This window comes from Cavia porcellus, unplaced genomic scaffold (genome assembly GCF_034190915.1).
Source record: "Cavia porcellus strain 051 isolate PalLab524CR breed Dunkin Hartley unplaced genomic scaffold, mCavPor4.1 scaffold_29, whole genome shotgun sequence".
Classification (NCBI taxonomy): Eukaryota; Metazoa; Chordata; class Mammalia; order Rodentia; family Caviidae; genus Cavia; species Cavia porcellus.
In genome coordinates this window covers 44626953-44766328 of record NW_026947512.1, presented here as the reverse complement: position 1 = coordinate 44766328, position 139376 = coordinate 44626953, and the positions used below count along the sequence as shown (strand labels likewise).

The following is a 139376-nucleotide window of genomic DNA, read 5'->3' as shown; positions in this document are numbered from 1 at the left end:
GAGCGCCGCGCGCTGCGCACGCTGGGGCTCATCGTCGGCACCTTCGCGCTCTGCTGGCTGCCCTTCTTTCTGGCCAACGTGCTGCGCGCCCTTGGGGGGCCCTCGCTAGTTCCCAACTCGGTCCTCCTCCCCCTTAACTGGCTGGGCTACGTCAACTCCGCCTTCAACCCGCTCATCTACTGCCGCAGCCCGGACTTCCGCAGCGCCTTCCGCCGGCTAGTGTGCGGCTGCCCCGGCCGCGGGCCTCCGGGCCGGGCCAACCCCGCAGGGCGCACCGCGAGGTAACGGAAGGCCGGCCGGCCGGGCCAGGGAGCGGTCGGAGCCCCTGGCTTTGCAGATGGATCTGGCAGAAGGCGGGACCCGGAGAGGGTTGGAGAGAAGAGAGAGTGCGCAGAGGGAGCCGAGGTGCACTTTTCCTTTTCTTGAGCAGTCACCAGAGTTGCGAAAGACAGGCGAGTTGCTCTTCACTCCGGCCTCTGACACCCCCCCCCCACTCACACACCCCGAGTTCTCTAGCTCAGTGGTTCAGCTGCTTAGGTCCCAGGCCATCGCTAACCCTGTCCCCGACTTGCGCTGGTGGGTGTGGTCCCGCCAAACCCAGGAGCTGATTCTGATTTCTCTCAAAGGCCTGATGGCTCCGAAAGTGAAGACCGAGGAGTCCTGCTCTGAACAGCGGGGAGGAGGAACTGAGCATGGAAATCCAGCGTCCCCTTTAGAGACCGAGGGGATGTTCTGGGTGGGATTTTTGCACCTGGCTGGGGCCCATGATTTCGTGTTGTTAAATATGCTCCCCAGGTCCCCTGAGGGCCACGCCTTCCCTCCAGTACCCCCCCCCCCCGTTCCTATCCTAAGATCGATAGGTTATCTCCACCTTCCAGGGCTTCCGGGTAGCTCTCTAGGCCTGTAGGACTGTAAACACCTCCCTGGATGTGTCCTTTGGAAGCCTTTGGGCTCTGTTTGAAGTGAGCCCCAGCGCACTCCCGGCTGGCTGCAGAGCTGTTTTTCCGCTGTGGGCTGGGGTCGGGGTGGGGACCAGTCACTGTGCTGAGAAATTGGCTGAGCTTCACCTCTGAATGCACTGCTGCCTCCGCAGCTGGGCCGCCAGAGCCCCCCATCCTGGGAACAACCCTGTGGCCTCGCTCATGCGCGTGCTGAGAGTACAGGGCAAAGAGGGTACCCCAAGATCTGCTCCTGAGGCCCGTGAAGCCTTCCATCACCTAGATTAGAAAAAACCCGGGTTCAGGATCTGTCCTTGTGTCTCTCACTGTGGCTTCAGGCAGCCAACACCTGTCACAGCAGACACCGAACAGCTCTGATCTACCTCACAGCAGAGTCAGAAGGACCTCAGAGTGTGGGGGGCTCCAGGCTCCCCAGGAGGGTGAACTGCTGGAATGGATCCCTTGTCCCCCTTAAAATCAGATTAATAAACATTACCAAAGGCACTTTATCCTTCACCCTTTTTTTTCTCCATTTGTTGTCTTTTCATAATCCACTTGCTCTCTTCCCTTTGACTCAGATCGGGCTTTAGACAGAGGCAGTAAATTAGGACTCATCTGGGCCCTTTCTTCCTAATCTCCATCAGACAAAAAATGAAAAGTCGTTTGGGTCGAGGGGGGAGCTGGAGCCTTGGGTCTCCTAGCCCCACCTCTGCCCTTCCTGCCACTGCTGAGTCCCCTGAGGATCAAAGTTGTGCTCCCTGCAAGCCGTCCAGAGCCAGGGCAGGAGCACTTGTCATGCACTCGGAGGAGCCTCAGTGACTCTGTGCTTTCTGTGTGTTTGTGTCTGGAGCACACGACATTGCTGGAGGTGGGCAAAGGTCTTGGGACTGATCTCTCCTTTACCTTCCCATGCTCTGCCTGGGCTGCAGAAATCTGTTTTCCTCTTGAAGCAGAACTGGAATCACAACTGAGCCTGCTGGAACTTTTTAGTTCCTCCTTCCAATTTTTGCACTCAGCATGGGCACGTTTTCTATGGAAAGGAGAGCACAGTGGAAATCACTGGGTCCTTTGTGGGTTCTTACTTAAATTCCATGAACCACACAGTGGTCTCACCCATAACTTATCTAGTAAAGTTATCTAGTAAATCAGCAAAGGTTGATTCAGTGTGCTCATGACAAATGCACTAGCTGGGTCCAGGGGCACGAGAGCAAAAAAACTTTGGTCGAATCTCAGCAGCTTGGTGCATTTCCACATATGGGTGTTCCCGGTGCACTGGAGTGGCCAGCGCCGCTGCCTTCTCCCTCTGAGTCCAGGTTTTATTTCTCAGAATGTTTGCATACCAAAGATGACTTTCCCCTCTCCACTCCAGACCAATGTGAGAGCCCTGGGATGTGGCAGGTTTCCTGGCAGCTTTTGAACATGGTTCTTGGGGGAGAAGGAAGCCTTGCTTGAGTATGGGGATAAATAAGATCTCTTCTCCCTGTCTCTGAATATTTTCCCAGCATCACTGAGGAAAGTTGTCCTGCTTGTCCGGGACGGGACGGGGGAGAAGGTTGGTTTTGAAGGAGGGGCCTTTGATTTAGAGAACTCTCCTTGAATAGCATCCAGGAACTCATTCAGCTTGGGTCTCCCTTTGACATGGATCCAGTTCCAGCTATAGGTTCCTCTGGATGTTTAGACTTATATGAGGCTGTGCCTGTCACCTGTGGATTGTCACAGACACATCTGACAGTTGGAAAGGCAGCCTGTCTGGTCCTTTCTCCAGCAACTTGTGGCCAGGTGTCAAACTGAAGGAGATTTATATCCTTGGATGGAACCCTGGGTTGGATGGAGGCCCCAGTGTTGAACTTTGGAAGACAAATAACCGGGCTCTGAATCTAGAGCTGTGAAGACTCACAACACCAAGGATGCAGATGACAGGAAAGGAGGTTTTGAGCTGGAGATAGAATGAGGTTTTACAAAGGTCAGCGACTGGGTGTACCTCAAAGGCACAGGCAGGATCTGGCAGCAGCTGCCAGGATGCCTGAGGCAGGTTCTAGTGAGCAAGCCATGCCCTCCCAGGCAATCACTGGGCTGTGATCCTATATCACCCTTGTCCCTTAGCTATCACAGAGTAGAGACTGCTTTGCTCCCTAGATACTAGAGCTTTCTCTCCTCTCCTGCTTTCAGGAGGGGCCTGGGAGGCCCTTCTAAGGTTGAGTGAAGTCCTGGACTGAGAGATTCTCCACATCAGAGTGGAAATCCAATGCAAAGGTTGCATGCCCCCAGTGGCAGTGTGAGGCATAATGGGTATGCAACACTCCTATTGCAAAGCACTGTCTTCCCAAAGCTCCTGGCTACCAGACCAGCAAGTGACCATAGAAATATGGGATATGGTATAAAAATATGGTGCATGTTTAAAGAAAAAATTGATTGGAGATAAAGGCACACTGCCATAAAAGTACTGCCCCTGGCTTTGAACACACCTATCCCATCCTGTTTGCGATTTGCTGTAGCAGTTCTGGACATCCTCTTTTGTGAGTGTCTTCAGGTGTGCTCTCATGGCTGCCTGCATGTCTTGAATTGGTTCAAGCCATTGACCTTTCATGGTGATCTTGACTTTGAAGATCTAGAAGTCGTACAATGCCAGATCTGTGAATGAGGTGGATAAGGGCGTTTTCAGAGCCTGGCTTTCCAGTGGCTGGCACTGAGCAGTAGCATTCATGGTATTTCTGAGCATACTTCATAAAGATACTCAGGAGCATGCCGGTAATCTCGGCTAGAGGATGAGGCAGGAGGATCACTTTGGGTTTAAGGCCAGCCTGGGGTAGTGGATTCAAGACCCTCCTGAACTACATAGCAAGACCCTGCCTCAAAAAAACTGAAAGAAATAACTAAGTCTCTCAGGAAAGACTGAAATACACAGGCAAACAGGAGTCTGGCAGGAGACGGCCAGAGGGTGGACATCTGAAGAGCACTATGAGGCCGGGGGTCTCTGTCTGAAGTGGAGAGGCACAGATGAAACACCAGGCAAGGTGTGCCTGCCGTGACTCAAGACAAGTGAACCCAATAAACAGGAACTAAACCTGGAGACCCAGACTCCGGCTGACCCCAATCCAGACCCCCTTCCCATCAGTTTACAGTGGAGGAGACTGGTCAGTTGCAAACCACAGCTTGCACTCATTCTCACGTGGTCTGCAAAATCACCCTACATGAGCTGAGTTGGGCTGTTTTCCTGTATTTTGGTTTGGATTTGAATGCAGAATTTACCAGGGGAGGTCAAGGGTACATAGATGGTGGTGGAGCAGATATTGGGACCTTGAATCTATCATAGTAGGGGGTTCGTTATTGTAACCAGAACATTGAATATTGCAGTCTAAGTACTGTAATCCTTTTAATCCCATTGAGACATTATTGGAATCCCAGAAAATTAATTCAAATCTACCATCTCCATTGCAACCCATGGTGAGAGTAAAGACACCAAGACATATTCAAAGTTATGGGCAACCGAGGAGTCCTATGCCTGAGCCAAGTGACGATATCCAAGGCCTCTTCCAGAATTTATTATCTCTTGAAGAACGGAGCAGTCCAAGGATCAGTGACAGTGACGATGGTAGGAATCACATGATTAACTAATTAACTAATGAGCTGGCTAGCCAGGTAGGGAGAAGAGCATCTTTGCAAAGTGCAGGGAGGATGACACGTGGGAGGCTCAATCAGCATAATTCAATTAAGGTAGCATTTGAATTGTATTTGGCAGCCATTGCTTTGGTTTGGGGACACAGAGCCCTTTATTTTGAGGCTAGTACCCACCTGACATTCCTGGAACTGACTGGCTCTGCCGTCCCACTGTGTTCCAATCTTTTACAGAGAGCACTATGCAGAGAAACAGGAGCCGGTCAGAATGATCCCAGAGATTACATATCAATACTTCAACTGGCCTTATCTGCATTGGTTAGAGCCAACTGAAGAGAGAAGGGACTGGCACAGCTTGCTCCATATGTATCAGTATATGGAACTAAGACTAGTGTTGCCCCAACTGTTCTGTATTCAAGGGGAGTCACTCAAATTGTCTCCTATAGTTCCTGAGCCTGCGTCCCAAAGGACCAAGAAGATAGAAGTGGTGTATGTACACCCTCTCTGGGGCATGCTGCAGTAGGGCTACTCAAACTAGGTGGCTTAAAACTATCCACATTCGTCTTCTTCCAGCTCTCAAGACCACAAGTCCAGAACCAGAGTGCTGGCAGGGCCACACTGTCCTGGAGGGCTCCTCCTTTGCCCCCAGGCTTCTGGTGCGGGTGCGTTTGCTCACTCACGCAGGGCTCTGCCTCCTCCTCTGCTTCACGTGGTCTTCCCTCCCTCTCTTTCTTTCAAAGCACTTCAGTTGCTGGGTCAGGGCCCAGGACGCTGGTGTGTCCTCTTTTAACTTGACAGCATCGGCCAAGGCCCTGTTTCCAAACATGGGCACATCAGCAAGTCTCAGAATTCAGTTCTACGCATGTTTTGGGAGACACAGCTCAACCGCCGACAGAGGTGTGAAGGGGAAGGGGGCATGCCTGCTAGCCTTGCCCCGCTCCTCTTATTCTGGCCACCTTCGAAGACTCTGTTTCCTCAGCAACTGGAAGGGAGGCAGGGGCACTCCCCAGTCCTGGATTTCCATATCTGGGCCTTTTCTCCCACCTCAGGGGCCCAGTTTTGATGAAGTCAGACCTTGGGTTTATCATCTCCCATGGGAAGAAGTTGCTATTCTGTTTTATTCTTTTCTTCTGCTTTTTGAAATAGAAATCCTGAGGTTCAGCAGGATCTAGACCCTGCTAGCTAAAAACTGTTTTTGCATTTCCCCTTCCAGAGAGGTATGGATGGAGGACCAAGTTCTAGGCAGAAGGGTGCCCCTTGCAGATCTTCCGTGTCCCTGTCTTGCTTTTCCACTAGCTGCAATGCAGATGTAATGGTGACCACTGAGGCTGCCACTTTAGGTCAGGTGACAGAAGCACCAGACTGATGGAGCCCAGGGTTAGGTAGTGCAGAGCCTGGACTACTTCTGGTTAATACCCTTAAAGGAAAGAGAAAGGTCATCTTGTTTAAACCACAGTTATTTGGGGCTTACTTGTTTGGTTACAGTAGCTGAGCCCAGCAAACCCATCAGTAAAGGGGAGGTCAGAGGCTGCACCTTCTGCAGGGCATTGAGGTCATTCCTTCCGTGCTAAGCTGTGCAGACATCTCCAGGGTTGTGTGACGAATGCAGTTCTTGCTCACCTAGCCGTAGGAAGACTCTGTTCCAGGGCCTTTGGGGCCTGGTGACCATGAGAGCTAACACATTTGCAGATGCTGAGATCTTGTCATATCTGAGGCTACCAAGTCTGTCTCTGGGACCCGATCCCTGTGCAGGTTAACACCAGGGAGTGAGTGAATTCCTCAAGAATGTTAACACAAATGACCGGGACCTTGATGGGTTTGTGATAGCTCAGACCCTGGAATAAAATCCAAGGAAGCAAGAAATTAAAATTTAGGGAGCAAAGGCTTTATTTTAGGCCAGGCCTAGCAACATAGCCTTCGGGAGCCAATATGGAGACTGTGCGCCTTACAGCTAAAAGGGTTGGGTTTTAAAGCCAAAAACCACAGGAATGTTGCAAACTTTGACCCAGTTTGATAGCATCTGGGCTTCTTGGTATCTCCTGTAACTTCCTTGTAGTTAAACGTTTCTTAAGGACAGCACATTGTATTACAGAGAGGCTGAAGAGGGTGGGGGGATTACAAGAAACTGAAACTAAGTCTTTACTGGAGGTGGAGTTTTAATCTCTATTGAAACGGTGCATACAGAACAGAAAGGAGGCGCATTGGTTAGAACTAGGTTACAACATTCCCCTCTGATGTTGCGATTGAGGCCAAATCCTTGGCCAGTTAGTTGGGAGGAAAGTATAGGCCATATTTCCTCCACAAATAAATACTCGTCCTTTGGTGGGATAAAGGGAGGTAGTCTGGTTAACTATGGTACTACAATTAGTAAACGCAACAAACCCCATGTCAATGTCAGAGGTATCATTATGAAAACCTCCTTGGAGACAGAGAGAGTCCTTAAAGCCTACTGGTTGTACTCTAAAGGGGGGACCAGCAATACAATTTAAGTGATCTTGTTCCTCCAGAGTGATCAGAGAAACTTGGGTAGGGATCACAAGGGGCATGGGGGAGCCCTGTGCAATCTTCAACCAAAATTGTATTGGAAGCATTTAAGGTTTTATGAGTGGATTTTAGAATATCAGAAGTTTGAGCATCCAGATCAACTCCCTGCAACTTAGGCAGCATCAAGGGGTGGTAATGTGTCTGGGGAAACATTTTTTAATAAGAACAATTCTGAGGGCATGGCCCTGGCTGGCTGCCTTTGTTAGGTATCACGCGGGGCTTTAACTTACACATCCACACTTGAGTCAAACCCCCTGTAACTGAGGGTATAGCAACAAGGAATGCTAACTTGTCCCCACAATCTGTCCAAAGACTATATTATATAATTTATCATTTATGTGGGAAGGACCATGATCCTTTTTTCCTATTGTATGTATAATTCCCCCAGCCAGTGTCTTTACCTTTAGTATAGGCTCCTCCGCAATCACAGGGGCTCCCATACAAATATCTCAACAATTGTTCTTTGCTTACAGGGGGACCAAAGCCGCCGTGCAAGGTGAGCATCACTGTTATTAAAATCCCCAGCAGTGGGATAGAAGGAGCAAAAGCAAGCAAGCTAAAGCAGTTCATGACTGGTATAATCTAACTATGTTTAGTCAGTTTTAACGTTAAGGGGTTACCCATCTGTTGTATAGTCCACTGAGTATGTCCCTCATTGTCTGTTGTTTCCAGTGGCTTTACGTGAGTATGGTGAATCCATGCAGTTTTTCCTGCTACCTTGATGGCAGTGGGGGTACTGAGCACCACAGTGAAGGGTCCTTCCCAGTGGGGTTCAAGGGAGTCTCAATGGTGACGCTGCACCAGGACAGAAGTTCCCGGCTCGATTGGTGCTTTGAGTGGCGTCTCTGAAGGCAGGTCTGGGTGTTTTTGTCTAAACAGCTGGTGGATCGAGGCCAACACAGGCTGGAGTGTCTGCAGGGACTTAATGAGATCTTGGTTAGTTATTTCAACTAATTTGTCCTCTGACAGTCTCGGGACCAGTGGAGGGGGCCTTCTGAACATAGCTTCAAAGGGGGAAATTCCAGAAACATATGGGGTACATCTAGCTCGCAGCAGAGCAAAGGGAAGAAGGCTCACCCAATTATCGCCAGTTTCTAAAGACAGCTTAGCTAAAGTGTCCTTGAGAGTTCGGTTCATACGTTCTACTTGCCTTGAGCTTTGTGGCCGATAGGCACAGTGGATTTCTAATTAATCTTTAATCCTGGGCTAACTTTTGGGTGACTTGGGCTATGAAAGCCGGGCCATTATTGGACCCCATTGATAGTGGGAGGCCAAATCGAGGTATGAGCTCATGCAATAGCTTTTTAACTACCACTAAGGCTGACTCGGACTTAGTAGGAAAAGCCTCCACCCAGCCAGTGAAGGTGTCTAATAATACCAATAGATAGCAGTGCCCCTGTAAACCAGGCTTTACCATGTCTGTGAAGCCTACTTCCCAATGTTCTCCTGGAACAATTCCTTGATGTCAGGTGGTCTCCCATAGAGCTCCTGGCTGAGTTGACTAACAAGCACTGTGGGCATCTGGAGCTCAAAGAGGCAGTCAGTTCAGAGAGTTTTGGAATAAAAAACTGAGTTCTGAACAATTCAGCAAGTTTAGTTCCCCCTAAATGGGTAGTTTGGTGAGCCCTACTGCCTCTGGTAACAGTACTCGTTTATCAGGTAACTGGTACCAGCCCCCTGGGTGGGGACTTCGCTCCAAGTTGAGATGCTAACTGCAGGTCCTTCTCTACATAGACTGGTTCTGATAAAGTGGGAGGAACCAACATCAGAGCAGTTACCTCCTCAGTTGGCCCCTCTGATGTAGTGGCTATCTTTCGAGTGGCCTGATTTGCCAAATTGTTTCCTAGAGTGAATAACAGCAACCTGCTGAGGCAGCCAGACTGCTGCCAGTAATTCTAGGATCTGTGGAGCATTTTTTTATCTTAGTCCCAGCTGAGGTTAAGAGACCTCGCTCCTGATAGATGGCTCCATGTACATGTACAGTAGCAAAAGCATATCTACTGTCAGTATAGATATTTACCCTCTTTCCTGTGGCTAGTTTTAGTGCCTCAGTCAAAGCAATGAGCTCTGCCTTTTGGGCAGAGGTGCCAGGCTCTAACCACTTAACCCAGAGTACCTCCTTTTTGGTGGTCACTGCTGCCCCGGCCACTCGTTTGCCGTTCTGGATGAAGCTGCTTCCATCAGTGAAATAGTTGTCGGCATTTCCCAAAGGCTGGTCAGTAAGATCAGCCCCTACGTTCTGCTGCAGTTCAAGGATGTCAGCACACTCATGGAGAGGTGTCCTTTGCTCCTCCAGGTCATTGTCAGGCATAAGGATGGCTGAGTTTAAAGCTGAAGAAGTCTTGAAAACTACCGACTCTGGGTCTAGGAGCAGGGCCTGACAGTGTAAAATTCTAGCATTTGAGAGCCATTTTTCGGGAGGGGTTTTGATAAGAGTCTCTAAACTGTGGGAGATCATCACAGAAATCTTCTGTCCATAAGTAAGTTTTTTTAGCCTCTTTAAGTAACATTGCCACAGCAGCTAGCATTCTCAGGCAGGGGGGCCATCCTCCTGTCACCGGATCAAGTCTTTTGGAGAGGTAGACTATAGGCCTCTTCCAAGGGCCAAGGTCCTGGGTTAGGACACTCCTTTGACAATGCCCCTGAGTTTATCTATGAACAAGGTGAATGGCTTGGTAACATCAGGGAGTCCCAGGGCTGGGGCCTCTATCAAGGCCCACTTGAGCTGCTGAAAGGCCTGCTCACAGTTATCAGTCCAGTTCAGTGAATTTTGAGTTTCCCCCTTAAGGGAGTCATACAGGGGGTGAGGTTTTCAGTAAAATTTAGAATCCATAGCCTACAGTATCCAACCGCCCCCAGAAACTCTTGTACTTTTTTTTTTTTAATTCTCTCTCATAGAGCAATTCTAACACCTTGGTTATCTTCTTGTTGATAGCTTCTTGTAAATTCTCTCAGTTCTCAAAGACCTTTTGTGCTATCTCTATTAACTGGCTGAGGGGCATTTTCTCAAATCTCTCAAACCTTTGCAATTTTTGTGTAACATGTGGGGCTGACTGAGTTGCAAAGAGAACAACTAGTGATACTCAGGAAACCTCCTTACCTCTGGTTGTCCAGTTGGGGTGGGACAAAAGGAAAACATGGTCTTGGCATTCCGGATCAGAGGGCAGACTTCATCTGGATGGCACACTGCTTTTTGTCCCAGGGTGCCGCGTGGCAGGCCATCATTTTACTGAAATTATATACTTAACAAAAAGGGTTTTTTCATGGGTAACAAAATTAATTGTGTCACATAATCTCCTAAATGTCTACAGCACATGCAAGAACTTGTATTTTATTTCTATAATCACCAATCACATTAGCAAAATAGTTATTTCTTTTAAATTTAGATTGGCCTTTTTTTCAGTACAAGATGAATTGTTTTTTACAATCAAAATCTCAACTCTGTTTTTACAATCTATAACATTTCTGGAAATTCCCCTCCCCCCAAACTCACAGTATTGTAAATTATCCTGTTGGGCTCTTTGCTCTTAATTTGCAACACAAAGCTGCTTAAGAGCCCCCGATAATAGCCAGGCCACAGAAAGCTTTTTTTTTTTTTTTTTTTTTACATTTTTACTTTAAGACAAAACCACCCTTTTAAAAAACTTATTATTAGTCATGAAAGGGTTGCTGGCCCAGACCAGACACTGTAGCCAGAAAAGCCTCAGCGGAATTAGGGAGCTCCTGCCTCCCCCGCCCCTAGAGATTTACCTGTAACCCTATACCCCCCACCCTTCGAAACCTGCCCCTGGCGCCAAACTGTGCCAATGAAATACCTGTGCATCTCTAATGGCCTTAGGGCACTGCCCTAAGCTTAGGCTACTTATATTCCCCCACGCCACGTGTCCGTGGGAGAGATTGCCGGCCCCGGGGTGGAGATGTCACCCCCCAGGGGGTTGGGGGTGTCTCTCCCCACATTCCCAAAATAAAGGTTACTTATATTTTATATTTCTTATCTTTTCAGCTGCCGCCAGTCCTTCTCCTCTTTCCCCCTCCACACTTCTATGAGTCAATAACCTTTTTCTCTTGCTTTTTAGACAACATTAAAACCTTTAACAAAATCCTTGAAGTGACCTTTTAGTAGTCTAAAACATATTAAATCATTTTATGTCTTTTTACCATATTAAAATGCTGTATTTTAAAAAAACTGTAACCTTTTAACTGGCTCAATTACCGTATGACTTGGTTTTTACTTGGTAATATGATTCTTAAAAACTATAAATATACATATATATGTGCACATGCTTACATTTTAACCAGAAGAAAAATATCTTTTTAAAAATGCATGCCGAGGTTGCAAGTAATCAATTGAGGACTAAAACATTAAACAAGGCACCACAATATAAAAGACACAAACAAAGGTTATTTCATGCACAGTTTGGTGAACCAAAAGAAATAATTTTTATTATGAACCTTGAGTCTAATAAGCCATATGGATCCTGCAACAGAAATGGGCAATGAGCCCCTAAGTTAGTAACAAATTCAAACAGGCAGACAATTCTAAAGTACAAAAACACTGAACATAAATATCTAAATCCTTTGGTCTGTTTTGGGCTCGTAGAAGGGGTTCCTAGGAGAGATGTTCTGTTAGATTTGGGGTAACCAAAAGGAGAACAATTAGAACAAATGGACACAGACAGACATACAAGACAAGACAAGGTGCAGCAAAAATGACCTTTGCTCAAAAATTGGCCAAATTTTGGAATTGGTCAAATTTTGAGATCTGAAGGAATTAACAAATTAACCAATGGAGTGGATCCCCTCCCGGGGCAGAGTCACAAATGGACAAGATGCATCCCAAAAAACCAACTGACTCTGTCCTCAGGAGGTCCTTGCTCTCCAGATTGAGGGCGTGCCTTCCCAATAGAGCAGTTCCCCACTCTCCAAATTGAGGGCATCCCCTCCCAAAGTATGAACTGACCATGGTCTAATTAATCCCTCCAGAGTACTTACTTTTAGGTATTCAGAATTGAGTTGGGGGTCTTGCTTCCATCCCAGACGAGCCCCCAAATGTGATAGCTCGGATCCCAGAATAAAATCCAAGGAAGCAAGAAATTAAAATTTAGGGAGCAAAGGCTTTATTTTAGGCCAGGCCTGGCAACATAGCCTCCAGGAGCCAATATGGAGACCGCGCGCCTTATAGCTAAAAGGGTTGGGTTTTAAAGCCAAAAACCACAGGAATGTTTCGAACTTTGATCCAGTTTGATAGCATCTGGGCTTCTTGGTATCTCCTGTAATTTCCTTGTAGTTAAACGTTTCTTAAGGACAGCACATTGTATTACAGAGAGACTGAAGGGGGTGGGGGGATTACAAGAAACTGAAACTTAAGTCTTTACTGGAGGTGGAGTTTTAATCTTTATTGAAATGGTGCATACAGAACAGAAAGGAGGCGCATTGGTTAGAACTAGGTTACAACAGGTTCACACAGCAGAGGCCAGGTCTGGGGGCCAGAAGTCTGGAGCCATGGTGTTAGTGGGGCTGCTTTCTTCTGGAGATGCTGGGGGAATCCCCCAGTCCATTACTCTCTCCCCCCTCTGGGAACTCCAGAAATCCTTGGCATTCTTGGGCTTTTTGTGTCCCTGTGTGTCTTCTTCGCGTCTTTTATAAAGATTCTTGTTAGATTTGAGGACCTCTCCTAGAGTTTCTAATAAAAACTCTTCAAAACAGGGCTACATTCTGAGGCTCCTGCTGGGACAAATCCTTAAGGGGCGTGGTCTCCAGTTCACTACAGTGAAAAATACATGTGAAACTTTTGTTTGTTTTGGGTCTTAGTCTCGCTATGTAATTAAAACTGGCCTTGAACTCATGGGGATCCTCCTGCCTCAGCTTCCCAAGTGCTGGGAATCACAGGCAAGTACCATCATGCCCGGCATTGAACATTTTGAAAATTTGGTCTTAGAGAGTTATTACCCACTCCAGGGAGGTGAAGGAAAGGACAAGTAAAAAGAATTAAGATGTATTATATACCAGTATGAATTCCCCACAATGAATGTAATCATTATGCAAACAGAGACTAACAAAAAACTTAAAAGTAAAAAAAAAAAAGACCACTGTCATGGTTTATGTCGGTGGCCCCCAGGCCTCATGCCTTTGCATCATGCATTTGTGATTGGTTCATTGTCTAGGGCTTGGATTGAGGGTGTGAGTGCTACACCGCCTAGGGGTGGGGCCAGGATGTGATGTAATGACAGGAAGAAGGTGTGTGTGTGTCTCTCTCTCTCTTGCCGGTTTCTGCCTTGCTGTTTGCAGCTGCTGTGAACTGTGGCCCTGCCATGCCACCCTGCCTTGGAGCCAACTGAGTAAGGACTGAAACCTCCAAAAACTGTAAGAAATAAACCTTTCATTTCCCAACCTTGGGTATCAGGTATTTTATCTCAGCAACGAGTAAAAAGTAACGAAGACAACCACCCACTCCAATCTCCATGGAGGGAAAGGATGTTCTCTCCAGAAGTTCTTGGCTGCTGTGGCGGGGACAATTCTGAGACAAACCAAGCCCTTAAGGAACTTTTCCTGCTACATGTGGACTTGCATTTACTTGTAACTAGTGGAAGGCATATACGCAGCCTAGGGGATGGGGAGTACTTGCTGTGTGACAAGTTCAGTACTGGAGATTGAATACAGGGCCACTGCACTGAGCTACATCCTTAGCTCTTTTTAAAAAATTCTTTTATGAGACAGGGTCTAAGTTGTTAAATTGCCCAAGCGGGGCTTGAATTTGCAGTCTTCCTGCCTCAGCCTCCCACAGTGCTGCACCACCATGCCTGGCTGATGCAAAGGGATTTGATCCCTAATCCCCTGCTGAAGCTAATGCAGAGGACACCTTCCTGGGTGGGCTGTGCTAGGGAGTCATTTGGGACTGGAGGAGGAAGAGACACCGTTGCTGGCCCTGAGGACACAAAGCCAACAGTCCTACAATGCCAAAGACATATCTGTGCCACCGACCTCAGGGCTTGGGGATGACCTGGACCTTGGGGAGCTGGAGGCGGTGGCACCTGGGCGGTAGCTGTGTGCCCTGTGTGGGAGCCCAGCCCAGACACGGTGCTTCAAGGTCAGCATGGGAGCACCTCTGTCCACACTGACCCACTGCCTGGTTCTCAGGTTCCCACTCCAGCAGGTGTTAAAGGCGTGGCTGGGGAGTACGAATCCTAGTGGGGACCACAGCTCCAGTCTGCCCACCTCCAGTCTCGTGTCCCCAGAAGTGCAGGCCTTTTGGCTCGGCTTCTGTCCTTGCTGCTGATTCAGTGAACTTTTGTCACCTCCGCAAGCTCCTGGAAGGATTTTTCTGTAATGTGATCATATAATCATGTTATTCCCATTTGTATAATAACTCAGCAGCATCCTAAAGCTTCAGGGGTAATACTCGGACCTGTTACCATGAAAGGCTCATGGGCCTAGGCTTTCACTGCCATCTCAGTCACAAGAAAGGCACTGTGCCCCTGTCATCCTCCATATCCATTGTCAGCACCACCACACTGTGTCCCCTTCGCCCCACCCATTCCAGCAGTGTCGATGTTGAGCAAACAGATGCTAAATACTCTACAGGGAAGCCACAGTTGCTAAAAGCTCAGCTGCATGCTGTGAACTTGGACACAGATTATGCATGCTCTCAAGGGCGCATGCATTGCAAGCTTGTTCCATAGTTTGGAAATATGAAAAACTGTGGGACCTCTAAGGTGTAGAGCTTAAGCTGAGCGGCGTCTGCCTGTTATCCAGGCACTCTGACAGGCTGAGGTAGCAGAATTTAGGGACTTAGTGAGATTTTGTTCCAAAAAATAAAAAAAAAGGTTGGGAATATAGTCCAGTACAAAGGGCCTGGGTTCAATCTCTAATACCACAAAAGAAAATTTAAAAAGAGGTGGAGCCTAGTGGGAGGCATTTAGGAAATTGGATACCTTGAGCCAGTTCTTAGCTAGTTGTTATGCACCTCAACCAGCTTCTTGTCTTGTGCTGTGATCTCTCCTTCTCATCCATACCTCTGCCACTGTGCTGCCACCGTGAAGTCCTGCCCAGAACCAAGCTGATGTTGGTGTCATACCTTTGAACCTCCAGAACTATGAGCTAGATAAAACTTTTTTCTCTCTGAAGTCATTAGTCTTGGGTACTTCATGACAGTAGTGTGAAACTGGCTAATATACAGGGAATGAAAGAAAAAGAGAGAATCCAAGAATGAGCCCAGCACCTGGGAGAACAGTTTTTTCTATTTACAAAATGTGGAAAATGTAGCTGAATGTGGTGGTGCATGCCAGTGACCCAGCACTTCAGGGAGGCCAAAGTTGGAGGATTGCAAGTTCAAGGCCTGGCTGGACTACATAGTGAAACCTCGTCTCAAAAGACAAACAAATGAACAAACAGAAAATGTGATGAGAGCAGGCCTGGTGGCATTTATGAAACTATGAGTTAATTTTAGACACAATACATTTGGAAAGGTCCATGAATTATTAATTATTTATTAGTGTATCAAAAAGGCATTAGATTTCATGTCTGTGGCTCAGAAGAAAAGTAGGACACTGGCTACATGTCCTACTTTGAGATTTGAGAGGTGGGTTTTAAAGTTCATGTAAGTAACTACTTGTTTGGTTATTATAGAAGATTCAGAGGACTAGGCCCTGGAGAAGTCTGATATTCAAAGGTCGAACAAAAGAGGAACTGTCCAAGTGGTATACACAGGTAACATCAGCTACTCTGCCTTTACCAGAACGTCTTTTAGTGCTTTTTGGTTTTTTGTACCAGGACTCAAACTCAGGGCCTTGCACTTGCCAGGCAGGAACTTACGCCACTGAGCTATATTCCTGGTCAGCATCAGCTGCTCTGGAGGCTGGGGCAGGAGGCTCACTTAAGCCCAAGAGTGCAGGGCCAGCCTGGAGAACAGAGTGAAGCCCTTCCTTCCTCTTTCTCTCCCTTTGTGTGTGTGTGTGTGTGTGTGTGTGTGTGTGTGTGTGTGTTTGCACCCACATGTGCGCGTGGTTTTTGCTTTTTGAAATGGACTCATTGTATAGCTCAGGCTGTCCTGGGACTTGCTGTGTAGCCCACGTTTGTTCACAACTCAGGATCTCCTGCCTCAGCCTCCAAGGTGTCTATATATTACAAGCATGTGCCACCACACCCAGCTGAGAGAAGTAAATAAAAGAAGGAACAGGCAAAGCCAACCAAGAAATAGCAGCAGTGGGCTCACAGCAAAGCCAAATCGAGCTGTGTCCCAGAAGCCGGGGAGCCAGTGTTAGAGGAGCAGCCTTGGGGGGTTTGAGGCTACGCCTGCTGGGCAGGTGTAGTGGAGCTGGGTTGGGTTACAGAGCGGACCTGGCTATATGCCTGGCCCACAGATTGGGCTCTGAGGAGGGCAGAGGAGCTCAGTGCAGACTCCAGATCCATCACTGCTATTACTCTGGGTCCCCAGGAGCACTGCGCCCTCAAACCCTCGCCAGCTCTGGCTCCATTTTGGAAGAAGACCAACCCCAGCTCAGGGGTCAGATTGGGAGAAGTGTCCATCAGTGTCTGGGGACTCAGGGCAGATGCAGGGCCAGTGGCCAGGCCACCACTCGTCTTCCGATTCCCCTACTCTATGGCTACCAGAGGATCTGGGTGTCCAGGAGCCAGGCTGCCGCAGCCCTTCCACAAGTGCCCAGTTGGTCCCAACTTGTTGCTTAGCTGGTGCCCGCGGCGGCCTGTTAAGGGCTGCCCCTCTCCTCACCTCGCACTCAGCCCTTTGCTTCCCCAGCTCCCCTCCAGGCGAGGCCTGACTCTCGGGCTCTGATCACCTTGCTGGCCTGGGGGTGGGCACATGAGGTAAAGGCTGGAGGCGAGCTTTTTATGTGCTGAGGAAAACTGGAAGGTGCTGGTGGGCAGGGACAGTGAACTGAGGATGGAGAGACTGAAAGACAACTGCAGGAGGGGTGGAGGAGCGGGCTCCAGGAGCCCAGCCCAGGGCACCAAGTCCCTGAGATAAGGACGGGGCTGTCACTGCCTGCACTGAGAGGAAAGACGTAGCAGGTGCTGCTTACCAGAGCAGGCTGGGGGCTCCGCTGTGGGTCCACTAAACCTTCCAACTGACTTTTGGTGTTTGTTGAATGACTCAGGATTGAACCGAAGGCCTCTGCATTGAGCTACAGTTCATGTTATTTTTTAATTTTGAGACAGGTTTTGGTAAGTCGCTAAGTTGTCCAGGCTGGGCTCAAATTCAGCTCCTCCTGCCTCAGCTCTCCAGAGTGCTGGGATTACAGGCCTGTACCACCATGTGCTTTTGGTAAAAGAAAAACATCCCAGCTGTCTTGAATTTAATTACAAAAAGTCCAGATAGTGGGAAGGGGGAAGAAATGAGGGAACTGAATCACTTAACAGGTTCTAAGCCTCTGCAGAGCTGTAGTGGAAGATCTTGTCATGGGATCCAGCCCAGAAGAGGCCTCTGCAGCAGTCGGGGAAGAAACATCATGGCGTCCACTGTTGATCAGGGGTGGAATCCTTGCCAGCTTCCTTTTAAGGTTTGATCTTGATCTTGTTGTGCTTCAAAACCACCCAGCCAAAATCCCCAGGCTGGGTGGTGGTAGTGCACCCCATAATCCCAGAGCCCAAGGAGGCTGAAGCAGGAGGATAGGCAGTTCGAGTCTAGCCAAGGCAGTTTAGGGACTTATTGAGACCCTGTCTCAAGATTAAGTGTAAAAAGTGGTGAGAATCTCTGTTCAAAGGCCCTGGGCTCAGTCCTCAGTCTGCAAAAGCAAAACACTCGATCTTGAGCTAACCGATATCCCTTCAGTAAACTCTGCTTGTCTTTAAATCAGTCTGAGTCACGTTCTGTTGTTTGTGACCCAAGACCCCAAACTGCCGCTGACAGGAATTAGAGGTCTGAGTCGACTACAGCTTTTTCTTCCCCACCTTAGCGTCAGGGGCAGGAGGCTCTCGGATGGCTCTCTTAAAATCCCGTGACAGACAGCAGTGAAAGGGCTTGTCCTCCTCCAGTTCTGACAGCTGATGCTAGGAAAAGTCCCCATCGTCTCAGGGTGGCCTCCGTGCTTCAAACGTCGCTGTCCCTGGAGCTCTTGGGTGAAACCTTTTGCTGGATGGGTTGCCTTTGGAGGGCGTTAGGGAGAGTGATGAAGTCCTGCAGCCCAGCTTTAAGAGCAGGATTAGCGACCTGATAAAGGTCAAAGGGGGCCACTTTGTCCCTTTGGTCACAGCCGGAAGGTGCCATCTCTGAAACAGAGAGCAAGGCCTTGCCAGGCTTGGAATCTGCCACTGCCTGGACCTCAGGCTTCCTGGCCCCTGGAACTGGACTAGGACATTGCGGTTGTTTACCAATCACTCAGTCCTAGGGACTTCGTCATAGTAGCAGGAATGGCCTGAGACTCACAGTGCCTCATGGATGGAGGGAGTACGATTCACCAGGAGAAGGAAAAGTGTTTCCAGGGGACACAGCCTTCAATTGCTCCCCCCCCCCACAGGATTCCAAGAAGGGCCCCAGCTGACATTTCTACATGTGACTCAAAACTCCCTCTCCCATCTCCACAAAGAAGTGACTTAAGTCACACCTGGGCCAGCTTGGGTGTTCGGGGTCCGGGGGAGCCACACGCCTCTCCACATTAAAGCAGCTGCTCACGATGCTGCAGCATGGGGGCCGATGATGCCCACAACCATTCCTGACAGCAAACCAGGAAAGAGAAGCCACGCATGACTGTCACCTCTATGGTGACACCCCACTTCTCTGTGGCCACACACACAGAGTACAGTTACTTTTTGGTTTGTACTCGGTGCCAGTTTTCTGGTACTGCAACAAATGCCTGAGCTCATCAGCTTATCAAGAGACAAGGTTTGCTTCGGTTCAAATTTTAGAGATTTCAGCTGTGACTGCTGGGATTGTTGGACCCTGCGGAGCTGCACCCTTGGTAGAACGCATGGCAGAGCAAAGCTCCTGGCCTCAGGGACAGAGAGGGAAAGAGGAAGAGACTGAGGTTGCACAACCCTTGAAAGTGTGTTCCAGGGATCTGAAGAGCTCCCCCATCAAAGGCTTCATACCCCCAAGTAGTGGCCTGGGCTGGGGACTGAGCTCTTAGCACAAGAACACTGGGGACACTGACTCCCCCATGAGGGTTCCAGTAGTGGAACAGCTCACACAGGCCCTTTTCTTCTGGGTGTCCCACTAGATTTCCTTTATCCTGAGTGGGAGGGTTCATGGGGGCTCCAGTGACTCCCTTTGAATCCAAAACAGTTAATGTGACTTTGATTATTTGGATACTCATTTCCTTATACTGATACGTAAAAGGCTGGCTAGGGTATGTCCTTCTCTTCAATTGGCTCTAAGCATTGCAAATAAGGCTAGCCGAGGCACTAATATGCAATATCTATAGCCAATAGACAATCCTGTTTCCTCACATAGTGTTCTCTACGATACAGGATTGAGCACACGAGATGTTAGAGCAAATAGCTCCGGGAATGTCAACTGTGTACAGCCTCAAGATAAGAGGCTGTGACTCCCCAGGGCAGAAGAGTTTGCATATTAGAAACCAAAGTGATAGCCCCCCAAAACAATTCCACTGCTACCTTAACTGGATTATGTGCATTCATCCTGCTGCATGTCTTTATCTCTGCAATTTTGCACCTGGCCAGCCAGCTTCCCGCCATCCTATCACTCAGCCCTGAGTGACGCCCCCTTCGTCACAAGATAATAAATTGGGGGAGAGGCCTAGGATCAAGGCCTTTGTCCACCTGTCCTTATGGAGATTGGACTTAGGACCCCTTGGCTGCCCTTAACTTGGAATATGTCTTGGTGCTTTTATTCTTGCCGTGGTTGCATTAGTGGTGGTAGATTGGAATTAATTACTGGGATTCCAATAACGTCTCAATGGGACTACAAATATAACTTTTTGGATTGTGAGGAAAACTAGAAAGAAGATTGCAATACTTGGATGACTGAATTCGATATTTGGATTTACAATGCACCCATCTCCAAAGCCCCACTCAATTCGATAACTATTGTAATCCTGCATTTGAAAACGTACGTGCAGAGGCCGAAATGGTTTAAACCACTTGACTGTGGCCACAGAGACGGGAAGGTCTGCCTGGCCCCACCTGCCTATGTCCATGCCAGCCTCGGCCATTTCAACAGGCGTCAGGACTGCGTGCTGCGGAGAGGCGGGAAGAGCCCGGGCTGCTCTTCTGGGGCCTCTGAGGGCCTCGGCCCATTTTGATTGCTGGGGGGAGTGTGCTGTTCTCACAAGGCCTTCAGCACTGTGGACCGGTGGCTTCTCCACTGACGGTGAGGCTCTTAGGCAGCTGCTCGTGCCTGTGGCAGTGGGGGACGCTGAGAGGACTGGAAGGCTGACAGTGTTGGTCCCAACGTCATGCAGGGCATGAGGAACCTGCGTGGCTACTGCCCTGTGCTGCGCAGGCAATGATGGGCTGGTACCGGAAACAGCATGCGTGGGTGTCTGGTCAGAGATGAGAGCTCAGGGAGTCCTGCAGGGGTGAGCTGGGGGGCACTGGCCCCACCCTCAGCTCTAGGTGGCTGCTCTAAAGTCATCCATCCACCAGGGACCAAGTGTGGGCCATGGCTCCACTGAAGCCAAGGAGAAGGGATCAAGCTCCTGGGAGGGAAACAACCTCATTCTTTCAGGCCACCAGGAAAAGAGACTCACTGTCTCCATCTGGGTAGAAAGAATATGATGTCTGGAAGGCCGCAATCTGTGCATGTGGTTTAACATTTGAAAGTCACAGTTATCCCAGCAGTCTGGAGGCCAAGGCAGGAGGATTATGCAAATTCTAGTCCAGCATGAACAAGATGGCAATTTAGCAAGAGCCTGTCTCAAAACAAAAAAATTTTTGAAAGGGCTGGAAATGCAGCTCAGTGCAAACGCCCAGGGCTCAATCCCCAGTACTACCAAGAAAAAAATTTTTTTGAAGTTCCAAAGTGGCACAGAGTGAAAAAATGAATCAGCCTTCCATGTCTTTCCACCAGACCCCCATGTATACCTACCTGTGTGACGGCTTCCCCATATCCTTCTAGAGAATCTACATGCACCAAGCAGACACATGCAAAATTATTGTTTTCCACAATGCTCCTTACTTCACTCCACATTCTGTACCTTCCTTGTTGTTACCTAAGGGGTCTTTCCCGCCTCTGCACAGATAGGGCTGCCTGTGGCTGCACAGAATTCCCTTGCGTTGTTATCCACAACTCCCTTACACATTCCTCCAGAGCTTGGCATCAGTTTTGCATTTGCATCGTCACAAGCTGCAGAGTCAGCCCTGAAAATGTGCATTTTGCTCCTTTTCCATGTACGATTTTGCTCTTGTGCCCAGTCAGCCAGAGAACCAAAGTGAAGCTCAGGGCTCAGAGCCAAGACAGCCACAAAGAACAAAACTGGATCCCGAGTAACACCTGGGCCGCTGGGCTGAGCTGGGACTGAGGTCGGATATACATGCCTCTAGGGAGCCAGAATTCATGCTCATCTTGTGTCCTCTTTCTCTGACTCTGTTGTTTCTTGCTCTGGTTTCTTGGGGATGGGTTATTACTATTGTTGTTGCATTGTCATTTGCAGCATAAGAATTTGTCATCAGAGCTCCTGTGTTAAGAGCCATTGAAGCTGGAAACTGACCATACATGCAAGGCTAGAATGTGACCATTCCAAGAATAAAGAGTGCCTGGGGAAGCCACCTGAAGATGCTGCTTCAGCCCAGAGAACACCTAACCCCAAGACAATCTCAACAGTGGGTTGCTAGGACAACAGGGTGTCATGTGACATTAAGTTGCTGAAAGATATAAATAAACACCCCATTAGGAGGGTAAGGGCTCCACCTGACCCCAGCTTTGTCTCTTTATTTTCTCTTCCTCTCACAGTCCTTCACCCCAAGAACCTCAAGAGCTTCATGGGTTGCAGCACACCTGTTAAAATGGTCACAACTGAAATGTTAAGTGATGAAGGTTATTTCCAGGACAAATGCCCTGTTGATGATGCAACAAGCTACAGGAAGAGAGTTTCAAAATGCAGAGCTCCTGGCTGGAACTGACTGGGATGGGAGGAAACGCGAGGCAGGCAGCATCCTCCCTCCAGCAGGTGGCGTCAGAGCCTTTGGAATGCCCCTTTGGAGCCTGCCTCTGCCAGAGAAGACCCTGAAAGAACAACTGGAATTGTAACAGCACATTTTGGAGTCAAAGGACAATGTGCTATGGAGCTTGGGGGTAGAGGGGTTTCCTGAGCAGAAAGGGGCAGCCTTTTTACTGTGATTTATTGTGTTTTTGCAGTATTCTACATGTAATTTATTTCTTATGTAAATTTAGTGACTATTAGCTAATGATCATTTAATGGATGACAGCACAGACCGCGTGGTAGTCTGTCCTCAGCCTGTCATTTTTCAGCTGCAGGTGACAGAAGATTAGGGTGATTTATTGCTGATCATTATAAAGACTTAGTGCTGGTTTGCGATGAAGGGGGCAGTTTAAGGGCTGAACTCATCTCAAGCACAGCAAGAGACTGGCCGATGAGGCCACATGGCGACTCGGCTTCCCCTGTTGGCCCAGAGTACAGCACAGGGGATGATATGAGTGTAGGTGGTGTCCTTCAGTGGAGGCCTTGTAGACATGGGCCATGTTCGTGGGGCAGAGGGAGCTGTGTCTATAAAAGCTAAGATACCTGTGTTAGCTGAGGTTCTGCTCCTGAAACAGACACAAATGAAGTCCCTGATGTCTTTAAGACGTACTCTAGTGACCGGCTGGCCTATGTCTGCACCTTGCTGATTCTGTTTGATTCATTCTGGATCCTTTTTTTTTGACAATCATGACAATCACCATGATCTCTGCTTGTGTGAGATGAGGCCTTACAATTTAGATTCAGAACTTTGATATGTCATATTTCCTACATTTCCCAAGGGAATGGGGGAAATGCAGAGTTTTTTATTTTGTTTTAACACTGGCTAAAAACATAAATTTCAGGATTTAGAACAACTGGCCTAGCTGGATGTGATGGTGTACACCTGTAATCCCCGCACTCCTGAGGCTGAGGAAGGAGGATTGTCTCAAATTTGAGACCAGCCTGGGGTACATAGTGAGACCCTGTCTTAAAATAAAAAATAGGACTGGTGTAATAAGTGTCTAATAGAAGAATCTAGATACAATGTTCTCTAAGATTTCTATTTAGCATGAGTATCAAGGTTGCCATTTGCAGGTTAATTTCAGTTTTTAAAAACAGGGCAATAACTGGGTTACTTTAAGAAAATTATATCTACTAAGGAGTCCCAAGGTTTGATTTCAGTAACTCAAAAAATAACCTTGGTGTACTGCCTTATGCTAGTTTTGAAAATTTTTATGAGTACGTTTGCAATGCGTAATGATTGCATTCCTCACATGCAGTGGGTAAATGTACATTACATGGCTAATTCTTCCCACATCCCTTTCCCTCTCCCCAATCTTCTCAAGTAGGGTTTATCTCAAGGGTCAGGAAAATGACTACATCATTCCTCTCTCCCATTAAGGGTCAGGTATTTCCTAAGCCACCTGTAGACTTCCCCTTGTGTTTCATAGACTTTCAACAAGATGTGTTTAGACTGGCGTCTTTCCTTTAGTGTTTTGTGATGGTATTTAGAAATGAAATTCCTATTTTTAAAGGTCAATATAAGAAATTAGTTTAGTGCTCTAATGTGAAGGCAGTGATTCATACATATGGTAATAATATCCCTGGAAAATTCAGTGCTCATTAATACTTGGGATTTATGTGAAAAATAAAATCTAGGCTCATTTTCAGCCATATGAACACTTAAGAAAATCACATGCAAATGTTGATATAAATTATCCTAAAATATAAAAGTCATAGAAAAGAAACTGGAAGAAGTATAACAAAATGCTGCCTGTCGAGGATTGAATGGAGTAAATTCTTAGTTTCACATATGCACGCACACACACCCAACACATAGGCAAACTTCTTTTGAGATAATGGGAATCAAGCCTAGAATCTTGTGCAAGTTAGGCAAGTGCTCTACTGTTGAGCTATGTTGCCAGCCGTTAATTATACTTGTTTGATATTTAAACATTTCTGTTCATCTGAATTATTTTCATCATTGTTTGCCTCAAGGCAGGTTCCCTGGGAGTACAGCTCGCTGAGGACTCAGGGTACACGTGATTTGGGAAAAGAGAGTATGTAGCAGTCAGCTTTCCACTGCTATGAAAAATTACCCAAGGCATGTGTTTAAAAGAGGAAAGGGTTAGTGTACTTGGCTCTTGATTTCAGATGATGCAGTCCATGGTCATTTAACTCATTGTTTCTAGGCCTGTGGTGAAGCAGAATGTCACAGTCAGAATGAGCAGTGGAACAGAGCTGCTCAGGGCAGCTGGGGGAGAGGGAGAGAAGGGAGAGGGCGGATGAAGCAGGGTGTGCCAGGCAAGGCCAAGCAAGAATGTGGTCCCAGCTCTAGTCCAACCTGGCTTCACTGGGAGTTCACACTGGGGTGCACAATAAGCCCCAGAGATGCCCAAGACAAGCAGGTAAGGTTTTGTATGCCGGAGTCAGGTAGCCTTTGGCTGCCCCTGTGGACAGGGTGTAACCTTTCAGGTGGCCTCCAGATGAGGGGACTCCCATCAGCCAAGGGCATTTCTCCAAGTGAGTAGACACTGGGTACACTGGCGGGTAAAGTATCTAGGCAGAACCCAACAGTATCCACAGCACTCATTTAAAGAGTTGTTTAGGGGCTGGGGATTTAGCTCAGCGGCATAATCGCCTGCCTTGCAAGCAGGCAGTTGTGAGTTCGATCCCTGGTACCGATAAAAACGAAAAAGACAAAAAAAAAAAAAAAAAGAAAAAAAGAAAAAAAAGAGTTGTTTAAACTGGGGGTGGTGGCCCATGGCTGCAGTCCCAGCACTCTGGGAGGCTGAGGGGAGAGGACTGCAGGGGTGCCCAACCTGACCAAGTTAGTGACTGAGATCCTGCCTGAAAACAAAAACTCAAATGAACCAAGAAAATAGCACAGTGAGAAGGCTCTGAGCTCAATCCTTAATGCAAATAAGTAAAAATAGATAGGAGTTACTCAAAAGCAAAGGAAACCACACTGTGAGATGACCCTGTACGGGAGACTGTCTTCCTGGGACTCAGTGATCATCACTTACTGGTAACCACCACTGAATGTTCACAAACACACCTTGGTTGGCTCTGGTTGCTGATAAAAACAGTCCCTAAAGAATGATCTGAACTCCTGGGGCCTCATGGCTCCCTTGAATCAGCCTAATCTCCAGGGCATATGGAGCATCTGCCAGGCGTGAGCTCAGATAGCCACTGCTTCTTCAGAGGTGTTCTGATCCCTTCTGTGTCCCACCTCAGCCCTGACTCAGCACCAGAAAACACAATTAAGTGTCATTTACACCCTTTTTTAAAAAATTAAAAAAATTCCAAGCATTAAAAAAAGAAAAAGAAAAAGAAACAGATGGACTTCCTGAGTTGCAAATAAAACCTTTAAAAGACATCTAGAAGGATACAGGACATTCTTTTTATTGCCTTTTTAAAAGGAGGCTTTTATTTTGGTCTGCTTTTGGTACCAGGGATCAAACTCAGAGCCTCAAGTTTACCAGGCAGGTACTGTGCTGCTGAGCAACATCCCAGCCCCTTTTTATTGCTTTTAAAATCTTGGGTCTTTTAGCAAATGAAAATAAAAGTTTTTAACATTTATCCCATGAGACTTGGGCCACAGCTCACTCGGAGCACTTGCTCAGAATGTGCCGGGCCCTGCTTCTAACCCCAGCACCCCACACAAGCAAGCAAACCCAGTTATCCCCAGTTTACATGACTGAGTGATCTGGGATATTTATGTGACCCTTCGAAAGAAAGCAGAAGTTTTGAAGCCTGATCACTGGATTTGCATTGTGGTGTGACCTGGAATTGCTGCTTCTACAGGGGAAGCCTAGCCTGCCTCCCCAGCTCCTCTGTGCATTTGTAGACAGGGCGGGGGGGGGGGACTTGGGGCCCAGGTGGCAGCCAGGTAGAGGATGGCACCTGGGAATCTCTGTCCTTCCCTGCCCCACGTGCTCCCCTGGGACTCTCCTGAGGGATGGAATGTTCCCATGATCCTAGAACATTGCTGTCACAGTCTGGGCCTCGTTAGGTTCTGTTGCCCTGGAAACCAGCTGTTTGCAGTGTCTGTTCAGGACAGAGCCTGGACCACCGGGCATGGACCAAGGTCCGTTGCCGAGTCTCCGCCCTGAGGTCCTCTCCACTCTTTCAGTGTTTGCAGATGTACCTGTGGGCCACAAGCTGGAGAGCAGATTACTAACGGCCTACAAACAGGACAGAGACCCTGCCAAGATACTGCTGGTCTATAGAGGTAACCGGGTACCTGCTCTTCCTGTGTGCGGGCTGTGGCTGACCGCGCTTTCCTGCTGCTAAAGCTGGGTGGACCTGCGCCTGTGCAGGTGGGAACAACAGGGCTTATTCACAGAACGCCCAAAGGGAAGTGGGTGGAGAACGTCCACGTAATTCCGTGTGCTCTGCCCCGCTGCAGGGGCTGCTGTGCATTTGGTAAGAAAGACATCCTCTTCCATGCTTTGTGCTTGGCGTCTGCAAGGACTCCCTTCTCTAGCTGTCCTCCCTCCTCCTCCCTCTTTTCTCTTCCCTTCCCTTCCTTACTCCTTCCCCCCTCTGTTATTCTTGCACTAAGAACCCATCTGCTGTATAATAAGCCCTTTTCCCTGTGAAAGTCAAAGTTGTCTTTGTTTAGCTCCGTGTATCTATAACTCCCATTAAGTATATAACGTCTAACCTTTAAAATGACATAGGTTTTAGCTGGGCACAATGGTGCACACCTGTAATTCTAGGGACTCAGGAAGCTGAGGCAGGAGAACCTTAGTTCCTGACCAGCCTGGGCAACTTGGTGAGACTCTTTGTGTCCAAGTGAAATAAGGGTCAGGTATTATAGCTCAGTGCAAAGGTCTGCGTTCAGTTCTTTGAATTGCTCCTCAAAAGGAAGGGGCTGTAACTTTGAAGAGCTCAAGGGGTCCAGGGCAGCCTCTTCGCTGGGTTGCTCGCACATGCTCTGAGGGGGCCAAGAAACCGCCTGGCCATTTTCCTTCAGTCTGCATGACCGATGAAAACCTCCCCTGGATTTCCCCCGTGGTGCACAAGATCTGCCTCCAGACCGTGCAGGACCCGTCGCTGATCTATGAGTACCTGCCAGACCCGGGCCTGAAGTCGTTCATCCAGGCCTCCTTGGAGCTGCTCTTCGGCAAGCACAGCCCGGCCATCGTGGAGAACAGGGTGAGCGCGGCCCAGACCCGCAGCTGGCAGCACCAAGACGCGGAAAGTGCAATCCGGAACGCATCCGGACGCAGGGGTCGGAGGGGCAACTCAGTGGCGGCCGAGCGCGTCTTTGATCCCTCAAATGGGTGCTACTGTTTGCACACTCGCGTTGATATTGCTCGCAGGCAGGGGGCGTGCACACCATAGGTGAGAGCGGGGCCTTCCGGCTCGCGGCCCAGTTCTTCCGGCTGTGGCACAGGGACGCGAGCACAGTTTGCATCGTCTCCTGTCAAAAAGGTGAGCGCCTCTGGAGGTCCCCGTCCCGCCTCCTCCTTCCCACCCAGTCTTTCCACGCGTCGCCTTTCTCTGGCGTGAGAACAGTGGCAGAGGATGACCTTGGTCGTGGGTCTCCAGGATCTCTGCCTCCATCTCTCCACTATACCGTAGCTGGGGCGGGGGGCGCTATTCCCACAGAAAGTCACGGACTCGTCTTCCAGGACATGGGCTTTGAAGTTTGTGAATACTGCATCTGGGACCCCAAGAAGAGGCGCATGGACTCCAACGTGATCCTCAAAGTGGCCGAGGTACGCCCCCCTCCCCAGCCCAGAACCTTCCCCCAGACCTGACGCCTAGCCCTTTTTCCTTGCCCCAACCCCGTTCATCTAGGCCTTTCAGTAGGAGCCAGTATGGAAGGGCACTTCTCCCTTGCCCCTTGCTAGAGAAGGTACTATAGTGATCCTTTCTCATCCTTGTTTCAGTCCAGGAAGTTTATAGTTGTAATTCCATGGAAACGTTATCGGAATTCTAACGAGTTAATTCCAATCTACCACTTCCTGTGCAACCCATGGTGAGAATAAAGACACTAAGACACATTTATAATTATGGGTGGCCAAGGGGTCCAGAGTCTGGCCAGGATGAAGCTTCATCAAACATCTTGACCCAGGGCTAGCCAGATTCTTAATTGTGAAGAAAAGAGTGGTTTGAGGCAGAGTGGCTGTGAGAATGGTGGGAGATGGGTGAGTACACTGAGCTGGACTAGGTAGAGACCTGAAAGCACCTCTGCAATATGCAGAGAGAAGGGTTTGCAGTGAGACCAATCTGCATAGCACAGTTGAGGCAGCATTTCATGTTTTGAGGGCTGGTGCTTCAGCTGTGATGTGCATACTTTTCTGCTCTGGGAAGTCATAGCCTCTTTATCTGGTTGGCAGCCCTAGAGTGCTGGCTCTACATCCCGCCAGGCTCAACCATGTTTTGATCGCAGTCATGGGGCCAAGGTACAGCAAATGTCACCTCCTAGCTTCAAAGATTACACATCAGCACCTCAGCCAGCCCTATTCAGATTGCTTAGAGCCAGCTGAAGGAAAAAGAAAATGAACTGGCCAGCTCTGTACGTGCAGATGGAGCCAGGTTTAGCCAAATGGAGGTAATTGCTCTCTCAAAGAGTCATCCAGGTTGCCCTCCACAAGGTGCATTACCTGACCAGGCTATTTCCACCCACAGCAGATGCCGAGTGGCTGCATCCTTGTGATCGGGAACCCTATTGACTGTAGGCTGACACAATCTCAGTGGGCAAAGCTGATGTCCATCATGAAGGTGAGCCCAGCGGCCCCCTTGGGCTTCCTCTCTTGGGCTTCCTGCCATCCCCTGCATCAGTCTCATACTTTTTTGGTTCTTTATCCTGCAGAGCAAGCAGATATTCCCCTTTTTTGACATCCCCTGTCAAGGTTTGTCCACTGGTGACCCTGAAGAAGATGCTGGAGTCCTGCGATACTTTGTATCCTCGGGCTTTGAGTTCTTCTGCAGCCAGTTTCTGTCCAGGAATTTTGGCGTCTATGGTACGGAGCAGGTGGGGTGAGAGGGGAGAGTCTGGGGCAGAAGTGGCACTGTTCTCACAGCATTGGCGGTGTTGCCTATATCACCTGTCTCTGGAGGGCACCCAGGGCTCCAGAGAGCTCGAGGGAGGCAGAAGGGAAGAGTGTGAGTTGAACGCCAGGGTCTGTTATTAAAATCAGTGACCTGACCCAACATTGGCTAAATCATTTCAACTGCTCAGCCTTCTGTTTCCTGGATGGTAAGACGAGAGGGTTGGATCTGGTGATCTTTCAAGTTCTTTCCTTCTCGCGGACTCTTGTTTCTGGAAACATTTTCTAGAAGAGGAGGTTCTGGCAACTTCCTGGGACCAGATGCTAACCTGGGCTGGGGTATAGTCTCCAGGGCTCAGCCTGTCTTGTGCAAGGTTGGGAAACACGCAGGTGAAGGCCCTGGTCCTGGAGGAGGATGCTGAGGGTGGCCGTCTTCTTCACCCTGCAGATGAAGTTGTGGGCATCCTAGTGGTGGTGGCACGCAACAATGAGCAGCTGCTTTGCGTCCTGTCCCAGTTGTTGAGCTATGCCCAGGCCCTGTGGCTGAACCCTCCTTCCAGGGGCTCCCGTATCATCACCACCATCCTCTGTAACCCCACGCTGCAGGAGGAGTGGTAAGGGCAGGGGCTTGGTGCAGGGCAGGGGTCCTGAGCCCCGAGGTGCCTACAGATTGGTCACTTCTCTCCCTGCCCATGTGGCTCTGTTTCCCCTTATTCATCAAGTTTCACGAGGGCCTATGAGCACCAGGAGCTGAAGCTATGTGAGGCTTGCCCTTGTGATAGTGGCAACAGAATGTTCACTTTAGAGCCAGGTCAATGAGCTGTGTGTCTCCAGCAAGTACTGCTTACGAGCCTGCTTTGTAAGCTTAGTTCATGTGGGATCTATGTTACTCAGCTTTCCACTCATTAACAAGATGCCTGAGATCTTCAGCGTAAAGGGGAATGGCTTCTCTCCGTTTATGGCTTTGAAGTTTTCCATCCATGTCAATTGCCTTGTTGCTTGGGTCTGTAGTAAGCACAAGGTCGTGGCTGGAGCATGTGTGGAGTAAGCTGCTCACTTCCTGACAGCTAGGAAGCAGAGAGAGAGAGAGAGGAAGAGGAAGAGGAAGAGGGAGGGATCTCCTCTGGGCTTTCTCTATGAACCCATCTTCTTCCCGTGGAGCCCCACTTCTTAAAGGTTCCGCCACTTCCCAACAGTGCTGGAACCTACTGAGTATTCTTGAATACATGGGCTTCTGGGTGGTTCTTAAGATGTGAGCGATGGCAGGCTCCAGCCCCCCAACCATCTTGAGGCCCAGGCCCCTCTGGTATGCTTTCAGGCTGTCTGGGTTGTGCACGGTGCGAACACAGAGAGGCAGCATGGAGGTCTGAAAGCAGTGTGGAGGGCAACTTCATACTCTCATTGTTGTTCGGCCTTGACAGGAACCTGAGCCTAAAAGTGGCTGTTGAGAACATGATGCTGATCAAGGAAAAGGTGAAGGAGAAGCTGCGGCTTCTGGGAACGCCTGGGTCCTGGAACCACATCACCGAGCAGATGGGGACCCATGGTTATCTTGGACTCAACTGTGAGTGCCTAGGCGGGGCTGGCTCTCCCCTTTCTGACTTAAGATCCCTCTACAGAAACGTTAAATTTGGCTGACGAGGTGAGTACTCCACAGCTTTGCTCCAGATTTTTATTATTTTCTTTGAAAAGTGGGGTGGCCCCGGGAATGCTGACCCTTTATATCCCATATAACTCTTCTGGGCCTGAAGGGAATTAAAAGTGGCCCCCCAGGATCTGAGATCCTATGAATATCACAGACCAACAGGTACAATACTTGATCAAGAAGAAGCACATCTACATTCCCAGGAACGGTTATATTAACTTCACCTGTATCAATGCCAGCAACATAGATTATATCACCCAGAGCATCAGTGAGGCTGTCCTCTTCACAAAGGACTCAGAGAAGTAGCTTCTGAAAAGAAATGACCCCTAATGGGAATAAAAAGCTTTAGTCTTTGCAAAAACCCTGTGCTAATTATTCATTGCAACAATTCATTCTTTTTATTTACTTTCAGTAAAGAGGAAAACAACATGAAGAAGGGAATATCTATGTTCATTGGCCATCATGTATTTACTGATCATCTATTATGTTAAAGCTCTGAGCTGAGTATCAAAGGGAAGGCAAAAACAAAAATAAAAACAAAAACAGGTACAAGCCATTCTCCCCTACCCCTAGAACTTTACAATATGGTTGGGAGACAGGCTTTAGTCGCAAGGAAACTTAAGTAATATTTTATTGTGATAAAAGTTATAACAGAATATTGATAGTCAACTTCTCATTGCTGTGACCCAATTCCTAAGGAAATCAGCTCAGAGGAGGAAAGATGTATTGTGGCTCCCGGTTCCAGGAGTGCAGTCCATCGTTGACTGGCTCCAAGAGAAAACCATCATGGCAGACGTACATGGCCAAGCAAAGCTGCTCACCTTATGGCTGGCCAGAAGGCAGGGAGAGCAGAGAAAGCCAGAGCAGAAGAGCAAATGAGAAGACAGGTCTCTAAGATTACTTCCAGGGCCCACTTCCTTAGGCCCCGCCCCTCTTCCACTGCCTCCCAATAAGGCCATCAAATTATACTCTAACTGGAGCTGGGGATTTAGCTTAGTGGCATAAGTGCCTGCCTTGCAAGTGTGTGGTTGTGAGTTCGATCCCCGGTACTAATTAAAAAAAAATTAATGCTCTAACCAATAGATAAATATGATGATGATGCAGTCTCCTGATATCTAAACACAGGAGATTTTGGGGGGAACATTATGGATCTAGACCATAACAATTATACAACAAAAGAACTGTGTCCAGAACTTAGACGAAGAATCTCAGGGTGGGCTGGGACAACTGTAGAAAATTGTGTGAAGAAGTAGGACTTAGGAAGATTTGGAGATGGAAATGTTGCTAGGATTGGGATAATAGCAAGGAGTGGGATGAAAGACTATCCTAGGTTTGAGAATAAACTAAGCAAATGGTTCCAAAATATGCCTCTGGTTTTTTGTTTGTGTGTTTGGGTTTTGTTTTGGTTTTCTTTGGTCTTTTTGAGACAAGGGTTCACTATGCAGCTCAGGATGGACTTGAACTCACTTTGTAGCCCACTTCAACCTCAAACTCAATTCACAGGGATCCTCCTGCCTCAGTGCTGGGATTACAGGTCTGTGCCACCCCTCCTGGCCTCATACCTCTGTTTTTGAATGAATGGCTTCTCTCCAAGTTTGCAGCATTGGAATCCTCCAGTGATGAGGGAAGGTGGGGTGAGTCACTACCAAATCCTATTGTGTTTCCACACTCCCATTTTTGTGTGTGGATGCTGAGCCCCGCTCCACCTTTCCGGCTGGGTGTGTGTGAGGAAGTCGGTGGTGTCCACCCTAGGGCAAACTGTTCATCCAGTTGCTCCCCCTGTGAGTCCTGCGTCACTGTTTTCTCCACCTAGCTTTATAGCCTGTGTGTTTCTGAGGTCCCTCTCCTATTGGGAGGGCCCTCTGTCTGCACACCCCCGACTGTAGCCACTGTTCAAGCCAAGATGTAGCCCTGATCACACTGGCAGATGAGGAGAGCAAACAGACCACTGGTTTCCATGCTGGATGCAGAACCGGGGTCGGGTGCCGGACTGTTGAACTCAATGCCAGCTCTTTCAGACCCAGCCCTTCTACAAATCACACACCACTGGCCTGACTTCTTATCATAGAGAGTGAGACTCTGAGTTCTTCCCAGTCTGGTTTCAGCTTCTAGGGTGGGGTATCTGTGTTTAGGCCACCCCCTCTCTGCAGCAGTCTCTTGTGGCCATCTACTACTATTCATCACTGTGGTAGGGTGATTCCAGAGATGCTGATGTGCAGTTGTTCTGTAGCTCAGTCTGAAATAATTAACATCTCCCCAGAATGGCTCCTGGTTATTAACAATACCCTCTCAAATATGGTGAGCGCTGCGCTGGATTTCCTCTCCAACTCTAGGCTGTTACACGAGGAAGGAGTGACTCTCAGAGTAAAACCCCAACTGTTCTTGCACTGTGTGATAACCGTGGGCTTTTCTTTCTTTCTTTCTTTCTTTTTTTTTTTTTTTTTGTCTTTTTCCTTTTTATCGGTACCGGGGATCGAACTCACGACTGCCTGCTTGCAAGGCAGGGCTTTTCTCATGGCTAGCACAACAGTCTGCTCTTCCCTTCTGGAGCTGCCACCCTCTTGAGTTAGTGGAGACCCTCTCCACAGGAGCTGGGGCCAGCATGCCAGACCACAAAGACTTTTCAGTGTTGAGTTTCTCCAGTTTCTTTGTAGTTTCTGATTTTACTATTACCGCGTGCTTAATTCCCAGAGACCTATTCCCTCTTTTCTTCACTAAATTGTTGCTTTTTAGTGTCCCAACTCCAGGTCCTGGAGAGGATACATTGTGCTGCTGGTCTTTTAATCTTCTTGTGTAATGATTCCATGGGGTATATATACTGTATACCAAAAAATGATCAAACTGCGTGCTTCACATGTATGTAGTTTATTGTATGCCAAATTATACTTGCTTTTAAAAAAGATAAAAGAGGGATGACAAACAGTGGAAAATTTTGGGGTGGGTGAATTACAGGTCTTGATGAAATCAAAGGCGTGTGGGACACGATGGTATGCGTGAGACTCCAGCAGCAAGGGGCTGGGGTGTAACTCAGTGGGTGTAGCTCGTGTGCTTGAGGCCCTGCATTCCATCCCACACCCATCAAAGCCATGGTGCTTTCACTGGAAGGCTAGGAACTAGGCCGTTCTGTGCAGGTAGGTGGAAAGGGGTTGTGTAAAGCAGGAGGACTTGTGGTTCACTCCTCCAGCAGAGGCCAGAGGTCTTACGATATGCATGTTTTGAAAGAGGGCAATTTGTTGGTGCCCTGCCAAGATGAGATTACTCTTTGACCCATCACTTCCATGTCTGAGAGTGTATTCTTTGGAAATAGACAAGTGCACAAAAGTGTGTGTACACATGCTTATAAAAAAATATCTTTTGAAGAAAACAGACATTATGGTAGCCATTATTGATTTTTAGTGTCTAGTCTTGAAAGCCCCTCTCATTCTTCTGTTTTGGTCGCTTTTACACTATTTTGATTTGTATTAACTTATTGTGTGTGAAGGTATAGACAGCTATTTTGAAGAAAACAAGAGACATTATGGCAGCCACTGTTGATTTCCTGCTGTCTTTTTCTGAAATCCCGTGTTATTTGCATTTTACTCTGCTCTGCTTTGTCCTGTTTTGTCTTGTTTTGCTTTGTTTTATTTTATTCTCTTCAAAATAAAATTATAAAATATTGTAAAAAATATTGGAATCTGAATACTAAAGGACAAGGGATTGGCTAACTAAATAATCCTGCAGCTATTCTTTTAAATACTCTACAGTTACTAAGAATGAAGCGATAAATCTAAGTTTAGTGACATGCAAAGGTAAGCAGACTGACAAAGCAAGGCAGAGCATGCAGGTGTGATGCGGCGGCCCTGCCGTTCTGTCCTGCGCTACCCGGGCAGGTCACGGCTTTCCTAAGTGTAGCTTCACATCCTCTGTATGGCGAGGAGCTCTGTCCAGGACTGTGTCGCAGAAGTATTGGAGCATTAAACCAACAAACATGTGAAACACTTTAGGACAGGGCCTGCTACGTGGTGTTCAGCAAACTAAGAGTTGAGTGTCATTAGAGTTCTCATGCCTTAAGTGAAACATGGGGTATAAAACTACACGTGCTATGTGACTCTATTTGTGTAAGCTAATTGTATTTAAATGGTTTATATTTATAAAGTCGAGAATGATATGTTTCCAAGAGATCTCTAGGTGATGGGATTATGAATAACATTCATTTTTCTTCATATATTTAAATTTTTTATTCCTTTTCCACTTAGGAAAAAATCACTTTTTTGTTGAAAAATCACTTTTAAAAAATATTAGTAGGTGATTCTCAGTGACAGGTTTGTATAATTATGGAGACTGAAATTTTAAAGGCAAAATGGTATTTGCTTTTTAACTTTTATTTTAAAACCTGTTATTTAAGAAAAAATCCAATGCAGCATTATCTAATAAAAAGTAAACGACTTAAAGTCCAACAATAAGGTTGTGGTTAAGGGTATCAGCTTTCTGGAATATTATGCAGCCATTAAAGCAGGTACTAACAAGGGAGATACTTATTTAGTAAGTGATAAAAGAACATAAATTCACATGCATCTAAGAGAGAAATAATATGAAAGACTGAACATTAGTGACTTAAGTAGTGTAGGAAGTGGGCAACTTTTAAATTTGTCTTTCTTCCTGTAAGGGTGGACTTAAAATGGGCAGTACTACATTTTCACTTTTTGAACTTAGTAATTTGTTTACCTTAGCAACCAACCAAACCATCACTACTGTGATAGCCAGGGAGGGTGCCGAGTGCCGCAGGGCTGTGTTGTTCCGAAAGCATCATCTTTGTGGTGCAACCATGTAAGGTCGCAGTTTATTTTCCCTGTGACTGGGGTCGTTCATTGTTACCATGGTTCTCTACAGTCTTGGCCAGCAACAGGCACCTGCCGGTCCAAGGTCCCCCCTAGTAAGGGCCACGGGTCCTCGCGCCTTTAATCCCTGATCCCCCATCCCGGCTGTTTCCCATGCCCCTCCTAGCCCCCCCTCACCCAGCGGCCCTGGCTTTCAGGCTCTGCCCCTCTGGCACTGGGACCCCGCCTAGCAAGGGGTGGTGAGGGAGCCTCAGGTGGGTGTTGGGGAGCACAGTGCTGGGGGGATGTCCAACCCGTTCTGCTCCGCATCCAGGCGCCCAGCTGCAGGCACCCGTGGGACTCGCAGGACATGGGATGGGCGCGCACCTCTGGGTCCCGTGGGGACCGCTGAGCGCGCCAAGCCTCCGCCAGGGTCTGCGGATGCAGCGTTCTGCCCTGACGCCTCCTGGGGCCCCGTGGGGGACCACGATGGGTCGGGCTCTGAGCTTCCTGCGCTTCTCTGCGGAGGCAGGAGATCCGCAGCCCAGGCACGGTGCCCGCCGCGATCCCCGCACTCGCCCCGAGCTCAGAGACTTAGCAGGATCCCGGGTGAAGCTCCGTGGACTGGGTGGTGGCAGGGTGTATTTGTGGTTCAGAAAAAATAGCTTTTCTACATTTCATTGCAACTTTTAGAAAAAGGACAGCCTTGTGCTAGGGATTATGATTTGAAGGGAGTTGCACCTGTGAATTAACTGTTACCCCCGCAGCCTCTGCTTTGCCCTGCGTAAAATGGGGGTAAAAAGTCCATTTTTATAAGTCGTGGTGAGGAAATATATGTACATATCGGCCGTGCAAGGCATTGGACTTTGAACCCCGGTCCTTTGCACTGAGCTACACCCCAGCCATTTTATTTATTTTGAGTCAGGGTCTCATTAAATTGCTAACTTGCCTAGGCAGGCTTAGAACTTGTGATCCTCCTGCCTCAGTCTTCAGATTGCTGGAATCAAGGGGGTGCACCACCACACCCGGCTGTACAACAAATAAATAAATAAATAAATAAAATATCTTTTAAAGTTATGTCCTCCAGGAGAACTCGTAGGGCCTGCCCTTACCGGAACCTGAGCGGCCAGCTGTCTCTGCTCAGCAGGAAGCCGAGTCTATGGAGGTGGAGGTGGGGGTGGGGGTGGGGCGAGGGGTGTTTTGGTCCAGCATGTCAGGTCAGCTGGACACTGATGACAAGGCTGTGGGAGGAACGCGGCGGCTTTTGCTGGAGAGGGGTTGGAGTGGGGCAGGAAGGGATCAAGGAAGAGACAGCAGGTCGGAGGCATCCTGCCCTCCAGCGGCAGGTTTGGAGACTCACCCCAAACCTGCAAGGCTCTCCTAGGTGGGCACTGGCCAGTTCTGACACTTATGAGACAGCGGGCGGCGCTGTTGAGCAAACTTGGACACAGAAGAAACCTGAACTCCGTACCGAGTAGCCGCACCTACATTTTGGTAACTTCTTTTTGGCTACCGGAGCAGAGGAGCGCGTGGGAGGTGGGAGTTCTTCCTCTCCGAGCTCGGAGTTCCAGCCGGCCGCGCGGGATCTGGAGGCCTGCAGGTTTCCACGTGCTGCACTATCCCAGCCGTCCCTGGAATGTGGCTCAGGTCAGTTCCCGGGCGGTGGCCACTTGCTGCCTGGGGGCGAGTGAAGAAACTCCTCAGATCTTCTCACGCCCTCCTTGGCCCGGTGACACCTCTTCCCGCGTTTCCCAGCTAGCTGTGTCCTGGGATCGCCACCTTTCCTTAGAAAGCTGAAACCGGGCTGGAGCCAGGTCCAGGGGCAGAACATTTAACCAGCGTGCGGGAACTCGGGACTCCGTCCCCAGCACTGCCCGAGACGAACACGTGCACAGCAGCTGTGGGGACCTGGGGCTCCACGGTCCGATGGACCGAGCACTTGGAAATGTCCCCTGGACAGGGTCTACGAGGCCAGGTTCAAGCAGCATTCACAGCAGTGGCCAGAGGTGATTCTCTGGCGTGACCCGGGAAGCTGATGATGGTCCATCCCTTCAGACGCTCTGTCCTACCGATAGGAGGATTGCGCAGCACGGGTCTGACAGCTGCATTGAGTTCTCAAGCCAGCTCTCCCGAGCCCACTGTTCCTGCCCCTGCGCTGGTCCCCGCTTTGCCTCCCGTGCTCATGGTGTATGAGCTTAACTTCACTATGGTTTTCTGGGCAGCCTTGACTCTTTTTGGAAACAGGAGGGTCCAGAGACTGCTCTAGATGGTCAGGGGTCACAGTAGCGGCTGAGCCTGTGCTGATATAAGAACATCGCTGCATCCCAGGGTGACATAACATCAACGGACCCCAGGGCTGCTGGTGAACAGACCTCCTTCCTCCAGAGCCAGGCAGCAGAATTTCCCTGAATTCCCTTTAGCCAACCTTCTAAAGCTCTAAACTCATAAAGTTGAAACTTTAATGTTTTAAAAAAGAGATAGAGGGCTGGGAATGAGAGAGGCAGACTGCTTACGCAGTGCACAAGGCCCTCGGCCTGATCCCCAACACCGCTAAGCAAAAACCAGAAATAACAGGCAACTCAAGCGGGCCTAGTGGTGTCTGCATGTAATCTCAGGCATCAGGAAAGACTGAGGCAGGAGGACTGCAAGTTTGAACACAGCCTGGGCAGTTTAGCCACTTAGCAGGGCCCTGAATCAAAATAAAACATAAAAAGTACTGGGAATATAGCTCCAGGCAAAGGCCTGGGTTCAGGCTCCAGCACAGGGAAAAAAAAAAAAAAAATCAGAAAACAACATGAAACTACATGACCAAGATTTCTTTTCTATTCCAAAGGTCTCTCCTTGTCTCCAGCATGTCTCAGGGTGTTAGGGTCGTCTTCCGATGTGCACCTTTCCACATCTCAAGCAAAGACAGCAGGGAGACATTAACAAGGAGCATCCTTGCCTGGCCCAGGGGCCCCCAACCTGGATGCGCTCTGAGAATGGCTTTTTCCCCTCACTGGGGTGAATCCTTCTCAGTGCTGCCTGTAAGGCACTGATTCACTCAAAGGCCCCTCGGGGTGAGGGTCACTCTGTTGTATCAGCTTCAGACTCAAGTGATCTTCAGGCTGCCAGACCCTGTGCCCCTTCCTTAGTGGGGCAGTCTTCCCAGCACCACTTTCAGACTTACAGGTCATGTTTGCCACCTACCAGTGCCAACCTGTGCTACCTTACTCCCTGCTTCACCTCTGATGAGCACGGCCACACTATGCAGAACTAACTCCCTGACTTTTTGGAGCATTTTGACCCAAGGTTGGTGATCAGAGGTAGCTAAGCATTGGAAGCCCTCCTTACCATCAAGGTAGAGTTCAAAGGATTTCAGAGATGAAGGAGACCATGGAGATAGATGGTCCCGTGCCATCTCTGGAGAGAATGAGGTAGTGGTCCTGCAGGACGAGGCAGGTGACTGCATGACCTGCTGACAGTCCCAAGTGCCCACTATATTTCCACACTAGTCCTTTCTGTCTCTGTGTTGGGCTCTTTCACATGGATGTAACTGTGATAGGATTTTTCTTTACAAAAGCAGGAAATAAGCATATATGCAAGATAACAGAATTAGGAATGATAGAGGAATGAGGACTTTTGTGATTTGTCCAATGTGAGCTGTGATGGGTGACTTAAGGTTGGTTTGGAGACAAATCTGGACTCCTGCTTCGTGGAAAAAAATGAATGAATCAGGGTCAATTTAATTCAATCCACTGAATGCAGAGCTCTGGAAAACGATGTTTAGGTATGGTCCTACCCTTTGGAAGTTGATGAAGTCCAGACACACACTTACATTTTTCTAATAAAAATTAGACTTTGATCAGTAGTTCAGAATTGCTATACAAAAACAGACCAAAAAAAGCACAAGGAAATTACACACATTGATACGATGTATATGTATTGAATTTTTTCCTGCTCATTCACACTTATGATATATTTTGCTGTGTGGTCTTCAGTGAACAAGGATGGTGTTGTTTGGAATTAACTTTTATGTGGCTTCCTCCTCAGTTTTCATATACTAAGACACTGTGTTAGTCTTCTTTCTGTTGCTATAATACAATACATGAGGTTGGATACTTTATAAAGAAAAGAGATTTAGGTCAGGCACAGTAGCACATACCTGTAATCTCAGCTACTTGGAAGACTGAGGCAGGAGGACTGTGCATTCAAAGATAGCTTGGTAGGGCTGGGGATTTAGCTCAGTGGCATAAGCACCTGCCTGGCAAGCGTGAGGTCATGAGTTTGATCCCCGGTACTGCAAAAAAAAAAAAAAAAAAGAAAGAAAGAAAGAAAAAGAAAGCTTGGTAAACTCAATGACACCCTGTTTCAAAATAAAAGAATGTGAAGCACTGTAGTGTTCCTTGGATTTAATTCCCAGTGTTGGAAAGAAGGAAGGCGAGAAGGAAGGTTGGTTCAGGTACCATTTTCAGAGGCTCAGAGTCCCCAGCCTGGCCTCCTGGCTTTACAATACTACTCACAGATAGAAACTTAAATACAACCTTTTTGACCCTGCTGGAGGAGAAGACCCCATGGAGCCCAGTGCCTTCAGCTGCATCAGAGTGCACACCGAAGTGGAACGGTGTGAGAGGGAGAGCGATCCATGGGCCAGCTGATTCCCTAAGGGTTCCTTTCGCAGGATATGCCCACTGTGACCACGGTGCCTCCCATAGGCCCCAGCTCTCACCAGGTCCAGCCCTTCCTAACACCCTCACAGTGAGGACCGAGCTTCCCGACCCATGAGCTCCTGGGGGACAATCGCATCCGGGCCACAGCGGCTGCTGGCTGGTACCTCTCTCTTCTCCTGATTTGATTCTGGGGGCTGACAAAGTAAACAACCTTATTTCCAGGTTTTCCTTCGAGCACCAACGACCTGCCCTCCGCCACCTCTTGGGGGCGCTCAAAGGTCCCCAGAGCTCAGGGCGCCTGCTGCTTTCCCCCGGAGTTTGCGTCTCGCTGCACACAGCTGTGCCAGCTGGCTGTGTCTTCAAGATCCACACAGAGAGTGCTGCACAAAGCCTGGCCGACTGCTGGGTGACTCCCCACCTTTCCCATGCCACCAGAACCTGCCCACAGCATCGCGCAGCAGCCCGGTTCAGTGACCCCCCTAGCTCCTCACCTCGGCTATTGACCTTTCCAAAGCGCCAGTGTGACCTTCAGACACACGCTCCTGCCACAGGGTCGAGGCTTCCATGAACTGCACCCTTGTATCCTGATGTCCCACCACACACGATGGACCGGACGCCCCAGCTCCCCACTTCCTCATTACGTGGCTCTGCATCTGTGGCCTTGCCGGCTGCAGGCCCCCTGCGCATCGCCTTCTCCGCCTGGGCCACCCAGCCCCCTTCACTCCTGTGACTCTAGCTCGCAGAGAGCTTGAAGACCAAGGCCCCCTGCAGGCTCTGCAGGCTCTGCTGAGCCAGCCTGCCCATAACGGCCACAGATGCTGACAGGAGAAACTGCGGTTGCAGGATTCACCTTGGTTTCCTTTTGCATAATTATTATCTGCATAAAACTTTTTACAGCTTGTGAGGTTTCATACATCTTCCTGAATGAGTGTCGCTGGGGAGAGAACGCAGGACCTAACCCACGCTAGAAAGTGCACTGCCACTGAATCATGCCCCTGGTCCTCTTTGTTTTCATCCTATTGGCTGAGTCCTTAAACAATAGGACCTATTCTGGTTTTGGATCAAAGTCTGTAAAGATCCTTCCTAGTACAAAAAGGATATTTGATAATGTTTAATTTTAAAAGTTCCCAAAAATGATACGTTGGAGTTCCTCCTCCGTTTGTGAATGCCCGTGGGGGTAATTTAAGTGTAGTTCAGCCTGGAAATGAGCAAGCCCCTCAGAAATTCTCTCTTCCTAGGAATCAGTGGTACAGAGGCCCAGGGAGCCCTTCCCTCTCATCTACCATAGATGCCTTCTCTCTTTTTTTTCTTTTTTGCTATTTAATAATTTTTATTAAAAAAATTAAAAGAAAGGAGGAGGAAGAGGACATAAAATAACACAGGCCAGAATAGAACAATTTAAGCAACATAGTGTTTCACCACAAGATAACCCGACACAACAGTAGCTACCATAGTGTCTCCCTCCCTGAAATATTTGAGTATAACTTGGTATAGTATAGCATCAAACACAATATGACAGTGTAAAACCATTCAAGAGAATGAAAGTATTATAGGGTATTTAAAACCAACTAACAGAGGATGCCTTCTCTTTCATGTGGGTTACAGAAAGACAGGAACTGACCAATTTTTTTGTTGTTGTTGTTACTTTTTGGGATGGTCTCACTACACAGTTCAGGCTGGCCTTCAGCTCATTTTGTAGCTCAGCCTGGTCTTGAATTTGCAAGGATCCTCCTGCCTCTGCCTCCCAAGTGCAGAAATTACAGGCATGCACTACCATGCCCAGCTGAACTGACCAAACCTTACAGAATAAAATGATTAGGATCACTCAGACTAGGTTTTTTTTCAGATTAGATGTTTCAAAAAGAATTTGTAATTATAATAATTTCCGCACTCTGAAAGGCTGAGGCAAGAGAATTACAAATTTGAGCCCAATCTAGAGAATTTATTTATTGTAATTTTGCAAGACCCTGTCTCAAAAATAATGTGTTGATTTCCTATTATCTTGTTTTAAAGTCCCGTGTTGCTTTCATTGTTTTGTTTTGCCTGGTTTTATTCTGTTCTGTTTTGTTTTTATTCTGTCTGGTGACATAAGCAGCTACTTTGAGGACGGCAGGGGACATTGTGGTGGCCATCCTTTATTTCCTACCTACTGTTCTGTTTTGAGGTCCTATGTCACTTTTACTGTTTTGTTTTGATTGGCTTTGTATTGTTTGGTTTGGTTTTATTCTCTTTAAAGTAAAATTTAAAAATTTTGTAAAAGATAGTATTAAGGACTGGGGCTGTAGCTCAGTGCAGGGGCACTAGGTTCAGTCCCCTGTACCAGTGAAAAACTAAAACCAAACCAAACCAAAAAACAAAAAAGAGGGAGAAGAACAAGGAAGAGGAGGAAAAGTATTTTTTATCAGTATAATTGATAGAGGAGATTAAATTCAGTAGGGATCAGGCGCTTGATGAATTATGTTTTAAAAGTAACATTTATACCACATCATGTGCCAATACAAATTGCAAAAAGATTAACACATGAAGTGATAAAACTTTAAGCAGCCCTATAAATCCCAGCACTCGGGGGGGGGGGGGACACTGAGGAAGGAGGATTGTTGCAAGTTCGAGACCAGCACAGGCTACAAAGTGAGCTGAAGGCCAGCCTGTACTGCATAGTAAGATCCTGTCTCAGACAAAAAACAAAACAAAACAAAAAACAAATAAGCAAACAAACAAAAACCTTCAAGCAAGAAAAGACTATTTGAAAATATAAGTATCTTATATCCAAAGGGATGGAGACATTTTAGGCTTAAAAGCAAGGGAAAACAAAAGGTATTTTTGGCCTTGTAAAAATAAAACATAATGATCACCTTAAAAGGTTAACCACAAAGTGGAGGGGGAGGTGGACTATGGGAAACAATATAAGGCACATCTCTATGATCCCAGCTACCTGGGGGCTGAGGCAGGAGGATCAAGAGTTCAGGCCCAGCATGGACAATATAACAAGATCCCATTTCAAAAGAAACAAACAACAAACTTCAAAATAAATCAAAGGGTTCAATTTAAGAAGAAACACTCTGCTGGAAGTGGCCCACACCTATACTCTCCATAGCCAGGGAGGCTAACACAGGAGGATGGTCAAACTCAAACTCAGCCTGGGGTAGGGGGAGAGGGAGTGAGAGGGAGGGAATGGCGAGAGGGAGAGGTCACTTTTATACTGTGTGAGTTGCGTTTCAAGGCAGGAAGGCTCAGAAGTGAAGCAGCAGGGGTGAATGGGAATGAGGAGGGAGAAGTACTGATGGATAATGGAGAGGTGCTTTCCAGAGCTCCCGGGGATCTCCAGGAGACCCAGCTGTTACTCCTGCGGGATCTTAAGGGTCTCGCTGGGTGGTGCCGTGTCAAGAAGGGAGAGAAAGGAGAGAATGAAGGACAGGATCAAACACTGTGCTGTGTACGGTAACTGCCCGCCTCCCCCTAAGATCTGAAATGTTTCACAAATTACTAAAGGTAATTAAAAGAAAAAAATGACATTGTGAATTGATATATCATTTACAATAGCATAAAAAAAACCAACTACCTGGGAATAAATCTAGAAAAAGAGACAGTGTTTTAAAAACATGGTGCATATTAAAAACATTTAATTCATTATAATAAAACATATTTGATAGAAATCTCCCTCAACCCCCCCCCCCACCTTTTTGGTACTAGGGATCAAATTGACAAGTTGGTGCTTGCCAGGCAGACACTTATGCCACTGAGCTAAACCCCAGCCAAACACCCCTTTTTCTTTACACACACTTACCCTATCCTTCTTGGGGCAGCTCTGGAAGTCCTCTTTCGAGAGTGTCTTTAGTTGTGCTTCATGGTTGCCTGATGTTCCTGATTCAGAACAATTCATTTTGAGGAGCCGCTGTAGGTCGCCCTGTGACAGATCTGTGATAACTGAGTGAGGACACACCGTCATGTTTTTCCGAGCCTATCTTTCTTGGATGTCACTGGTAGCAGTATTCACTGTATTTTTGATTACATCTTGTAAAGACAGGAAGGAGGACTTCTGTAACTATTTCAGAAACTGGTAAGAATGATGGAACTCTTCTGAGGCAGACTAATAGCAATGTATCTTTTATGTAATTAATTTTTAAAAAGTTAAATTCTAGGGCTGGGGATTTAGCTCAGCAGCATAAGTGCCTGCCTGGCAAGTGTGAGGTCATGTGTTTGATCCCCGGTACCACAAAAAAAAAAAGGTTAAATTCTGATCACTTCTCATAGAAGGCCTCTAAAGTACACGCACAGAGAGAAACTGAATAAAAGGACACCCATGTTCACTACTGGGAAGACTCAGTCTTGTGAAGATGTCACAGGTCTCCAAGTTAATTTACAAATTCAACACAAAGTAGATCAAAACGTAAACAGGAATTTTCACTCAAGAAATGAACAAACTGATTTTAAAAATGAAGATGAAAATATAATTGGAGGGCTGGGGATTTAGCTCAGCAGCATAAGCGCCTGCCTTGCAAGCCTGGAACTGATTTAAAAAAAAAATAAAAAGAAATGTGGGGGAAAGCTGAGACTTTAAATAAATGGCATGAGCTTTAGGGGACAGGCAAAAAACAAAATCTAGCTTTTTTGGTACTGAGGGCCTTGTGATTACCAGGAAGGTACTTCTGCTGATGAGTTATATCCTCAGCTCACCAACAAAAACAGAAATGCTGACTTCACCTAATACTATATGGAAGGGAAATTTTGGTGTTTTGTGGAAAATTGCATTACTTGTAGTACATTCTCTGGGTCATCTGATTTTGTTATTCTATGGCAGCTATCTCACAATACTGCAACTTATAGATAACCAAAGACAATGCAAAATTCAGGAAACAAACTGCCCAACAGAGGAACACTGGCCCACTCCTGGGATGGAAAGGACAGTTTGGCCCTGTGTGTACTCATTTCAATATTCCTGATTTATAAATGTGTTTGTCCTGTGGGTTCACTTTTGAACAGGATGCATCACCTCATCAGCTCACTTACAGTAAATAAAATTTAACATGTTCGTTTTTACATTTATATAAGAACCTTACTTTATTTTTGTACATGTGTATATGTGCGTGTGTGCTAGAGACCAAACACATGGGCTAAGAACATGCTTTCCTGGTAACCTACACTCCCAGCCCCACGATTTAATTTTTGTAAATTAACTTTATACAAATTAATTCTAGGTGGCTTGCTAATTGCAATAGAAAAAGTGAAGCAATAAAGCTCCCAGAAAATTATAAAGGAGAATATGTTCATGACTATCACTTTGGAGCAGCAAAGATTTCTTAAACAGAACAGAAGCACTTATACATGAAGAAAAAAACTGATAGCTCAGGTTTCATTGAAATGAGGAACTTCTTTTCATCAAGAACACCAACAGAATGAAAAGAATCAAGAGAATGAAAAGGCCAGCCACAGAGAGAAGGTATTTGCCTTACCTTTCTTTTGACAAAAGGATATATATTCACAAATCAATAAGCAGACAAAAATCAATAAAAACACAGAAAAAAAGAAAAAATGCACAAAAGATATAAATCAGCACATCACCAAGACAATACACAAACAGCCAAAATCCTTCAGAAAAAGCATATAACTTCACTAGTACTGAGGGGATCAAATTAAAACCATGGCCCACACGCGCACCACAAGAGCAAAACATAAGATTGCCAGGCCCAGGACTGACACTGATGTGGAAAAGCCAGACTGTGGGAGTGTCAACTGGTGTAGCCGCTCCAGAACTGTTTGTTAAACTCTCTCAGGGCCAAATGTACTCAACCTATGGCCCAGGGACCCATTCTCCCCTCTTGGGTGGAGTATATGCATTCTTAGGTACCCGTACCTAAAGGACACCCGAGAATGGATAGCAATTTCACCCCAAGGAGACCTGAATAGATTTCCTGGGGCTGCTGTGAAACACCACCATCCTCTTGGTGTAAAATATCAGAAATGTGTTCTCTACAGGTTCTCAAATCTGAAATCCAGGTGTACGCAGGGCCTGGGGTCCAGGAATGACTTTGCACCTTGTCTCTTTCAGCTCCTGCTGACTGTGGGTGTCCCTAGGTTTATGGATGCCCCTGTAAGTTGGCTATCACTACATGCCTGACACACTCACTAGCCAATTCACCATAAAAGAGGAAGAATGAGCTGCGGGTGGTGGTGCCTGCTGTAATCTTGGGTACTAGGAAAGCTTTCTCTCCCTCCTCTTTAAATGTGGCACTGGGGATAGAACCAGGCCTTTGCCTGTTACCAGCAAGTGCTCTACCCCTAAGTTACACTCCCAGGGCTGCCTGATTGCTTGTTTTGATTTTTGCTTTTTTGAAACCAGGATTTGCTAAGTAGTTCAGAATGTTCTTGAACTCACTTTGTAGCCCAGGCTGCTCAAACTTGAGGTGATCTGCCTGCTTCAGCCTCCCAAGTGCTGGGATTACAGGCATGCAGTACCACACCTGGCCAGGTACTTGTCTTCAGAGTTAGGGTGCATACAGATTATCTAGGCTGACCACGCTATTTCAAGATCCTCAATTTAATTACACTGGCAAAGATCTGAATCTAGACAAGGTAGCATTCACAGGTGCAAAGACTAGGACAGACATATCTTCGGGAGAGCCATCATTCAGTTCACTTCAATCCCCAAACAAGAAACAGCCTAAATATCCATCAACTCTAGAATGAAAAATCGTGGCACATTCACATCATGGAATACTATGAACTAATAAAGACACACAATTAATGCTAATGAAAAGGATCAGTAAATCTCATTAACAATGCTGAGGGAAAAGAGCCAGACCCCAGATAGATCCCTATTCATTCATTCAGTCATTTACTGTTAAAAAATAATGGAAGGAGGGGTGGGCATGTGGCACACACTTTATAATCCTAGGCCTTAGGAGGCTTAGGCAGGAGGGTCACCGTGAGTTCCAGACCAGTCTGAACTACATGAGACTCTGTCTCAAAGAAAAAATGACACAAAATAGTGAAATGCACTTATGAGATAAAACTGAAGAACACGGTAGCCTTTAGAGAGCAGATCTAGTGACGGATGGGAGGGGCAAGGAGCAGCTCATCCAGTGACACAGCCCCCTGGATGGTGACACACAGTTTCTTTACATCTTCTTTTCTTTACTATACTTACGTTGTATTCTTTAGGGGGAAGTCTTTGAAACAGGGTCTTACTACACAGTTCAAGCTGACCCTTCAATTTACTTTGTAGCCCAGGCTGGCCTCAAACTCAGTGATCTTTCTGCCTCAGCCTCCTGAGTGCTGGGATTACAGGCTTGCACCACCACCATTCTTTCTTAGTTTCCAGCTAAGAAACTATCATTCTAAGTCACTAAATTTCCCAGGCTAGGCTCAAATTTGTAATCTTCTTGTCTCAGTCTCCCAAAGTGCTAGAATTACAGGCAAGTGACACTACACCCAGCTGTTGTGTCACATTTTATTTTTTGTGTCACATTTTAATAAGTGGTTTTTTTTTTTGTTTTTGTTTTTTGTACCAGGGATCAAACTCACAATCTTGTGCTTGCCAGGCAGGCAATTGTGCTGCTGAGCTATATCCCCAGACCAGAGGAAGTTTGTTTTTAAAAATTCGTTCCTCCCAAGTGCCCATCAACTGAGGAATGGATAAAAAAGTTGTGGTATTTCTATACAATGGAGTATTATTCAGCTATAAAGAAGGATCACATTGAGATATTTATCAATAAATGGGCACAGCTTGAGACCATACTCATAAGTGAAATAAATCAATCTCGCATGTGTGAATACCGAATAGTTTCCCTAATGTAAGTAATGATTCAAATATATAAAAATATGTGGTAATCATGATTCCCCATTAGGTGGCCTTGAAGCCTTATAAAGTTTTCACTCATTAATTAGAAAGGCTTTATTCTGGGCTTCTTGATATGAAAATATTTGAAGCTAGAGTATATGAAGTTTTACCCAAATATTTCAAGGAAAAAGACACTATGGTAACTACTATTAAGTCAGGTTATAAGGTGGTGAAGTACTAGGTTATTGAAACAGTCATGCTGTGACCTCTATTGTTATATTGTTATGTCCTGTTTTATCTCAATCTCCCCCTTATTGTTTCAAAAAAAAATTATTTAGTCATTTCTTATGTTTGTCTTAAAGAAAAAATTCAAAAAAATTAGGATATATAAATAGTAACTCTTTTCGATTTCCTATTAACTTGTTTTGAAGTCCTGTAGTACTCCCACGATCTTGTTTTGACTGATTAGACTCTGTTCTATTCTATATGATAGTATCAAGTTTGAAGACATAGGCAACTGCTTTGAAGACAATAAGATTCACTAAGATACCCATTCTGGTTTGACTATTGTCTTCTTTGGAAGTCCTGTAATGTTTACAATGCCTAAGTTTTATTGGTCTTGTTCTCTACTGTTTTGTCCAACTTTATAATATCTAATAAGATAGACATTTCTTTTTAAGGAAACAAGGGACAACGTTGATAACCATTGTTGATAAACTTGTACTCTGTTCTACACCATGTGCTACGTCTATCCTTGGTATTGACTGACAGCTTTGTTTTGCCATATTTGACTATATTCTTCCCCCCCCCAAAGAAAGTAATAAGCACTAAGGAGTAATAAAATCCAAGATGTGTAAATTTTGTTGTAAAAAAGAGAGGGAAAAAAAAAAAAAAAGAAAAGGAGCTCTAATGGATATAACAGCAAGTGTGTTTGGGGGTGTTAAATAGCTGACTTTATCAATGTTTTTGGAACATTGAACACAGCTGTTTGCAGTCTCCCTGTTTGAATGTCCACCTTGTGGTCTTTGATACTGTGATTTGAGGAACTATTTTCAAGAAAATAGTGTGTAATCTACTAGCAGGTAATTTCTTACTGTTATGGTTTTTTGTTTTGTTTTGTTTTGTTTTGTTTTGTAGTTCTGTATTGCGTGTACCCTTACGCCGCTTTGGTTTGTTTTGTGTTTTTCTCTTTTTCCTCTTAAATAAAAAAAAAAAAATTCGTTCCTGCTATTTTCTATTTTATTTCTTCTATTTTCTGTATATATATTAGATTTCAATGTTATTTAACATTATAAATGATGAGAACATTTTATTTTTCATTATGGACTTAAGAAGCACCATCTCATGGGAATGTTTGTTGTGGGGACAGGCTGTTTTGAGTCTAACAAGTCTGGAGGGAAACGTGAAGAGGAGGTACCAACTGTGCCGTGGAAGAGGCTGAGACTCACCCCGTGGACCACACGCTAACCACTAGATCAAGGACTTGAGTGAAAGCTGCATCTCTCAGAGTGTGGGTGCTGGGGGAATATTGTTCCAGGGGAACAAACAGACTAGGAAGTGTTGTGCATCCTGAGATGGTAAGGTAAGAGCTCTTGAAAGTAGGTGGAGATGCCCAGGAGGGACCACAGGGGATGCGCAGGGAAGATGGGGCTGCTGCTCAGTGATGGAGCACCTGCTGACCGTGCGTGTGTTCACGTGCACAAGCACCCTGGTTCAATCTTCTACACCTGAGTGCATAGGGGGAGACACACATGCATGGGCAGAAGACATCCCTGGCATTGTCCCTTGGTGTGAAACCTTAGGTAAGAGTTTCATCCTCAGGGTCTAAAGCCTGCATAGTCATCAGCCTGTCTATGTGCAGTGACATCAAGCAGATGAGGAAGCAGGGTGTGGTGGCACAAGCCTAAAGTCCCAGCAGTTAGCAGGCTGAGGCAGGAGGATGATGAGTTCCAAGCCAGCCTGGAGTATACAGCAAGTTCAAGGCCAGCCTGAGCCACACGGGGGACCCCATCTCAAAAAAGAGGAATAAAGCAGAGGAGGGGCTGCTCACACCCGCTCCCAACCATTGAACAGCAGCTGATGGAGGCTCCTAGCTGGCACCGTTAAGGGGATGGGGAGAATGGGCCCTGGAAAAGCACATCCCGACGGACAAGTCCGAGAGGAATGAACACTCAAAACAACTTCTGCTTTTAGCCAGATGCGAAGGCCCAAGGCAAGCACGTGACTGCAATCCTAGACCCCCAGGACACTGAGGCAGGATCACAAGTTCGAAGCCAACTGGGACATTTACAGACTGTGTATCAAAGTGAAAAAGAAAAGGGCTAGGGGCATAGCTTGGCTCAGTGGGGGACTTACCAGCACCCACAAGGCCCTGGCTCTGCCCCAGCACCAAAACCAACCCCCAGACCCACTTCTGCTTTGCCTTGTACTCGCAAAACAAATACAAAGTGCTCAAAGTGGTGGCACCAGGGACCCGACGGCTGAAAACTGAATGTTTAAAAGTCACCCATGTGCCTTTTGCTTAACTGGAGCCACCGGCCAGTTTCAGGGGCAGGGAGCTTCTCTGAGAGGACATGGCACATCGGTGGGCCTATCTGTGCCACCTCTGCGGGACACATCCTATCAGTGTGCGGAGGACGCGGGTCAGCTGTGGACCCAGAGGAGCACTTTCCTGCCAGGCCACAGTTTCAGCCTGTCCTCCAAGCAGCCTCAGCCTGGAAGGCAGGAACAGTCAACCGTGCCATGCCGCCATGCCAGCAATAGGAACAGCAGGACTGTCATTTGCCAACAGTACAGTGAATGAATCATTGTGAGGCTTTTGTCACCACACCCCAGAGTCAGAGGCAAAGGAGAAAGACAAGAGCCTTTATCAGCCCCTCTCCGCTCCTCCCTTGGGAATACCACATTTCTCACCTAGAAGTCCTCAGAAATATTTTTCCTGAGACAAGATCTTGTTATGTAGTTCAGGCTGGCCTTGAATTTGTAGCAATCCTCCTGTCTCAGCCTCCCAAGTAGTGGCATTACAAGGGTGCATCATCATACCCTGCCCAGAAATGATTTTTGAGTTAGGTATCCTTTCTGTCTCCATCCTCACTGTGACCACACAGTCCCACATGGGGGAGTCCTGGCCTGAACACAAACCTGCTCTCCAGATGTCCTAGCTGCCCAGGCCCTGCTGCTGCCCAGAGACCCAGGGCAACTCTGGTGGCCAGGAGTCCAGGTGCTCTCTGCTCTGCCACTTTCAGAGGACAGGTGGGTCACCTGTCCAGTCTAACCTGCCAGGTACCTTGCCCTGTGTTCAGGCCGACTGAAACTTCCTCTTTCAGCCTGGCCACAGGTGGGCGGGGCTGGGAGGAAAGCCCAGTCATTTGCCTACCACACCCACCTGCCCAGGCTGTACAGCTATTTACACTCAGCCTGGAGGGGCCCTGCGGGTGGAGGGTGGGGGGTTCACCCCTTGCCAACCTGGTCACTGCCCACATCACCATGCCTGTGTGCCTCCCAACCCAGAAAGAGGGCTACAAAATCAAGAGAAGACAGATTTAGTCGGTCTCAGGGACTGCAGGACAGTGCACTGGGGCGCAGAGAGGTGCTGCAGCATGGGGAAATGGCCTAGGCCTCTGCAAGAGTCTGGGCTAACAGAAACCCAAACTCATGAGGTCACAGACGGCTGGTGATTTTTCCTTCCTCTCCTGCTCCCCTCCCTTTGCACAGGCCTTCCCAGGAGCAGAAGAGGAGCTGGTTTCTGCTCAGCCCAGTGTCTGCCGGGCAGGCTTCACCCTGCACTTTCCACTGTGCGAGCAGCACTGAAAAACGTGCGCCCAGGGCCAGCGCTGACCTCACACGCTGACTGACTGTCTGACTGTCGGGAAGCTGGTCTGTGTCAGGCAGGCTGGCAACCAAGAGGAAGACGGGAGGGGCGGTCGAGCCCTCCTGTAATATTCTAAATTCCAGGCCCGGGTGGGGGTGGGGGTGGGGGCAGTGACAGTTCTGACTCAGGCCCCACAGCTCTGCTCTGGGGGGCTGTCCTGCCTGGAAACGCTGTTTCAGGTCTCTTCTACCCCTGAGACCCTCTCTTCTCAACACACCCAAAGTGGTTTCAAAGTAGAAGACTTCTTTTGTATGATCAAGTTGTGTATGCCTTGGAATTGAGTCTCATTCAGCCTTTGGCCCTGAAGTACCCAGCACATGCCTGGCACAAGGTGCTTTCTCCATGAATCTTTGTGGAAAGGAATCGAGCCAGGAAGTTGAATAAATAATGGGTTGTCAAAAAGGGAAATGGTACCAAAACCAAGTGTTCTGCCAGGCTCCCCCTAACATCCATCACTATCAGACTCAGGCTCAATGGGTTTGCCCATACTGTTGCTGTGCGGGGCAAACCCAGGACAGCGGGCAGAGGAGGAGTCAGGAAGGGGCCCTCAGACAAGCAGCAGTAAGGCTGGGAGTCCAACGGGTCAGGGAAGGAGCCAAGTGTGCAACCAGGACCCAAGAAGGGCAGTGGCCGAGGGGGAGTCCCGGGCTGAGTCCCCAGGAGGACTGAGGGCTGGGGTCGGCCACGAGTCACGGTTTGGCAATCCATTCCCAGTTCCTTTTTTTGGTTTTGTTTTTCCTAACGTGGCCTCGCCTTATATGGTGAGGGCAGGGCAATTTCATCAGATCCCACAGGCCCTCACTCCTTCCCTTTTTCAGGCCCTTGCAGGAGCCTCATCTTCGCAGCACCGGCCTCCCTCCACACCCATCACCCCGCGGGCGGGCGGGAACTGAGGGGTCCTGCTCACCATCGCAGTCATCAGGGGCCAGCCCCAAACTCCCACACCTCACAGCTCTGCAACAACAGTTCCGGCGCTAGGTCACGCACACCTGCTAGGGAGGCTGGCCCGGAACTAAGCGTGCCTCCCAGACCAGGGCTTTGGCCACCTGGCCAGCCGCAGCTGGGACCTCGGCTCCGCGACCCCCTCTGAGGTCAGAATCCCCAGCGTCCCGCCCCGCCCCGCCCACGTGACCTCCGCACCCTGCGCCCCTGCGCCAGCCCCGCCCACCGCGCCCCTGAGGCCACTCAGCCCACGCGGGCAGGTGGGGAGGGCGGCGCGGGGCGTGGCCGAGGCAGCATGGGCGTGGTCGGACGGGGCTGGGCCAGTGGGGCAGGACCGGAAGCCTTAAAGCGGCCTGGTGGAGCTGCGGCTCACTGACCGAGGGCTGCGGGGAGCGTCTGGTCTTGGGGTTCGTGCAGGCCGGGTAGGCGTCGTCATCACCATGTCGCTGGCGGCCTCCGCCGGCCGGGGCCTGGGAGCCGCGTGGTCCCCCACCCATGTGCAAGTGACCGTGCTGCAGGCGCGGGGCCTGCGGGCCAAGGGTCCCGGGGGCACGAGCGACGCGTACGCGGTGATCCAGGTGGGCAAGGAGAAGTACGCCACCTCGGTGTCCGAGCGCAGCCTGGGCGCGCCTGTGTGGCGCGAAGAGGCCACCTTCGAGCTGCCCCCGCTTCTGTCCTCCGAGGCAGTGCCCGCGGCTGCCGCCACCCTGCAGCTCACCGTGCAGCACCGCGCGCTTCTCGGCCTCGACAAGTTCCTGGGCCGCGCCGAGGTGGACCTGCGAGAGCTGTACCAGGACCAGGGCCGCCGGAAGACTCAGTGAGTCCGGGCCGGTCAGGCCGGGGCGGGCGGGGAGAGCACCAGACCCGCCCAGCTCTTCGATTGCTGGGGCTTTGGGAAACCAGGCGCAGTTTTGAATCTGCAGGGCACTTCTCAAACGCTCCGCACTCGCTCAGCACTAAATGAATTTTTGATGAATTGAAACTATACGTGGGCAGGCGAATGCTTCTTATTAGGAAGGGCTAGTGTGTGTGCTGCACGCATTAATTCATTTGGAAAGCTCGTAGGTGTTTCACCGATCCGGACAGTTTGATCTGAGAAACTGACCAAGGGCTGCGGGGAGCGTCTGGTCAGGGGAGCTCAGGGGAGATTAGCTGGACTCCACTCCCCTCCTCCCCCCCAAGCCTTAGATGCTAACCCCAGAGACCGAGGCAGGCATGGGGAAATGCCCACCCTGCCCCCACTTGCCTTGGCGTTTGGTGAAAAGAATTTGCTTCTACAAAAACAATGCTAGAAAGTTTGGTGTTTGCGGGTCCCAAAGTAGGAATGCCAGTGGTGTATGGTTCAGGTGTCTGCCCTTGGGCCAGCGGTGCTTCTCTCAGTTCAATGTTGCTTCCCAGGGGAGGGATGTCTGTCGGGGTAGTTGCTTCCACTGGGAAAGTTGGCAAAACTCAGTTCACCCCAGTGTTATTGATTTATTGGTTTTCTTTCACAAGTTTGGAAAGGGCAGTGCTTAAACCAATGAAATTTGATTATGTCTATCTCATATACCAGTGATTATGTCTATCTCATATACCAAAGCCAGCCTTGATTAGTCTAACTAGTTCTTTTGCTTGACCTTCACTGTGCCAACAGTTATGCTGGCACCAAAAACCCTCCGGTTCATGAAGCATAATGATTCACTTTGTGTATTTTAGATATACAGACTATGTGAACTTTTACTTGTGAGGGAGACAGGAAAAGCCAGAGGAATTGTAGTTACCATGCTCTTTACTTTAGGATAGGTTCCGTTTAAGCATTGTGTGCTTGCAAATGGAATATCTGGTTCACTTATTTGTCCTAAGATGAATAGGCATTTCTGAATTCAAATCAGATGGAAAAAAAAGTAGACGGTCTTGATGTGAAAATGGATAGGGTATCTGATAGCATCAGCTTGCAAGCCAGAAGGTAAGTAGTGTCTTTACTAAGGAGGGGCTGAAGCAATGCTAATTTGCCATCTGATTAAATGACATTTGAAGCCTTGGATTGTTGGCTGTTGGCTGTCTTTTGTCCTACCCGTCCCAAGATGTGTGGATATTCACTTCCGTCTTTGCCTTCTGTTTTATATGTGACCACTGCATCCCCTTGAAAGACAAACTGTATCTCCTGCCAGAGATGTGAGTTCCAGAGTCCTGACTCTGGTGTCTACTGTTGTCCTGACTCACTGTTGGGTTGCTCTGTTTCTAAACACCTCAGTTTCCCTATTTACAGATGGACAGGACACATTGCTAGACTTAATTAGTGCATGCAAGGTATTTCTGGGTTCCTGAACTAATGATAACACTGTAAGGATCCCAAAGATTTACAGTGCTGTGTGAGAGGAGAGAACCTTCTGAGTTGCCTGGCAAGCACGAGGTTATGAGTTCGATTCCCCGGGACCCTTCTCCCCCCCCCCCCCGCCCCCCAAAAAAGAAAGAAAACCTCTTGAGCTTTTTCAGGAAGGGCTTATTCTCTGCATCGGCATTTTTCATATCTTCTCCAAGGTAATTCTGAACATACATGGCTTCTTCTCTTTCTTATGAGTTGATTACCACTTAGTCACAGAATTGACTTGCAGGAAAATGACGCTTAGTTAATGGATTTTTATTATAAGTATAGTGGAAGGCTTCTTTGCTTCTGTATGGCAGGCTAAATTGCAAGCTTTCCATCTACCACCTCCTGGGACTTTCCAAGGTGCTGGGGGAACTCATTTAAACACATCCTGTCTGATGTTGAATATATCACCAGGGTGCCCAAGATAGCTGAGATCTGGAGAACAAGATAAACACTGAGAGATGGACGTTTTAACAGAAAGAAACTGCTTGGGCTAGGAAAGTCGCTGGAACTAGTTATTAATAGTTTGGCCCCACCTTAAAGATTAAAAACCAAAAGCAAAACAAAAGCTCAAATCTTGTTCTATAGATTGTGAGTGTGTAGGCGCATATGTTTGTTTGGATGGGTGTGTTCATCTGTGTCTTCATCTCTAGCAAAGAAGAGTTGCTTCAGTAGAGCATGACTTTGGTCATGGGTTCAGATGCTGAAACTCTAGAGCCATTAGTGTGATAGGCCAGCTGTGTGCCAGTTGCAGTTCACACCTCTAATTCCAACGCTCTGGGAGGCTGAGGCAAGAGGATCAAAAGTTGGATCCTAGCCTGGCCAATTTAGTGACTTAGCAAGACCCTGTCTCAAGATAAAAAGGGCTACAGATGTAGCTCAGTGCAAAGGTCCTGGGTTAATTGCCCATTGTCATCCCCCTTACGTACTTTGCTAATATCTCCATTTATTTTAGCCCCCATCAGATATATTTGGAGTCCAAATTTGCTGGACTCAAATTTTAGTGTGATGACCTTTAAAATACCAAACAGACTGAAAGATAGGATACATTTACTAGGGAAGAATATTTGGCCTTAAGGTAGAAAAAAAAAGGAAATAAATTGATCTCGCACTTACACATCTTACACATCATTAAAGCCCTGGGCCCCAGTGGGTCTTGGCTAAGTGGGAATCAGGTAAGTACCACGCCCACAGTACAGACAGGAATCTAGGCACTGTTCAGCCAGGTGAGCAAAACATAGAATCCAGTCTCATGTAGTTTGGGACCCTGGATGAATAAAAACATTTTTTTTCTTAGGATTCTAAGATCAACAGAATTTTGGGAAATAATCTCTTAAAGACAACATTGATCTGGTGACTTGAAGGCCACTAAGCAATTCAGTATCATGAAACTTAATATTGTAGAAGTCCTGCAGATATGGAGAAAAGTGAGTTGAAGGCTCAAGAGGGAATGTGGCGGTATATGAATGGAGTTGGATATCCCGAGGGATTGTCAGTATAGTAAGAGACCGAAATAAGTAATTGATGGAAAATTCTGATTTATTAAAAAGAAGTGTTTTTGATAAGTGTTTTCTGGGAGAGTTAGATGCTGAGAAATGACTTAGGGATCTACAATTTAGAAAGGATAGGGAGCAAGCATGAGGTTGTGAGTTCAGTTCCCAGTAACCCCATCCCCACATTTAGAAGTGATAAGCCAGCAGGGTTTGTGTTTGTAACTTTAGACTTGTGCATTTTGAGGTTTTTTTATGAACAGGTAGGAAAATTCAAGCAATGTGACCAGTGAAGTTTTTTTTTGTTTCTTGGAATTTCCCTTAGAGATAGTACTGGAAACCCTCCCATCTCTTAGGCAGCCACAACTCCTCCCTCCTGCCGGGGTGTAGAAAACAACTCAGTGCTCAGCACCAATTTGGACCTGGAATAAGCAGCCCTACCTCGCTCTGGCAATGGGACAAAATCACCAAGAGGGAAAGGACATCAAGTCACCGTCCCTTCATGCGGGGTGCAGGTGGTTCTGTCCCCCCCCCCCGCAGTCTTTTCATAATGATTTCTTTCACACCTGTTGTATGTGGGTGCTGGGTTTGCAATGTAAGAAGTGGTGGACCAGACTCGTGTGATCCTGGCTCTTGGGAAACTGGGCCTGGCTGGGAGGAGACCTTAAACAAGTTGAACACACATAAATAATCATGTGTTGGTGATGAGGACTGTGGAGGTATCATAGAAGAGAGGAGGAGGGGTGTGATTTAAAGGAGATTTAAAAGCCTCGTGGGTGGTGCATGCCTGTGATTGCAGCTACTTGGAAGGCTGAGGCAGGAGGATCGTTGGAGTGTGGAAATATGAGGCCGGCCAGTGCAACATAATGAGACTTCATCTCAGAAAACTGAGAGGAGGGAGAGATGGAGGCGGGAGGGAGGGGGAGAGAGATCATGGGAGGCGGTACCTGAAGAATAAATTCTGGTGAGGAATGAGGGGAGGGAGAGCGTTGTGGGAGAGCCTCAGCCTGTACTCCTAGGCCCTAGGACAGGAGTGCCTGGGAGACTGCAAGATGTTGTAGATGAGGTTGAAGAGGAAGGCATGGCTCTGTTTAACAAGAGTGGCCAGGTGTTGTGTTGTGGCCCAAGCTATAATCTGGCTGCTCAGGAAGCTGAGGAAGGAGGTTAAGTTTAAGGCCAGCCTAGGCAACGTGCTGAGACCCTGCTGGAAAAGTGGAAAGGGCTGAGCTTGTAGCGCAATGGTAGAGTGCTTTCTTAGCGTGGAAGAGGCCTTGAGTTCAATACTTAACTGAAAGAAAGAAAGAAAAAAAAAAGAATTCAGAAACCACTGAGGATTGAAAGCAAAAGGTGTGATGACCTAATTTGTCAAAGATTGCTGTGGGTTTTTTTTTTTCCAGAGAGGAATAATTTTGGGCATTTATGTTATTGTTTCTCTGGGCAAGTTGCTTCTTCACGATTCCGTATGCTGTGGGATTTGAGTGGAGAATAAACTTGAACCTGGTCTGGCCTGGGTGGGGTGGGGTGCTGTAGGCATCTGAGCCGTAGATGGCCCTGGCTTGGAGTAGGGTGAGGCCGAGGAGAGGGGGAGAGGTGGGTGGATTTCAGAAATGTTTTGCCCTAAACTGGGAAGGATTGGCTGCAGTAGGGGGTGGGGAAAGGCTGTCATGAGAATGAATAAATAAAGTGGAACCCGGAAGTGGCAGCTGCTTTCTTCCTCACAGTCACTCTGATGCCAGGGTGAGGTCACCGTGACAAAGACAGCTTTGGGCAGTGGCACCTATGCATTGGGTTCTCTGCGGGAGCAAAAGAGGAGGAAATGTCATTGAAACCAGGGTGTGCCGGGCCGAGTCTTCGGGTAGAAGCCACGTCTTTGTTTTCCAGTGGTGACACTGGCATGGTGTCACGGGTGTCCTCTGATACTGGTGGCAGGACTGAGAAGGGGAAAACGTCATTCAGCAGGAGGCTCACAGACACATCCATGAACACTAAAATGGTTGTGAGTTTAACAAACCCTAAATGAAAACTAAAACTCCCACGCAAGTGATCATTTAGGAAAAGTAAGAGAAGAAAAGAATCTTGAGCCTTTTTTTATTTCACTAAACTTGCTTTTGGTTACGAAGACCTCTATTGTGTTTCTAGAACTATATCCAGGACAAGTTCTACGCATAGTAGCTGATAATGTCATTTTAATTGTGGTTATTCACTTAAAATGTTATCATTATTTTACCAGCAAATATACATGCTTGTTAAAATGTCATCTACTCTAGCTGACCTCAGTCCTCACCCCCTCAATGTAACCTCAGATGACCATTCGAATACTATGGTTTTAAGAGAGAGCCACGGGAGGTTATCTGAGGTCTTATCTTCCCGTTAGAGCAGTTCCCAACGTGACCTCTGGTTTTGGTCTGGTGTTGGTCAGTGAACGCAAGGTCTTTGAATTCCAGCAGATGAATAGCAGATCCCTCTACTGGCAGGTGGGCCCTGCTCTGCAGATGGGGTCCTGCCTAGGAGGAGATCAAGCCTGATTCTTGCCTGCTATTCCTGTGGGTGGGGACCACCCTGTCTTGTTCTTAGTTGAGTGACTCAACCCAGGGGCTCCATCATTGTGGCCACCACAGGACAGGTGGTAGGCAGTTTGCCAGCATGAATCTGGAGAATGCATCTTTCATTCAGCCCAGCAAACTGGAGACCACGGAGGTCCCAGGATCAAAGCTCAGGGTCTGGCTTTGTAGTCAGTGCCCTCTCTCAGGTCGAAGGGAAGTTTACCTGCTGCCCTCTGCCTGCTCATTGGAGGAGAGATTCTTCTCCAGCAGGAAGAAGTATAGTCTGCAGGAGGAATGGAGGGCTGGGAATGTGGCTGTGGAGAGGAAAGAGGCAGAGGTAACTAAGTGTCTTTTCCTGAGTGCCAGCTCTGGAAGGCGGTTTCTGAGAAACTCGAAGGGAGTCTGTCTTGGGTGTGAGCGCCACACTCTCTGCTCTTTAAACTCTTTAAACGCTGTCTGTGTGAGCAAGCTGTGGCAAACCTCAAGGTAGGCTAATGAGGGCTTCCAGAGAGCCTAGTCTCAGAAAGCCTCTTATTATGAAGGGTGGGTGTCCTGTTTGGGATTTCTCCGGGGCGTTGCCTCCAACAGCACTGTCCTAGGGAGCTTTCCTCTCATGGTCAGTGAACGTGACTCGCGTTCACTGCAATGAAATTTTCTGTTCTTTCCAGTCATTTGTTATTAAAACAATGTTTTATAAAATGCTTTTGTTGTGGCTGTTTCCCCCCTGCTTCAGACAACCTTGATTACAAGATAAATCACAGTCTCTCTGCTCCCTTGCCAGGAACGTACGTGAGTCTGTTTCTGGGCTGAGCGTTCTTTGATGTCCCCCACGCAGAAGTTTGTTTAGTTTTGTTCTGGGCCAAGAAATAGCGAACCGCACCACTAACTTTTCTTCTTCTTTATCCTTAAAAGCCTTTTGTGTGAGGATGCCTCCGTTGCCGCAAGACTGATCCTTGTGGACGGAATGTAAAACATTCAGGGTGAGAAAGGTGGAGAGCCGATCAGGTGATAGAATATTAACCTTCATGGTCTCCCGAAATATGATCAAACTTTGTAAAGAATTGGTAAGCTGCTGATTGCAGGAGTAGTAGGCTTAAATGTTGAAAAAGGAGTTGATTTTTCAATTTTTAGAGAATTTCAAATTCGAGGATACTAGAAATTTCCTTAGGTCTTCATCTAAAGGAATCTAGTGTTGCTTTTTGCTTTTTTTCAGGAGGGGGGGACTTTTTGAGACACGGTTTTACTATGCAGTTCAGGCTGGCCTTCAATTCACTTTGTAGCCCAGGCTGGTCTTGAACTCACAGCGATCCTCCTGCCTCAGCCTCTTGAGTGCTTAGATTACAAGCCACCATGCCCAGCAGAATTCTGCTTTAAAATCCTGCCCTGATTCATATACTTCAGCAAATGCAGTCATCTTGATGAATCTCTAACAGTTTAGGGCCCTTGATGTCTAACCTCTCCTACCTTGATAGAACTCCAGAAAGTTCTGGGAGAATCATGTCTCAATAAATTACAGAAAATACACACAGATCCTGGTGTTTTAAAAATTCTGGGGTTCAGAATGTAACTCAGCAGCACAGTGCCTGCCTGGTGAGTGTGAGGCTCTGGGTTCAATTCCTGGTACCAAAACAAAAATTTTTGTTTTGTTTTGGTACCAGGAATTGAACAAAAAAAATCTTATTTTTTTTTTTTTAGTTTTGGAAAGTATGTGATACAAACCAATTTGTATGTCTTTTCCTATTCCCTTCAAAATACACATCATTGTTATTTATATTTGATGCTTAGATTTGAGTACTTAATAATAATGAGAACTGTTAGCAGCTTAAATTCCCTCTGAGGATCTTCTGGAGGGGTAACTGCATGTAAGCATTTCACAGGCTCCTAGAGTTACTCGAATTGATGGGTATGGAGAGTACAGATTGATGATGTGTCACGTGCTTCAAATAAAGTTACATATACTGTCCTGCTTACAACTAAGTGACAGTATAACTATGACTTGTGGCTAGGCATGTTCCAGGCACTTTTTATGTGATTAAGCCGCAGAGTGTTCATAACCTTTTTATGAGGTGGGGATTAAATTACTCGTCCAAAGTCTCTTCACTTCTCAAATGTACAGAAAAACTGGGATAAAATTTCTGAAGTAGTAATATTCTGATTAAGCTAAGGTTTTTTCGTGTGTGTGTGTGTGTGTGTGTATCACTGTGATGCTGGGAATTGAACCCAGGACTTTGCACATACAGGGCAAGAACTCTGCCACTGAGCTGCAGCCCAGCCTGTTAAGTCAGTTTGAAAAAAAAAAAAAAGCAGTTAAGATGTCTTCAGTGTACCCTTTCTAAGAGTGTTTCTTTAGACCAAATAATGTAAGAAAGGACCTAGGGCACTTTGAACTTGGGTTTCTATATTCAGTTCTCTACCGTCAGATTTAACAGTTCTTGGTGCTGGGTGGCTGCATAGCCTCTCAGCAGTACTGAAGTGGCTGTTTCAGAGGTGAAGGTTAAAAGGTGAGCAGGGAGCCATTGGCCACACTTAGAGGTGGCCAGGAGGTGGCAGAGCAGAGGGGAAGACAGGTCGGTGATGGTTAGCTCTGTGTTGGGAGTTTGATGCTGCCATCAGCTGCTCTGGTCCATAAGGAGGCTTGTCCACTGCAGTGCAGCCTTAGAGTGCAAACATCTGCCTTTGCTGCTGGTAAACATTTCTGTCCCTGTTTGCTTCTTACTGTTTTTTGGGTACCACAGAAAGAGATGGGACATTGTGACCCAGTGGAGCCATTCCTTTTCAGAACCTTTTTGGGTGTCTCGGTGGCTGACCCCATGCCGTCCAGCCTTGTTTTTAATTCCCTGAACAGTCAGGCACTGTTTTGTGCTTCCTGCTTCCTTTCTCTCCTGAGACCTGGTCCCTCGGGTAATGGTGCTTAGTTACTGTGGGGCTGACTGATGCTACAGCGTGCAGTTGAGATCTGGCCTGAGAAGGTTAGTAGACAGGTCACTTGGACCCTGGAGTCCAACAGGACCTCAAGGTGGTGGCCGCTGAGACAGCAGTCCCCGGAGCACCCCGGAGTGTCTTAAAGTGGCAGCCACACCCAGATCATCTGGTGGTCCTCCTTGATCTGCCTGCCCATCTTGGGACCCTCCTGGGTTTTCTCCAGAGACCCATGCGTTCTCATTTTGCCACATAGTCCCCAGGAAGGTGGTCCTGACAGTCCCGTGGAGCTTAAATTAGCTGAGACCCTTATTTGGGCTGAAGTCATGCACTTCATCAGGTGTCCCAATACATCGAAGACCAAAGTCTGCTGAGCCCACTGTCCATTTTTAAGGTCTCTTCCTCTGTCTCCAGGGCCTGGCATGTAGACATGCCCACACTGAATCTTGAAGCCATCACTTCTCTGTGCCCAGCTGTTATCTGGGTTGTCCCAGAGGAAAAACATGTTTGCCTCAGCTGCAGAAACATTGATTTGGAGGCATATGAGCCAGTCCCTCACCAGCCAGTGCAGTCCTTTTGAAGATGCCTGGGAGCCCGCCTTCTCTGTTGCAGGAATGCCATTGCCTCACCCTCTGTCTTCTGGCAGAAGGGCTGCCTGTGCACACTACTTGTACACATTGCCTGTGGACACCACCTATATACACTGCCTGTGCACACTGCCTGTATACATCGCTTGTGTCCATAGCCTGTACACACTGCCTGTGTACACCGCCTGTACACACTGCCTGTGCACACTGCCTGTACACACTGCCTGTGCACTCTGCCTATGTATACCATCTGTGCACATCGCTTGTATACACTGTCTGTGTACACTATCTGTGCACACCACCTGTATGCACCCTTGTGCACATCAAGTGTATGCTGGGCAGAATTGAGTGGCTTGAGCCACTCCCAGAGTGACTGTGGGAGCCCAGGACACTTCACAGCAGTCCAGGAGGAGGTCCCCCAGCTTAGCTACCTGCCAGCCAGTTCTGCATCCTGTGTACAGCTCCCTCATGTAAACGCAGATGCCAGCGTCGTCCTCACCTCTCCTTAGTTAACTATTCCCCTTCCTAAACCAGCCTTCTGAAAGTCTAGGACAGATAAATAACTTTTAAATGTATCTTTAACTATTATCTTACTATGTTAGACAAAACACCCAAACAAACAATGGAAGGGAGTTTCTGGGTAGTACACATCTTTGCTGGCATGTGCCCAGTGTGTAGCTCCACTGGCGTGGTGATCTTTAGGAGACCCAAGGGCTGTGAGGCAGGAGCCGGAGGACCAGTTTAGAGGCAGGCTGGGGTGGAATTGGGTGGTGGAGTACTCGCTGGCATGCACACGGCCTTGGGTTCAGTCCCCAGCACCAAACAAACAAAATTTTATATAATTTAATGTTCCTTCTGACATATTTGGAGAGCCTTTTAATGTTCGAAGGACTGAGTTTTAATTATAAGTAAAAACAGTTGTTTGCTTTTGAAAGAAACATTTGGGTTGTTTTTTTTTTTGTTTTTTGTTTTTTTTGTTGTTGTTGTTGTTTTTTTGTAGCAGGAATCAAAACTCACAACCTCACACTTGCCAGGCAGGTGCTGTGCCACGAGTTATAGCTCTAGCCCTGATTTTTTTTAATAGTTAAATTTTTCAGATTATGGGTTTAAAAATAAACTTGCTGCCTGGGGTTATGGCTTTCTTTCTGCATCCTGGCCTTTGGACTAGAAAAGTGAACCCAACCCTGATTTCTAAGATAATGTGAGCTTTCTGTGAAAGATAATCTGGAACACACCCAGGCTGCTGTCCCAGGTGTACAGCCACAGTGCTGTTATCCACAAACTGCTTCTGCGAGGACAGGAATTAAGTGGACTAAGAAACCCGGGCAGAGAAACACTGGAAAATGGAATAATTATTAAATATTGAAACCTACTCCATGTTTGTTGGACTTTGGGATTTCATAGCGTAGACATTGATGGACTGTTTTACTCATCTCTTCTAATTATGTTTGTGTCAAATATCCCTTGCTTATCCTGTTTTTTAATTTAAGGATAAAGTCCTTAAGGATAAGAAACAATTCATGGTTTCCCCTCCTCCGTGACTGTTCCTTTGTTTTTGGAGACAGGGTGTAGCTGTCACAGCAGTCCTCCTGCCTCAGCTTCCCAAGTGCTAGGATTACCGGTGTGTGCCACCATGTCCAGCTATTTTATTTTTTTGAGTCAGGGTCTCACTATGCAATTCAGGTTGGCCTTAAACTTGTGGAGATTCTCCTGCTTCAACCACTGACTGTTGGGACTACAGGTATGTGCCACCACACCTGGCTCTTGGCAACTTTAATAAGATCGGACAGATTTTTTTTTTTAAAACTCTGAAAATGTGCTGGTATGTCCATGATTCCCAGTCCATTTTTAACATCCTTAACGTAGTCTCCTGGCTGCTCTTGGTACCAGGTGTTTAGTTTTAGGTTTGCTTGTGAAAATAAGCAGCAGGAACCACTGGTGCAGTTTCTGTTTGCACCTTCTAGTGGTATTTCGTGCCTGCCTGGCCATCAGGTAATAACCAACCCTGGGGAGGATTCTGGGGTTGGCTGTAAGTTTGCTCAAAATAAACACTTGAGAGGAGAAGGCTGGTTCCAGGAATGGTCAAGTGGCATTCTTTGAAGGCCTTTGGGGTTTTGTGTCCCCAGGGAGGGCTAATAAACAGGCTGTGTGAAGGGCTGTAGAGAAAGCCCAACCACTGCTCTTTCTCTTGGCGGAAGGCTAGGCAGCTGCTCACCGCTGCAGGCAGGAGCCTCCTGGCCTGGGCTCTGGTGACTTCTCCTTTTCAGGTGCCTGTGGTTGATATTTACAGAAGCCAAACAGCCTTCGTCACCAAGGTTACCGTTTACCACATGACCTTCAGGGGAGAAAAGGACGAGTAATCCTCTGGACATCTAAATGACAAATATGCAGAGTATTCCAGGCCAGGTCCAGGGAAATGTACTGGAAAGAAAGACACGCCAGCCCTGTGGCCCACGCCTGGTATCCCAGCCACTCTACAGGGTAGCTGAGGCCAGCCTGGGCAACTCAGTACCACCTCAGCTCAGTAAACAGAAAAAGAGTGGCAGAGGAAGATGCTGCCCACAGGTAATGCCCGTGTGCTGGGAGTCTGTGGCAGAAGGATCCAGCCTGGAGCCCAGCATGCACAGTTTATCGACTTAGAGTCTGTCAAGAAATAAAAAAAGAGCATAGGCCTTGGGCTCAGTCACCACAAAAGAAAAGTATAGAGAAAAAGCTACCTGGCTTGGCAAGGGCAAAATTGGCTGCCAGCTTCCACCTTTCAACAGCCCTTCATCTATCAATGGTGGCTTTAAAAACTAAGTTCTAAAAGTGCAGACTGGAAGCCCACAGCATTTCATCAGATCTTGGCTGTATTTTGTTAATCCACTTAAGCCCTTGGTGACTTCATGTGCTGGGCTTTTTGTAATCTTATAATTCATGATTAGTGGCAAACTATGCTGAGTTGCCTCTTATTTGGGGGCATTTGGTTAGAGGTGTGCAGACTGGGGTGCGGTTCAGTGACCTGGCACACCACAGGATCCTGGGTTCCATTCCCACCGCTGAAATGACGAGGAGGAGGAAGTGGAGGAGGAGGAGGAGGAGGAGGAGGAGGTGGAGGAGGAGGAGGAGGAGGAGCAGGAGGAGGAGGAGGAGCAGGAGCAGGAGCAGGAGCGGGTGGTGGTTTTTTAAGTGTGAGGCCTCCTCTCTTTCTGTGTGATTACACAAGATAGTCTGCTGAAGATGAATTAGCAGAGTTTAAAGCAGGAGCTTGGCAGCAGGGGAAGAAAAGGCGTGTTGGGGAAACGCAGAGTTGAGTTAGGATGCTAGCTGGACTCTTAAGAGCGGTAGGTCCTCGCAGCAGTGACTTCACTTCTGCCCTGTTGGTAAAATGGACATAGTGTCCACTGCCTGCCACTCTCATGAGGCCAGCTGTGGTTTCTAAGTGCACGCACTGCCAGCTGTGCCCTGGGTGCCGTTCAGGTTTAGGGTTCTGCTTCACTCTGCCCCTTTCTCTGGACAGAAGCCAAATGGGGGAGGCTGCGGCTTGGGTGGAAGCGGAAGTCGTACTCAGCCCACAGCCGTTAACTAGGTCACTGGAAAGAGCATCTATGTGTGGGTTCCGTGGGCAGGTGTTCAGGGTTGTCTGTGCCCTCACGGTCACTCGGAGGAGAGGGGTCCCGGGTGGACGGGGAACACTAAGCAGGTTTCTTTCTGCGGAGGTTGGTCAGCCTGTGGAGCAGGATCAGTTCCACGTCCTTCGCCCCATCTTGAAGTAGTTTGCAGATGACCCCGAGAAATACTTGGATGATATTTGAAATAGTCTTTTGTTGATTATTAAGCCAGAGAAGAAGGCCTTCTTTTCAGTTTCTCATTTTTAAAACTTGTGGTGAAATATATGTACTACAAAGTGTAAATGTTTTTGCGTGTGTGCCCCCATCTCTCTGCAGGGGCTGGGGTCAGAGCCAGGGCCTTGCCGAGCTAGGAAGTGGGTTACCAGCAAGCCCTGTGCTTGCCATCTGACTGTCTTGAGCCTGCCCTCCTGCAGTGTTACCTACATCTGTTCACAGGACCGTTTGGCCACACTGCTGTCCATTAAGCAGAAACTGTTCATTTTTCCAACTCGGACCAGAGCTCAGAGCCTTCAACATTAGCTCCCCCGTCCCCTCCCGCAGCACCACAGATGAACTTGGTGCCCCAGGCGCCTCACATAAGGGAAATCAGATAGTGTGTTCATTTGATGACTCTACTCCATGCTTTTCTCTTTAAACTCCATTTTGTGCTTTCTGTTACTCATTGGCAGACATTATTCTTTTCTCTAAACTCATGATTTTCTCTGAGATTTGTTTATAAATGTACATGTCACCTTTTTGTTTTTTATGTATTTATTTTTGTTTGTTTTTGAGACAGGGTCTCACCTTATAGTGCAGGCTGGCCTTGAATTGACTATGTAGCCCAGGCTGGCCTGGAACTCACTGTAACCCTCCTGCCTCAGCCTCCCGAGTCCTGGGATTACAGGCATGTACCACCATGCCCAGCTGTACACTACCTTTCTAGCTTCTCTTTATGACCTTTGCCACCTTATTGAGGGAAACTGTCACCAGAAGTGATTTAAATGTTTATTTTCTTATGTAGAGACAAGGCCTCATTATGTTGCCTAGGCTAGTCTCCAACTTCTGGGTGTGAATTATTCTGAAGCAGGTGGAACTACAGGCATGCACCACCATACCTAGCTCCCAACTGTTTATTTTTAGAAATAGCTCTTCACAAGATGAGGATTTTTAGAAATACTGTACTGGGGATTGAACCCAGCATCTTTACACGAACCTGCATCTCCAGCCCTTTGTTAATTTTTTGGGACAGAATCTCAGTAAGACACTGGATTGCCCAGTCTGGACTCAAATTGCAAATCTCCTGCTTAGCTTTCCAAGGTGCTGGGATTACAGAGGGGCACTGCTATGTCCAGCTTGGATCAGGATTTTAGATGATTAGAAAGGTAGGGAGTGTAGCTCAGTAGTAATGCATGTTGGATGGTGTGATTGAAGCTCTGGGTTCAGCCACTGCAAAAAAAAAAAAAAAATTAAAAAAGACTATACACTAAGTACACTAGATTATACCTTTATCTTGTGCATAGGGAAAACAAATCTCAAATAAAAATACGTTCAGTTTCCCATACCTGTATATGGATGGAGGGATGGATGGACGGATGAACAGCAAGTTCTGCCCTCATCCCCTGCCACTTCTGCTCCCCTAGAGAAAGCCAGGGGTGCATCTGTCTGAGCAGCAGGGAGGGCAGCCAGCTGACAGGGCTTGAGAACCCAACGTAACAGTTGGCCTGTCTTTTCAGGTGGTACACTTTGAAATCCAAGCCAGGAAAGAAAGAAAAGCCCCGCGGGGAAATAGAGGTGGACATCCAGTTCATGAGGAACAACATGACGGCCAGCATGTTTGACTTGTCCGTGAAGGACAAGTCCCGCAACCCGTTTGGAAAGCTGAAGGACAAGATCAAGGGAAAGAACAAGGATGGCGCGTTGGACACAGCGTCAGCCATCGTCCCCAGCTCAACACTCTCAGTTGACAGTGACGATGAGTCTTTCTCAAAAGACAAGAAAAAGAAATCAAAGGTCAAGACCTTGTTTTCCAAGTCGAATTTGCAGAAAACGCCACTTTCCCAGTCCATGTCTGTCCTGCCGACTTCAAAGCCAGACAAAGTGGTGCTCCAGCCAGGAGACTTCCGGTCCTCGTGGGGGGACGACGACAAGGATGAGTCCTCCTCCTCTGCCTCGGACAGTGAGTGCTGACCACCTCTTCATGTGGCTGCTCTTCCTCAACTTACCCTGCCATACTCTCATACTCTCATAAGTGAGAGATGACAGACAGGCCTTTAGAGAAAGATTTTAACTCTGCTGCAGAGGTGGTGGTGGTGCTGGTGGGCATAGTGATCTTGGCTTGGATGCCTTCTGTACCTCTGATCCCTTGGTTTCCAAGATGCCCTTTCTGAGGTGTCTGGCTATGGGACTGATGTGCATTAGTATAAGGATTCAAGCTAAAAAAAATAAGTGCATCTAAGTGTCTCTTTGTCTCTGTCTGTCTCGGATAAAGCCATAGAACCTTGTTGTAACTCTGATACTCATCAGTTTGAGTTCCGTTTATTGATCTTCAGTGATATTCCTTAGCTCATGGGTATGCCCCTAATGGACGCTAAGGAACCCAGTTCCCTTAACCCTGAATTGTCTATTCTGAAATTTATCTCCTCTTTATTTGTGTGTGTGTTTGCGTGTGATATCTGGGATGAACCCAGAGCCCTCACACTTGAGCTACATCCACAGTGCTTTGTTTTAATTTTTTCAGAGTCTCACTAAGTTGCCCAAGTGGGACTCAAACGTCTGATCCTCCTGTCTCAGCCTTCCAAGTGGGGGGTAACAGCCACCCCGGCTTGAGCTTCAGTCTCAGTGGTCAGATCTGTATCTCTTAGTGCCAGGTTTCTGTTGCTGTATCATGGGTTTCATGCAGGATTCCCCAGCCTCAGCGCTGTTGAGCGTGGCCAGACTCTTCCTTGCCGTGGGGACCGTCCTGTGTATTGCAGGAGCTTGGCCACACTCCTGAGCTCTACCTGATAGGGGCCAGCAGCACCCTCCCCTCAGCTGGGAAGATTGTTGACAAATGACCCTGTCCCTGCCTGAAAACTGTGTGTTCTCTGCCTCCTCTCTTCCTTTGCTTTGCCCTTCCTCCCTTCCCTTCCTTTCTGTCCCCTCCTTTCTGGCGCCAGGGCTGGGATCCAGGGCTTGGGGGAAGCAAGGCTAGTGCTGTAGCTCGGAGCCTCACTCCAGCCTCCCAGTTTAACTCTCCTCTTTCTGCTCTTTGCTTTTTCTTCCTAGTTGCATCCCACAGGAGAACAGCAAGTGCAGACGCCAAGCAGCTCAACCAGATCAACTTCAGCCTCCCCAGGAAGGAAGGCCTCTCCTTTCTTGGGGGCCTGCGGGCCAAGACCGACAGCCTTTCCCGCTCTAACGTCTGCATCAATGGGAACCACGTGTATGTGGAGCAGCCTGAGCCCCGGAGTGAGACCAAAGACAGCAGCCCGGCCTCGTCCCCCTCGCCCCTGGGCTTCAGGAAGAAGCCTGCCTTCTCCTCCACCGAAAACCTGGCTGGCAAGCCTTGGAAGGAGCCAGGGGAGGGGGGCAGCCTGTCTGCTGACGCCTCCACCAAGGACTCACTGAAGTCCATGACCCTGCCGTCCTACCGACCCCTGGCCAGCGGTGACACTTGGGAAGGCACCACACCAGGGAACTCAGAGGCTGCAAGAGAAACCAAGGACAGCAAGAAGCAGGAGGGCAAGAAGTCTGCCTTGCTTTCTCTGGTGACGGGAAAGAAGGAGGTGGCCAAGGGCAGCGATCGTGAGCACACAGCGAGTGTCCCAGGGTGGGAGAAGGAAGGCGTGACATCAGAAGCCCCACCGCAGGAAGAAGTCCTGCAGAGAGGCACTGAGAGAGACACCGCAACCGATGCCTCCCACGGGGGTCATTCTCTGAATCCCTTTGAAGATGTGCAGATTTCAGAACCAAAAGCTGGACCTGAGCCCAAGTCTGAACCAAAGCCGCCTGCTCCTTCTGTGAGGCCTACGCAGACCAAAGCTGTCAAGCCTCGGTGAGTCCTGGCCCTTGTCACACAGGCCCCCCCTCCACTCAGTGTGGCCCGTGCCATGATGTTGCCACATGTGACACAGGTGTGCTAGGCTGTCACCTGTTTTAGTCCCATCCCTGCCACCTGTTGACCTGCCTGCAGAAAGGGCAGAGGTGTCCACAGCCCCAGGCCTCTGCTTGGTTTTGTCCTTCTCAGCGAGCCATCCAGATCCTGGTGAAACACAGTGGTTTGTGGCACAGTCTGAGCCTTGATCTGGGAGTGGGGTTGGGGTTGCACAGTGTGCAGAACTGTGCGTGTTCAGTGTCAGTTTCAGCCTTTGGGGAAGGCGCTGTCTCTCTTCCTCTCAACTTGGCATCTGCTGACACTGGAGACCCACCTGCCTGCCTGGTTGCCTGTGCCTCTTGTCTGCATGTTTTCTCTGCCCACTTGCACCTGGAGGGCTTTTACTTTTCTGCATGATTCACATTCATACTCAACATTTCTGTGATATGGAGGGGAGGGAATTTTGTTTTGAGATTCTATTTACTTTGATCACGTGTATAAATATGCAGACACTCAGTTTCTTCCAAATCTGTCCCTGTTTCCTTGGGCTATGTCTTATAATACTTTGAACTTTAGATACTTTGTGCCCTGCAAATCAAGTGCTAGGGCTCTGTGTCAGTCACCAAAAGGAACTGTGGGCAGCTGCTTTCCCTGGATCTCCCTGTTCCTCTTGCAGCAGGCCTTTGCGGTAGGTGTGCTCGGTGATACAAGTGTCTGTTTTAGGGGCTAGAGGTGTAGCTCAGGTAGAGTATGTACTTACAGCCTGCAAGGTCCTGGGTTCCTTTAGCTTTATAAGACACCATCCCAGATTTTACAACATTCTCTCCCTTGGAGGACTTTATTTTTTTTTTACATGTTTGTCTTTCATGATGCATCTGCAACTGACCTGCAGATTTTATTTTGTGCTTTTTGCAGACTGGAAGTGTCTTCAGAGGCCCAGCCCAAAGCCAGGCTTCCTTGTTCCCCCGACTCTGCTCTGTCTCTCTCAGCTCTTGCTTCTGGTTCTGGTCAGGCCCCTGGCCCTGCTGAGTCAGGGCGTGATTCCGAGCCCCAATCTTCTGAAAGTCCTTCTGTCTGCTCCTCTCTTCCCTCTCCGGTAGCAGCGCCCATTTCCACCTCCACCCCGATTGGACACTGGCCCCCCTCAGGCCAGGGCCAGGCCAGTTCTGAAGAAATGGCTTCGCTCCTCCAAGCAGACTTGCAAAAGGAGAGTTTAACGCCAGGCCTGGGTGCTGGTTCTTCTGCCCTGGGATCCCTTTACGAAGAGTCCCAGGCCCCAGTGAAAAGGACAGCAAGTCCTCCTGGGGAGAAGACCCGCGAGGTGGGCCCAGGCGAGAATGCTGGTCCCACAGAGCTAGGAAGCTCTGTCTTACAGCAGCCCGAGTTGGGACAGCCAGAAGAGGCACTTTGGGAGGCTCCCCCTCTGAAACAAGGCTGCACCCTCTCAGACAAAGAGACCCTCAAGGGGTCATCTGCGCTCTTGTTGGGCGGTGGCAGAATTACAGGCTCCAGTGGGGAGCCAGCCACGGTGGGGTCCACAGACCAGGAGGGCCAGCCTGGGCCTTCTGTGGGGAGCAGGGCAGCGTCCCTCCCAGCAGGTGAACCAGACGCCCAGTGGCAGAGGCAGGCAGAGATGAACCTGCATGGCGGCCAGGGCCAGGAGAAGGGCCGGAAGCGCGTGTCATTTTCTGAGCAGCTCTCTATGGGAGAAGTGGAGAGACCCACCAGACTGGGGATCGAGGACAGAAGTCACCCCCAGGAGCTGGCACTTGCAGGAGCCTCTGCAGGATGCACATCTGGTGCGAAGAATGCCGAGAGGGAACCCATCACTGCAGCGGTACCCACAGAGGGCAGCTGCGTGGGCTCCTTTCCCATGGGACGTTCCTCAGGAGCCCCCACAAGCAAAGCGAGCTCGGCAAGGCACACCCCACTCTTCAGATCTGAGGATGCTGATGCACTTGCAGCTCAGCTACGGGACAAGGCCTGTGATGACCAGGAAGCCTCGCTGGCCGAGCCCTTAAGCGGCTCTCCCTGCACCTCTGAGGTGATGCTTCCCCTTGCGGCTGATATGAACTTGACCCTTCCCTCCATCCCTGAGGTGGCATCAGACGATGAAAGAGTGGATCAGCCGGAGCAGGTGACGCCTGCCAAGAGCCTGTTGGACCACAAGCCTCAGGCCCCTTTGGCTCCTCCTGCGCAGGAGGCCGCTGTGCACCCCGGCAGGAGTGCGAGCCGAGACGAGGAGGAGGGATCGGAGGTGGACGGGGGTCTGGGTCGCCCTTGCTTTCCCGTACCCAGTACCCCGCTCTCTGAGACCTTTCCTGCCGCATGCTCTGTCCCTGTTGCTCCACACATTGATGCTCACCACACCAGGACAGCAGAGTCTCCAAAAAAAGCAGCTGCAGAGGGCTCCTCCAGTAGAGTTGAAAATTTTGGCAAGAAGAAGCCGCTTCTTCAGGCCTGGGTCCCACCCTCAGAGGCCCATCCAGTCTCTGCCCGGCCAGGCCCTGGAGCTGGGGCAGCCAAGCACAGGTGAGAGATGGACGATGTCCCCTCTTTGCGTCTACCTGCAGGCCTCATGGCTTTTGAGCTACACACAGGCCTTGAGGTTAGAACCTGCCTGTCCTACTTTAGGGCTGTCTCCCCACCCCGTTGTGCTGGCAGCAGGAACACAGTTGCAGTCTTCAGAGAGACAACTCAGGGGCTGGGCTGCGGCTGGCTTTGGAGCACTCTAGTGGTAGAAACACAGTACAAATACTGTGTCCCAAAGTCTCAGGAACCGGCTGAGATCCAGAACTTCCTGTCGGGATGGCGGGGTGAGCACCCTGGCCTGTTTTCTCTGAGCTTTCTTTACCCGCCGAGGCACAGGAGGCTCTGCAGAGTTCCCCAGAAGAGTCTTCAGCTGTGCTTCCCTCTAAGAATAACAGATTGTCTCTCTTCCTTATTCTTACAGTGCTAGGGATTGAACCCAGGGCCTCACACATACTGGGCAAGTGCTCTACCGCTGAGCTTTACCCCCAGCACTTAGAGGCTGTCCTTTGTGTTCTGCTGATATTCATGCCAAGGCTGAGGGTCTCGTAGCAATGTCAGGAGACCTGGCCAAGGATGAGCTTTGCTGCTTGCAGATGCTGCCTGGTTCTGTCTGCTTTCAGTTCTGCTGGCCCTGGGATGTCGCAGCATGTGTTGGGCTGGAGACATGAACATAGCTCCCGTCTCCTCCCCCGCCTTCCTCAGGCTGCCTTAGTTGAGAAAGGCTGTGTCTGAGTTCTGTGGTTACAGAAGGCCTTAAGGATCCCTTTTCCCCTTCTTTTCAGACTTCAACCTGTGAAGCCAATGAACAGCACGGCCATTAAGATTGCTAACTCCAGCTTGGGAACTGCCACCATCATCAGTGAGCACGTGACCAACGATCCCATGATAAAGGTAAGTGTCCTGAGAAGCCGGCAGATCGGCCACAGTCCTGTGAAGGACTCGTGTCTGGAATCCTTGTGGAGTGTTCCCATGGCCTCAGCTACTTAGGAGGCTGAGACAGAAAGCCTCACCATGAGTTTGAGACCAGTCTGGGCAACGTAGCCAAACTGCTTCAAAAAACAAAACAAAAAAAGTTCAAAGCACTTGCCTAGCAAGTGACAAGGCCCAAGGTCTAAGCCAGGGCAGAAGTCACCATCGTGTCCACCCTTAGGCAGCAGGCAATGCCTGTAGTTACTTGACCCTGTGTTTGCTGGCTCTGGGGTCTTCCTGCTGGATGGGTAATTACTGTTTTCCTTATAGTTATTTAGATATTGGTGAAATTTTTTGTGTCTCAAGGAACAAGATTAACACTGGTACTTTTTATTTTATGTTTAATTTTTATTTTGGGGGTCTGGAGTTGAGCTCAGAACTCTGCACACGCCGGGCAAGCGCTATACCCCTGAGCAGCAGCATCCGGAGCCCACAGAATTCTTCTTAATGAGAAGAACTTCACCCAGCTGGGCAACTCAAGTCAGACTGCTTTTTCTCATGATTCCCTTTTATCTTTAGGCAACAATGTAAAATTCTTGAATTTTAATTATTACAGAGATACCTTTTGTTTTGTCATTTTAAATAACGTCAAACATAAAAAAGTTGCAACAGTAACACAAAGGGCTCCTGTAAACCCTGCACCCCCATTCACTTGTCCCATCTTTGTCCTTGCCTCCTGCTCCCCACTGCCTGGGTATCTCATACACAGGCACACGTGGAATTTTTTTGGAAACATTTGAAAGAAAATTGTGTGCATCGTGCCCCTCCCCCACTTAACGTCCTTAATCCCTTTTTTAAAAAATCCATTTTATTCAGGGATAAAAAGAAAGAAAAAAAAGAACAACAAAATTTCAAAGCACGTCAATCAGGGACTTAATTCTTAAGAATAAAAACATTGGTCAAAATCTGTATGTAGGGTTGGCGATATAGCTTGGTGGTAGAATGCTTGTCCTGAAAATGTGAAGCTCTGAGTTCCAGCCCCAACACAGGGAAAAAAAAAAAACACCCCCAGAATACTCAATTTGTACATACTGGGGATGGTTGCAAAAGCCTGTTGTCCCAGTACTCAGGAGACTAAAGCAGAAGAATTGGAATGAATTCAGGGCTGGTGGGCTGCATAGTAAATTCAGGGCCAGCCTGGGCTACGTGTATCTCAAAAACAAAGTGAAACAAAATCTAGAAATTTATCATTTGTAGAAGACAGGGTCTCACTATGCAGTTCAAATTGGTCTTAAACTCTATGTAGCCCAGGCTGGCTCCAAACACGCAGTGATCCTCCTGCCTCAGCCTCCCAAGTTAGGGATTACAGACATGTACCGCCATGGCTTTGTCATTTCTGTAACAGTGTTTTCTCATCTGCAGCACCTTTGTCCATGTCACCAGCTGTCCCTAGTGCCCTTGCTTAGTGATTGCTGCTGCTTTTCTTGTCTAGGAGCCAATTAGAGATCACTCCTTGCATTTGGTTGTCTTGTCTTTTTCCTATATTCTGGAATAGTTCCCTTTTCTGTTTGTTCTTTCTTTCTTTCTTTCTTTCTTTCTTTCTTTCTTTCTTTCTTTATACAGGGTATTAAACCCAAGGGTTCTCTACCACTGAGCTGCATCTCTCTCTCTCTCTGTCTCTCTCTGTCTGTCTGTCTGTCTTTCTCTCTCTCTCTTTTGAGACAGGGTCTCACTGAGTCTCTAAATTTCCTGGGCTGTGATCGTCCTGTCCCAGCCTCCTGAGTGTCAGGGATGACAGCCATGTACAACCACATCTGACTAGTTTTCAGTTCTTAAGAAGTTTCACTTGTGCCGCTGTCACTTCTGAAAGCATCTTTTGTTCGGCGCCGCAGGTTGAACCTAGGGCTGAGCACAGCAAGGGCTCTCTGCATTGCGCCATGTCCTGCAGGTGTTTAGAAAGCGCTGGGCCCTGTGATTATGACTCGCTCTGCTTCAGCACGCCAGGGTACTTGGGTGAAATCTGCTGGAGGCTCAGGCTGCATCCTGAGTAACGGTAGCTAAAGGAGGCTGTGAACAGGTCACTGTCAGGTAGTGCCCCTGCCCTGTCCCCCTCTAGAACACGTTAGCAGGGTCAGTGACACGCATCATGTCACAGCCATCCTGTCACTGTGGACCTCCTACCTTTCAGCCTTGCCTAAAAATCTGCACTTCCTGTTAGTCCATGGGTGTGGCTCTCCAGCTCCTGTGTCTTGGTTACAAGTGTTAGCAGCAGTTCTATCTGCTGGGAGTTAACAGAATTTTCCAGAAAACGGGGCAGAAGGACAGCAGGAACGTGACAGTAATGGAAACCAGCATCCCCTCGCAGGATTTGTCCCTCTGCCTTCTCCAATGGAAGGCTTTGTGGCTCTCTTGGGTTTTCTGTTTCTTTGGAAAAAATATAAACACCTCTTTTGGGGGGAGTTTCGGAGACCCTTGAACCCCTTCTGTTTTCTCTTTGAAGCTCATGTAATAAGAGCCTTGTCTCCTGGAACTGATTAAGAGAATAACTTGGAGGGGCTGGGGATTTAGCTCAGCAGCATAGGCGCCTGCCTTGTAAGCAGGCAGTCGTTAGTTCGATCCCCGGTACCAATAAAAAGGAAAAAGACCAAAAAAAAAAAAAAAGAATAACTTGCTCAAAACAAAGACACCCTATTCTGTCTCGGTAAGTAAACCCACTGTGGCCCCTCTCCTGGCTGCTATGGGTCTCTTGGTCCTGGATCTTCCCAGTCACCACTATGAGTAAGCGTGGAAAGTTCCCAGAGACTCTGCTATGGACCTGCTGTACAATAATGTTTTTGTACTGTGCATGAAACTGTACTTACAAAAATAAGTGCTCTTTGGAATGCTGTGTAATAAGAGGTTAGGGAAAGAGACTGCATAGCTAAAGTGATGCACGTTGGCCTGATGGTCACCAGTGAAATCTTTCCCCGGCGGCTATTATTTTAGGACCTCAATTCTGCATGGATCATTTATAAGTAGGAGTGCATTATTTACTCAGGTGGCTTGAACACTTAATGTTTTAAAATAGTACAGCCAACTAGACTCAAAATCTTCTGTTACATGGAAACATTTGACCCACATTTTAAATGTTTGTCATTGCTACTATGAAAAGGAAAAGTCCAGTGTAAAAATCCTGGTCAGCCGGCTGTGGTGACACACGCCTGTAATTCTAAAACCAGGGAGGCCGAGATAGGAGGATTGCTGCAAATTCAAGGCCAGCCTAGGCTACCTAGTAAATTCAAGGCTGGCTGGAAGTACACAGCAGGACCCTGTCTCAAATCAACAACAACAACAACAGCAAAGCTGGACGTGGTCGCACACGCCTGTAATTGCTGGATGTGGGAGGCCAAGGCAGGAGGATCCCCGTGAGTTCAAGGTCAGTTTGGGCTACATAGTGAGTTTAAAGCTAGCCTGAACTGTCTCAAAACAAAACAAACAGAAAATCCTGGTAGGAAACCTGTGCTGGTGGGTACCCTTTTTTCTTGCATTCATCGGTATTTTCTCTGTGCTATTTCCTTTCTGTGTCCTTTGATTACTTTCTGTAAGGCTGAATTATTGTACGTTTTAATCATACCATGCAGATCTAATGATTTCAAAATCCATATATATTATTTCCCCCTTGATTATAGAATGCAAGTTGAGTGTCTGCTTGACATTTGTATGAAATACTTTTAAGTAAGAATGTGTCTTCAATTGAAGTATTTCTCATAAGCAAATATTTAGAGATATCACCAAATATTTAGGCTTATACATTTTTGTTTCACTTTCATTTTAGATTTTTTGGTGATACTCAGGATTGAACCCGGGGCCTTGGCACTGAACTACAATCCCAATCATTATAGTATTATTATTTCTTTTTTAATTTTGAGACAGTGGTGTTAGGAGGCTAAGTTGCCCATGCTGGGCTTTAACTTGCAGTCTTCCTGCCTCAGCTGTACAGAGTGCTAGAATTATAAGATATGTATTACTATATCCGACTCTGCGTGGTTTTTTATTTTTTGTTTTTGTTTTTGTATGTGTGGCTTTTTAGTACGAGGGTTCAAACTCAGGACTTGGCACTGGCCAGACTCTTCCTGTGGTACAATACACAGAATGTTTCCTGCCTTTAACGTATGGTTTGACAGTGTGGTTACATTTGTGTTGTACAATCCCTGTCCATAATCTCCCACACATGTAGCTTCTGATTGGAATCTCGTCTCACAAGTCATCGGGTGACTGGGTTAGGAGTGTGGCTCAGTGGCAGAGCTGCTTACCTAATGCACAGGAAAACAGTGGGGCCCAGAGGAGGTACCCTGTGAATGTATGCTTTTTTTCAACAAGTTAAAAAAAGTATAGGAGGTGCTTAAGGGAGAGCTGGTTGGGGAGAAGTCATCCACCATCCCAGCTGTGTTACACAGTCCGAGTTGGGTACAAACCCACACCGTCTGTGAAGGTGCCAGTGTGTGCTTCTGAGCTGGCGTGGGGATTGTCGAGCTTCTGTCCACAGCCAGGAGGGGAGGTGACGTGAGGGATTCCTGGTTCCTGAGTAGAAGCTTTGCTTCCCTGTCGGGCCAGAGGCTTCTGTCCTGACTGTTGAGCAGTGAATGTTGCTTTTGCCCTCAACTTATCTGCTTCTTGGAACATGAAGTCTCTTATCCTTCTGTAGTCAGCAAAACTGTTGGACCCTCAGGACAATAAAACTTAGCTTCAGAGTTCTTTGGTCAAAATCATCTTGCAGTTTCTGTTAGATGTTGTTCCTTTTAACTTGCAAATCTTCTGAGCCTCAGATTACCAGAAAAGTCACTCTTTATTCCTTTCTGGAGACTCAGTACAGCATGTTAACTTCTTATTTAACCTTTATCTTTTGTTTCCTTATGGTCCAGGCCTCTTGAGCTTACAGTTGGATTCTTGTCGTACCAGACTGTAAGTGCTGGTTAAAAACCACAGTCTAGGGCACCACCCTTGCAGGAGGGGGGTACTCAGCTCTGAGAAGGTCACTGTGTGCCCTAGCTGGCTGCCATTTAGAGATGTGGCCTAGTGGCACTTGATTTGATTGTACATAGTCTGCAAGGATAATATGACTTCAGGTGAGATCCTTGAGTTGTCACTGTGTTAGCTCAATCACCAGAGCATATGTAATGTCATCAAAATGCACAGTGAGTGTTTAAATTTTTTTTTTAAATCAGTACCGGGGATCGAATTCACGACTGCCTGCTTGCAAGGCAGGTGCTTATGCTGCTGAGCTAAATCCCCAGCCCTGAGTGTTTAAGTTTTATAAAAAATAATTATGTTAAAGACATGTTGCCATTAGTCTCCCTCAAAATCTCCCCGCTTGCTTCAGACACAATCTCTCGCTCTTGCCACTTTCTGAAACAGTTCTAGAAGCCTTCTTTTGTGAGTGTGTGATCAAAAACACAATGAATTCTGATTCCGAGTGTCATCCAGCTGAAAGGCAGGCTTGTAAGATACACTGCAGTGCGTCCTCATCCACCTCATCACCAGATCCAGCACTGTGCAATTTCTGGCCTTTCCCAAGTCAGAATGAAAGGTAAACGTTTTGAATTGAGTCAGGACCTGGAAACAGCCACAGCAGTGCACCTGAAGACACTTACAAAAGACTCCAGCCCTGCTGCAGAAAGTGTCGAGTGTGATGGGTTAATTGTGAGCCACTAAAAGGGAGGGGAGTATGTTTTAAGAGAGATTAATGGCATTGTGCCTTTTACTGTAGGTTTTAAAAAATGTAAGTCTTCCCCGTTATTTTGATCACACCACATAGTGTAGGCGGCAGCAGGAACAGTGCGCTGTTGTGTTGGCAGGTGAGTGCCGTCCTGCACCAGCTCTGTCCTAGCTTGGGGCTTGTCTCCATCTCAGTGCTGCCCCTGTCTCGAGAGCCTCTAGTGTACATAGAGGAGCCGTGCGTGCTCACTACAAGTGCACACCACAATGCGAACGTAATGCAATTTTTATTTTGTTTGTTTGCAGTGCTGGGGTTTGAACGCTGGGTCTGTCACACCCTCCACTGGGCTGCATCCCCAGCTCAGATTGTGTTTCTTGAAACCTCAAACCCGAGTTATGTGCAGAGGTCTTCAACCTGTCGGCCACATCTGGTTTTTCTTTCCTCTTTGTCTTTTGTAATACTGAAAGACAGTATTACGTGAATTGAACCCAGGGCTTCGCACATGCTGGGCTAGTGCTCCACCACGGAGCTTCATGCCCAGCCCCTGGCTTTGCGTTTCCTTTTTTTGGGTGGGGGAGGATTCCAGGAATGGAACTCAGGATCTCATGTTTGCCAGGCAGGTGCTGCGCTGCTGAGCTATATTCCCAGCTCTGGCTTGCAGTTCCACAGGATCTTATGTATAGGTATTTGTTCCCCACAGTAAATGTAATCAGTATGTACTGCACACATGTACTAATAAAAAAAAAAAACTGGAGAAACCAGCTGAAAAGCTTAGCACACTTACTGTGGCTCCTCACAGAAATTTCATCAGTCAGCAGTCTGTTCTCACCCTGCCTTGAAAGTAGATTTCCAAGAGACTCAGATCACTAATGTTTCCTCTTCATGTGTTCCTTTCAGATATTTGTCTTCCACGCTGATTTTTTAATCCCATTTTCTCCTCCCCACAGAAATACAGCCCCTCAGACCCTGCCTTTGCCTATGCCCAGCTGACCCATGAGGAGCTTATCCAGTTGGTCCTCAAACAGAAGGAGACCATCAGCAAGAAAGAGTTTCAGGTCCGCGAGCTGGAGGACTACATCGACAACCTGCTCGTCAGGGTCATGGAGGAGACCCCCAACATTCTCCGCATCCCAGCTCAGGCTGGCAAAAGAGCAGGCAAGATGTAATGGGAACACAGGGCTGGCTGTGCCCACCTGCTCTCCGGATCAAGGACTTGCTGTGCTGACATCCGGCCAACAGGCCCAGATCACCATCTCTCCTGCGTGTTATCTCTCAGGAGCCAATTCCACCAGCCTAAGCCAGGTTAATTATTACAATGCATTTTGTACTGTACATTCCCAGGGTTTTATTTTTAAATGCCACTGTGCCTTTAACTAGGTTGTAAATATTTTATGCCCACAGGAGACTCTGTCATAAGATCTGCCCCTGAGCCAGAGGTTCAGATGGCAGCAGATCCAGTAGTGCCTCTGAACCCAGGGACTGTCTTTCTTCAGTGTGGGATTTTGCAGACAGGTATCCTCAAGTCTAGGGCCTGGACTACAGTGTAGGGCCATGGGCCATGGGCCATGTGGTGGTGCTGTGATACTCGAACTCCCCTGGCCTTTGAGTGGCTCAGGTGTTTTGGCTGCTGCAACTTCTGGATTTTTATACCATCTGAGCTTTCCAGGCTTCTCAGAGCTGGTTCTTTTGTCTTTATTCTTTGAGTAGCTCAGAGTCATTTAGGGAAAACTTCTGAGCATGTGTCTTAGCTTCTAAACAAACTTGGTCTTTGTGTTAGGGTTACCATGTGTTCTCTCTAGAGCTTTTCCCCTGAAGGTGCACAAGGTAGATGTGGCTTAGAAAGTCACGTCCCTTGGCCGAGGGAAGTTTGGCAATGTCCCCCCTTTCATGACAGCAGGATCCCTGCCGGCTGGACCAGTCTCTTCAGTGCCTTGATAAGGACCTGAGTGGTCCAGGCTCTCACAGTGCTAGCCTGAGACATCTTTAGAAGGATGCCTGTGGCCTTTCCACCTGTGCCTCTCCTTGGCCAGACTGTAGAGGGGGCAAAGCCACTGACTCCTGGAGATACAGAAAGCTGGCCTGGGATTCGGCATATGTGAGCCCAAGGTTGCATCCCTGGCACTGCAAATGAAAACTAAACAAACCAGAAAAATCCTTTAATTTTGTTGGCCAGGAGGAATCACGGGCTTGGATCCTGAGGGACCTCATGTAACTTGTCCTCTGAATGCTGCCTGTCGCTGCCACAGAGAAACTCAGGTTGTGTCCAGGATGCACGAGAAGTTGTAGTGAAGGCTTCATTGTGGTTAATAAAATTGAGAATCCAGTAGAAAACAGGAATGCCTCAGCTTTTCAACAGCTGCTTCATGAACAGACTCAAGCCTCTTCCCCTCCTTGTTAGAAACTCAGGAAGAGCAAGGCTGGGGCTCACGCAGAGCACCCCTTACACATGGGAGGCCTGGGCTTGTCCCTGCCAGATTATGCCAAGCGAGAAGATGATACTTATTTTTGGACCACTGTAATTTGAAAAGGATGCTACACATATTTTTTAAGCGGAAGTACCTGCCCCTTTCTTAACTAACAGCACCATTTCACTCTCGGGGAATTTCTCTGTGGTCATCTCCCAGTGTTGCTCATCTCTTCCCCGGGTTGTAATAGCATGGTGGGGTGAGATGGTGGCATTTATTAACCCAGAACCCCTTCTCTGTGTGTCCTTGTTACCTGGAGGGTAAAAGCAGAACAGCGGGCAGCAGAGTCCCTTTTCTGGGCCGAGCTGGCCGCAGCCTTGTCTGTACTGGAGCACTTTAATCTGAAGGGCAATATTGTAACCTACCTGGTCAGTTCTGAAGGACCCACAGCTATTTTACTTAATTCTCTCCTGAAGTAGTGGGGGCCACTGTAAACTGCTCAGATGACTTGTATTTTTGTAGTGCAGTAAGAATTACAGACATGCCTCCAAAGAAAGCTATGTCTCCACTTGAACTCTGAAAATGGACATGTATATATATTTGTTCCGAATCTATTTTTTACTTGATAGAAGCGTATTTGTACTGTGATAACCCAAGTGTGCGGTGGGCAGGTGTGCTGTGAGTGGCACTCTTCCTTCAAAGAGTTGGTGTGCAGCTCTGGAGCCTCCAGGCACCAGGCCTTGGATGCTGAACTCTGTGGGCCTTGGGGAGGGAAGTCAGGGTGAAGAGTGACTTCCTGTGCCCTAAACTATCACTTGGGAACTCCAGAGAATGAAGGACAGTTTATTTCAGGGGCGTCTGGCTCCCACCACTACTGGAAAACAGTTCAGTTCATAGCATTCCTGTCCCTCGCAAAGTAGATAATTTGAAGGTCATTCAGCTAGGGACCGTCCTTGACGACTGCATTTGGAGGGGGGGAGTGGACTTGAGTGAGGCTTTAGTCCACTGTTGGCCTGAGCAGAGGTTGGTGAGGCAGAGCTGGGAAGCTCCTGTGCCTGGCACCTGCCTGAAGACCTCAATGCCCAGCCCTGCTGCAGATGCCAAACCAGCTGACGGGCCAGCAGGGGGCTCTGGGAACAGCACGTTTCTTAGCCTTTCTTGGCCTTGTCTCATTGCCTTCAGAGATTGTGCCCCTAACTTGGGAGAACCATCAGATTAAACACCAAAGAACTTCATGCATGCACACTGTTTCTAATTGCCTCCTTCTGCAGGCTTTGCTAGGTGTCCCTCCGTCCCCTGTGTACACTGCGTGGGCCACACTGAGGTAGCAGACACTAGGAGCAAGCAGCCCCGTCCTTTTCCATGCTCAGAAACTGGGCCTGGAGATGGGACCGTGTGCACACGCCCACAGGAGCGCGGTATAGCCCTGCGCTTTCCAGCTGTGCTACCTGGGGGAATTCAGCACCCCAACAGCAGATGCACACTGTATGGAAGGCCAGAGACCTGTCATTGTTAAATTATTTGGAGTCTTCCCTCCCTGAGCCTGAGTCCCTTCCCCCAGTTGACCTTTTTGTTTCCTCTTCAGGGCCTCTGTACTGTGCTACACCCACCCCACCCCCAGTCTTCTTTTTTAAGGAGTGCTGATTAAGTATCTATCCCTCAAGCTGAAAAGTCAGTTGCCTTAGATGGGGAACTTAACGTTTGGTATCCATACCAACCTCAGCTCTGGATTCTGCATATTTACTATGTAAGTTGCTAAATTGACTTTCCCCTTCCTGTGGTCGAAGGCATTTTTATATTACGGAATTACTGTTTTCTGCTTTGTGACTTGGGGGTTTTGAATTTCTCTGGTTTTTGTTTTTAAGAAGTAGCCTAAATTTTTCTATAACACTAAATAAAATGGTACTACCTTCGAAAGGTTTGTGTGTGTGCTTCTGTGTGGGCATAGAAGGTTTCTCCATCTCGCCGGAAAGCCTGTCTTGGGGTGGTGTGTGTGACTGGTTTCTCTTCCCACGAGGGTCTGATTCTTGGGTGCCTGCTGCTGCCACCTTCTCCAGAGGCCATTTCTTCCTCCGAGGGCAGAACATTTCCCTCCCGTCCCTGTGTACAGGTCTCACCTCATCCTGAGAGACCATGGCACTTATCAGACAGACAGCATAGGAGCTGTGGGGCCCACCTGTTCCTATGCACCTGGTGCTGCTATTGTCTGAGCCTTTGGATGTGGACGCCTCCCTGGTCTCCTTCCCCCTACACACGGGCTTCCCAAAGAATGCAGTCTGCACTGTGGGGCACAGGTTGAGTTGGTACTGAGTTCAAAAGCAGGTCCTGGGTCCAGGTAGCTGAACACAAATTACGAGGGCAGGAAAAGGGGTCTTCTGTCCTCCTCTCTCCAAGAGGCCCAGCCCGTCCAGTGAGGGGAGCATCCCAAGCATGGTGTGTGGCTCACTGACTTCACCCTGAAACTCTGGCTTCTAGAAATGGAGCAGATGTTGCTCCTCTTGGTGAGACAAAGATCACCCCATGGAGTCTCCCTGGATGTAGGGAAGTACCTGGTTACCCCAACTAGACATAGTGGGATCACCAAAACAAGGGGTCCGAAAAGAGCTCTTCTGTCTCTGCTGGGATGGAAACCCAGCAGGGTTTCATGCAAGCTACAGCCCCACCCTAAGGCAGTTTCTCTTAAAACTCAAAGCCCCCCCCCCTAGGTTTGACAGAAAGGCTTCTAGAAGAATCCTTAAGGAGGAAATTTAATTTCCACAAATGACACCAGCTCACTGAGTTCATTCTCTTGCTTTCAGAGTTCTCTCAGCCTGGTTCCTGAGGTTTGCCACACGGGTAGCCTACTGTGGTTTCAAGCCCCAACACAAGGGGGGCCCAAGTTACTCTTATTTTGAGTTCCTTTAATCCAGCTGCTAATTACAGCTGGGTTAAAGCTTCTCCCAAAAGCTTTGGGAGAAGAAAAGAAAATAAGGGAAATTGTGACTGGGTATCTGAGCAACACTGAAAGAGGAAACTCTTGAGCATTCTGAGCTCAAGGAAGTCAAGCCCCCAAAAGTCCATTGGGTCAGCAAGTTCCAGTCCATCCTGGCCATCCTGGTGGTGATCTACAGGCCCCGTGTGGTCCATTCTGGAAACACAGTAGACACTGTTTCTCTCCACTCTCCTGTCCACTTGCTTGGTCTGTAGATTTTTCTAGGTAACATAATTTGTTAACGTTTCTTGTTCTTCAACAAGAAAGTGAAAAATGGTAATCTCCCCACCTCATGAATGAACCACTGTTACTTTGACCTGACCTAGGACTTTTTCCCTCTCAAACAAACTGGCGGGCTGAAAAAAGGAAACAGAGGACTGTCTGGATCTGAAATGTTCCCCAAAGGCCATTATGCTAAAGGCCTATGGCACTAGGAAGACGGTGCAGCCTCTGGGAGGTGGGGCTTAGTGGGACGTTAGGTCACTGAGGTGTGGCCCGGAAGCGGGTATTGGCCTCCTGGACCCTGTGAGAGGGGCCACTCTGCTCTGCTACACACTGCAGCCATGGTGTGTGCTGCCTTTCCATGGGCCACACACAGTGGAGCCAACAACCATGGAATGATAGCTCTGAAACCATGAACACAAATAACTTCCTTTTTTTGAAGTTTGATTATCTTGGGTGTTTTTGTCTGAGCGATGGAACTCTAAGAATCACAGTACATCTTGTTTTGAACCTACCTCCATGTTGATAAATTGTTGCTGATAAATTATCTGCAAAGGTCCACAGTCTGCAACCATGACCGAGAGTGACTGTCTCCCAGCTGACAGCCCCTTATCATACAAAGAGCTGAGGTAGCTACACAGATGAACTAGGTCCTTCTGGCTTGGGTCATAATGGCAACTGCCTCTGGGCAGGGCAAGCACTTGTTCAGAGGGCACTCCGTCCACCCCTCTACCCACAGGCAGTGGTTGTGTACGGAGGTTGTTCCCGTGACCCACCAAGGCAAGGGTCTGCCTCACAGTCTGTCCTAGCCCTCTAGCCTAGTCTCTTAACACACTGATCCGGTGCCCAGCACCCCTTAGTTTTGTGGGTTTTTTTGTCTTTTTCTTTTTTATTGGGACACAGCTATAACTCTCACAGAGTTGAGGAAAGGCTGCTTCCATCTTTGCAAATCAAATGCGCACTTCAGGCTGAACCCTGACTTCAAAAGGAAGGCCCCATGTCTTGCAATAGTAGGATTTGCTAAACTGTGACAGACTACTAATTCTTACCAGTTTAGAGAAATGTCTCCATACACAGATGAGGCACCTGAGACTCAGAAAAGCCTCAGAACTTGAGTTTGCTGAAGTCACACCTAAATAATAAGGATTTAGCCTGCTATGTGGGAAGGTAAAGCACCTGAAGAAGCTGGGCTCAGGATCACCTGAACCCAAGACTTCATGGCCAGCCTAGGCAACAACAAATTGAGATCCCATCTTTTAAAAAAGAAGACAGGAAATCCAGGCGTGGTGGTATGTGCCCATAATCCTAACTACTCAGGAGACTGAGAGGAGAATTGAAAGTTTGAGGCCAGTCTGGGCAATTTAGGGAGATTCTTAAAATAAAAAGGGGTCAGGGGCATAGACCAAAGCCCTGGGTTTGATTCTCAGTCCTGCATAAAAGAAAAAAAAAGCCGGGGACAGGGTGTACCTCAATGGTATGACCCTTGCCTGGCATGCACAAAGCCTTTGGCACAATCCCCAGCACCACACACACACACACACACACACACACACACACACACGAAGGAAGAGGAAGAAAGAAGAAACGAAGTGGATCGCTTTATCTGTCTTTGAGGTCCAGAGCAGGGGTGTCAAAGCTATGGCCACAGTGGCCTGTTTGTATCATGAGAGTTCTAAAAGGTTCTCAATCACTGGTCTAGACAGTGCTCAGCAAACTATGACCTGTCTCCTGTTTTTCCAGTTTTCCACGTGATTTTAACATTTATTTAATGATTGAAAAAAATTAGTAAACACGTATTCTGCCACACCTGTAATAGATTCGTCCTCATGTATGGCATCCCTTTGGCGCTGGACAGCGCCCCCTTGTGTTCCTTTCACAAACTCTCTACTCAAACCTCCCACTTTTCACGCATGCGCAAAGGCTCCTCCTAGCAGCTGCCAGTACGTCATTCAGTCCCCTCTTTGCTCCGCCACTGTTAAATTCCCAATAAAAAGCCCGTGGCTTTTTTTTTTTTCCTCCCCCTTGAAGCTTTTGAAGGGTCTCTGCGTTTCTTAAGCAGCTGTCCTATACCCTCAATAAAGGCCTGTTTTCCTCCCGTTCTTTCACCACAGGAAACCAAACAACCTGAGAATTACATGAAACTCGAATCTGAACCTCGTTGTCCTTCTCCAGCTCTCACAGATGTGGGGGAAGGCTGCTTCCGTCCTGGCAAATCAAATGCTCACTTCAGGCTTAACCCTGACTGCAAAAACCAAGCTTCACTGAACAGAGCTGGGCTTGTTGTTTGTGTCACTGCTTGCAGTTTTCACATCGCAAGTGCAGAGGTGAGGAGTAGACACAAGCTTGAGTCCTGGTGATACAGGAAATGATGTCAGGACCTCCAAATGTGATATGAGGCAAATATGATAACCTCCAACCTGTTAGTTGTCTGATACACTGAGTTCGTGTCCTCTAAAATGGAAGGATGAATTCTAGGAACCACTGAGGTTAAGAGCAGGAAATATTTACTGAGTTCCAAAGTTCCTGCCTGAATGTGGGTTGCTCCTGACCCCACTTCTCAGGGGAAGTTTTATGGACTCAGTCAACTGGGTACAAGGTGGGTTACAGCTATGATCAACAAGAGTATGAGTATAGCTGCTTAGATGATACTGATCCAGTGGGGCACCAAGTCATGTAAAGAGTGGGTATGGAAAGAAAAAAGAGTTTCTCAGGTAGGGGCTGGATTGCGGTCACTGCGGTTGCTAATGCCGATCTAGATTTTATTGGACCAGGTGTAATCACTTATCTCATTCCTAGGGAAGAATGTAGGTCTGGTCCTTTTGTTGTTATCTGCAGGACTGGCCTCTGATGTATCTTCACAGCTACAACTACTTTACCTTTTGTCTTGACCTCGTTAAGGACCCAGCCCTACCTGATTATCTATATTCCTACCTAACTTAGCAGTCTGAATATTATGGTTTCTCTATAGATTGAATAAATCTTTCACCTTTTACTAACTTAGCAGTCTGTGATACTGAAAATGCAAAGTATCTGCTCCAGCCATGTACAGAAAGCAAGCCAGCCCCTGGTACAGAACCACTTTGGGGGCCAAGAAGATAATGTCCCTGTGATTTGCTTGGAATCACAGATGGAGACATTTGGAACAGGCAGGGGAAATGGAGTCCATATAACACAGTTCCCTCGTAGGACTTCCCATAAATCAGACGAGTCCCATGCTCCTTGAAGAGAGAAGTTCTGGGCAAGGGACCAGTGTTCCTGCTAGGAGCCAATTCGGTGAAGGGAATGGGGAGCATGAGCATGATCACTGGTGCCCTGGTTTCTAGGAGCTCAAGAAGCTGAACTTCTTTGTATTGTTTTGTTTTTTTGAGGAAGGGTCTCACTCTATGGTCCAGACTACCTTGACTCACAACGTAGCCCAGGCTGGCCTCAAATTTGCAGCAGTCCTCTTGCCTCAGCCTCCCAGCCCTGGGAGTATAGGTGTAAATCTCCACACCTGTCAAAACGGAACATACTAATCCGCAGACCAGGAGAGGGGAAGTGTGTGTGTGTGTGTGTGTGTGTGTGTGTGTGTGTGTGTGTGTGTGTGTGTTTGAACAGAGGTGAACAGAAGAACAGAAATGACAGTACAGAAGGGAACACTGGACAGGTAAGGAAAGGTCCTAGACTCAGCAGGAAGTCCTGGCCAAGCTCTGTCCCGTGGTAAGGAATGAGCCTTGGGTAGTTTAGTATAACAATAAGAGAGTACACTGGGAGCATAAAGCAACACTGAGGCAGAGTCACAAGGTTCAGTCAAACAAGCTGGGGCCAGGGGTGAGCCCAGCTCTCCCCACCCTTGCTCTAGACTAGAATGACTGTGCCTCTGGGGAATCTGGTCTGCCTGGTGTTTCCATAGGCCCACCCATAACAGGTATGCACAGCGTTTTACAGAGCACCAGCCCTCCCTGGACAGTGTCTCTCTCAGAGAGTCTTGCATGCAAAGGGAAAGGCAGGCAGGCAAATGCCAGGGGAGCCGGATGCAGAGCTCCTGCCGGTGCCAGGCCGTCCTCTCCTTCGGCACCTCTGCCTCCAGTGTCTCCTTGGGAAACATCCTGCAGCTTCGCACACTGGACTGTGTCTGCAGCCTTCTCCTCAGCCTCCACTTCCCTGTGCCTCGGACCTGGCCTGTCTTGGGCACTCAGCTGAGGGGCATCGATTCCACAGTCACTATCACAAATGATGATGACCCTCCAAAGAGTTCGTAGCAGCACAGAGGACACTGAGGATAATGGGCTGTCCTGATTTCATAGACCTGGGGAGGCCCCAGACTCCCACGGCTTAGCAGAGTATGCCAGCTTCTGGCCCTGGATCTTGCTTTCTTCCCAGCAGTGTGTGAGAGCAAGATGCTCCTGGGCCTGCTTGTGACTGGGACAGACGCCCTGCTAGCCCAAGGCTGGGTGGAGAGGGGTTGCAAAGCTGCTCTCTCAATTTACAGTGGGTCATGGCCCAGAACACAGGATGTCAAGGCTGTGGAAAATTCTGTTTTTTTTTTCCTTTAATGCAGTTAGGTTCAAGATATGCACAAAATCAGAAATGAATCTGATGCCATTCTGCACACTAACATAGCAGTACTTTCACTGCTAATTATGTTGTCTTTGTGGAACAGTACTAGCTAAACACACAAATGTCTTTTTTTTTTTTTTTTGGTACCGGGGATCAACTCACGACTTTGCATTTGCTAAGCAGGCACTTTACACTAGCTGAGCTAAACACCCAGCCTGACATACAAATGTCTTAAAGGTATATTGTGTGCCCATGCAAGTCTAGTTTATTATTTATCTTCCAGGCAAATAAATCCTCATCCCATTCCTCACACTGGTGAGGAAGTTATGGAGACAGGAACTTGAAATGTCAAAGTCCCCTTCTACAACAGGGCTAAGACAATGGACTCATTTCCCCCAACACCTAACTGAGCCCAGGAATGCTCTATGACTGAGCTACATCTCCAGACAATTTGTTTTTACTTTTTTTTTGTCAGAGTCTCATGAGGTTGCACAGGCTCATCTTCAACTTGTGATCTTTCTGTCTCAGTGTTTTGACAGGCTGGGACTACAGGTGTCTGCCTCTGTGCTGGCTGTTCAGATTTCCTGGGGATGCCTGTTTTCCTTGGCTAGTGGTGATGTACCTTATCCCCACCACTGAATCGGCTTGCAGTGGGAACACTGACCCCTTGCCTGGAACTTCTCTCTTCTGGGATGTTGGGGATCATCTGACTTGTGGGAAGTCCTATGAGGGAACCAAGTTACATGGACTTCATATCCCCTGCGTGTTGCAGACCTCTCCACCTGTGTGATTCTGTCAGAGGTAAGTTGCTAAATTGGTTGGGCTTGAACTTGTGATTCTCTGTCTGAGCTTCCAGAGTGCTGGGGTCATGTGTGTCCTACCACCTCTGGCTAAAGCTCAGGGGTTACCACATCCGAATCTGCTGGCATCTTTCAGCCTGCCAACAGCTGCACCAATCCACATTACTCTCCCAAAGTCGGCTAGACATTCCTTGCTGGGTTTCTGAAATCATCTCAGGTTACCGTTCTGGATTTGAACTCAACTCCCTTATTTTATAGTCAAGGGGGGAAAAAGACTTAAAAGAGAGGAAAGCAACTTGCTAGGGGAAGCAGCTGTAGAAAACAGAACACATTTTCTTACTGTCTGATACACTATTAAATCAACAATTTTTTTTTTTTTTTTTTTTTTTTTTTGCTAAGGCCCAAATCAACATTCATCTCTAAAGAGAAAGGCAGAACCTGTATTTCCATGTTTCCAAGAGGGTAGGCTTGGCCTTTGTGGTGCAGGCCTGTAATCCCAGGAGTCTGGGAGGCTGAGGCAGGAGAATTCCAAGGGCAGACCCAGCCTGTGGTTGTAGCTAGCTGAGCTGAGTTCAATACCTAGTAAGGAAATGAAAAAGGAAGGAAGGAAGCACGGGAAGAGAGGAAATGAAAAAGGAAGGAAAGGGAGGAGGGAAAAGAGGGAGAAAGGGGGATGGAGAGAAGAAGGAAGAAACGAAGAGAAGGAGGGGAAGGAAGGGAGAAGGGAGGAAGGAAGGGAGTGAAGAATGGGGTTGGGAGGGAGAGAAAGAAGACAGAAGGAAAGAAAGAAAAAGAACAAAAGAAGAAAGGATTGTTCAGGTATGGTTAACAATTTCTAGTCTGCAATGACGTAAATCGACAATTTATCCAGATTTAACCCGCCAGTGTGGCCACTTCAAACTATAGGTAGCAAAGCACCTGAGACGCAGTTCAAGGCAGGAACCTCTTTCGCCAGCTCGTGTTTCTACCCGAGTGCGCCGAACACAGGCAGGAAGTTGCGCGAGCTGCGGGGCGGGGCGAGCCGCTGCTGGCTAATTGGAGCCGACCGGGAGGCGAAGGTGTAGCTGTTATAAAAGTCCCCCGGGGTGCGCACGGTGGCTCTGAGCACAGGGCCAGGGTGGAGCTGCTGGGGCGCTGTGCAGTGTAGGATGCCGGGCGCGGGCCGTTGCCCCGACTGCGGCTCCGCGGAGCTGGTGGAGGACTCGCACTATTCGCAGAGCCAGCTGGTGTGCTCCGACTGCGGCTGCGTGGTCACCGAGGGCGTCCTCACCACTACCTTCAGCGAGGAGAGCAACCTCCGAGGTACCGTCCTTGGCGAGGGCCTGGCGCGGCGGAGCGGTGGGCCTCAGGTCCCCCTTCTTACCCCCGCTTTCTTTGTCCCCCACTCGCTTAACTGTGGACGGAGGGAACGCGGTCAGGGGCTGCCGCTCGCCTGCCTTTTAGCGCGGCATGTAGCGTACGCAGAGGCTCTCATAAATGTTGAATAAAAGAAGCAGGAATCTTTTTTGGTTACTGTTGAAAGGCTGTGGGTGAATTCTTTATGAAAACAGCACATGCAGTTATCCCAGAGGAGCACCAACCGGCAAAACAACAAAAACTCTTTTTTTTTTTCTTTGCTTTCCAAGTCTCTGATCAGGACAGCCTTCAAAATCTGTAGCCAAGAAAATTACCGAGATTGAATGCACAGGGAAAAGGACTGAAACTTTGGAATGCTTGGAACTGCTTTAAGTACAGGACTAATGTACCTTGAGCTCCGTGTATTTGATTCTCCTTGGGGAGGTAGAAATCTAGACTGGCCTTTTCTTGTGGTTGGACCAGGACTGGCTATGGGACCGAGAATAGACAGTGTTCGGGAATTCTGCTCCCTGGCCTCCTGTGGTGGGAAGGCAGGGTTCTGATGAATAGGAGCTAAGCCTGCCATTTGTTGTTCATTGTCTTACAGAAATAACGTATTCTCGAAGCACTGGGGAAAATGAACAAGTTAGTCGCAGCCAGCAACGAGGTGAGAATCATGCTTTTCTGACACAGTGGTTTTAAAGAAAATTATCCTGATAGTTGAGCCTGTCTTTGAATTTTCTTGTCTGCAGCGTTAATAGTGTAATGGAGAGTAGAAGAAATTATCAATTAGAAATCACAATTGGGTCACTGGTCATTCAAGAGGTGCAAATTAAAACAACACTGAGATTTCACCTTACCCTAGAATGAATGGCTATTATCACGAAGCAAGCAATAACAAATTCTGGAGGGGTTATGGGGAAAAAGGAACCCTTCTCCACTGTTGGTATGAATGCAGAACGGTGCAATCACTGTGGAAATCAGTGTGGAGATTCCTCAAAAAATAAAGATTAGAGGTCCCATTCAACCCAGCTATTCCCCTTTGTGTATCTTCTCAAAAGAATTAAAAACATCATACCACAGTGATGTTTTTTAGCAGCACAGTTGGTAATAGCCAGATCTTGGAAACAACCTAAATGCCCATCAACTGAGGGATGGATAAAAAAGATGTGGTATTTTTATACAGTGGAGCACCACTCAGCCATAACAAAGAATAAAATGGAGATCATACTTATTAGTGAAATAAATAAGATACTTGTGTAAACATTGTGTTACCTCACTAGTGGGAGAAGCTGAAAGTAACATGTATATGTGTGTGTAAATATATAGATGTATATAAAAAATAGTTATGTACTGATTTCTCTGAGTTTGCTAAAGAAAGATTTGTTTCCGTATTGTTCAGACAATTGAATCAGTTGTCTTGTGCTCTGGGTGTATGATTTGGGGATGACAATGTGCATTGTATGTAACATTGTTACCCCTGATTGATATGTTTTGAAATTTTAAGATTTTTTTTTCCTTTTTGTCCTTGAAATAAAATGGGTTTGAAAAAAAAAATCAAGGTTGGTGATGAAAATCAAGGTTGGTGATGGTTCTGAGTAGTAGCCATTCAGTGTGCATTTCGCTCTTGCGTGTTTGAGAGGAACTTGGATAAAATTTCGGCTTCAGGATTGAGGAAGCCCTAGGTTTGAGTGCCAGCACTACAAAAAAACAAAACAAAGAACCGATCCCCCCCCCACACACACACACAAATGTTCTCCTGTCAGTATAAACCAGGTACCTTATTTGTGCCTCTGGTATCTGTGACATTTAGCAGAACTAAATTAAGTCATAGCAGATCATCCTAGATTGTGCACTGTTTCCTCCAATTCCTCTTCTCTTTTGCTGTGGGTTTTCCTAGGTCTCCGCCGAGTGAGAGATCTCTGTCGAGTCCTGCAGTTGCCAGCAACATTCGAGGAGACTGCGATCACCTACTACCAGCAGGCTTACCGGCACCCCGGCATCCGAACAGCAAGGCTGCAGAAGAAGGAGGTGTTGGTGGGATGCTGTGTTTTAATCACCTGCCGGCAGCATAACTGGCCCCTAACCATGGGAACCATCTGCACCCTGTTGTATGCGGACCTGGATGTGTTCTCTGGCACCTACATGCAGATAGTGAAGCTCCTGGGGCTGGATGTGCCATCTCTGTGCTTGGCTGACTTGGTGAAGACTTACTGTGGCAGGTATCTGTCTCTTGGGGGATGCTGGGATGGGACAGGATGCATCTGAATCATTTTGCCTGGGTCTTTTTTTTTTTTTTGACCAGAGCTCATTTAAAACAATATGGGAGAAAAATCTAGTCTCTGTATCTTATGCCTGCTACTAGTAAGGTTAATACTGTTGTACATTTCTAAAACACTTAATTTTCAAATCTCATTCCTTTCATAACAACCTAACAGTTTGAGAAAAGTAGTTACTGGCCTTGTCATAGGGCTGCTGACTCAAGTCACATGTTTTAAGAAGGGCGCTTTCTGGGGTAGCGCATTGTGGAGCAGAGGCTCCGCCTTATGGAATCATCCGTAAAGGAGCTGAAGGGACAGTAGATAAAGCAGAACTGGGGCTAAAAGCTGAGTCTTTTTTTTTTTTTTTTTTAAAGTAGTTGTGTACTTTTTTGTTTTTCCTAACAAACATAGTAGAAGGCAAAGGCAGTGATGCAAATAGCCTGGTGTTCGGAGATAGGTTACAGAGAGAGGGTCTAGCATGAGTGAGGGCCTGGCTTCAATCCCCAGCCAAAAGCAAAAGAAAAGTAACTGCTGAACCTTGCTTCTTTCCTAGCTGGGTGACCAGGTGTGAGTGCATGGAACAGCGAAGACTTTTCAGAAGGTTAAATGAGAATAGTGGGAAGCACCAAGACTAGTGGCAAGCGGGGAGGTGCTCGGCTGATGTTAGTGCCCTTCCCCTGAACTGTGTGACCTCTCTGAATTTGCTGCCCAGCGGGTCTGAGGGCAGAAGAGTGTCCCTTTTTTGAGTGGACTGTTTTTGTCACTTTGGTGGATCAGCCCCACCATGAAGACCTGACCCTTGTTTTTATTGTTTCAGCTTCAGACTGTTTCAGGCCTCTCCATCCGTGCCAGCCAAATACGTGGAAGACAAAGACAAGATGCTGTCTCGAACCTTGCAGCTGGTAGAACTGGCCAGTGAGACGTGGCTGGTCACCGGGCGGCACCCCTTGCCTGTCATCACTGCAGCTGCTTTCCTGGCATGGCAGTCTCTGCAGCCTGCAGGTCGGCTGACTTGCTCCCTGGCCCGGTTTTGTAAAATGGCCAATGTGACTCTGCCCTACCCTGCAGCCTCCCGGCTTCAGGAGCTGGTGGCGGTGTTGCTTCGGATGGCTGAGCAGCTGGCCTGGCTGCAGGTCCTGAAACTTGACAAACGGTCCGTGGTGAAGCACATCGGTGACCTTCTCCAGCACCGCCACATGCTGGTGCGCATGGCCTTTCAGGATGGATCAGCAGGAATGGAGACCCAGGAAAAGGAGCAGCAGAGGCAGCGACAAAGACAGAGAAAAGAGGAGGTGGGAGGCAGCACCTCGGGTTCACTCCCGGGGAAGCGGCCAGCCAGCCCTGCACTGCTGCTCCCACCCTGTATGTTGAAACCCCCAAAGCGGAGCTGCCCCACACCCCCCATCTCCACAGTCACTGGAGATGAGAACATCTCTGATAGTGAAATAGAGCAGTATCTGCGCACCCCGCAGGAAGTTAGGGACTTTCAGAGAGCCCAAGCTGCTAGTCAGGCTGCTGTGAGTGTTCCCAACCCTCCCTGAAGCCTCCTCCGTGATAGCGGTCCCAGGAAATAAGTCACGTAAGCACCTGGAAATCGTCTTTCTCCTTTGAAGGAGCCAAGAGGGCTGCAGCAGGCAGTCAGACTTGTGGCCCTGGAGAGATCTGAGTCGGGAGGATGAGTAGGTGGCCGCGGGTGGGGCAGGGGCTATGTGGTGGCTGCAGGACAGCAGGCTGCATGCATTTGCCCTCTAGGCTGACGACTCCTTAAAACTTGGGGGAATGGCTGGACTCCCTCTTCCCTGGGTCTGAATTGAACACACTGCTATTGATTCTGCAGGCTTGCTGGGGTTTCCTACTGTTCGTGGAGCTACTGGCATTTGCAGTGCTATTACCCACAGAGGCCAGGTGCTGGGAAACTGGGCCTGTGGATTCCGGGTACTGGTGGGCACCTGTGTGCCGTGTGTGCATGGTGTCATGAGACCCTCTACCTCATTAATAAAAGGACCGTGGGTGGACTACGGCTATAGCTCAATGGGCTTTGCAATATTTTAATATATTAAAACAAGAGACATCTGCTAGAAACATTCTATTGTATAAAACCCGAGCTCTTAAATACATGTTTTCTTTGGCACTTTTCATTCCCTCCCTCCCTCTCCCCAGCGTATTGCAAAAAGCTCTCCAGTGCTAAGGCATTGGCAGGTACGTAAACAGCAGCCAGCGTGTGTGGAAGAGTAATACAAAGCTTTCCCCCCCTAATATTGTCTGTGCAGCAAGCATAAATAACAGGACCTATCATGAGGAGCCTAAGTGTCCCCTCCCTGTGCCCTTTCCACGTGGCGATTAGGCCAGGGCGACATGAAGACTGAGGGGGCCCAGGGCTCCCCACACTTGCATTTGGTCCTGGGGTGAGGCTAGTGTTTGCGGTTCAGGCTGGGAAAGGTAGGGTGCTGGTGTTCAAGGTAGCGAAGGCACAGACCCGAGAGCCGCGGGCTTGGCTCAGGCTTCTGCGAGTCAGGAAGCTCTTCTGACCTCTTGGCCAGTAGCTCCCTACGTGGAGTTAGAGACTGCAGTACTGGGGTGCTTCTTCCCTGTGGCCTCACAGAGGCTAGGAGGTGTTCTTCCCTCACCTCCGCGTGGGAGCGGAGACGGCTTTGTAACTGCGCAGAAGCCTTCTCCAAACACTACCCGGACGCCAAGGGCAGCCGTCAGCAGGGCGCAGTTCACGTGTTCCCACCCAATCCAAGTGTGGGCGCCTAGGCCTCCCCCAGTCAGTGGCCACCTGGCGGTCAGCTTTGCAGGTGGGCGCCCGGGTGTCTTCTGGGATGCTGCCTCAAAGGCCTGCTTGGGTAGTCATGGAAATGGGGTGGCCTCACACTGCATGTCATCCCCGCCTGTCTGGCTCCTCCAGGCCTGGCTCCGCACAGCTGCCCCTCACCGCCCGTGTCCCCGCTTACAGTTAACTGGCAGAGCAGCGCAGGGAGTGCCGCCTGGGCCTGGCAGTCAGGAGAGGGCTGCGGGGTCCCAGCTCCCATCATCTCCCCGGGTGGCACTGTGCGCCCCATTCAGGCTTGTGGCCTGCCTGGCCAGGGCTTAACCTGGCCTCAGCTAGATGGAAGCGTGTCGCGCGTTTCCCTCCAGGCGAGCGTGAGGCAGACAGCTTCCCGGCCTCCGGCAGCCCCGCCCGCTGACTGCCAGAGCTCAGTAACGGCTGGGCTGTGGGCGCCCTAGACGGTGGTCTCGCTCTTCCAGAGGCCGCTCTTCATGCAGCCGCCGCCCGCCTCTGTGCCCTCGTCGCACCTGCCGCCCTTGGGCACGCCGTTCAGGCTGGCGGCGTTGAGTGGGTACGAGCGCCGCTTGCCCTCCTTCTCCAGCGAGCCACTGCCCCTGAGGTCGCAGCGGCGCTGGCTGGGCTGCCCGGCCTCGGAATGCGGCGCGGCACTGGTGTCGCTGCCCTCAGATGGCGTGAGCGTGGCCTCGCCCTCAGGCGGGTGGCCATCACTCGGGCTGCAGCGCAGGCTGCTGCTCTCGCTGGAAGGCAGCTCCGGCGCCCCGGACACCGCGCCCGCGCGCACTGCCCTCAGCCGGCTCCTGCCCGCCGCTTCCCCTGCACGGGGCGTCTTGGTCCGGCTCCGGTGCGCGCGGCGCCCGTGGTGCAAGTTGTTGGGGTGGCGCGGAGCCAGACCCGCACGGGGACCCGTGAACTCCGGGTCCCCCTCCCCTCGGGCCATCCCCACCTCGCACCCCTGACTCTGGGCCAGCTGCAGGTTGGTGAGCTTGCAAGGCCCGCTGCTGCCGCCCGGGGAGGACTGGAGGGACGCTGGCCCCTCAACCACCACGAAGGCGCCATCCTCGAGAGAGGTGGGCACCGCGCGGGTCGGGGAGTGGGGAGCCGCGGGCGAGGCCGGGGGGCAGCACCCGCGCCAGGAAGCCCTCACGTCCCGGCGCCTGGCACAGTGATGCGTGAAGACGAAGAGGCCCAGGGCCGAGGCTGCCACTCCGTAGAGACAGCTACACACCACCCGGGGCAGCCAGCGCTGCGACACAGCCAGGGCCCCGCAGGCCCACATGGCCAGGTACAGGAAGTGCGTGGTCATCAGCGCCCCCAGCTGGACCCCCGGGGAATAGAGGCCGTCCCTGTCCTCAGGGGACCCCAGGGTCGCCACCCCTGTGCTCCCAGTTGGCAGCAGGGAACCTGAGTCACTCAGGAGGGCACCGCTGCTCCTGAGCCTGGTGGAAGCCCTCGGCTCCTCCCCTGGCTCTAGGGAGATCCTGCTGCCGCTGCCCTTCGAGCTCTTTGCCAGCGGACCACGTAAGTGCAGTCCTGCACACAGGAAGTAGATCCAGGTGATCAGCAGAATCAAAGCCACGGGGATGTAAAAGGCCCCGAGGCTGGGACGCCACACCAGCCAGCAGCTAGGGGAGACAGAGGCAGAGGGTGAGGAAGGAGGCATCGGGCCTGGCCGGGGAGGGAGAGAGGGAAGCAGGATCTGGGGAGTGGCAGGCTGTCCTGGCTTGGTCCCATGCAGGGTGGGGGTCAGGGCTGGTTGGGGCGATGCCAGGTGGGTGGGTCTGGCAGGCAGGGGTGATGGGCAGCAGGGAGAGGCGCTCACTAGGGACTGTGGTCCTGGTAGTTGTGGATGTTGACCGCAGCTGTGATGCCACAGATTATGAGCGGGATCCCTCCAGCAATCAGATAGAATCTAGAGGGAAGCAGAGTTTGACGTCAGGGAGATGGGGCTGGAAGAACAGGAGCCACCACTGGGGTCTCTGCCACCCCACCCTCTGTCCCCTTTACATTTCTCCCAGGTTGCTTATTGGTGTTTCATTGTTGCCATTGTTTTGTTTGGGGATTTTTTTTGTTTTATGCCAGGGATGCAAGGCCCCTACCAAGCAGGCCTGGGAAACAGGTTTGGCCTTGGCCGAGACAGTCCTAAAGGACAAAAGCCAGAACTGCTCTCAGAGATCAGGGTAACCTCAGTGTAAAGGCAAGGCCTCTGCTGAGACATGGAGCCTCCCTGCCTGCACCCTGGGAAGCTGCTTCCCCTGCTTCTGAGTCCTTTGGCCCTGCACTCACAGAGGTGAAATCTTACCGGAGCATGGGCTGGGGAGCAGGTGGCAGAGGGTCACCTTCTTGTGGAGGGGGCACCCTCCAGGTGAGCTCCTTGTGCAGGACTCGTGCCTTCACCCCCATCCAGAGCAGTGTGGACAGTGAAGAGTAGTGCAGAGTGATGCCCACCTGTGGTCAGGGTGCAGAGGCTGGGGTCGGGGCAGCTGGCTGGGCCAACCCCGCAGCCTCAGCCCGCCAGCCTGCCCTTCCTCCCAGGTGACCAGATACCCCTCAGGCTCTGTCCTTGCCATGGTCCTCTCACCTCCCCCCACGCCTCCCCCCCACCCCACGGGTTCTCAGGAAGCTGCTGCTGCTGAGTGGCCAGTCCCTGACATTGCCCTATCCCCTCTGGACTCTGAAGCCCTGTCTCCTACCTCCTCTGGCCTGGTTCCCACCACCCCTGCACTCCGGGCCGCTGCACTCATGTCACCCTCCAAGGCTGGCAGAGGGAACAGGGGAGATGGGCCTGTTCCCAGGAGCCTCTCTTCTCCATCAGCATGTCCCTCATCTATGCCCACACCGCCACTGCTCAGCTCAGAGCTCCCAGGCCCACACCCACTTACTGCCTGGCAGACCATCTGGTAGTTGGTGAGCATAATGCCTCCTGCAAAGACGGCAGAGGTCATGGCCACGTGGAAGCATAGGTTCAGCAGCATGTGCCACCCCTTCTGGGACACGTGGATGGAGCTTTCCCGGAGAGAATCTTTCATTAATGGGCTGCCCAGCCCAGGGTCAGGCCCGTGGGGTCTTGCAGCCACTGGGAGCACGGAAGGGGAAGGCAGACGTCTGCACGTGTGCCCGTGTGTATGTTTGGGTTCCAGCCCCAGAACCCTCCAACACAGTGCTGGCAAGAGCTGCAGCAGGTCAGTGGACCTGCCCAAGTCGGGCACTGCCAGGCCTGGGTGGCGCCCGCCTGCCCCTTCCGCAGCTCTCACCTGCGGTTGAGGATGTAGGTAATGATGGTAGAGAGCAGGCAGAGCAGCAGCAGGGCCGTGCAGGGGTACACGACAGGGTGCAGCCCGGCCCCAGAGCCCCCCGGCTCCTTGGGGAAGGCACTCAGCTCCTGAGGAGGAGGAAGGAAAAAAGGCTGAGCCAAACCTGCCCATCTCCCAGATCTGTTTCCCTCTTTCCAGGCACTGCTGGCCATGCAGGAGTCGGCCAGGGGAGACACCAATAGCCTCCCCTCCCAGCATCCTGCCCTTCCCGGAACTTTTAGGATCCCCAGCCTACAAAACCCAGAAGGAGTGAGCAGCTCTGGGCAAGTAGGGGACAGATGTGGTAAGGGAGGGGACGAGAATGCGCCCAGGTTAGTTCTCCCCTTGGAGAAGCTTGGTTCTGAGGAGTACGGCGTTGGCGGGGCGGGGGGGGTGGTAGGAAGAGGCCAGGGGTTTCAGGTCCAGCTCTACAGAGGGGAGACACAAGACTGCCCATCTCTGTGGTGGGAAGGCCACAGGCCATATCCTAGGAGCCTGCACTGGCACCAGGCTCAGCAAGCTGTCACCCGTGATTGGAGTCCCCTACACCACCACCCCACACGGCCATGCCCGCCCTGCCCCAGCATACCCACCATGAGCACAGCCACGCTGCCCAGGTGCTGGCAGTGCAGGGAGCTGACGTTGGGCTGGCTGGAGCGCAGTTGGCAGCCTTCCGAGCTCCAGCCCCCAGACCCCTCCTGGCTCCACCAGGCTGCCGTGGGATCAGCCCCCTCGGCCCAGTGTCGAAGCGACACAGCCACTGGCTCGGTCAGGTTCCCCACGCCGCAGCCACCTACAGGGAGAGGGAAGTGTGTGTGCACCCAAAAGGCTGTGCAGGAGGCTGGCTTGTGTGCTGGAGTGGTGTGGGTGCGCTCAGGGCAGCTGTGGCAGTGGTCAGAGCTTACAAGACACCTTTGGGGTGGAGCTCTGGGCAGGGCTCAGAGACAAGAGGTGGATGCCAAGTATGAGCCACAGTCTAATGGGGAGACTCGACAGGAGAAGCAGAAATAAAGAAGTGCTAGCTGACTGTGGAGGTTCGTGTCTGACCACTGAGGCAGGAGGATTCTAAATTTGAGCCCAGCCTGGGTAACTTAAGTAACATTCTCTCTCAAAATAAAACATTAGTAAGAGGGGATGTGGCTTGTGTAGAGTGCCACTGTAGATGCCCAAGGAGTGGACATCATGCTCCTCCAAAAAGACAGAATCTGAAGGGCACCTGGGGACAGGGAGCAAGCAGCTAACGTGAAGGGAGCAGAAGGCCAGGTGAAGGCAGGTGTCAGAAGGATGCCCGAGAGGGGCTGGCAGGGTGGCCCAGGAGGACAAGGAAGAGACAAGCTCCAGCACAGCTGTGAGTGGAAGGTGCCTGGCACATGGGCTGCACAGGTCCCTAAACCTGCATTCCCACCAGCAGCTGACACTGATAGTACTTCCCTGGGGGGCCAGGTCTTTCAGATCTCTGCAAGCTTGGTTTTCAGGGAAGGCCTTCTGGAGCCCTGTAGGGCTCTGTCATCCCTTGTAACTATGCACACTGGATGCCTGGTGCTATTGCTCACTTCCAGGGTCTGTTCCCTGCTGAAGGGTGCAGTCCTCAAGGATGTGGTTGGCTGTACATGGTGAAGGCGTGACCCAACCCCATGCAGCCTAGCATGTGAGGCTCAGGGGGCCTTCCCAGCCAGAGGGGGATGGACAGGAGACCCTGAGAGTGACAGCCACACCTGGCTGGGAGAAGAGCACAGAGTTCATCATGTAGAGATGGCATACAGGGGAAGGCAGAGCCATCTATCACCTGTCATCTGTCTTATCTGTCTGGTGGTATAGGGGACTAAATCCAGAACCCCTTTTTTTTCTTTGAGATGGAGGCTCCCTAAATTACCAAGTTGCTCAAGCTAAATTTCAACCCTCCTGCTTCAGCCTTCAAGAATGCCAGGATGCCAGGCATGTGCCGCCACACCAGGCTGGGAACGCAGTGCTGTGGCTCTGGATGAGCCTCTGTGATGAGCCTGGCCTGTTTTACATAAACCTGGTGTCAGTGTGAGCAATGAACTAACGATGAGCCCAAAAGACAAGGCTGAGGTACAGAGGGCAGAGGAGAGGCAAAGTCAGCCCGGGAAAAGGCACACAGGAGCCACTGGCCCGGAAGCTGCTGTGAGGAGCTGCTAATGGAGAGGGCGCTGCCAGTGTGTCCCTCTGCTCCTGTGCCACACCTGAGCAAGGCTGTCTCGCACGGTTCCCTCCCCACCCTGTCTCTAGTCACTTTGTCCCTTCTGCCCTGGTCCCTGCATCCTTTGTGTCTCTGGGAATCCTGGCCATGTGCAAGACTTACTGCTCAGTCCCACCTTCGGGGACTGCCAGGGTCACTATCTTTGAGGGCACTTCTCACCAGGGCTGTTGGGCAGCAGCCTCCTCAGCCTCTGCCTAAGGAGGCCCTGGGTGTTATCCAGCCGCAACCCGCTCAGGGAGACGTGGCAGGCAGGACACTGCCAGCTGGAAGCCGCGTGTGGCAGGCAAGGGGTAGTGTCCCCTGCGGGCAGAGTGTGGCACAGCAAGACGGACGCGAGTGGAGCATGCTGGAGTTTGTGCTTGCAGCCCTGGTAAAGGCTGGAGTCAGCTGGAGCCTGTTTTCACTAGGCACTAATGAGAGACCCTCCATTCTCAGCTGCTCCCGCCAGGGAAGGGGTTGCAGGCAGACAGGGTGGGGAGGGGGTGTTCAGTCCCTTACTGGTGCCTGCAAAGATGACCGGGGTGGCCACTCCACGCCACTTGCCAGGCCGGGCAGTTCCAGACCGGGAGGTGTTGCCGTGGCTGCGGAAGAGGCGACCATTTCGAAAGACCAGCAGTTGCAGGGTGCAGTCTGGGGGGCCCAAGGGAGTCAAGGAAGCCGGAAGGGATGAGAAGAGGCTGGGGGGCAGCTGGATGGCGGCCAGGGCCACGCTGTTCTGGGGGGACAAAGGAGCTCCTCAGAGACACTCCACCTTTGGGCTCGGGGGTCTTCCCACTCCACCTCCTCCACATATTCCCCGACTGCACCCCCAGCTCACCCCTGCCAGATGCCTGCCCCCCAGGCCCCCACGCCCACCTTGATGTGGAAGGATGACAGAGAAACATTGGGTCTCCCGGTGGTGCAACGGAAGCGGAGGTGCTGGTCAGCCAGGGGCTCAGGCTCAGGCAGGGTGTTGTGGCCGGGGCCGCCCAGGTGGGGCCCAGCCACCCCTAGCTCTTGTCTCTGGAAGGCTGTACAGGTCAGACCCACGTAGCTGTGGGGCTTGACGAGGTAGGCCTCCAGCGCCACGTTCCTAGAGTTCTAGGACAGAGATCAGGCAGTTTTTGGCACTGTGCAGAGCTGCTCAGGTGGTGCCTGCCACCCTTTGGTCTTTGAATCTTCAAAGCACAGGCTGCCTTACTATACTGGGGGGGGGGGCAAGGACTTTCTCCTTCCTGCTGTGGCACTGTGCCCTTATCAATGTTCTCATCTCCTGTATTGCTCACCTCTTTTTTTTTTTTTTTTTCATGTAGCCCAGGATTGCCTCAAACTCAAAATCCTCTTGTCTCAGCCTCCAGGGGGCTGGGGTTACATATAGGCCAGCATCACCACTCTCTGCCTCAACTTGGTTGTAGAGTAGTATCCACATCTAACCGTGGCACCTCCCAATGTGCCCAGCACAGTATCTTGCATGTAGAAGCAGCTCTGCCATGGTCATTAACTGGTTAACAACCCTACCCAGCTGGAAATGTCACTGCCTCCTGCATGGCCATCCCTTCTTACTGTCACAAGGGACCAGGCTCCCTCCCATTCCTCAGTTCCTCTGGTTCCTGTTTGTTGCCATCAGGTCAGCCCTCTGCCTCAGCAGCCTGGGTCTGCCCTCTGGCCCGCCCCTGACACCTCAGACTCTGCTCACTGTCCTTGGGGGCACAGTGGAGGGGAAGGGCTGGCCCTCCCCCATGCTGACCCACATTACCACAGAGATGTGCTGGGCATGGGGGCTGAGGACAGATCCCCCAATGCGCTCCAGGGCACCCAAAATGCCACTGCAGGCCTTGTCCTCGCGCTGGGCCAGCCACAGCAGGTGCTCGTCCACCAGCATCAGGTTGCTGGCCATGTCCACCATCACCTCCACCAACTGGGGCAGGAAGTAGCGTGGTCAGAGGGCAGGAGGGGGTCTGAGACCCAGGGGCGAAGCCCATGGCTCAGGGTGCTTTCCAGGGGCCTCAGAGAACAAAATCACACCTCTTTGATTTGGTCAACATAACCCAAAAATTTCTGGATCATCTGAGCCACGTAGACGACATCCATCATGTCTGAGAAGCTGGCTGCCTCGGCCGTGTACACGCGCAGCTGATGGGCCAGGGTCAGCGCGTTCGAAGCATTGATGGGCATCTGAGGGCATTGGAAGAAGAAAGAGGGGCATCCTGTGTCTCATCTTGTCCTTCCTTCTATCCCTGAGAGCCCCTGAGACCCCTCTCCTAGGGCCACCGTGGTTGCAGAAAGGGCCTGGGCCACTGGTCATCAAGTGAGCATGGCAGGTGATGAGACTGAAGTCACTCATTTCCAGCACCAAGGACAAGAGGACCATGTCTTGATGTGATGGGGGTAGACGGGAGTGGGGTGGAGCCCTGGTCCACTCCTCTACAGTGGCCTTGGTGGCTCTGAACCCAGGGGAAGGAAGGTAAGGGACAGCACCAGTGGAGAAGTTGGGCTCACAGCCCACTTTGTGGGCCCCTGGGGGCTGCGCTCCCCTCCCCTTCGGGCCACCACACTCCCCACCCCCTGCCTCCACTCGAAGGCTCACCAGCACGAAAGTATACAGCACCCTGGTGATGTCGTTGGTGTACAGGCAGTGGGAGTAGTCCCCCGGCTCCCAGCGGCCAGCCCGGTCACAGCGGCGGGAGGCTCGGGTGCCTGGGGCGCCTCCACTCAGGGGCACTGAGGTAAAGGGATACTGTAGGCAGGGCTGGTAGGCTGTGATGCCAGCCAGAGTTCGAGGCCACCTGGGGGCAGAGGCAGGAAAGTGCTACTCAGGACCACCCCTCCCGCCTACCCTTAACTGAGGCCAGACCCTGGCCCTGGAGGAGGGGATGCCAGAGTGTGCCCAAGGGGTTCTGGTTTCTGCTTGCTAACTCTGTGCTCTGACAACATGGTCCCAGGTGACTGTGTGTCCTGGCCACAGCTGAGACTTCGTAGTTTGAACCTGAATGCTGCCACTTAGCTTTGGGGCTAGAAGTCCCCGGCTCTCTCGGGGCTCCTGTTCTAAGCTGCACAGTTGGGTCGCCCATACCTGCCCTGCTTCCAGGGAGGGCTGTTGAGATATTGAAATGTGATGGTGTCCTGTGCATGGGCCAATAGAAACACAGTGTCTGGGAGACCTTTGCAAACTCTTCGTGTAAGAGAAACCTCTCTACCAAGTAGTAGCCATATCCACAGGGATGGCTCTGTAACAAGGGGACAGTGGAGCCTCTGCTCCCTGGCACACTCAGGGATGACAGTGGGTGTGGGGCAGGGGCACTCAGGTCTTGGATTGCCCCCTCGAGAGCAGAGCTGTGCGAACCTGAAATCGCCTCGGTTGTTGGCTACGCGCTCGGCAGGGCAGTAGGAGGCAGAGGTCTCCAGCACCACGATCTCCACCTTCTTGCTGGCATTGCCCTGGATCGTGGACACGGAGCATTCCCACTCGCCTGAGGCCCACACGCCGATGTGAGACAGGGTCAGCTCGCTGCGGGCAGGCGGGCGGGCGCCAGCTGGGTGAGGCTCTCGTGGCCCCGCCTGCCCCCACCCTCCAAGCCTGCAGCCAGTCCCCCCATGGGTGCCCAGGTCCGGCGGGCCATGTCTTTCAGTGCGCCAAGGACAAGGCATACGCTCCTCTCACTCCAATCGTCCTTCCTGAGTTTCGATTTCCCTGTATTCATTTATACACTTATTTTTTTGGTCCTGGAAATTCACCAGGGCCTTTGCACTGAGCTGCATCCCCAGTGTGTGTTTATTTTTGCTAACTACCACCCAGAGTGCTGCATTTACAGACACACACCACCACATCAGGCAAATTCCCCACAGACCTACTCTAGAGATTAAGCCTTATAATGAGGACGAGAGCCATTATACATATTGTGAAACACTAAAGAATGGTCACTTTTTAAATTCCCAAGCTCTTTTCAGGCCACTTAGGGCTGAATCTTAGATCTGCATGAAGACACAGACACACCCACTCACTCCCAAACGCATGTCTGGGCATAACTCTTCGGCAGGTGGTCCATACATGAGTGGCCACCCCACCCCATGATGTGGGCAGAGAAGGGGCTGCCCGGCCCCTACCTGGTGATGAAGGTACAGTCATGGATGAGGCTCTCGGCCAGGAGGATGCCTGCCTGCTCATCTCCCTCCACTGGGGCCCGATTGTGGTACCAGCGGATGTGGGTGTCGTTGCCCAGATAGCTGGCTGAGCACTGGAAGGGTAGCCGGTCGCCCTGGAACACCACTTGGCGCAGGGAGGGGATGAGGTGGTGGGTGTGCAGCTCCAGGGCCCCCTCTGCGAGGAGTGGAGACATGGTAAGGTCTGAACTACATGCCTGCACACAAAAGGGCTCCCCTGGGCTTGATGGGCAGGAAAATAAGGAAAGGGGTCAAGAGAAAGTCTCTGGAGGTGACAGCAAACGACAGTAGCGGGCATATTTGGGGTGCAGAAGGGAGGTCCTTTTAAACCCACGTGTTATCCCAAGAGGATGCAACCAGATGGAGACATGACAGCACAGGCAGCCCTGAGAGAAGCCTAGAGAGGTAGATGCGGGGCTATGCTGTGGACAGCGGGAAGGAGGAAGATGCATCCACCACGGCCCCGCAGCATGCAGGCTGCACTGAGGACAGGGCCGGGGCTGGCTCACCGCAGCGGAGCTGATTCTCCTGCAGGCTGCCCAGAGTCCGGCCATGCAGGGCACCGGGATAGGCACACAGCGTGCGCTCAGACAGCTGCAGGGAGTGATTCCGGGCCCAGGGCAGCAGCCAGCCCAGATGGCAGTCACAGGTCAGGAACTCAGTGCCAAAGTCCCTGTGGGGTGGGCAGATGGGTCAGAGAGCAGAGCAGCAGGACCAGGGTATGACTGAGGTCAGCAGGGCCAGGAAGGCTGGTGTGGACAAGTGAGCACCCCCTCCTGGAGGCACCTCATGCTGCCTGCTCAGCGGGCTGCCATGGCTGCCTCCTGGGCAGGAGAAGATACTCACACAACCTTCAAGGCTGACAGCTCATCAAAGACCCCAGGTTGCAGGCTGGAGAAGATGTTTCCAGATATGTTCCTGCAGGGGGCGGGGAGGGGGTGCAGGGAGCTGGATTCAGGGCCATCCTGGATCAGGGGAGGGGAGGGTGGGCAGAGGGAAGGTGGGGACTGAGGGATCTGGTGCCGCCTGCCTCCTTCCCTCCCTTTGCCCCTTCACTCACAGCCTGACAAGCCTGGGGAGGCCTCGGAAGGTGTCAGAAGTGAGGCAGCCAATCCGGTTGTTTGAGAGATCTCTAGAGACAAACGCACACTCAATACTCGGGCGCCATGGTGGCACATGGTCTGTTCATGAGAGCCAAGCATGTGCACCTGGGGCATGCATGTGTTCAGAGAGGGTGGGGATCCAGTGCACTCAGTGAGCCCAGCAGGGGCTGGAGTGCTGAGAAACAGGCCTGAGGGGTGTGGGTGGTGATGAAGAGAGGCTCACAGGACCCAGGACTTTCTCCGGGGTTTAGAGGACCAGGGAGGTTGGGGGCAGTCATGTCACTCACAAGCGCTTCAGTTCCCCCAGGCCCAGGAAGGCTCCGGGCTGCACCACGCTGATCACGTTGTTCCTCAGGTCCCTGTAGAGGCAGGGAAAACTCAGCCGCAGGCATTGCCCTGTCTTGTCCCAGCAGGACACCCCCTTGTATTGCACCCCTCTAGGTCTCCCCAGCCTCTCTGACCATCATCAATGGGGCTGAGCCAGAAAATGTCAGATGTAGGCACCAAGAGATGGGGTAGGGAGCCCTCAGAGGAGGAGGGTGGGGGCCACAAAGGGTGGACAGAGCACCACATGCAGGGACACAGGCAGCCACTGTGTCCCACCAGTGCTCCACTTCTGAGCTGCCCAGGAACCCCAGTGCAGCTGCTGAGTCTTCTGTGAATGTGACAGTGACTGTGTCCCTGTGGCTCTCTCCATGGGTGAGAGGACACAGGAGGCAGCAGGTAGAGAATTGATGGCCTCTGCCCAGTCCACACTTCAGGGCAGGGTTGCCTCTTGTCTGCAGGAGCGCCCTGGGCTAACAGGCCTGGCTCAGGTCCTCCGTTCTGTCTCTGCCACAGAAGTTGGCTTGGGCAGGACAGGAGGAGGCTGGGACCAAACCCCACCCTGCCTGGGACAGGGATGGCAGGATCCCCAGGATGACCTTGTGTTCTGTTGAGGCCAGAGTGCAACTCTGTCAGGCTGCAGGTGGCTCCACCCTCTGGGGACCCGTGGCACCTGCACCTGTCCCAGCAAGCCTGGGGACGGCTGGTGGGACCCACAGAGACTAAGACGGATGCTGGACCACCGTCTTCTTTCCCTCAGCCCATTCTCCATGCCAGTCACACCCAGGGAGAGAGCTGCCTAGAGGGCTGGGGTCCACACCCACCAATTCACAGGACACCAGACCAGCCTGAGGCTCACAGAGCACTTCCCAGGCCTTGCTGCTCCAGTGACCCTGCCTGCCTGCGTCCCAGCATCCTCGCTCCCATCCCAGGGCCTGGGAGATCAGGGGCCAAAGGTGATTGTGGATGACTCCTGGAATGTTCCCTACCTTAGAGGGCCCACAGCAAGAACATAGGTTGGTTAGGAGTTGACAGAGGTGAGGGGTCTGGGCTCTGCAGATAAAGTCTGGGGACAGCTCTGGATATAAGCAGGAGGGGGTTAAGGGAGACAGGAGGTGGCCCAGGTAACCTGCTCAGCCCTTCCCACAGCCAGGGCTTGGCTGGCCTCCATGTGGCGCCCCAGATCTGCTTAAGGAGGAAAAGAGGCACAAGGTGCTCCCAGCGCTGGGCGCATGCAGGTCCCAGGACAACTGCCTGCTGGGGGCGTTGCCCTTCAACTCGCACCCCTTTGCTGTCAGCCCCCACCCTCCCTGCACGCCCCTCATAGGGATGCACCCCGCACCCTAGGCCCCTAGAGGGGTCTGGCCATTCTCAGGGCTCTGCCTGCCCACCCCCGCTCAGGGACAGCAGTGGGAAACACATTCCTCATGGTGTCACTTCCCTTCATGGGCTGCCAAGGGGCTGGGGCTGCCGCCTCCTGCTCCTTCCCACTCCAGCACTGTGTTTATTCTCATTTCCTCCCAGCCCCTTGGCGAGCCCCACCCACCTGCCCCCTGATGCACTGCAGATGGGAGCCAGGTGGCCTTAGGCCCAGGGCCTCTCCCTGCCCTCTATTTTCTTCGCTGGCTCTGGGGCCTCTAGGAGAGGGGTGAAGGCCATTCTTCCCCCGGGGTCCAGCTCCCCAGGCTGAGTTCTGACAGCCTCATGGGCCACTGGTAGGTGACACCTCCTGGTGTCTCAGTCAGGTAAGCAGCTCGGGCCTCACACCCCCTGGACAGGAAGCAATTCAGCTACAGAACTTGGACACTTTGGGTCTGCAAGGTGCTACTGACTGGTGGTTCCGAGGCCCTCTTGCTTAGCACCTGAATAAGATCATGGACTCCTGTCCTAGAAAAATGGGCTAAACTCGACAGCATGCAGGGGTTCATGGGCACGTGGAACCCAGGTTAACAACACTTGCCTGGATTATTTAAGCTGATCCCCTTCTCTCTCTTTGTCTCTGTCTCTCTCTGTCTCTGTCTCTCTCTCTCTCTCTCTCTCTCTCTCTCTCTCTCTCTCTCTCTCTGTCTGTCTCTCTCTCAAATGAACCTTCACGTTGAGCAGTATCTCCAGGCCTTGTATTTTGTATTTTGACACAGGTCTCGGCCAAGTCTTTAGATTGCCCAGTCTAGGTCAAACTTTCAGTCTTCCTGCCTCAGCCTCCCACAGAGCTGGATTACAAGTGTGCACCACCACGCCTGGCTGATACCCTGTTAGGAGGCACCAAGGACACAGATTTGCTTCTGCGGAATCTGTTCCTGGAACCTGGTAGAGATTCGGTGCATCAAGCCTCCCTCTCCCCAGCTATCCACCCGGGGACTGCATGTCCTACCTCTGACCACAGGCACAAACCCCACTCCTCAAGCTATGCCACAGCACCAAGGCAGACAGGGACCCCCAGGTGGAAGTGAGGAGGGTTCCTGGGAGCAACTGCACATTCTGTCCTGAGTATGTAAGAGTGAGCGTGAACACAGCAATAAGAGACAAAGTTGGTGAGTTGGATGTAAGAATTTTAAACCAGCTGTGGTGGTGCACCCCTGTAATGCCAGCATGCCAGAGGCTGAGGCAGGAGGATCACCCAGTTTGATGCCAGCCTAGGCTACCTAGAGAGACTTTGTCTCAAAATCAAAAAACAAAACAAAGATCCTGTTTCAAAATAAATTTTAGGGGCTAGGGATTTAGCTCAGTGGCATAAGCACCAACCTGGCAATCATGAGTTCAATTCCCAGTAAAATAAATAAATAAATTTATTTATTTATTTATTTTAAAAGGGCTGGAGAATGTAGTTCTGTGTGAAGGTCCTGGGTTCAATCCCTAGTACCATAAAATAAACTTTTGTATCTTAAAGGCCACCTTCCACGAAGTAAAATCATGCATGTATCAACTCCTTATGATGAATGTACTCATTATGTACTGCAAACTAATAAACATAACTTTTTTAAAAAGAAAGAAAATCAGCTGAGCAGGGTGGTGCATGCCTGTAATTCCAGCACTTGGGAGGCTGAGGCAAGAGAATCATTGTGAGTTCCAGACCAGCCTGAGCTATACAGCAAACTCAAGATCACCCTGAACTATACAGCAAAACCCGTCTCCAAAGGGGAAATATATATATATATATATATATATATATATATATGTATGTATTTGCAATTCTACAACTTGATGATGACAATCTAGCTGAAAAAATGGGTAAATTATTTGAATATCTCATTTCTCCAACGAAGTCTACAGAGGCGCAACTATGCGGAGGCTGAGGCTAACAAACTTCTGGAGCCCAGGACTTTGAAACCAGACTGTACAACATATCAAGACCCCAACTCCCGTTAACGGCCAATAAACCTCCCAAAAGATGTTTGACGTCATTAATCATAAAGGAACTTCAAATAAGAATCACAAAGATTCCCCACCACTTTGTATTACAAAGATGACTATAATTTTAAAAAAGACAGACAAGACCTGGGTATGGTGGCACACACCTGAAAACCCAGAATTTAGGAGGCTGAGGGGAAGGATTGTGAGTTCACAGACGGCCTGGGTTACATAGCAAGTTCAAGGTCAGCCTAGACTATATAGTGAGATCTTGTCTCAAAAAATATATATATATTTTTAAAATACAGACAATATCAGGTGCTAGTGAGGACATTAAAAAAGTGGAACTCTAACTATTATTGGTAAGAGTGTAAAATAGTACAGTCACTCAGGGGCTGGAGGTTTAGCTCAGCGGCATAAGCACCTGCCTTGCAAGCAGGCAGTTGTGAGTTCGATCCCTGGTACCGATAAAAAGGAAAAAGACAAAAAAAAAAAAAAAAAAAAAAAAAAATAGCACGGCCACTTTGGAAAACAACACAGCATTTAGAGTTAATTAACATAAAACCCAGCAATTCCATTTCCTAGGTTCACACCCAAGAGAGCAAAGCAACCCACACATGCAGGGTAGGCTGAGGCCGTCAGTGACGGTCCCAGAAGCTCAGCCCCTGATGAAGAGATAGGCAAGTAGTATATTCATCCAATGGAACATTATTGCCACCACAAAGCACAAAGCTCTGGTACACACTAAGATGTGGATTAACCTGGAAGATGTTACACTGGGTAAGAGACACCAGTAATAAAAGATTACATAGTCCATGACTCCATTCCTGTGGCATGGCCATAATAAGCAAATGTACAGAGGCGGAAAGTAGATGAGTGGCTACCCAGGGCCGGGCAGGAGGGGCGGAGGACGGGGAGTGATGGCTAATTAGTCACGGTTCCCTGGTGGATGATGAAAAGTTCTAAAATTAGATCATGGTGATGATCACACAGTTCTGTAAAATGCACTAAAATCAATGGACTGTGGGCTTTAAATGGGTGGATTTGATGGTGCATAAATTAGATCTTCTTATAGCTGTTAAGAGCGCGAGAGCAGGTGTGACAACGCGTGTGCCTGTGTCTCCACGGCCAGGCAGGGTAGGATGGCACCACTCGGGCCCCCTCAGCCCCCACAGACCTCCCTGCTTGTGGGTTTGAAAACCAAAATATAGGCTTGGAGCCGACAGCAGCTTGCCCTGGGCCCTACAAGACTTCCAGGGTTGATTAGAAAGGGAGACAGGCTCTGATGAGGGCCAGGGCACCCTTTCAGGTATGGAGGCTGCTGGGGGAGCAGGAGGAGAGGTTCTAGAGTGCCAAAGACCCCACCGAGGCCCAGCGCCCTCCCACACCCCATCTCCCAGGCCCTTCAGTCTCTGAGATCTCCCTGCACAGGTTTTATTTAGCATATACGCTGTGCTGGGTACAGGAGCCACCATGGCAAGCAGGAGGGCGAGGGCTGTCCCCTGTCCCCGCCCTCCGCTTCCCTTCGCAGCATACTCGTTCCTAGTGTGGCAGGACAGAGCTCCAGGCCTCCTGGCCGGCCCAGCCCCCAGATTAATGGAAACCACCTGGCACGTGAAGGGGGGCTGCCGCTCCAGCCCCAACTCCTCCAGCCCCAACTCCTCGTTCCCATGAGCATCTGCTTCTAATGAGCGCCCAGCACTGCTGCATACCAGCCCCAGGGCTCATTAATCTCATTAGGCAATGACAAATCATCCAGGGTTTGAGCAGGCCCCTCCCAGACCCGTCCTCCAGGCTCAGAGAGCTGAGCCTCAGCTGGCCTGGCCACATCCACACAGACCTGAAATCTGATGCGCCTCTCTGTGGCCTCCCTGGTCTGTGGTAGGGCCCTCATACTGTGACAGGACACCCTCAGAGCCCCCTGAAGAGTCTGGTGGCCTGCTGCCTGCGTGGTGGAGGGTCTGGACAGAAGAGCAAGGAGTGAGCCACCTGCCCTTGGGTGCACTCATGATTCCGCGGGCCCTGGCTGGGTGGGAGTACACTTGCTCAGCAAGTGGGGGGTGCTGGGTTCCATCCTCAGCCTGGCCAAGGAAAAGACACCAGAATTTCTTGCCCAGCCAGTGTGGGGCTGCCAGGGCGGTCTAGCCCACAGAGGCTTCTGCAGTGGGGAAGGGGAAGCCCTTTACTGAAGGTGCATGCTGTGCTATCCGGGGAGATCCCCCAGGCAGAGAACAGCCTGTCTGAGAGGCAGCCCAGCCCTGCTTTCCAGGTGAGCACCCCAAGGTGAGGAGCAAAAGCTGGCCTCAGTCCCAGGCTTTCTACACAGCCCTGGATGACACAAGCTAGGCCAGGTTGAGGGATGGCAGGACAAAGACCTCATGAAGTCTGGGCTCCTCCACATGCCCATGGTGCCGGCCAAGAGCTGCCCCCGCTGGCCCTGTTTTGGGATCTCTGGTAAAGGTGGTCCCCTGGCTCCTCTGCCAGCTTGCTAGAGACCCTCCAGACACATCTCTACTCTGCAGCACTGTCTCCCTTCCCCTGTCCTCCCTATCCACACTCACACAGGCGTCACCTGCTACCTACTTGAATCCTCAGTCCTGGCCCTGCACTGCAAAATAGACATCGTGGCCAAGCATGGTGGAGCATACCTGGGAGGCAGAGGCCGAAGGATCACAAGTTCACACTCAGCCCGGATAACTCAGCGACTCAGCCAAGGCCCTGGGTTCAACCCCCAGCATCACAAAAAGCACAACACAGCACAACAGACAGTAGGCAGCAGATCTCCTCCCTACCACTGGCCAGCAAGGAGACCCCCTACACACGACTGACACAACCCATGTTCAAAGGCCGGGCTCTCAGGAGGAGCGACCGGACCTGCCATTCTCTCCTCGGTCTGATCGCAGCCTCCCACGAGCTGCTCACAGACAGTGCGGCATTAAGTTGCCCTGGCCTCAGTGCCCAGTGGAGACAGCTGAGTCCAGCTGGACAGAGGACTCACTGTGTCCTGGGCCCAGCCCATGCCAGCCCGTGCGTCACGTCCGAGATGAATAGGCCCACAGTCTCGGGGTCATCTGCCCCACAGTCTCCCAGCCCCTGAGCATGAGAGTCGTCCGCATACCATGCGGAAGTTTCCCAGGCCCCCTCGACCTGACCCAGGGACTTGGCCTCCGCAGGAGTGGGGTGCAGGTTGTATCTCATTTCGGGCCCCCTCCCCACCCGGCAGTGGTCTGACAGTTTGTCTTATTACTGATTTGATCTTGACTCCAGCGCTAGTCCATCTGGGCAGTCCCTGCCACTTTCAGAGAGTGAAGCAAGAGGATCACAGGGAGCTCAGGAGTTCGAAGCCAGTCTGGGTAACACCACAAGGCCCAGACTCAAAACACAAAGCAAAGCAAAGCATACTGTTCTAGATGCTGCTGGGGAGGTTTTGTAGATGCAGAAATATCTATCATCATCAGTTGATTTAAGGGAAAGATGACCCTTAACAACATGAGTGGATCTTATCCAACCAAAGAAGGCCTCAGGAGGGAAAACTGAGTCTTCCTGGAGAAGAAACTCTACCTTGAGGTGGAAGCATCAAGTCCTGCCTGACCTTCCGGCTGATGGGCTCTGGACTCCATTCTACTCCCGAGTCATACTAGAACCTTTCTTCCCTTTCCTCCCTCCTTTCTTGATCCTCTTTCCTTCCCTCCCTGTCTTCTTTTCTTCCTTGTCTCCTTCCCTCCTTTGTCTCTTCTTTGAGATAGGCTCTCTGGCCCACGTTGGCTTCAAACTCTTTTTTTTGGTACTGGAATTGTCCTCAGGACCTTGCACTTGCCAGGCAGGCATTTATGCCACTGAGCTAAATCCCCAGCCCCTGGCCTCAAATTCTTGAGCTCAAGCAATCTTCCTGCACAACACAAACTCCAGGGTGGCTGGGACTCAAGTCTGCCCTGTCCTCCTGTGTCCTCACTTGGCCTTCCCAGCACTCTGCACTCTAGGCTTTGGGAAGTTGTTCTCTACATGGTCCATGCTGGAGCTGAGTGCAGTTTCCTCTCTCCTCCATCCCTTCTGGCCTGATCAGTCCTTCCTGCCTCTCACCACATAGATCAGAACCTGCTCCCCTTGCTTCCCACCCCAGCCCTGCTTTGTTTTTTCTGTGCATCTGTCTCCCCACACATGACGCATGGCTTTGCCACCTCCTGGGGCTGCAGGAGAAGGTGAGTATCGGGGAGGCTCTCCCTCCCTCCGCTGTGTTCATCCTTAGGCGCCAGCAGGGGAGCCTGGCATAGGGAGGGGCTCTGCAGCCATCTGAAAAGGAACGAATGCAATGATTCATAGCCAGGTAGGTGCAGAATATTTTTTTTTTCAGTACTAGAGATCAAAATGAGATACGCTTTACCAGTGAGCTTCAGCGTTTTTAAAATTTTGAAAAAAATTTATTTTGAGACAGGGTCTCACCATGCCCAGGATGGATTAAACCGGCCATCCTCCTCCCTCTGCCTTGGGACCTGGGATTACAGGTGTGCACTGTGCCTAGCTGTGGTGCCTTTTCTCATGCCCATATTCCTCCCACAGCCTGGGCTCTGCGCTGACCCAGATGCCATCTCTGTGTCTCTGTCCTGTTCCTGGTCCCTTCCATGCCTTCAAGACACCTGCCGTGGGGCCTCCCTCCAGCCCAGTGTGGATTCAGTGCCTTTGCACCAGCTGGAAGGAGAGACCCATATTGTTGCCTTCCTCAGGAAATACAGAGTCAAAGAGGCAGAGACTGATGAGGGCAGGGCAGCGCGGAGAAGAGCCGAGAGCGGCGCTCACGAGGCAGAGAAGGCACAGTGCTGCTGGCAACCTGCCTGCCGGGGCAGGGGAAAGGCAGGAGGGCCACCACCCCCTAGAAGGCCACGGGCAGCATTCGGTTTCCAGGCCCTCAATGTGCACTCTGGGGACCCAGGCCCCCGTGGAGAGCCCTGCGCCCTACGTCACTGCTGTGTCGGGGCTGCCCTCGCTTCTTGTGGGCCGCTGGCTCTGTGCGCGGCAGAGTCCGGAGAGGCCCTGGGCTGAGCTATGTGTTCGCGTCACCCCCATCTACGAGACCCCCTGACACCGCCTGCCCGTTCCCACGTGGGGCCCAGAGACTTGGGCAGAGGCTTCTCCCTCCACTGGGGAACGGTGGAACAGCTCCAGTGACGTCTCCGGTAGCGCCTTAGGGCACGGGAGGGGTCGAGAGCCCCGGAGAGGAGTTGGCGCAGCCGGGCAGGGGGGATCGCAGGGAGCCAGGGGGGATCGCAGGGAGCCAGGGGCTCAGCGAGTGGGGAGAGGCAGGAGCCAGGCTCCAGGGGAGGTGAGCCGGCCTCTTCTGAGTTGGAGCCTCGGTGCGGGCCGTTGATCCGGGAGCCGTGGAACTGGGAGTTCGCAGGCAGAGCCCCTCGGGTGCCTGGCTGGGTGCCTTGCCCCCTCCCCGGGGTCCTGCACCCTTGCAAACACTTTGATCCTCTGTGTTGATCTCTGTCTCCCACCAACCCACCTCCGCCGGACCCGCGGCGACCTCCGCACCTCCCCGCCTCGAGGGCTGGAGAGAGGGGCCCGGGTGGGACCCGAGGACCCCGCAGACAGCCCGGCCCGACAGCAGCGGAGCGGGGGAGGGGCGTCGGCCAGGATCACCGCGCCCGCTCCAGGCTTTGTTTGTTGATTTGTTTTCCCAGAAAGACAACAGAGGCTTGGGCCGTATTAGCCCCCCGCGGCCGTTCCCGCTGCGCGCCCCGCGGCGAAGAGGCGGCAGCTAAAGGCGCAGCGCTCCCGCCGCCGCTCGTTAGGGCGCGTTAATGAGGCCCCGCCCGGCCCCCGCCCGGCCCCCGCCCGGCCCCGCCGCCCGCCCGCCCGCACTCACAGCTTCTCCAGCAGCGCCAGTCCCAGGAAGGAGCCGTTGCGCAGCGCGGCGATCTTGTTGTTGCTCAGGAGGCTGAGGGTGGAAGACACGGGCGGAGCCGCCGTTAGACTCGGGGGTGCGGACCGAGCTCGGGCTCCACCCGTCCCGGGTCCCCCCAGCCTGGCTGTGACTTGGGGCTCCCAAGTCAGCAGCCCTGTTCTACCCGGGGACCGCAGGGCCGGGAGCCCCCCGGGGGGCAGAGGTGGTGGGCAGCTGCCCCCCGCGGCCCCTGCGGCCCCCAAGCAGGTGGCCCGATTCACAGGGCCTGAGCGCCCCGCGCCGTGCAGGCGACGCACCCCAGTGGGTACGTCTCTGGAAAGCCCCAGAGCTCGGGTCTGGGTTGGTGAGGTCTCAGCCCCGCACTGCCCGGTCCGTGCTCGGATCGTGTCTGGGAGGCAGAGGGCCGGGCCGGTCTGCGTCCTACCGCTCGGCCTTTCCCTGCCAGGCTCCCTGCTGGGGTCGAGCATCCAGACCTGGCCAAGGGCTCGACCCTTAATTGCTCATTCGAGAGCTTTAATGAGCCTCTTGGACGAACTCTAGGCGACCAGACTGGGGCGCAGCGGTCCCTTCCCTGATCCGCTGTTGCGGAGAGGGGGTGGGAAGGCTGCAGTGCCCTCTCTATAGGGTGGGCAGCCGTGGGCTGGCCAGTGAGAGAGGAGAGCGCAGGCGTGGGGACGGACAGGGAGACCTGCGCTCAGCTTCCCGGAAGGAGCAGCAGATATACGCAGCAAGGGCCCCGACGCTTGAGGTTCATTTTGTGTGTGTGGTAGCCGTGGGTACTGGGGCTTAAACCCAGGGCCTCTGCACTGAGCTACATCCCAGACCCTTTTTTGTTTTGAGATAGTATCTCTTTAACTGGTTCAGTTGCTCAGGTTGGGCTGGCACTTTAGATCTTCTTGCTTCAACCACCCAGAGTGGTGGGATTATAAGCATGCGTCACCACTCACAACTGTGTCTTTTTTTTTTTTTTTAATATGCTATTTAGGATCAAACCCAGGGTTCTGTGCCTGCTGGGTAAGTGCTCTCTACCACTGGGTTACATCTCCAGCCCCTGCTCCATTGGCAACAGGCTGCTGGAAGGCAGCGCTCCATGACGGCAGGTGCTGAGGGGCCTTTGGGGTCAGTGGGAAGGGTGGACGACCTGTCTGTGTGCTTTCTCCCCTTCCGACAGGCCCCACCCGGTCACTGCCTGGGGTCCCTGCCATGGGGACATTTCCAGGATGTCCCCAATAACGACGAAGAGGGAATGCTAGGTTTCCAAAAAGCTTCATGCACATAACTTTTTTCTCTCCTTTAGTTTTTTGGTTTGTTTCTGTTTTGAGGTAGGGTCTCAATGAGTACTTCAGGCTGGCCTTGACAAACTCACTATGTACCCCAGGATGACCTCAAACTGGTGGAGCTCCTCCTGCCTCAGCCTCCCGAGTGCTGGGCTTTAATGTGTGTGTGTCACCACGCCTAGTTTAACATTTTAATATTTTGAAAACTACATTGGAGGGCTGGGGCTGTAGTCCAGTAGTATTGAGTGTGTTTAGCATGTTTGAGGTCCTGAGTTCCATCCCCAACAGCACAAAAGAACCCATCAAAAACCAAAAAGTATCAAGTTGGGTATGGTGGCACACACCTGTAATCCCAGCACTGAAGAGGCTGAGGCAGGACAGCTGTTGCAAATTCAAAACCAGCCTGTGCTACAAAGTGAACTCAAGGCCAGCCTGAACTGCATTGCAAGACCTTGTCTCAAAAAGGTAAAACAAAAGAAGCACCCAAAAGCATCTCACACTAGACACTACTGAAAAACTAGAGCTTTCATGAGTGCCATTACCTTCATTATATAGATTAAAATCACTTTATTTTGCACTATGCACCCAGTGGGACTAGTGGCAAACCACAGTTCTGTCAGCTCCCAGGGCCTCTGCCTTTCTCCTTAGCCCCCCAGAGGCTCTTGATGGTGCGAACTACATCTTCAGTCAAAGCCCGCCTCAGCCCTGGACCAGTTTCTTCCTTTCGTGGACCCCAGGGTTTTTGCCAAGGATCTGCAAAGTCAAGCGGATCCTCAGTCCCCTTGAGAGCACAAGGAAAGAATCTCTGATGTCCATTCCAGACTCCCCCACCCTGGGGCCTCTCCCAAAGACTGTTCCCTCCCCAGGTGAGGGAGAAAGATCAGAAGGCTTGGGGGTGTCCTGCAGAAAGAAGAGGGCTCCCCCAGTCACCACGCAGTGTCTACTGGGCAAGTGGGAGAAAATGACTTCTCAGGGTTGAAAAGTATATGGACCTGTTGGAGAGGAAAAAAGTTTGATTTCCTGAGAATATGTCTAGGATGTCAGTTTGGAAAACACTCACTTTAAAAATAGTCAGGAGTGGGGACACATGGAAGGCTGAGGCAGGAGGATCACAAATTTGAGTGCAGCTTGTTCAACTAAATGACTTGGACTTTGTCTCAAAACAAAAATTTAAAAAAGGGCTGATGTAGCTGAGCACAAAGTCCTGGATCCCATCCCTAATATCACAAATAGACACATCTTACACTATGAAAAGGCTTTCCATTAAAAATTATCTAAATTTCCTGTGAAAGTTTTTTATGTAAGATGTTTTTAAAATATATAATGTAAAAGGTAAAATCATGCTAGGTTGGTAGGGAAAAGGCAGAAGGGAAGCTTTTGCTTCTCGGGTGACAATAAATCTTAACCTGCCAGGTGTGTGGAGGGGATGGGCGGTAGGGGAAAGATGGGAGAGCGGTTTATTGCTGTTCACGAAAAAGCAATATAATACTTTGCCCTGAAAAAAAATATATATAAAATACTAGCCAGGCGCAGTAGCACACACATGCCTGTAATCCCAGCCACTTAGCAGGCTGAGACCAAAGGTTCACAAATTCAAAACCAGTACAAGCAACTTATCAAGACCCTGTGTCAAGATAAAAAAGACCAGGGATGGGGCTGAGCCATGGGCTCGATCCCCAGTACCACCAAAGAAAAGCCAGCCGGATGTCTAAGGAAAAGCTGGGATCCCAGTTTGAGGACCCTCTCCAGAAGAACCCAAGGAAGGTATCAAGGGGCCCCAACATTTCCCAGATCCCCAGCCACTGGCCCCAGCCCCTTCCACATGCCCCCAAATCCTTAACTTAGAACAACACAAAACTATGAGTTGTATACATCATTTTAAATCTTCTGGGCTGGAGATTTAGCTCAGCAGCATAAGCACCTGCCTTGCAAGCAGGCAGTCGTAAGTTCAATCTCTGGTACCGATAAAAAAAAAAAGTTAAAAAAAAAATCTTCTAGTAGCTACATTTTAAAACATTTAAAAATCAAAAATAATTTTAATAATGTATTTTATCAAATCCAATGTATCCAAAATAGTATCATTTCAATATGTAATCAATATACAGTTTGTGTAGGTAAGTGTGTGTAGTGTTGGGGATTAAACCCAAGCACTTTACATCCCTAGCCTCATACAAAATTACTAATGAAGTTAGGCACACACCTGAAACCCTAGCTTCCGGGAGGCTGAGACAGGAGGATCTCAAATTTGAGCCCAGTCTGGGCAACTCAGCAGCTTAACAAGACTTTGTCTCAAAATTTAAAATTTGGAAAAAAAAAAAAAAGAGCTGAGGATACAGCTTAGTGTGAAGGCCTTGAGTTTAATCCTACATACAGAAACACATAGACAAATAGACACATATGCACATGCACACATACACCACACTGACTGTTCCTGTGTCGTATCTGGGCTGCTAGACACACATGACCTGAAAAAAAAATATATAAAATACTAGCCAGGCGCAGTAGCACACACATGCCTGTAATCCCAGCCACTTAGCAGGCTGAGACCAAAGGTTCACAAATTCAAAACCAGTACAAGCAACTTATCAAGACCCTGTGTCAAGATAAAAAAGACCAGGGATGGGGCTGAGCCATGGGCTCGATCCCCAGTACCACCAAAGAAAAGCCAGCCGGCTGAGCCCCCAGCAGCATCTGTGAGAACCAGGCCTTCCCAGACTCCAGGCCAGCCACACCTCAAGTGCAGAAGACCAGGAGTGGCCTGGGGAGGCCAGATGAGCTTGGGTGGAAAGGCTATCTCTGCAGGGCGCTGCCAGCCCCACCACACCCACTGCAACCCAGACTCCTGGGTGCCCCTTTGAGGAGAGAGTTGATGGGTGAGGGCCCTCACTCTTCATGGTTTGCCCATCTCCAGCCCCGAAGCCTCCCATGCAGCTTCCCTTGCTGCAGAGAGCACAGCCTGGACCCTCATCTGGTTCTCTAACCACCGCTAGCCTGCTAGCCAAGCGGCTGCAGGTACCCACATACTAGGGAGCTCATCTCCATCATCTGGAGAGGGTTTGCTTGCTGGTTCTGTTTGTAAGGGCATGGGTCTGGGGATTGTTAAATTTTTAAAAAATTTTGTCTGTCGTGCTGGAGCTGGGGTCTTCATGCTGAGCTACAGCCCTTATTTTATTTTTTATTTCTGCGACAAAGTCTCACTAAATTGTTCAGGCTGAACTTGAACTTGTGATCCTCCTGCCTCAGCCTCCCACAGTGCTGGTATCAGTTTTTTTTTGGTGTTGCTGGGATGGAACCCAGAGCCTTGCACCTACTAGGCAAGTGCTGTACTGCTGAGCAATACCCTGGCCCCTGGGGCTGGGGGTTCACAGGCAGGTGGGGCTCGAGCAGGCAGACCAGGGCTGTACTGGGTTAGCTGAACACATGCCCCACACAGCTTCATGCGGTGGGAAGAAAAGCGTTCCCACTATTTCAGGCTGTCTGGGGGAGGAAAACAGACCTTGAGGCCACAGCTGGGCAGGGAGGAGGGGGCTCTGGGCCCACAGTTCCACCAGCTGCTGGCTGTTGGGCTGTCAGGGATCTGGTGCCAGCTGGGCCACTTTATCCCCAGCAGATAGCTCCTCCGCCTCCCCAACCTCTCGCCCCACGCCTCCCAAGGAGCCAGCCAGGCGGTCCCCTCTCAACCACGAAGCTCACAGGGCACCTCCAGCGGCTTCCCTCTCCTCCTCTCCTCAGACCTCGAGCTTTCTAGGGGAAGAGGCCCAGTTCTCTAGAGACTGCAATTTGGCCAAACAGAGAGCACGCTTGAGGCCTTTCCAGAAGTCTCTCGGCTGGGGTCCAGTGTCGGGAGAGAGCAAGCTGAGTTGCCACTAATGAGACCGGAGCCCTGGGAGACTGAGGCGCTGTGGCCTGAGCCGCAGGCACTCACCCATCAGATCCTGATCCCGCACCCACTTCAACATCAAAGGTGACCCTATGGGCTCTGTTTGTGGGGGGCACAGCCAGCAGGCACCAGCACTGCAAGGTTCTCACATGTGGGGAGGAGTCACACAGCCAGCCTCCTCCCCAAACCAAACAAATGAGTGATTGCTTCTCCCAGTGCCTAAGATCCCAGGAGTCCAGGCCCAGGGCCCCAGTGGGGCCAGGCCAGCACCTGGTGCCTGGAGTCTGGGAAGGCCTGGTTCTCACAGATGCTGCTGGGGGCTCAGCAGTGTCTTAGGGTAGACAAGCAGTGACAGGGAGGAGGTGGCTTGCTTGCTGATGTCCAAGAGGTCTGAGGCCCATAACCCACCCTGAACTACCAGAGTTCCAGCCCGTCCTGTAGGCACTGGCCCAGTGCCTTCAAAGATTTCCAGGGCTCACAAAGACACCCGAAACCTAAAAAAGTAATAATCACTGCATCTGACATGTAAATGCAGGGCTGGGGGTAAAGCTCACCTCCACTCCCCCCCCCACCAGTGCTGCAAACATAGATTCATAAAAATGCTGCCAAGCGGCAACTCACAAATGCTTAGTTATCTATCAAATGCTATGCTTTGTCCATAAGCAATAATTATTATTTAGTGAAGGATGTGGGTAATTTCAGTACTGACCAATCTACAGTCAGTCCTCCAAAGAGTAAGGCCTGTTGTGGTTCCCGGGCTGAAGGAAATCCTGAAGCCTGGCCTCCCTGCAGAGCTGGCTTTCCTGACCTGCTGCTGCTGGGCACAGAAGTACTGGTGAGAACACTCGAGGTGTCCGGCCGCTCCTGGACTCCACACCACCCCTTCCTTGGCTGGATGCCCAGCCAGTCAGCCTTGTACACCTGCTGCTCCCTGGAGAACCAGGTGGGGCTTCCTTCTCCAGGCCTTCGAGGACTGGTCCTGAGACTGCCCCTGAATTCTGGCTGGAAGCTGGGCCATCTGTGCAGGGACTCTGCAGAAACCAAAGCTCAGAAAGGAAAGAGTCTCACAGTCACTCTTGCTCCTCTCATCTAACCTGTCTCTGTCTCCCCCCCCCCTCTCTTTGGTTGTGGTTCTGGGGATTGAACAAGAAGGGAGTGCCAAGCTATATCCCCAACCACTTATTTAGAGACAGGGACTTGATAAATTGCCCAGAATGACCTTGAACTCGAATCCTACTGCCTCAGCCTCTGAGTAGCTGGGAATACAGGTGTGTGCATCACCATGTCCAGCTACTACTCTACAGTTTTCTTGCAGGTCTTGTCTTTATACTCACCTACCCTCTCTACAAGTGGCCCATCTTGGTTGTGAACTTGCAGAACCAAAAATTTGGGCCTTGGGTGGGAAGTGCTGACCTTGAGGGAACCGGAAGCTTTGGGACCAGACCAGGAGGGGAAGCCTAAGAAGAGATGCTACAGTCTGCAGGAGGTGAGGAAGGTGCCTAGATGGAGATTCTGGGATCCTGGCACCCAGCCTGAGCACAAGGAATAGCCCACTGAGACTGTCCACACAGTCATTCACTCACTCACACTCTCATTCACGCTTTGCAAGTCTACCTAAATGCTCATCCCTTGCCCAGGCTGTGTAACGGGGCACTATTACCCAGAGGAACAATACACTTCCAATCCGAGGAGGTGGAGGGAGCCATGTTCCACAGGGTGGAAGGTTCATGTATGTGTCTGTGTGTGTATGCATGCATGTGTGTCTATGTGTGTTTCCGCCTGATTTGCACCAGCTGGAACACTACACCAATTCACCTTATACACTTCCTCCACCACGACAGCTGGAAGTCCTCCCAGTGGGGAGCCAAACTTTGGCATGAAGAAAGCAGGTCTCTCTTGAGATATAAAGAAGCTGGGGATGTGGTGTAGAGCGCATGCTTAGCATGCAGGAGGCCCCATAAAATACAATAAAAACAAAATAAAAATGGACCTAAAAAGATAAATCTATTATGAGTCTTTTATGCCTACATATAAATTAGTCTGATGACTCTCTGGTAGAGGGCTGGGCACGGAGGGGCAGAGGTCCCCTCCTGGAGAGAGTGGCCATCCTGTGACACAGCCCCCATGGGGGTCACATCCACCCTAAGACAGCTTGAGAAGAGAAGCTCAAGAGAGGGAGGCAGCAGGCGCATGCGCATGCACACCTGGAGACCATGGGCCTCTCCTGGTCTCCTGAGTCTCATTTTGAACCCTGTGCAGGGGGGTGGGGGAGCTCGCAGGGACTTGGGCCCATGCCCTAATTCCTGCATCCACTTGGGTAAGGGGGAGTAGTGCTCTTGTGCTGCCCACCACAGGCCCGATACCCCTGAATGTCCTCCATGTGGCAAGAAGCGTCTGGTGGGCCACATGCAAGGCCAGGTGCTGGAGCGCCAAGGAGGACTGAACAGCTCAGCCAGCTCCCCTGAGAAGCCTTAGTCAGTAATAACCCGTATTCTGATCTCCTTCTGGCTACTGACCTTTTCTACACCCTGGCACCCCAGCTTGGGTGAAGCAAGGCAGTGTAATTTCAGGGGTCCCTGTTGCCAGAGACCCAGCGCAGAAGCCTCCTGCAGAGGCCTGAGAAGTGTCCCAGCCTCCTCCTCCCCACCCAACTGGGGAAGGCCTCCCACTGCCCGCTCCTCCTTGATGGATGGGCTCCCCGACCCTCACCTGGCCCCATCGGTCTCGCACCCCACCCCCTCCTCCCTGGCTGGGCCTCCTTGGCTCCCAGGGGAAAATGGAGGCAAAGGCTGGGAGGCCTCGCCAGCTCACTGGGCTTCTCTGCTGACTTCCCCCTGCGCCCTCCCCTCTTGCAGTCCAGTCCTAAAAGCAAAGGAATGTTCTGGAGTTTGGGAAGGATGGGGGCCCCTCAAGGAGGGAGGAAGGGGAGGAGGCAGCTTGTCCTGTTAGTGTCTGAGCTCTAAATAGAACACAGCGGCTGGGCTGGGGGAATGAAAATAAACAGCCCCTCGGAGCAGCCCTTCCTAGTGGTCACCGGATTTTCCTCTGGTCCCTTAGCCCGGGGCCATTTCCCTCCCCTCCTCTCAGCTCCCCTCCTGGAGGCAGCAGGAGCCAAGGCTGTGTGACATTCCAGAACCTGCCTCCCCTCTCTGGACGCTGGCGAGGCCAGCAGCCAGCCAGTCCACCTGGGCGAGTGGAAAGTCCTGGACCAACCCAGAAGTGCCTGCAAGGTTTTCCAATGACTCCCTTGTGGGATAAACTTAGAAACTCTCTCTTTAAAAACATAACCCCAAATTTAAGGGTCAATCTAAGGTTAGCTTCAAGTTACAGTGCTTTGCCTGGATCTTGGGGGAACACCTCAGACCCTCCTCCAAGTCACAGAGGAGTGACCCACAGGAGCTGGCAGAAGGGGCTCCCTTGGGGTTCATAGAGCTGGGTCCATCCATGGACACACCCAGGGTCCTGGGCCTGTGGACGAAAGGCTTTCGAAAGGCATCCCAGGGTCAGCACACAGGTTCTGCCTCTGCTCTCTGCCCCATGCTTTGCCTGAGCCCAGGACCCTAACCTTCCCCACCAGTGGGGCCCGTTGAGTGGGGTCCCAAAGGAGCAGGAGGAGTTGGGGAGGGGTCAGGGGGGAGGCACTTGGATTCCTCCGGGGCCCTCAGTTCAGACGGGCTGGGGTGGGGGACCTAGGAGCCCACCCAGGGGTGCCGCAGCGACCCCACCCTGGGAGGGGAAGTAAGTGTCTGCTCTCAGTCCTGGGCCTCTCCCCTCATCCCTTCTTTCTGTTCTCTCTCCCCTCCCCCTCCTCTGCTCACAAAAGCTCTCTGTACACAGCCATTTCCTCTGGCTGCTGTCTCTGCGCCCAGACCTTATGAGAACCATATGGGGGAAAGAGGGAGGAAGAGCAGCGGGTGGGGGACGGCAGCCTGCCCCCCTCTCCAGCAGCCTCCTCTCTGCTGCCCTCAGGCTGGGCCCTGGCTCCAGTGTGGTGCCCCCACTCCTCTAACTGGGTCCCTGGGGCTGCGGCCACTGAGTCTCTGCCCCAAGCCCCAGGTCCACAGGGAGGAGGTCTCTGCCACAGAGCCACACCCTTGAGGTGGGAGCTCTCCCCGAGGCTGGGAAGGGGCTTCCTACCCCTCTCCCCACCTTTACCACCCGACTCCTCCAAGGCACCCCCAGTGCTCAGCTTGGCACAAGTGACCACAGCCCCTCCTCCCCACCTGGGAGACCTGGCAGATTGGTGGGGGGCGCTGCCTGTTTTGGACAGAGCGACCTGTCCCCTGCCTGCCCCTTCTCACCCAGCCTGGAATGTTCCCAGGTCAAAAGGGCTCTGGTCCTGCTGGGAAAAACTTAAAAAAAAAAAGATGTGTGTATAACTGTGTGTGTGTGTGTGTGTGTGTGTGTGTGTGTGTGTGTGTGCATTTACACATGTACAGTGGGTGTCAAGTCCGGGGACGTGAACCTCAGGCCTTCACCTGACAGGAACTAAGGAATCCCAAGCAGCACATCCTGCTGCTGACCCACCTGGCTGTGTGACCACACAGGGCACCGTCCCTCTCTGGCCACAGCAGGCTGTGCGGAGAGATCTGGCGGTTGGACTCCCGTACTTGCTTATCTCTAAGCCCCTTTCCAGTGCAGACCATGAAGGAATTTATGACATGGCTGGTGTCCTCAGAGGGGCTGCTCAGATGTGCTGGGAGGTCCACTCAGCTCTGCTTCTGGACTTATCTACAAAGTCTGCCCCTGGAATTCCTTATTCTCAGGCCCCTTATCCCTCACTTGAACTCTCAGAGCCAAGAAACAGTGGGCAGGCCCTCAGCTGCTGCCCCGGAGTAGGGGGCTCACAGTGGGTTCCACCCACGCCAGCTACTCCGGGGTCACCAGCCACCCCACCCTCCGACCTTTCCCCTCCCCTGAGGAGCCCCTGCCCACAGCTTCCCTGCAGACTGAGCCCAGACTGGGGGTGGGGTGGGAGCATGGATCAGGAAGGAAGCCAAGAGCTCTGCTTCCCTGGAAAACTGAGAATGAAAGTCCACAAGAGGAAAAAAGAAAAAAAAAACAACAACAAAGGTTGGGGCGAGGGGCACAGAGTCTACAAAAACAGAAGAGAGAAGTAGAGATAACGGTGGAGGAAGGGCTCCGCTGAGGTAAACAGGAGGCTGCTGAGCCTCCCAGATGCCCCAGGCCCCGGGCTGCAGACGAGGCTGGGGTCTGAGGTGGTACTTTGAGCTCCACCACTGTGTCTGCCAAGTTTCCCAAGGTGGCATCCCGAGTCCTCAAGGGACTGGAACCTGGGGGTCCACTCCGGAGAGAAAAAAAAGCACTGTCGGGGACAGAGCAATGGCACCAGGTGACAAGGTCAAAGGTGAAGAGCTGTGTGGAGTTAGGGTGGGTGAGAGCAGGCTTCGCACTTCCCGCGTTCAGCCCAAAGCCTTCTGCTTTGCTGCCCGGCCCCCTCCCCACCTTCAGGACTGCCAAACTCAGCAGGGAATCCTAGCCCAGCTTCTGCCCCCAAGACAGTGCCGACTCCTTTCCCTTCAGAACTAGATGGGGGCCACATCGTTGGGATCAAAATTATGTAGCACTAGGAGATCTGCCTAGTTGAGGGGGCCAAGCTGACGGGCCATGGGCTCTGGGACTTCCTGTCCTATGTGTTGTCCTGTCCTGTCTGACTTGGAAGGTTTCTTATGTCAGCTAGGTCTGCTAGGAAGGCGGGTGCTTCCTCTAGGCAGGGCAAGGGACCAGAGGTGCGGGTGGAGTCACATCTGCTGCTACCCTGTCACCATAGATTCTTATTCAGAGTTGGCCCGGCTCTCTCCTTGGTGTGGCATCGATGGGAATTAGCCAGGGCTGGAAAGCATTAGCTGCCAAATCATTCTAAGATGTACTGCAAAACCACCTTTCTCTTTTCCCCCTTCCCTCTGCATTGGCTATGTTAGGGTTCCCTAATCCTGCCCACACTCACAGAGATAGCATCCCGTATCTACGAACCCATGCGGCCACAGGAATCCTACTCTTGTTCCCAGCCCCATTTCATCCCCAGATGCCAGTGGGCTGGGCAAGGCTCAGGCCTGTAAGGACCTTGCAGCTAGGGGTCTTAGAGAGCAGGGCAGTCACAGTTGGGCTGCAGGGAGCTGGGTGAGGGCAGGCACACCCCACACACACACACCTCCAGGGTCACCCACACACACACACACACACACACACACACACACACAGCCAGCCAGGCCAGCGTCACAGGCTGACCAGTTGCGTCCTGTCAGGAAGCAGGCAGCCTCTGAACTCACCCAGCCAGAGGCTGTACTGTATTGTTCTGGACACAATCGAATAGAGGAGCCGGACCCAACACTGGGCAAGGGGAGGTGGAGAAAAGGTGGCCACTGGCGTCAGGACAGGGCACGGGAAGCGGCTGGCTTTTCAGCTCAACCAGGACAGGAAAGCAAGGGGCCGAGGCTAGGGCTAGGGCCCGACCCTCAGCCCCACTGCATGCGTGGAGTCCCTAGCACGTGGCCAGCGCAGGAAATCGCCGTGGCGGGGAAGGGTCCGAGGACGCCTTCGGTTACCCAGACTGGAAACCCCGGGGAGGTGGTGGCGACGCGGTGGGGACTAAGCCGCCTTTGTGGCCGACGAAGCGAGGGCTGAATTGAAGCCCTAGTGGCAGCGGGAATCACGGAAAGAGGTGGTGTGGGGGGCGCCTCCGCTCAGAACCTGGTCGGTTTCTTCGCAATCTTTGCAAAGTCGAAAAACAGCCAAAGCTCGGGTCTTTGCAGGGGAGGGCGAGTACGGCCGGCACAAGTCCCCAGCACAAACCCACAGTGGGAGGAGAGGGGCCCCAGAGCAAGCCGGACGCTGGGGTCCGGTTCAGACCAGAAACACCCGCCTTCCAAGGGCAAGCTTTCCTGAGCTCAGCCTTGAGGCTGCCTGAACTCACGGCAGGCGGGCTGGAAGGCCCAGAGGGCGGGTGGGCTGCCCCGATAGAGGAGTCGCGCCCACCGCCTAGCAAATGCACGGATCTGCGGCTGCGGGGACCCCAGCGTCGACCCTCCCGAGCCTTTCCGCCCGAGTCCCCGCGGCCGCAAGCGCGCGCCGGGCTGGAGACCTGGCGCAGCAGCGTCCCGGGCGCGCACCGCCCCACCTGCGCAGGTGAGGGGCTTCTAGTGCTACGTTCCCGGGTGCAGCCACCCCGCACCCCTTCTTCCCTCCAGGCTTCCAAACTTCAGTCTTTCTTCTCTTCCCCAAGCCTCTGCTCTCCGCCTGCCCTCGGACCCCGGACTGTCAGAGTCGCCCCTTGCCCTCCGCCCGCACCTCAAGCCCGCGTCCCCAGTCCTTGCCGGCCGGCCGGGCAGGATACTCACAGCGTGACGGTGCCGTTCGGGAGGAGGCCGGGCTCCGGAGGCTCCGGGAGGTCCCCGCCACCGCACACCACTCTCCTGCGCGCCGGGTTCGGGGCACCGCCGCCGAGCCCCTTAGGCCGCTCCCCCGAGCACTTGCAGCTGCGGATGGGCACGGGGCAGCCAGGCGCGCTCCGCGTCTCAGGCGCCAGGAGCAGCAGCCAGGGCAGCAGCGGCAGCAGCAGGCGCGCGGGCGCCTCCCGCATCCTGCGTTCCCCGGTGCCCATCAACCCATCGCCCGCGGGGGCGCACAGCGCGAGGAGCCTGGCGTGCGCCGCGCGCTCAGCGCGGGCCGGGGGACCCTGGGCGGGGACGAGCCCGGGAGTCCCCGTCGCCGCGCCCCGGGGGCATGTCCGGCCGCCCCGCGGGGAGGGCGCGGCGCGGTGTCAGCGCGGGGCGGACGGCCCCAGCCTCGGCGCGGCGCTCCCGGGCGGCCTCGACCCGGCCCCTGCGCCTCGCCTGCTCGCGGGGCTGGGCTGGGACCTAGCGGATCGCGCCCGGCTCCAGCCGCCGCGGCTTCGGGCCATGGATGGAGGCGGCTCTGCCGCTACCGCCGCCCGCCCTCGCCGCCGCGCCGCGCCGCGAGGCCCTAGCGCCTTCCGCCAGGCCCGGGCCCTGCCCTCCTGCGGTGGGAGGGGCGAGCCGGCTGGACACCCCGCAAGCCCCGAGCCAAGACTCCTTCTCCCTCTTACCCTCCCTTTTTGCCCTGGGCCACGGCCAGTCTCGGAACGCTGAGCCAACCCCTCTCTGTCCGCAGCACCTCCCAACTCTGGCTCCTCCGGCCCGGCTTGCCCGGGCCTCTCCGGCTTTCGCTGACCTGTAGGCAGAGCCTGAGAGGTCTGGGGCGCCGCCCTGGGGACTGATCTTCGCTCCTCACTGGGAGGTCTCTGTTGGCCCCTGCCTGGCTCAATGACCAGTCTGGACTTTGGTTCTCACTGTCACACTCAGCTCTTGCCTCAATCTCTGATGAGGCCACCACAGGAGGGTACATGCCAGGGACAAGGAGGCAGCAGACCTCATCCAGCCAGCATGACCTTGCCCGGTGGGGGGTGCGTGTCATTCGGCCAAGGAAAGGTCAGAGGCCGAGCAGACACTGCTGGATCTGGTCATCTGTGCGTAGTGTGTGTGTGTGTGTGTGTGTGTGTGTGTGTGTGTGTGTGTTTGGGGGACAGTGAGTGGGAAGAAGGGAGAATGAGACAAGGGAGTGGGCATTGTGCTGCACAATCCTAGGCTTAGCCCTGCCTCTTGTGAGCTGCTGGATTTTGCATCAACCCATAACTTCTTGGGGTATCTGTAAATCGTGGTGTGGGAGGCAGGAAAAGGTACTCCAGACAGGGTCTACCTAGACAACTGCAAGGGGTGGCAGTCAGTGCTGATGGTGCTGAGTGTGCCACAGTGCTCCCTCAGTTTCCCCACGCAGCATGGTCTCTCTGCCAGGCAGCCTTTCTGTGCTGCTAAAAGTCCAGTTGCCAGGACTAGGGCACGACTGTCCCCCACCTGCTCCTGCAGCCACCAAGGGGACCCAAGTCGACACCACCTGCTTTCCCAGTACCACTGTGGCCTGTGCAGGAGGTGGCCCTGTGCCTGGCGGCAGACACTGGCCTCTTCTCACCCTCCCTCCCTGGCTCCACAAGCCTCCCAGTTGCAGGCTCTGGTTCCTTAAACTTCCAAAGATAAATAAATAGTGATTGCAAATGGAGGAAGGGAGAAGGGGACCAGGCTTCCCCAGCAGGAGCCGGGCTGGGCTGCATTCCTCAGGAAAGGGGTAGGGGAGCCCAGCCTGGCTGGCCTGTGGCCTGCCTGCTGGGAGGGCGCCCGTCCAGCTCACAGGCAGGGAGCTGGGGAGGAGAGGAGGATAGAGGCCTCTCCAGCATGGGAGGGGGGACATTTTCTTTTGCTAAATGTGTCTAGAAAGGAATTCTCCTGTCCCACCTGCTCTCTGAGGCTGAATAGTGGTGACCTTGACGGTATCATGCAGCCAGGGTTCTCCATGGTGGGAATGAGGAATCTGGTGTAGACCTGTACAACATTCCTGTGTTTGTGGGTATGGCAGCACATGCCTGTGGTCCCAGCACTGAGGAGGCTGAGGCAGGAGGACTGCAGCCTAGCTACATAGGGGGGCTACATAGGGGGCCAGCCTAGCTACATAGGGGGACTATGTATTTGTTTGTGCACGTCTTTTTGAGACAGGATCTTGCTATGCAGTTCAGATTGGCCTTGAGCTCACTTTGTAGCCCAGACTGGTCTCAACCTTGCAATGATCCTCCTGTCTCAGCCTTCAGAGGGAGACTATGTCTTAAAAAAAATGCCAAATAGGGTGGCACAAACCCATAATCCCAGCACTTTGGGAGGCTGAGACAAGGAGGATCACAAGTTCAAGCTCAGGCTGAGCAATGTAGCAACTCATTGAGACCCTGTCTCAAAATGAAAAATACCCCAAAGAAGTTCCAGATATAGCTTGTGGTGTGGGAGGCAGGTGTGAGTTTAATCTGTAGTACTGCAAAATAAATACCCCTCTCCCATTTCCCTCATCAAAGAAACCCCATACCTGTTCCAAGGTCCTCATATTCAGCTTCTATGCCACCCAGGAAGGATAGAGTAGGAGTAAACTCTCCCATTGAGTAAGTACAAATAAGGAAACTGAGTCAATCGGCATAATAGAGCCTGAAGTCCAGGGAGCCTATGATGGGCTACTCCATCCTGTGCCATAGGGCGCTGCCTGATCTAACCTCAGAGGTGCACAGAGGAAAGAATGACTTGCACCTGAAATCAAAGCTACTTGGGAGGCTGGGGCAGGGGAATCTCTTGAGTGCAGGAGTTGGTTGGCAATGTGTAGAGACACTGTCTCAGAAATAAAATAGGCAAAATGAAAGCTTTGGGTGTAAGGGTTGTTTGAGCTGGGAGGATAACTCACACTTGTTCCCAGCCTCGGAAGATCTGGGTAGGGAGCCTATGAAATATACTTCATTTTTTAAAAAAGTGTGCTTGGCAATGCTGGGGATCAAACTCAGGCCTGGTGTATGGCAGGGAGTGACCTACTGCTGAGGCCCAGCTCTCCTCTGGCTTGCATTTCTTTTTTATTAGTGTCTGTCTGCAATACAGAATGATTATGGTCACCTTGGGGAAGAGATGCATGTTCACGTCGCATCTTAATCGGTCTTACTCCCCCCCTTCACCCTTCAGTGCACGTTAATAGGTGTCAGGCTGTGCAGCGGAGATCGGGAATGGTAAGGCTGAATTAATTTCAGCTAGGGTGATGACGAGAATTTGTAGTCTAACCTCATCTCTACTAGACCTCCACCTAAGGGTTTGGGGGCTCATACACACTATCTTCCTCTCAAAAGATCTAGCTTCTATATCTGGCTTTTTTTTTTTTTTAATCTTTTTTTTTCTTGGTACCGAGAATCAAACTCACGATCTTGTGCTTGCCAAGCAGGTGCTTACACTGCTGAGCTAAATCCCCAGCCCTGGCTTCTTTTTAAAATAGGAAAGTTTTCACTATGCTGCTTGGCTGATGTTGAGTTTCCAGGCTTGAGTGACCCTCCTGCCTCAGCCTCCCAAGTGCTGGGGTTACAGATGTGTGTGTGTGTGTGTGTGTGTGTGTGTGTGTGTGTGTATGTTTTAACAGGCATCTCGTTCAGTTGCCTTTGCTGGCCTTGAACTGGCAGCCCACTTGCCTCAGCTTTCTAAGTGCTGAAGCTACAGACCTGTGCATACTTTTTAAAAAGTGTAGCTGCTCAGTGATCTCTGGAGACTGAAAAGCTAGAGCCACCCCTTGGAGAGGTGGGGAAGAAGACGGATGCCCACTGAGCACTGATGATGTGCCGGGCTCTGTGAGTGCACTTACATTTCAAGACTTACCTCATGGAGCTCCCCCCGTAGGGCAAAAGAGAGGACCTGAGGGTGGAGAGGCAGCTATTGGTAGTAAGCAAGAGAGCTGGGGCTCATTCAGGGTGGTTGTCACGCTGTGTTAGGCACTGAGCCCCGCCCTCTTGTGTGTCAGCCACACTGTCCCCTGAGTCACACCTGTGCTCCAGAGCTGGGTCTGAATGTTGGAACTTGGCAGGGCCTAACACTGTAACTGCCATTCTCTACGATTTTGGGGAAGAGAAAAGCTCGCCACAGTTCCCCAAGTTCTGCTTTCCCTTGAGGTTTGTTCTTGTGGATTTGTGGATTCCCTGGTCCTCTCTGAACCAGCCCTTTAAAAACATCTACTCTGGAAGCACCTCTGAATATAGAGCCAGGACCCCCTTCACTCAGTCGCCAGCTGCCCCAGGGAAACAGAAACTTTGTAGAGAACTTGACCACCGAGCTGGGAGAAAGGCAGGCAGGGAATACAGAATACAAGACAGGAGCTAGGAGTCAGGTGTGGTGGCCCAGGCCTATAATCCCCGCATGCAGGAGGCTGAGATGGGAGATCTCCATGAGTTCCAGGCCATCCAGGGCTACATAGTGAGACCCTGTCTCAAAAAAAATAAAATAAAATAAATAAAACCAAACAAAGCCAAACTGTAATTGTTGCTACACTGTGTCAATTTGAGAAGTTTAAAAGTTTAACTGAGTGACTCAGCAGGGAGCCAGGGTCCTCACTTTGTGAACATCCTCAGCTTATGCAAGAGGAGGGCACAGAGACGGTGACTACACCTGCCCTGGGGGTGGGCAGGGTGGCCTGCTGTTAATATCAGGGAGGAATGTCGGGCATGGCGGCTCACACCTGTAATCCCAGCACTCGGGAGGCTGAGGCAGGAGGATCATTGCAAGTTTGAGACCAGCCTGGGCTACACAGTGAGCTCAAGGCCAGCCTGAACTGAACAGTGAGACCCTGTCTCAAAATGACCAAAAAATAAATAAATATCAGGGAGGAAAAGAGGCTGCTTGTCCCACTATCATTTTTGTTTTTGAGGGTTTTTTGCTCTTTTGTTGTCTTCTGCTGTCTTGAACTGTTGCCCCTCACAACACCACCCTGCCTTGCAGCCAGCTGATGATGGACTGAAACCTCCACAAACTGTGAGCTAAATAACCCTTTTTCCTTCTTTATCTTTGGGCTTTGGGTATTTTGCCCCAGCAATGAGAAAAAATAAGCGACACACAAAGCAAAGCAAAGCAAAAGAAAACAAAAACCAACCTGAAAAGATCAGGAGACCATCTCACACCTGTAATCCCAGCTACCCTGCAGGCTGAGGCAAGAGGACTGCAAGTTCCAGCCTAGCATATGCAATTTAGCAAGACTCAAAAAAAATTTTTTTAAAGGCTAGAGAATAAAATAAAAAGAAAACCCACTGTGTGAGGTCTTGGATTTAATCTGCAGTATTACCAAAATAAATGAGTAAATAAAACACCTGTAATTCTGGGGTGAAGGATGGAGGCAGCTTCACGGCAGAGCTCGTGCCTTGCTCTTTTGTGCCACCCCCCCTTTGGAGGCAGTCTCCCCGCTGTCCCGCCTTCTCGGAGGTGATGCCCACAGCGTGAGTCGGGCTGGAACATTGGAGAGGCCAGCATTGTATACTGGTGGTTTCTCAGGCTGTGCAAGTGTGGCATCCAAACTCGGCCGGGGTTCTGCTGGTGGAAGTCTTTGTGCTCTGACAAAAATGTATATTTTTGCTGTTCCCTCTTGTACATTAGCATTTTGTTTGTGATACACGGCAAATACATCCACTGCAGGGAGCTGGTGCGTGTACGTACTGCATCCCCTCCCCCTCCCCTGCCTTCCATTTCCCTCCATCCCCCAGAAGCAGATATGTATTTAATCTCTGTCCTGGTTCATAACACAGAGCCTAGGATCTCCTGGAGTTCCCTGAATGGGAAGAGGGTTTAGTGTTATGAGGGTGTTGTATTTGTTTTGCTTTATTTTGTTGCAGCACTGGGGATTAAGCCCAGGATCTTGACACTGAGCCAAATTCCCGACCCTTTTTGTATTTTTTATTTTGAGACACCGGCTCAGTAAGTTCTTAAATTGCCCAGGCTCAGCTCAAAGGCTTGATCTTCTTGTCTCAGCCTCCCAGAGTGCTAGGATTTATAGGTATGTACCACCATGTCCACTTAAAAAATATTTATTGAGCGTCTACTATGTACCAGTTTCAGGTGATGAAGATGTAGGGGTGAATCATTAGGCAGGCTATGACTTTATGAAGTTGTAGTAGAAAAAAGACAGTTCTAAACCCGTGAATTAAATATTTCTAATCTAGCTTGATGCTGTAGCAATGCCCCACCCTTCCCGTTCTTCTGCTTTCCTTACCCTGCTTAATTTTACTCCAATAACCTTTTTAAAAAAATTTTTTTGAGACAATACATCACTGTGTTTAGGTTGACCTTGAGGTCAATATGTAGCCCAGGCTGACTTTGAACTAATGGAGATCCTTCTGCCTCAGCCTCCTGAGTGCTGGGATGGTAGGCTCGTTTCACTGCATCATCAATCTTTCCCCTTTTCAGCCTACCCTCCCTCTCATTTCCTTCATCTGTCGCTGTCACCTGCCAACCTGCAGAGGGAGGGCCGTTGGCTTGGGAGTTTAAGCATCCATGTCTTAGCTTCTTGGCTGACACTGAGTCTCTGGCCTGCTGCCCGTGCTCCATCTTGTTAGGGGTCTACTCGTGCCACAGTTCTCAGAGGGAAGAGGGCCCCTCAGGGTGAGGCGTCAGTAAAAGGTGCAGGAGGGGGATGTAAGGATCTGGCCTGCAGTGTCCAGGTGAAGCTGGAAAAGAACTCTGAATTCTGTTGAGGTGCTGAGAAGCCTGGAGGGTTTAAGAGAAACACTCTGACAAGCAGTTAGGCTGACACTGCCTCTCTGTCCGAGCAGCAGCTGCAGGGGACACATTTAGGGGTGCAGGGATGCACAGGGCAGGCCAAGGCCACGGCCCAGGGGAGAAAATCACAGCGGGCGTCAGGGACAAAGGAGGTGGCAGAGGAGGCAGGTGGGGCGCCACTGGATGTCTCTAGTGGAGTGTGAACCACACACCTGGGCTCACCCCACTGCCCGGCTGGACCCCAGCATCCTCGGAGCCTCTGATGTGTGGAGCTTGTGCGCTAGCGCGGTAGCTGAGACCCGACTAGGGGGTCCAGGATGGGGTGGCAACCAGAAAGACCAGGACAGGAGTGGGGGCTCAGGGGAGGAGAAGGTGGAGGAAGAAAAGGACAAGGACAAGGAGAAAGTACAGGAGGACAAGGAGGTGGAGGAGGACCAGGCTCAGTGGCAAGCTGTGTGTGTGTGTGTGTGTGTGTGTGTGTGTGTGTGTGTGTGTGTGTGTGTGTGCAGGAGCCCTGAGGTTAAGGCAGAGCTCTGTCTGGAGCTAATTCTGTTTCTAGCTCTCACCACTATTTAAAAAAAAATTATTTCGCGTCAGAGTAATGCCTGTGTTTGGTTAAGTGCAGAGCACCTTGGAAGAGCTTACGACTGGCAGCAGTGACACTCCTCCCCCATCCCAGGGGACATAGAAAAGCAGCTTCTGAGGGCAGAGGCTTTGTGCCCAGCTCCTCCAGGGCTTTGCAAACCTGGCCTTCATATGCTCCCCACTAGCTTACCTCGCAGAGCTGGAGCCCAGCAGAGATTTCCACGCTGGCCCTTCCCTGGGGCACCAACTGGGGCACCTCATAAGCACCTCCTGAACACAGGGCCAGGCTTCCTTGCAGCTTGGGGATCAGAAGCCCTTGGAAGACATCTGCTGGGAGCCAAGTTCCCCGAAGCAGCCTCTTCTTGGTGCTGGGGGGACCTGGGGCTGGCCTGGCTGCCTCCCTGTCACCTGGTCCCTTCCTTCTCTCTGGGGTTAGTAGGCACCTTTTTAGGTGATGGTGCTCCCTGGCCTCAGGGCCCCGGGGCTTCCACAGGGAGGAGGTAGCAGCTCTGTTTCCCAAATCCCGGGGCTGAGGGAGCTTGTGTGGCATATCACTGGAGTGCAGAGGCCCAGAGTGTGGGAGCTCCGTAGTTAGTTTTGGTTTTACTTTGGGCTGATTGTGCTGTTTTTGTGCTGCAGCCTCAGAATTTTGTTTCCAGCGCTGGGCGGAGATGGAACCCAGGGCCTTGTACACCTCACCCCAGCCCCGTGCCTGGTGGTCCAAAGCTCAGGGAGCCACAGGAGGGCTTGGCTTTCCACGTCAGGGCAGCAGGTGTGGTCAGCGAAGTCCCTGCCGCCCTGAATGGAGCCTGGCTGCATGAAGCCCTCTGCCCTCAGGGAGTCCAGGGACCTGGGGCTGCAGCCTCCACCTCCTCCTCGGCCTCAGAGCTTCAGGGTTCACGTGTGAGGCAGTTTTCTTGTCTCCTTACCTGTTCAGTACCTCAAGGCTCTGCCATCCCTGCAGGAGATTCTCCCGGAGAGGCCAGGCGCTGGGGGCAGAACCCCGCTTCTGTTCTGTTTACCCCTTTGTGTGTGAGGTCACAGCCACCTGTGCCTTTCTTACCACTGCCCCCCTTCAAGCAAAGAACTGGGGTGCTCAGAGTGAGGCTTAAAGTAAGTTGGCTGGGAAGGAACAGATCCAGCAACCCAGGCAGACTCACACCAGTCTTAGAGTAACCGTTGTAGCTTGCACATGTGTGTACACGTTTGTATGCACATTGTTATGGATTAAAAACCGATAGTCAACTTAATACCAGCTGAATTAAATCAGCATGGTGCTGAGTGAAGATGTTCCACTGAGGAAAGTTGCCAGCATAAATAGGGAAGTGAAGACGAGCAAGGCATTGTGGGTTTCTTTGAGTGCTGCTGTTTGAGCCATTGGTTCTCCTGGAGGAGCTCAGCATGACTAGCTTCCCAGGTGTGAGTTCGACCATTGTCATCACAGGAGCTTGGGACCTTGCTGGTGAGAGTGGCTGTGGTTCACTTTGGGGGAGCACTTTGAGGGGAGTCCTTACATGAAGCATCGCTTCCTGGTTCTGGAGGGAAAGGTGTATACTGTTTAATCTCCATGACAAACTCATCACGCTGGCTTTTTGGCATGTACTCAACTGTTCTTATTGTTGGAGGAGCTCAGGACTTCCATGTTGCTGAGAATGGCTGTGGTGCTTTTCAGGGCAGCCTTTATTTTGAGCATGACTTCTCGGCTCCAATGCAGAACCATCAACCTACCAGCAAGGTTCCTTTACCCTGCTGGCATATACTTTCTAGCTTCCATTGCTGACCTTTGGACCTTCCCAGTGTGGATAAATAAAACAGACTGGCGTGAGTCCTCGTGGGCTCTAGACTTCCAGTTGGACTCATAATGGGCATTGTCATGGGTTCTAGGTCTTCATCTGGATTCATGCAGGACATTGCTGTGGGATCCAGGCCCTTGGCTGAATATTCTGTGTCTTTAGTGTTGTGGACAGATATTCTATACTGTCTATGTTTAACTCCAGGTGATCATCATAAAATAATATTATAAATTCTGTGTCCTCATTCTAATTGTTCTCCTCACAACTCCTGACTACAGCACACATGAATGTGTGCTTATGGCTATGTATGTTTGTATATTTACATGTGTATGTATGTGGCTGTGCATGTGTGTGTGTGGCTGTGTGTGTGTGGTGCTGTGTGTGCATATAGGGGGCTGTGTGTGCGTGGCTGTGTGTATGCACAGATGAGAGTGTAGAGGGCTCTCTGTCTGCTTCTCCTGCAGCTCCTCCCATCCCAGGCAGGATCTTGA

At 50.6% G+C, this 139376-nt stretch overlaps 5 protein-coding genes and 1 long non-coding RNA gene across 10 annotated transcripts in view; 4 read left to right on the top strand and 2 right to left on the bottom strand.

Annotated features, from left to right (window-relative positions):
• The window catches only part of Adrb3 (adrenoceptor beta 3), a 1140-nt gene extending 855 nt beyond the window's left edge, over positions 1 to 285 (top strand). Inside the window, 1 exon segment of the mRNA NM_001172887.1 lies at positions 1 to 285. This exon segment is cut by the window's left edge and continues 855 nt beyond it. Coding sequence (NP_001166358.1) covers positions 1 to 285 — 285 coding nt within the window.
• A 25965-nt stretch (positions 286 to 26250) lies between these two features.
• Positions 26251 to 31202, top strand: Got1l1 (glutamic-oxaloacetic transaminase 1 like 1). Its single transcript, XM_063240215.1, has 9 exons — positions 26251 to 26423; positions 27171 to 27352; positions 27520 to 27631; positions 27809 to 27918; positions 28835 to 28927; positions 29019 to 29169; positions 29645 to 29810; positions 30618 to 30760; positions 30996 to 31202. The coding sequence occupies exons 1-9, from the start codon at positions 26270 to 26272 to the stop codon at positions 31145 to 31147; spliced, it is 1263 nt and encodes a 420-aa protein (XP_063096285.1). The 5' UTR covers positions 26251 to 26269; the 3' UTR covers positions 31148 to 31202.
• A 3979-nt stretch (positions 31203 to 35181) lies between these two features.
• On the bottom strand, positions 35182 to 53102 carry LOC106025994 (uncharacterized). 4 transcript variants are annotated; one of them, XR_010044558.1, is made up of 5 exons: positions 52842 to 53102; positions 50977 to 51106; positions 44071 to 44201; positions 39782 to 39916; positions 35182 to 37314 (listed from the first exon to the last, which is right to left on the bottom strand). It is a non-coding gene; the product is annotated as an uncharacterized LOC106025994 (long non-coding RNA). The 4 variants fall into 4 exon arrangements; XR_001199607.3 differs by lacking the exon at positions 35182 to 37314 and adding an exon at positions 40778 to 43651 and having other exon boundaries at positions 37361 to 39916; XR_010044559.1 differs by lacking the exon at positions 35182 to 37314 and having other exon boundaries at positions 37361 to 39916; positions 44071 to 44297.
• An 82-nt stretch (positions 53103 to 53184) lies between these two features.
• Rab11fip1 (RAB11 family interacting protein 1) lies at positions 53185 to 83885 on the top strand. 2 transcript variants are annotated; one of them, XM_013144703.3, is made up of 6 exons: positions 53185 to 53693; positions 68089 to 68531; positions 69620 to 70388; positions 71343 to 72959; positions 73742 to 73850; positions 80511 to 83885. In XM_013144703.3, the coding sequence occupies exons 1-6, from the start codon at positions 53317 to 53319 to the stop codon at positions 80727 to 80729; spliced, it is 3534 nt and encodes a 1177-aa protein (XP_013000157.1). In that variant the 5' UTR covers positions 53185 to 53316; the 3' UTR covers positions 80730 to 83885. The 2 variants fall into 2 exon arrangements, with proteins under 2 accessions (XP_013000157.1, XP_003462931.1); XM_003462883.5 differs by lacking the exon at positions 71343 to 72959 and having other exon boundaries at positions 53195 to 53693.
• A 7627-nt stretch (positions 83886 to 91512) lies between these two features.
• Brf2 (BRF2 RNA polymerase III transcription initiation factor subunit) lies at positions 91513 to 96128 on the top strand. Its single transcript, XM_003462884.5, has 4 exons — positions 91513 to 91802; positions 92443 to 92502; positions 93736 to 94057; positions 94914 to 96128. Exons 1-4 carry the CDS (start codon positions 91649 to 91651, stop codon positions 95635 to 95637), a joined length of 1260 nt encoding a protein of 419 aa, XP_003462932.1. The 5' UTR covers positions 91513 to 91648; the 3' UTR covers positions 95638 to 96128.
• On the bottom strand, positions 96119 to 130322 carry Adgra2 (adhesion G protein-coupled receptor A2). Its single transcript, XM_003462885.5, has 19 exons — positions 129731 to 130322; positions 117177 to 117248; positions 107929 to 108000; positions 107599 to 107670; positions 107385 to 107456; positions 107048 to 107211; positions 106482 to 106695; positions 105721 to 105885; positions 104965 to 105163; positions 104403 to 104552; positions 104134 to 104295; positions 103254 to 103478; positions 102897 to 103113; positions 100771 to 100970; positions 100139 to 100266; positions 99767 to 99890; positions 99187 to 99332; positions 98707 to 98796; positions 96119 to 98509 (listed from the first exon to the last, which is right to left on the bottom strand). The coding sequence occupies exons 1-19, from the start codon at positions 129991 to 129993 to the stop codon at positions 97321 to 97323; spliced, it is 3924 nt and encodes a 1307-aa protein (XP_003462933.1). The 5' UTR covers positions 129994 to 130322; the 3' UTR covers positions 96119 to 97320.
• Positions 130323 to 139376: the final 9054 nt, after the last annotated feature.

Bases quoted from the DNA above. Each gene is read 5' to 3' on its own strand.
- Adgra2 (XM_003462885.5), bottom strand. From the start codon at position 129,993: ATGGGCACCGGGGAACGCAGGATGCGGGAGGCGCCCGCGCGCCTGCTG. The intron at 107,457-107,598 runs GTGAGTGAAGGG...CGCCCCCTGCAG, and splicing joins CTCCCCAGGCTTGTCAGGCT to GAACATATCTGGAAACATCT. The intron at 105,164-105,720 runs GTTCGCACAGCT...CTCTGCCCCCAG, and splicing joins AACAACCGAGGCGATTTCAG to GTGGCCTCGAACTCTGGCTG.
- Got1l1 (XM_063240215.1), top strand. From the start codon at position 26,270: ATGGACCAAGGTCCGTTGCCGAGTCTCCGCCCTGAGGTCCTCTCCACT. The intron at 27,353-27,519 runs GTGAGCGCGGCC...TATTGCTCGCAG, and splicing joins CGGCCATCGTGGAGAACAGG to GCAGGGGGCGTGCACACCAT. The intron at 27,632-27,808 runs GTGAGCGCCTCT...CTATTCCCACAG, and splicing joins CATCGTCTCCTGTCAAAAAG to AAAGTCACGGACTCGTCTTC.
- Brf2 (XM_003462884.5), top strand. From the start codon at position 91,649: ATGCCGGGCGCGGGCCGTTGCCCCGACTGCGGCTCCGCGGAGCTGGTG. The intron at 91,803-92,442 runs GTACCGTCCTTG...ATTGTCTTACAG, and splicing joins CGAGGAGAGCAACCTCCGAG to AAATAACGTATTCTCGAAGC. The intron at 94,058-94,913 runs GTATCTGTCTCT...TTATTGTTTCAG, and splicing joins GTGAAGACTTACTGTGGCAG to CTTCAGACTGTTTCAGGCCT.
- Rab11fip1 (XM_013144703.3), top strand. From the start codon at position 53,317: ATGTCGCTGGCGGCCTCCGCCGGCCGGGGCCTGGGAGCCGCGTGGTCC. The intron at 53,694-68,088 runs GTGAGTCCGGGC...CTGTCTTTTCAG, and splicing joins CAGGGCCGCCGGAAGACTCA to GTGGTACACTTTGAAATCCA. The intron at 72,960-73,741 runs GTGAGAGATGGA...CCTTCTTTTCAG, and splicing joins GCTGGGGCAGCCAAGCACAG to ACTTCAACCTGTGAAGCCAA.